Here is a 140388-nt window from a genome sequence, read left to right as displayed (position 1 = left end):
TCACTGGAAGATTGGGGAAAATATTATTTTGGTCTGTGTTTCAATTAAGTACCAAACAACTTGTGACACCTGCGCTATTTTCACCCTTAAGAGCACACAGTATTCTTTAATTTTAAATATTTAGTTTAACATTGCACTTTACTTATCTTTTTAAAGAAAGTTTGGAGAATCACCAATTGACCTAATCTCTCACATGTCTTTGGACTGTAGAGGAAATCCATATTACCAGGAAGGAACACACGCAGACATGCAAACTCCTCACAGAGAGACCCCAGCCTGCATTTGAACCCAAAAACTTCTTCTTGCTAAGCGGCAACACCGATAACCACCAGACTACTGCGCTGTTCCAAACTTTTGTTTTTATATTTTAACTGAGCTTCTGTAACAAAGCAATTTCCCCCCTGGGATCCATAAAGTATTTTAATTCTGATGACCACACAGAAGAAAGAAAAATTAAATAACAACAACAATGTACTTCTGGGGGCATAGCTGTGATCCAGACCCTGTTTGATTTTTGTTTTTTCTCACAGCCATTGTTTAAATATTTTTAGCTACTCAGTTTCAGATCAGAGTGTCTCTTAAGATGTGTTGAACTGTTCAAAGGGGTTTTTTCCTCTTGACTATTAGCAGTTGAACTTCAAACTTCAATAAAAAGCTGCTGAGTCATTCATTAACAAGAAAAAAACATGCTCAAAATCTTTAACAGTCTGATCTCATGTTTACTATAGACAGCGACTGCTGGGTTAAGCATGAGCCACTGTGTATTCATTTAAAAATCTCTTTTTCAAAGACCTCTGGTGCTCGGGGAAACAAATGACACATTATCCTGGTGGGCTGGCCTCTTAAAATAGCTGCAGTTTAGCTTAGCTGTAGCTTAAGACCATTCACCTGATTCAAAGATCCTTAAATTCCTGTCTCAATGCCTCATTATACAGTAAGCCAGCTGGAAATGCAAGCCAGGTTGTAAGACATGTAAGAGAGAAAAAACAAATGTTATCAGATTTATTTATTTTTTTTCTTAGAAAAGCACACACACACATAGAGTGAGTGTTTTTGTGGCTTTTATGGGTGTTTCTAACGCCTAGAATAATGTTTTTGGTCACAGGTGTTTTAACCCAAACAAGTTGTTGTGCAACACTTCACTAAGGTTGTGTTCTGAATTCATTAGTGGGGTAATTTTACTACTTACGCCACAATAAGGTGCAAAACAGAATCATTACACGGCCGACACTGAAAACAGGGTTACATCACAGACAAATGTCCCCAATAACCTGTTTCGGTTTATTCTATTGCTTGTATATAAAGTTTAGTGTCAGCTGACGTAAGCCACGACTGGCCGTCAGGATCCATCTTCAGTCAGATCAGTGACCTTTGATAATAAAGTTAATCACAGGGTCAACTGTTCACCTGAGACCATTTCTTGGAAATGCATCAACACATTCTTACTGTATCAACACAGAGGTTATTTACGGGCGAGGTGGCTCTGATGCAAACAGGCACATCACTAATCAATCCCCTTAATTGTCTTTACCCACACACAATTACCAGCCCCCCAAATTAGAAATTCAAAGGATGGAGTGACGTGTGTTCTTTTATACTTTACTGGGACCTCCTGATTGACGTCTGTACATTTTTGTGTCCCCTTTATTTACGGGAAAAATTATGTTTTACCATTTAAAAAAAACAGCATTTTTAAATTGAAACCCATTCGAAAGAGTTCTTTTTATTCTCAGTGGTGTTTTCTCATTTAGACATTTATGACATAATTTTAATTCAGACAGTGAAGTTCTTGTTTTTAACATGTCAAGGCTGGAGTACAAACTAATGGGAAACATAATGCATCCCTACTGAATTACAATCCTGTATTTAATGAATTTCCCCAAGGCTTTAGAAAGCACCTACAGTGTTTACTAATACTGGGTGTCTAATATCTAATAGACTTTTAATGTTTCAGCAAAAATATCAGTGAATGTTAATCACTGTGGTCACTGACAGGAAACATGACAGTAATAATACTGTTTAACTAACATATTTACAATTCATTCTTTGAGAAGTGCTTGAAGGTCAAGTATCATAGTTACTAGAAACTAATTACTCATGTTGTGGTAACAATACCCATTAGTGGACTAACTGCTGCTGTACATAGTCACGTATGGTCATACCTGACCCACGAGATAGTGGGTCAGGTATGATCAGTCGTGGCGGGACACAACGGGGATTATCCGGCCTGCTTTTAACATCTGACATGGACACACACGTACAGAGCTTAAACAAGAGATTTGGGCCATTGTAGTGCTTGTTAAGCATGCTTAACCTGTTAATTGTGTACCTGTGCTTCACTAATACACTAAGACAGTTACATGTGGTTTAAAAAGTGATGCAGCGGTGACGTTGCAGCTTCTTGTCATTTTAAGGCTGTTTTAATAACCTCTCTGTACTACTGAGAGAATGGAAGTCTTGTAGCAGAGCATTTTGGTGTCATTCAGGTGAAAGCTTTGGTTTTGTTACCTTTGACCACCTTCACTCCATCATTTTGGCTTCAACAAAGAGGAAAAGCTTTAAAAGTGAATTACATGCTCTCTTTCCAGCAGAGGATGACACATAGACAAAGTCAGCAACTATTAAGTGAGTGTAATGCAGAATTTTGCAGTTAAAGAGCTGAACTTTTCTCTCAGGAACTGGCAGAGAATAGAAACATGAAATGAACAACAATGTTGCCTCATAATGCTTAATCATTAAATAAGCAACACTTAAACTTTGTTGACTTAAATAAATATGCCAGTGTCATCTTTGCAACTTATTTCTGCTACCATCATGTGGTCAAAATTCAACATTCTGGGTTTACTTTAAACAAAGAAAAGGAAAATACTGATAATCTGAAGTTTCTTGATTTTTAATAGCATTTAAGTAACAAACCAAAACTGTTACTGTAGTCATTCATACTCATTGAGAGATCTTCACGATGGATCAGCCAGGAGGAGGGGAGGATGACCGCAGATGGATGTGGTGAAGGAGGACATACAGAGGGTTGATGGGACAGAAGAGGACACAAGGGATAGGGTGCAATGGATGATCCACTGCTGCAAAACCCAAAAGGGAGCAGCTGAAAGAAGGAGAAAAATATTAAATAGCAAAAAAAAGGCTGTGGATTATGCAATGTTAAAGGAAAAAAAACAACCCACAACGTATCAGAGAAGAAATGTGTGATAGTTTGAAAATTATTTGATAGGGGTGTGCCACAGGGATCAGTCCTTGGACCTCTCCTACTGGAATGTCAAGAATGCAATGTTCCTTTTTTTATGTATCACTGTGCACCAGGCTCCAAGACTGAGTTAGTTTCCCACAACAAATAGTGTGGAGTTATAATTGGTAAGTGTCAATTTTATGACTCACAGACGGCAACTGGTTTTAAAAAAAAGTAAAGTTGGAGTCTGGGATTTCTGTTTTAAAACTTTGTAATTAAATCAAATACTTCCTTTAATTTGAGGCAGGTAGGAGATTTTTTGCTACCACTTTTGAATTAGTGCAGGGTTATGCTGCTACGCTATCTACTGAGCACTGAGATTCATCACAAATCTTAAAGCATTTAACGGTTACTGCCTATTTTACGCTTGAGTTATGCTAGTCCTTCTTTTAGACTCAGTCTATCAAGGGCTGAGTCTGCGACCCAGCGTTTTGAGTTTATTTTACATTTTACATTCTTATATTGGAAATACGTTAAGTTCTTGTGTGGTTATTACCAGCTTGGATTTAGTTGAGTTTTACTCTAGTTTATGTTTCACCTATGTCTCCTTTTTTCTGAGTCTTTTTCTGTTTGTCATGTGTTGTCTCCTCTTCTATGTAGGTTCCCCTTGTGTCTCTCTCCTCTGTGTCCCTCTCCCTCTCCCTCTTGTATCAAGCTTGCGTGTCCCAGTTCATGTCGCTCCATTTTTAATCTGTTTTATTTTGAAAGTTCTGGTGTTTCCATGTTCAGTGTGTTTAGTTTTACTTTTCCCTGTGACATCATGATCATTTGTGTCAGCTGTGTCCCCCAGGGGTTTCCACTTCCCTCAGTATCCTTCTGTGCATTTAGGTCTTCTGTCTTCCTCTGTCCTTTGTCGGGTTGTCTGTTGTCTTCGCGGCGAGTCATATCTGGTCACAGAGTTTTTTGGCTGTTTTTTTCTTACTACTGCTCAGGTTCATGTTCATGTTTTTGATTCTTCATGTTCATGTTTTGCATGTTCCTGTTCAGTTCCATGTTCCTGTCTCTCACGTCTTAGTTTTCATAGTTAGCTTAGCTGCTCCCAGCTTAGTTTCTAGTTTTTATTTGTCCCAGTACACCTTGTCTTGTTTTCTGTTTTTTAACATCAACCTGAAATAAACGGCTTGCTTTTTTAGTAAGGATTCAGTTCTGCCTCTCCCTTGTCTGCTTTTGGGTCCACACCATAAACACACCAGCGATCCCCGCCGTGACACAGTCACCTGTATATTCATTTCCACAAAGCAATTTTAGCAATTCTGCTCCAATCTTCCTTAATGTCCTACATACGTCAACAAAATAGTTTGGGTCTTAGAGTTATTCCCTCTGTCAACATCCGTAAATCTACTACTTTCAGATACTCCCTTAAAGAGAGAGACACCACAACATGTTTGCAAAGTTGCATCTGCTCCTGAGATCAAACCATAGGTCTTTTGCTTGTAAGGTGTGTAACCCACTACACTACGAAGCACTATTTGTGTCTACAACACATTCACATTTGCTGCTCCATTCACTTACAGACTGCTGCTTATCCTAAAGTTTTAAGTTACCTTAGCTTTGTGGTTGATATTTGGGAATCTTTTTACTTTTCACTCTTTATCTTGGTTTATTTATTTTGTTTATTTTGCTGTGTGTACATTACAAATCTTTGTAACCACTGCTGATTGCTTATAGCCTGTCTTGAGCAGTGTGTTGTTGCAAAGAGAACTTTTAAAATCATCTTTCAGATTTTCCCGGTCTGATAAATGTTGGAAAACAAGTTATTTTTAACACCTTATCGTCTTTACACTGTATTTATGCTCACTGTGGTTGCTCAGCAAACAGAAGGAGACGGGCTGAGATTAACTGTGACTCAGCAACTATCTGATGAGATCCACAGGTCACTGCAGCAGAACATGTTAGCCAAGAACAGAGATTAAAGCTTTAATTACTGTATGTCCACAGGCCAACTCACCAAGATGTTCCTAAGAGAATATCTGCTGAGCTGAGCTGTGCTTCTGTCACATAAAGAGTGACTTAAACTCAAATGTTTGCTCTCTGAACACTGCAGGACATTATATATATGTTTGATTTAAACATTAGGTAAGAGTAAAACCACCAAACACTCATGAAAATCAGGCAATATGTGCCTAAAAGTATCAATGGGCGAGAAATTAAAGGAAACCCTGATGGGTGTGTTGCTGCCTGTATTTATGGGGCACTGAATGATCTCATGAAGATGAATATTATATGAATTTATGCCATGGCCTTAACAATCATCAGATCTCAGCCCAGCAGCCCTCTCCATCACCGTCATCAAAATACCAAATGAGGTTGTACATTCACGCATCAAGTAAAGTTTCAGAATTCAAACCTAGACCATTCTCACTCAAATGCAGCCATTCCTTCTGTATATTCCAATAAACATTAAAGTCATTATAGTTTTCCTCCTCTCTTTCCTTACAAAAGCCCTGCCTGTATGTTCAAGGACTGTCAATGAAGGGCATGTAAAACACTGAAAGGTGAAGACAGAAAACAAAAGGAAAGGTCAGAAACCATAACCGTGAGGGTAAGTCAGTGAAACAGCATGATTTAAAGCTGTTTAGCAGGTTTTGGGGGTTTTGGACACCATCAGGGCCAGAGCTTGGAAAATGCATGCTTTTTCAATCCTGCATTTGGGATTTTAAACGTAAATATAAATCATGTTTCCACTGGTCTCAGAGGCAATTGCACAAATTGTGCTGTATGTCTGAGGGCATTTCCCCTAAGATAGATGACTTGGCAGTAGCAATGTTGCTCAGCTGCACTGTTATATATGCCAGAGGATTTTCTACATAAGTGTTATCAAACACTTGTAACTCACTGCTTCAGCACAAAGAGAGGAGACATTTACGTGATCACACCTCGTTAATTTTGAAGTGTAGGCCTAACACCGGTTAGATGTGTCTTTGCATATACAGCTCGCCCTTAGTGTTTGGGAACAATCACGCACCCACAAAGCTGCTGTTTCCTCTTTAAGTCTATAAATAAGCCCAGGAAGGACAAAACATGACAAAAAAAATACATTTCTACAGAATTAAAGATCATTGATTGAATTTCTTTTTCTTTTGACTAATGAATCTGGGAACACGTGACTGTATTTGCATAGAAAAGATAATGAGCTGCTGCATTTTAATAAGGTTCATATTTTATTGTTCTATTTATTCTTTTACTTAGTAAATGTGCAAACTTTCCTTTTAGTATTTTTCTAGCAATTTATTCCTTTTAATAGTTCCAGTCATTTACTGTTTAAGCAAACAAATGAAATGAATGAATGAAAAAACTCTGAAAGCATTATATTTTGTTCTTTTTTTAATTTTAAATGCCAAAAATATAACTTAAAAAAATAAAGCTCTTTTGTTGTTAATGAGGTATTTAAAAGAAGAAAGAATGTGTGAGTACAACATACAAATTCATAGGGTTAAAAAAGGAAAAGTGCTTTCTCACATCAATCTGTTTATGCTTCTGTGTGTACATGGGAATCTGATAGAAATATGTCTTTATTTCCCTCTTTATGCTTCACAGATATATGAAACTATTTGCTGAAAAGTTACATTTCAGCCTATAAATCATCTATGAAAATCCAATCATAATTGAATGACATTCTAAAGTCAGAATAGAAACAGGAAAGTATGTAATAAAGAATATTTTGAAAAGCTACATTTTTGATTCTAGTTATCTTGGTGTATTTGAGGGGAAAAGACAGATTAGATATCTATGCGTAGCAAAAGTTAAAGCGTAGGAGTCTCTCCCTGCTGATGCTGCTGGTGCTGGTGTTTGGTTATGTCTTGTGAAACCCCTTGCATAACTGCTGACATTAGTGGGTCTCGTTTTGGCACCACAAATTTGCAAAACCACCTTTTTTTCTTTAATAATGTGTGGAACTGATTCAAGAAGAGGATATAAGCTATAAGAAAGGGACATACAGTACGAGAGGAATGCTTGCTTTTCTTGTGGCCTGCTGTTGGTCAGAGGCGCTTTAATTTTTTGTTGTCTACATTGACAGATTGTTTCTTGTTACAAAACCCACTGGAGGTGCCGCTGTACAATGCACATTATTAAGTCAGGCCATCTTGTTACAATTTCCCTCTTTTCATTAACATGTGCTTGTATTAGGTGATTATAAGGGAGAAATAACTCTGAAAATACCTACAAACACATACAGTCTCACCAACGGTATCAGGCTTATCAGGTTTTGTGGATATGCCCCTGATCCCCTCTCATCCATCGCTCTGGTAGAAAAGACATTCAGCTCTTTGTTGTTGGCTTTAAGGGACGTAACAAGAGCCTGCTGAGGTGACGGCTCTGAAACACAAAGGACCTCTGTGTGTGTGTGTATGTGTGAGTGTGTGTGAGTGTGTTTTTGTGAACTTGAATGAGGCAGACTAAGAAAATGTCTCTCTGTCCTGATTCCAGATGTTCTTCTCTTCTTCTTTTTTTGACTGCTCCCTTTAGGGGTCATCGCAGTGGTTCATCTGCTGCAGTCTCACCTCATCATGTATGTGACACCAACCCTCTGCTTGTCCTTCACGGCATTCATGCATCCTCTCTTTGGTCTTCTGTGGTCTTTTCCTCATTTCTGGCAGCTTCATCTTCAACATCCTTCGTCCATTATATCCACTATGCCTCCTGTGCACATGTCTAAACTGTCTCCACATTGCCTCTCTAATGTTTGCTCATTAGTAAGATTTCCTGATGTTCCACCCCGAGGAAACAGGTTTTTCTTAAAACCCAGAAGAATAGGCATGTTTAGCTGTGCCCACTGTGGCCACCACACTGGTGTGACTGTTACCAACAAGTGGTTAAACCCCATTTTAATCACTGCAAGTATCACAAGTTCCCAGTATATTTCCACTCATTTTCCCTGTAAGTAGCACAACTGCAACCATGACTGGCTCCTACCGACATAGAGCAGGGCTTGTTCCCAAAGCAGCTCACATGTACATCTATAAGTGGGTCAGCCTTCACTTGTTAGCAGTTCAATGGAAATGTGACTTTCTGAAGTGTTTGTCAATTTGGCTGATTTGAAACAGCATGAATCTCCAGCTGTTAGAGAACAATATGTTATTTCCCTGCAGAAAGTAACCAACCAAAAACCTTAAAAAGGCAGAAAGCAAAACAAATATCTGTTTAAATCACGAGATATGATTTAAGCACATGCTCTGGGGATTTTCTCTACTTTGTGAACTGAAGTGATTGACAAACCAGGTGGGACTGCAGTGGAAATTTATGAAATACCAGTATTCCTTCAAATATTTGCTTTGCTGATAATGTTCCCTCAGCTTGTGTAAACGATGGGTCATTTCCTTTCCTCCCATATTGTCCAGGTTGTGCACTTGTTGCGTCCTGAGAAAATGGCTAAAAACAAGTACGCTGACATCTAGTGAGCACATAAAGCATTACCTTCTTTTCATTTACATAGCAGAAAGTTGTTTTTCTTCAGATCAGGACTCTGAAATTTGCGGGATACACAAAAAAGACCTTGTGTTGAGTTCTACTGATTTATTAGCACACACGAATACACTGAACAGTACAAAATAATGCATTTTCAGAGGTGCTGAGTTGTGTATTTAGAATGCTTCAGGTAAACCTTAACGATCCATGACACCACAGCTCAGTTTTACTACTTATAAATTAAAAAATAAAAATAATAATAACACAGAAGCACTCTGGTGGCATGCAAATAATCTCCTCTGGCCTTTTGTAACATCAAAAGGACCTAGCTAAATAAATAAAGGATATGATGATGGGCTTAAACATACACAGTTCTAATTACAAACTCAGATAATCAGCAGTATTTGAGACATTTTATGCCATTAGTCCACAAACACTAACAAGAAAGCTAAACGAGTAAAGCTTCAGCAATAATAAAGCATAACAACAACATATTATTTAAAATCACCCTACGGAGATTTGAATCTTTGCCATGCAGTTAACAGACATAAAAAAAGCACACTTCTTGAACTGCTATATCTATATCTGTATTTCAGAAGCCTCTCACCTTTACGTATAAGCTTATCTAAAAAAAGACAGAAGATCTTTGAGGGATTGCAGCATAACTGCACCTCCTCTGTGACCTGTTCACGCTAAACTGCTTTAGCCAGGTGATTATGACACAGTCATCTTCACAATTACAGTTTAACTGATCAGTTTTATTCCCTGTAGGCAATACATTCATATGCTGTCAAAGTGTTTTTTCCATTGAAATTTACTGTGCACAGAAGATACCCGCCCCCACTCCCAGAAAAGGAGTCTACCTATGTTAAGAGACCGTAGTGGTCATTCATCTACATTCACTTTGATTTACAGTGGGGTGCAAATGGGAGAGATCCGGGTGGATTCACATGGCTGTCCAGGTGGTACCCAGGGTGGCTGTCCTGGTTCCTATGCCTGACACCAACACAGCAGTGCTGTGTGTCAATCCAGCCAGACGTCCCCCAGTCCAGCTCACATCACAGGCTGGTAGCACACCACGTCATTGGCTACTAATCTCATTCAGCATGCAATATGTACACGATTATATACAAAATATGTACACACAACAAAAAAGTGCAAAACAGCATTGCTCGCATCTCAAAGGCTTCACATTTCTTATGTTTCTGTTAAAGCATTTTTCTTTGTGCTCTTCTGAGCAGCCGACTGTGAGCAGGCAGATTTTCTTCACTTCTCTGGCATTTTGATAGAGCGGAAAAAGATATCAGAAACCCACGCTGTCAACTCTCGACAAGAATTGAGAGTGAAAGCAGACTTCAGTTACCCTGATTTAAATATGCTTCTAATTTGATCTCTCTGTTACACAAGAAATCCAAGAAGCACAAACAGGCCAAGACATCACAACGCTGGCTTTCCTCCTCCAGAAAGAAGAGGGAGCTGGGATCTCTGTGTTACATCACAGAGTTTGCCAAAATCTCACAGATAAAGAAAGGAATGATTAAAAGATTGAGGATTTTGGAAGAGATTTCTTTAGGCTTGGCTAAGCTGTATTTAGTGTCTTTGAAGACCGCTGATGCATTTTGCTAAGTGCTTTAGCCTGTGAATCTGTTTCAAAGGCCAGCTCTGACTGAATACTCCCACAGTAAGGCACCAAACATGGGCTGGGACTGTGGCTCGAGTGCAGCATCAACAACGTTCAGCAGAAACATCAAAAGCTGCCTCTGTGTTACTGCATATAGGTTGAAAAAAAAAATGCACGGTACTTGAAGTAAGAGGGATTTTTTAAAATATGTTTTTCTGCTTTTTAACTGCACTATCTGAGCCTTAAGGCAACAATCTTGTCAACTCAAATACCACAACATCATAACAAATTAAATATTGAACTTTAACCACATGAAGGGAATAATTAGTAGGGATGCACATAAGAAAAAATACAGAACAGAAACATACAATGTGGTAACATCACTTCAATCGACAGTTTGAGTTTTTGGGAAATAGCCTTATTTATTATTTATCCCATCATTTTCACTTGTTTCTGCTTATTGTGAATTTTGAGCCAGGAAACAAAATTCATCAACATCCCTAAACCTCACAAAACTGGAAAGTGTATAAATCACTGTGAGGTTTAGAGGTGTTAGACCGTTTCTTAACTACAAAAACAAACTTGCTGGAGTCCACATTTAATAAGCGTATTTCCCAAAAGAAAAAAGAAAAGTCTGTGTGTTCTCCATCCATTTCATCTAAAGAGGTGATTTGAGGGCTTGTAGTGCAGCGTGAGCTGGCGTGAGCTGTAGCCGGACATGCCGATACCCACGAGACCCAGCAGGAAAGCCATGCGCGGCGTAGCAGGGCCCTCCCGGCTCTGCACCACAGTCTGGGCTGCCTGGGTCTGAAAGAGAGAGCAGGGGTCACCACCACCACTCAGCAGCTGCGACAACCTCCACCACCGGGCACCACCATCATCGCCAGGGATGATCCTCCTGGCTCTGGCTGCGGTTGAATCAGTGAACAGGTGGCCCTGGTCGCACACCTGCTTCAGCCCAGCAATCGTCTTACCATAAGGGAACAGCCGTGCTAGAATCTCCACTTTTGTGAATATTAAGTATTTGTTCAAGTATTTGTATATACTACATATATATATATATTTAAATATAATGTTTTTCCTCTACACCCCCCCCCCCCAATTTTTTTGCACATGTCGAGGAGCGTGTCAGGCTACATTTCACTGTGTGTTATACTTGTATAACTATGCATGTGACAAATAAAGAACCTTGAACCTTGAACCTTGAAGCACCCCATACAGCTGATGCCGGTGTTTCAGTCCTCTGTGGGGGGTTTTGGAGGGGTCTCAAAATTTAGTGCCAATCCAACACATGCCCTAAAGTCAGACACAGATTCAGTTACTTTCTGAGCTCAACACTGGTGTGCCAGGCACTATCCAGTGAAAACTAGGAGTCTCCAAATGTATTTATTTTATTTTATAAATGGAGAGATTGAGCGTTATATTATGAACAGTTTTTTATTTAAATCTATTTTTAGATGTCTGAAAAATTGACTTACACAGAGCTAAAAACATGAATATTCTCCATATTTAGGAGATAAAGTTATAAATAGTTAGCAAAGGAGTACAGCCTTTTGTTATATTGCTCATAAAAATGAAGTTCTGTTTACACAAATCACAATCCTGTTTTACCGGAGTACGAGTTAAGCTCCTGAACATAAGCTGGGATGAACTGAGCCACAGTAATAATCATTTTTAAAACAGACACAAACCATACTGGAGGTTTGTAAAACCAATACAGTCCCATATACCCTCCAGGGTCGCATGCCATGCTTCTAGAGATCTAATTAGAGGGCATTAACCTGACCCCAGGAAGCGAAGGAATCTCTGACTCAAATCCATTTAAGACAGGCTGCTCTAATCCTCTATCCTCAATCCGACCATGACACACACTAAACCTGGCATTTTGAGCACAGCGATGACTTAGTGGAATCATTTTCAAAAAGGATTTGTGGTGGTGGCCAGTGTAATGCAATAACAGAAACCTAATTTTTACCTATGTTATGGAAAATTCTTTGCTCAAATGGCTGCAAAAAGAAATATTACTGAGGTGAAATTTGTCATGGTTTCGTTTAAAATCTACAGCCTTTTGTTTTTCTTTTACTGAAGCACAGTTAAATTTGTAGGGCCTCGGCTCCAGAGCTCAACAGTTGTTTGTTGTTGGAGACGCTGCCTCCACTGTTTGTGCCACTGCAGATGTCCCCTAATGTCTACCCAAAGAAGAAAATTACCTCAAAGCATCTTACGTACCTGGAGGTATCTAATATATCCAGGGGTCAGCCGAGGGATGCGGAAAAACATTGTTGTTGTTGTTGTTCTCGCTGATGCTTCACAGGTGAGACCACAAAACCCCTCTGCGAGTTTCCCTCAGGACGTTCAGCCAGGCAACTGTTTCACTGGTTATCCCTCTGCTTCTTAGTGTTATGTGACTCTTTGCCCTCGGTTCTCTTCCCCAGGCTGAGTGTGGAGGCAACAGCAACTCTCCCCCGTGTCCAAAAACACACACGCAAACACACCTCACCCACTCACTCAGACACACACCTGCACAGTGATGATCTCCCCTGAAGGAGTCCAGCCTCTGTAGGTAGTATATAAACCCTTGACCTGATTGCGTAAGCTGGTCACATGGATTTGGACGGTGCTTGTGTCTTCATGCGGTTGTGCATTTGTGTCACTGATGGATTAGCAGAGCTATTGGAGGTGCAGTGAATTATTATCATACTTGTGAGCGGTGTTCCAAGTCCAGTGGCCACCGAAACGTTCAATCAACCGACGACAAAGCAGCATGGGATGTCTGCAGTCTAGATCTGCTACCCATTGAAAGCATTTTGTTTATCAATGGAAATCTGCTCTGTCAAGGATGCGGAAACATTTTGCACACAGAAACATCAGTTTCTGAATGAGAACATATTATTCAAAATATTTCTAAATAACAATATATTATATTTTTAAAAACATGTCTGTTTCCACCCTTTGGTAGAATACAGTACTTAACAAATTTATATACGACCAGCCATAAAAATAAGACAGCAAATCATTTTTAAGTCTCTCTAAAAGCCTCCTTAAACTATGTTTAAATTTTGTCAAAAAACAAACTGAATTCATGTTTTTATTCCCCAAAATTTGAGCTGGGACACTGGACACTTTCACAACTAAAACTAAAGTTTCTGTTTAGGTAAGTAACTATAAATAGGCATGTAAAGAATAATAATGTGCGCTACTGTTTTATTTTTCTTCACCCTTCCAAACTAACCATACTTGTTCAGTCTTTTTCTAACTGAACTTTAACATTTAACATGCAAACTGAGGCCTGTAGAGTTTGAGATGTAGCTCTTGGGGTTTTTGCAGGTTCTCTGAGCATTGCATGGTCTAACCTTGGGGTGAATTTGGTGGGACACGTGCCTGAATGGTCCAGACCAGCAAACTACCAAACATCTGCTTTTATAGAGGTGTTGACACTTGCTGATGATCAATTAATTAAGTGCATTTAATTAGCAATGCCTGGCTGCTACTTTCCAGCTGATGGGGTGAGGCAGAATCAATAGATTTGTGTTCTAGCAATAAACATGCCTTACTATGGAAAAAGCCATCTTCACTGCTCAGTAGGAGTCAGGCCTGCTATGTAATAATGGTGACAGTGTTATTGTCCTGCAGTTCAAAAATTGGAAAATAAAAACTGTAAGGAAGCAGGACTCTGGTTATGTGTTTGGTGTCACGAAAGTGAGGATTTGACACTTGCTTCCAAGAAGGATTTCACAGACTCGGTGGTAGCATGTGACTGACAAGCTGCATCACAGAATGAAGAATGTGGAAACTTAATAACTCTCCACTATCCACAGTGCTTTGCTCGGTGCTCGGATTTTAAAAGTACACCAAAGGGAATATAAATTTAGCCTGTGGAAGAAAAATTATTTTCACTCCGTGTGCAGACTGTCTGGAGCCACAAAGGTTATGTTCACTTGTTCCTGAGTGCCTTTCTTTCTCACAGGAAAGTATACAAGATACTAATATTTGTCTTGAAGGGAGAACAGCTCAGGATGTCTTGAGTCACATGCCAGGAACAGATTAGCTCAATCTTATAGACATGCAAGTGTGATTAAAGGAACCTCTAATCACTTAATCACTCAAAAACAGTGCATTTTAAGTTTTCTGTAAATTTGCCTTCGCTATTATTAGGCACGGATAAATACAGATTCCTTGAATGCGACTTCAAGCTGCCTAAAGCCAGGATGTTGACCTTAGTATAAGCAGACACAAGCGAGTCATGTGATTCTGCAGCAGACTGAACCACTGTAAGAGAAATCCATATAAAGTCTATCAATAATCTGTTATTCAGGAAAATTGTGAGGCTAGTTTTAGGTGGGTACCTGAGAACCCGAGAAGTACATAAAGATTATTGGACATTATGGGCTTAGGAGTGGGTTGAACTGGGTAAACAAGTCCCTAGCAAGCGTGAGAGTGACTCCTGAGAAACAGTGATATATGGCCAATAAATGAGATCAGACGAGGAAGCGTCAGAATGTGTGTGTGGGTTTTTTTTATTTTTTAATTTAACAAACACAAATACAATATGCAAAAAACAGGCCTTTTTCAGTTACAAAAGAGCATATGTAAGTTCATTAAGAAAATAATTCAGGGCATTTTTTGTCCATCATATAGCACTAAGATCTAAAAAAAAAAAATAATAGTAGCATTTTTTTTCTTTTTTTTTTTTTGCTAACATACTCAGATTATTTGTCAGAAAGTCTTTAAAATATGTTTAATTGTTAAGAGAAATAAAATTTCAAACAAAAAACAAACAGGAGAGGGCAGCAACACTCCAGTCTAGTCTGTCTGCCTCAGAAGAAGAAGAAGAAGAAGAAGAAGAAGAAGAAGAAGAAGACGTCTTTACGCATCATTATTGCGCGTCCTCAGGTAAAGAAGGACCCACGAAGGCTCCAAAAACAACGCGGGCTAATGTAAACTTCGAAACCGTATAGTCACTACAAATTCTCCATATAAATAAACTGTAACTGGGAAAGCCCGAAGCATATACGGATGTTACGTTCTGTCGATGCTGTGTTACAACAGAGGAGTGAAGTTTTCCCTCCGAGCTGGTAAAAACGAGCCGGCTAACGGAGCTAGCTACCGACCAAAGCTGCTGTGGCTGCGCAGTTTCGTTTCAGCTGAACTCACCGAAAACACCCAGTAGACCTGCCAAGTCTGTTCTCGTTAGCTGACCAAATATACTTTTTAAATCGACATGGGTCAGTCTGCAAGACACCTGCAGCGAAAGCAGTAGATAACGGGTCATATTTGAAGTTTTTTTTCTCTCTCACCTTTGAAGATTTAACGTTTTATGTCCAGTCCTGGTAACGCAGGCTAACAGGTACTCCTCGGGTTTCCTGTAACGTTAACTCTGTTCTGTTTATGCTCATTTTCAATGTAACTAAATAATTTGACCTGCTTATTATATTCTTAATTGATGTTTAGCCGTGCCTTATAGCAGCTATCATAACAGGAAATACACAACACTAACTTTGCGCGTTTTTCTTTTTGTTGTCTTCATATTGAGCATTCATATTTTATAAAACATTTAAGGGTTACAGCAAAAGTTTGTTTCTATCCTCAGCTTTTTTAAAAATTGTTTTGACAGCCTAAAGCGACATCTTAACCATAATACAAAAATTGTCGAGGATGAATATTTTTTAATTAAAGTGATAATGAAATCATCAACTTATTCTATATCAAAGTGATAAACTTGGATATAGATATAGATTCTTAATTTTTTAGTGAAATCACTGAGAATCACTAAGCCACTAGTCTTGAGCCGTCTCTCATTTCTTTATATTTTGCTAGAAAAATGGGATAAAACATCTGCGAACATAAATGGAAATACAGTTTAAAAGGCACAGCGATAGTTTGTAAAATTCAAGAAAATGAATAATTAATATGATCACCTTTACTCTCAACATTGCCTTGAACTCTCCATGGCAAGCTTTCTTGTAGTTTCTTTAAATAGCCTTCAGGAATAGTTCTCCAGGGCTTTTTTGAAGGACATCCAAGGCTCTTCTTTGGTTGTTGGCTGCCTTTTGTTCTGTTTTTTATCAAGATGATCCCACACTGCTTGAGCAATGTTGAGGTCTGGGCCTTTGGGAGTCCAATCCATGACTGATAGTGCTTTAGTGTGCGCTTTTACTGAATTAGCATTGCGTTTGGGATCATTGTCATGCTAAAAAATAAATGAAGCTGTTGCCAGTCAGATGTGTTTGAGATGGTATTGCGTGGTGGATCAGACTCTGGCAGGACATTAATTTTGATTAGATCTCCAACACCACTTGTTGAAATGCAGCCCAGAACATGAAAAGCCTCCATCATGTCTTACAGATGGCTGTAGACATTCACTGTTGTACCTCTCTCCTGACCGCACTTCATACTGTCAACAGTTTGAAACAAAAGTTTTCATCTTTAAGTATGGCTTCTTGACAGCCAACCTTCCACTGAGACCATTTCTGATGAGACTTAAGTGAACAGTAGATAAGATAAGATAACCTTTATTAGTCCCACATGTGGGAAATTTGTCAACTGAAGGACTTGATGCATCTCTCAGGGCATGTCATGTGCTGTAGATAGTTTTTTAGGTCTGCTATTTCTTTTTCTTTTTTTGTCCTCCTTCTGTCCAGTTTCCACAATTAAAAATAAAGGAAAGAAAGTCTGGCTGTTCGTAAGCAAAATATGAAGAAATGGATGTGTCTTAAAACTTTTTGCAAAGTCCTGTATAAATATTAATTTTGTCCTGTAAGAGCTTGTTTGACCAAATGTTTGTTTTTTAATCCATTCATCAGTCACTAAATTACATCATTAGTAAAGAGTTCATAAAATATGAGTCCATCTCATACATGTTTGCATCATGTGCCTTTGCATTTTAGTTGATATGAACTTGTGCTTTAGTCATCGTAGTTGTAGCAGTTGCTTTATTCCCATCACATATCTTTGTTTTCTGTGTTATAATCTGTATGTTGTTATTCTTATTTTTTTACTGTTATCTTCTTGGCTCTTTTTCAGCCGTAATGAAGAGACGAGCCGATGTGTCTTTTGCATCACTTCATGGGACAAAGAGGCATCGTGATGACAGCAGTTCAGATGACGAGTCAAGACTATCCCGTCAAGGTAGATAATTAAAACAAACAAAGACAACAAAAGAAAATAGTCTTATATATAGGTACAAACCCGATCTTTTCTTACTATAGTTAAAACTGAAGCACCTACTAGAGATTTTTGGTTATACATGGGCCAACAGCACACTAGTATCTCAGTTTCTATTGTTAACTAAATCATTAAACCAGGCGAAGATCATTCCTGCCTTCAACTGCCCAACCAGTTTTATTTTATATGTGCTCTGAAATTCTAAACTAAGGATGCCTCTCAAAAAGCCCCTGCCACAGCAGCAGCAGCATACAGATGATTATGTGGAGGAAGGTGCCACTGCAGACTCTGGGGAAGCTGACTTTCAGTTTGAAGTTAGCTCCAGTATGTCTGCTGAGCCTAATCTGGCCTCTTTGGCCAAGGCGAATAAGACATTCATACAAATTCAAATGGAGAGAGATAAAAGACAGGAAAAGAAGGCCGCCAAGCAGGAGGAGAAACTGGGCGTACTGTCACGTCACCTTGAAGACGTCAGAGCCGGTCAGCCAACACGAGTTCCAGCCGGAGAACCTACGTTACAAAGGTTAGAAGAGTCGGACAACATTGAACATTACCTTTCCACCTTTGAAAGACTGGCAGAGGTCTATAACTGGCCACGGCAACAGTGGGCTGTCCGACTAATTCCACTGCTGACAGGGAAGGCGTTAACTGGTATTCTGGCCATGGACCCAGCATACACCAAAGACTATTACCTGCTGAAGACTGTTATCCTGAAAACGTATGAGATTAACAGAAATGCTTACCGCCAGAGGTTCCGATCTTACAAGACACCTGCTAAAGAATCCCCCCAAGAATTATATGCACGTCTGAAGCATTTGTTTTGCAAGTGGGTGGCTTATGACACCTGCACAAAAGAAGACATTATGGAGAAGATGGTCCTTGAGCAGTATCTTAAAGTGCTGTTCCCAAAGGTGAAGGCTTGGGTCAAAACACACAACCCAAAGACTGCTCAGGAGGCTGCTGACCTGGTTGATGCCTACTTGATTGGTCACAAGGGACCAAGGGTTAACTGCTATGCTGGCCTTCTCAGACCAACACGGGGTAAGTTTGGGGTAGGTGGTGGTTCAGCAAACTGTAGTAGACTATATTAAACCCTTCTGCTTGGTAAAAAACAAACACACAAAAAAGTGTGCTCTGTTTAAAATCCTGTAATATTTACTTCCCAAGATACACTCTCTGTCACTTTTAGTAAACATACTGATAAACGGGACATTGTATCCCAAATACGTTCCTAAAGAACTGTGGGATGTAGAAGACAGTACCTGTGTGTACATAGATGTAGTTTGAATTTGCCCACTGTATAACTCTGCAAGAACATGAAGTACATACTTTACCATGACTTTCGAAAGTAGCAGCAATTCCTGAGTTGCCATATCCTGTTCTTATTCTGTTAAATCTAATACAAGAGAGTAGCACCACATTGTGTGGGAACATCACCAGGGCTAGAAGAACGTAATCAGAGGCTCCAGAAATGTTAGAAAAACCAGCGTTAGTTCAGCTAGACCCTGTATGCTCAAATTTGGCCACAGGTGGTCTTGCTCGGATCGTATTCAGTCTCAGTCCACTTCTGGAGAAGCTACACCAGTAACACACGCAAGCTAACAACGTGGATCTCAAGGGCAGCATATGAAGAAAGGCTGGAGAGGTGCAGAGGGCAGTTTGGAGGAAATGCTGGTTCTGTCCTCAGTAAAGGAGTTACCTTTTCTCAAGTGGAAAAAGTTGATCCCATCATGTCTAAAGTCAAGTGATACTTGGACCTGTGGGTTGGTATACAAAGTTCATTCCTAGATTCTCTACACTCTATAACTTGACAAAGAAGAACCAGGCCAGTAGGGTTCAGTGGATTGTGTGGAGTGGAGTGTGAAGAGCCCTTTCAGACCCCTACTGAAGAGTTACAGCAGATATTCATTGCTCAGGCTGATGCCTGTGACCTGGGCTTTGGAGAAGCCCTGCTGCAGGTTGAACCAGGAAGCATGCATGCCAAGTATTTGAGGATGCAGAATGAACGCCTTGGCATAGAGTGGGAATTGGACTTAAGTGTGACTTGTTGGGAAAAAAGTTCATCCTCTAGAATGGCAACCAAGCACTATAATCACTGAAGAACATGAGAGATACCCCCTCCAAGATAACAAGGTGCTTCCTGGCTGTGCAACCCCTTTGACAATCTCTACAAGAGTGTAAAACAGAACTGCATAGCTGACTGCCTCTCCAGGATCCCGCAGGTGTTGTCTTCAGCAGGAGGAGGGGGAAATTGCAAGTCTAGAAAATTTACATTTTCAACACACTAGCAACTCAATTATATTATTCTGTTTCAACAAGCCAGCAAAATCTCATAAAAATATCAACTACATGGGAAAAATGAGTGCATGATTTGTTCCTGTAAGAGGAGCTAATCATAAGTGTGCTTCCACCCCATTGAGCCTGTTCTCATTTACAAGTATATTAATGAAGATATGGTCAGCCATTGCAAAGAAGAATTTTGACCTAGTGAGAGTCCTTTCCAGGTGCAGTGGTATACCAGGAATGGACATGAGGCTGTAGCTTTTAAATGTATTTTATAGATGCGTAAGATGGTCTAAGATTGTTACATTTGATGGATAATTCGTGTGTGTGCGTGTGTGTGCGTGTGTGTGTGTGTGTGTGTGTAGACTCTAGTCAAAATGACTCCCTTAGTGACCAGGAGGATCAAAGACCCGGGTTCTCGATGCCCTCCATATCATCATCATCATCATCCTTTGATACCCAGGACAATGACGCCCCCTCGCAGGCCTCCGCCAAGTTCGCTATGTACAACAGTGTGTCACAGAAGCTCATGGTAATGTATCAAAACCCTCTCTAAGCTGAGGTGTTTGACAGTTTCTATGTATTTTAAATTTTTTGGGGGGGGGGGTTTCAACTTTTCAGAATATTTCCAAACAACAAAGAATTTGACCTTTGAGTTTTATTAACTTACTTGATTTTTTGCTATTTCTTACACTTTCAGGCCAAAATGGGCTTCAGAGAGGGCGAGGGTTTGGGTAAGTTTAATCAAGGACGCAAGGAGATCGTGGAGGCTTCTACTCAGCGAGGGAGAAGAGGTCTGGGTCTCACGCTGCAGGGTTTCCAGGGAGAACTTAATGTTGACTGGCGCGATGAACCCGAGGTAGGCAGTAGTCCTTTTTGGCATTTGTGTTTTTTAATCTTTAGGTTTGAAATAATATATGTGAATGATCAATTAACTGTCACCTGATCTCTGTTTTGTCTCTTTTCCTGTTTGTCTGCACAGCCCAGTGCTGTTGAGAAGGTTGATTGGTTCCCAGAATGCACCACAGAGATCCCAGACGCTGATGAGCTTAGAGACTGGATGATCCAGGGACCGGTAAAACCAGAAACTCAGATTCTCACTTACAGATATGCATGCATTGCTTTTGCAGTCTATTTATATAATTCCTGATTTTCACTCTGGACAGAGAAAACTTAAAATTGAGGATGAGACTGAGTTTTGCACAGAAGATCTTTTGCACACTCTTCTACGATGCAAAGTGAGTTACATCAAGTATTTGCTTCTGTTAAATTTATTCCCACAAGGTATTTAAATTGTGGCAAGTGTACACCGGGAAAAAAATGATGGAAGGGTCATAGATAACACAAGTTTACATATTTCTCAGCTGTGTAATCACTGCGCCTCTGTGATGTTTAGTCAATTTTTGATGACCTGGAGGGCGAGGAGATGAGGAGAGCGCGGACACGCTCCAACCCTTATGAGACTATTAGAGGCGGTATCTTTCTCAACAGGTCAGTCTTTCGGTAGTAAAACACAGGCAGGATGAGTAGCCAGTGTCAATAATATATAAGTAGTTTCCTTTTTTAATAGTAGTTTGCTGCTATGAGTATTAATTTAGGTTGCTTCTTACATTTTTTTAAAATTTTGCACAGCATTCTATGGCCTGACAGTCGTTTAAAGACAATGATGAGCTGTATTATGTGCGTTGTGTATTTAGAGCAGCTATGAAAATGGCCAACTTGGACTACTGTTTCGACCATATGTTCACCAACCCAAAGGATTCCCAAGGGGTGAGTGGGTCAGCTGATTAATACTGAACTTTTTTAGTTGTATCACAGCACAAAGTTCCATATAAACAGATGGTGACATAAATCTTCTGTCTCATTATGCAGAGACCTCTGACGAAGGACCGCGAGGGCGAGCTTCTTTACTTTGGTGATGTGTGCGCAGGACCTGGAGGCTTTTCAGAATATGTGCTGTGGAGAAGACGCTGGCATGCCAAGGGCTTTGGCATGACGCTGAAAGGACCCTGCGACTTCAAGCTGGAAGATTTTTATGCAGCACCGAGCGAGCTGTTCGAGCCTTATTACGGTACGTTTACAAAACCCGCACGTCACACCCAGGGGACAAGAGACACGGCTTTGTGTTTCCAGTGATGAATGATTCAGTGAAATCGTCACCTCTCTGCATCCCAGGTGAGGGAGGCGTGGAGGGTGACGGTGACATCACTCGGCCTGAAAATGTGACTGCCTTCCGAAACTTTGTCATGGAGAGCACGGAGAGGAGAGGGCTTCATTTCCTCATGGCAGATGGGGTAAGACTAATATTTGTAGGATATGAGGATAAAATAAAGGTGGACAAACTTCACAAAGGTTATTATGGCTTAATGTTTGGATCAGTTTCAGTATGGTCTCTGTTTTTTTCCCAGGGCTTCTCCGTGGAAGGCCAAGAGAACCTCCAGGAGATCCTGAGCAAACAGCTGCTGCTTTGTCAATTCCTCACTGCAATTTCCACACTCAGGACGGGTATGCATGTCTCTTTAAAAGCTTGTAAATTGACACACTCACTAGTGTTCTTAAACTTTCTCTTTAACCACCTGTCACAGTACAGTGCACATGTGCAGTATGTTTATAACCCACATTATAGCTGTGTCCCAAAACATAGGCTGCATCCTCCCGAGGCCGCATTTGTAGACCAGTTACGTCACAGCGACGCGAAGAAGGCTGTCTTCGCGTCCGGCCAACAAATGCGTCCTCCTTTTCCCCAGATTTGAAGGATGGGTCGGGTGTATCCTTCATGGCCCACCATATCCCAGAATTCATAGCACAGCCCAGCCAATTCCAGTTTCCAACAATGGCTGCCGCTACTAAGTTTTAATCTTAATCTTATTCATCTTTATGGGTCACAAAATATACTTTTAAGATATTTTCAGGTGAGAAAGTAGCTGTGTAAACTTCAAATATCTGCTTGGTTTATCAAGACATCACATATTTGCAAAAGTGCTGGAACGTTTTCGGAGACGTCTGTTACCCAAACCGCTCGATAGCAAGCCGGGGGGTTCAATGGTCACTCGAGTTTGCGAGAACAGCAGACTCCCGGCTTCATTGTTTTCAGGCCCCCGCGGTCTTTCGCTACTCAGGCTAAACATGATATATAAGTCGCTCGGATAACTTAAAAATGTTATTGTTGGGCTTTTTTCAGTGTTTTATTTGTTCCTGAGTAAATCGGTTTATCTGAGATCAAAGTTATTAGATTAGATTAGATTAGATTAGATTAAATAACTTTATTAATCCCTCAGGTGGGTTCCTCTGAATAAACGTCAGACAAAAAACTGATTAAACAGAAGTGTGAGATGGTCGAGAATTTACGCCAGCTGTTATATTTTAGATAGCAAGGAGCAGACGGCCGAGTTTATTAAACTCCACCGAAACAGCAGTGACGCAAATCTGAAGGCTAGACTGTCCCATTTCACAGCCTCGCACTTCTGGCCTTCTCGGTCTTCGAAGGACCCGGCTCATGTAGACCGCGAAGGACAGGTCCTCAGGAGGATGCAGCCCATGACTTTGGACACAGCTTAAGTCTCACTTTCTCTCCCCTAGGTGGGCATTTTGTCTGTAAGACTTTTGACCTCTTCACTCCCTTCAGCGTGGGTTTGGTGTACCTGCTCTACCTCTGCTTCGAGAGGATCTCACTCTTCAAACCTGTCACCAGCAGGCCTGCAAACTCTGAGAGGTGAGCCCACGTTATAATGTGTCTTTGTACATGTGAGAATACGATGAGAGTGTGTTTGTAAAATAGCTACATTTTCTGCCACCTACACGCTACACTTCAGAAGCTTTTGTGGCATCCCATTCACCAAGATGGGCTCATAGGGATAGCTCGCCAGGGTAAATTGTGCTGCAAGTCTAAACTGCTGCAGATTAAATCTCTCAGCTCACTGCAGGGAAAGTAGAATGATCTATAGATCCGATGTAGGATTTATGAGGGGGTTTATGTAAGTGAGGTTACAGATCTCTTCTCACATTGTCATCCACAGGTACATTGTGTGCCGTGGCCTGAAACCCGGCTCAGACGCAGTCAGGGAATACATGTTCAGAGTCAACCTGAAGCTGAACCAGCTGAGGAACACGGACAGAGACGTTACAGAGGTGGTTCCGCTGAATATCATCAAGGATGACACTGACTTCTACCAGTTTATGGTCAACTCCAATGAGAGGTAGAAACACTCAGAATCCACAAAGCCATCAATCACTGCTCATGAAACACAGTGACTGACAAAGATGGTGTTTAATTGTCTCTTCAGCCTTTGTGCAGTCCAGATCAAGGCCTTGGCTAAGATCCACGCTTTTGTTGTAGACTCGTGAGTAAACACTGTTGAACATTTATCTTTGCTGCACTATAACCACGTGTTTGACATGGTGTTTTTGTCTGGAAACTGACTGGGTTACACTGTCTCTAGGAATCTCTCAGAGACAAGGCAAGCTGACATCAGGAAGGAGTGTTTGAAGCTCTGGGGAGTGAGTACAGAAGCCGATATACATACCAAACTGAAAGAGAATTTTGAAAGAATGACTTAAAAAAGACAAGTTTTTATGTGCACTTTATGTTTATTTATGTCAATTTTTAGGTCCCAGACAAGGCCAGAGTCGCTCCTACTTCGTCAGACCCAAAGTCAAAATTCTATGAGCTGATTAAGGTCAGTTAATAAATTTGGGTTTAAATCAAATCCTACTGGGTACTGTACAGCGCTGATAAATGAGCTCTGCCATACAGACCGTAGAAACGAATGAATAATTAAAAGACAAATGATTTTTTCATGTGAAACAGTGTTATAAATAGGCTCATTAAACTTCTGAATGTGTCTCACTTTCTGCTCTTTTTCTGCTTCATATCAGAGCTCAGACGTGGAGTCGTTCCAGTGTAAGCCGACTCCTCTCAACTCCACCACACTCGAAAAGTTGCGCCATGTCCTGGACTACAGGTGCATTGTGGGAGGTGGAGAGCAGATCTTTCTTCTAGCACTGGGGGTGAGTTGGATGAAAAAATGTGGTTTGTGTGACACGGAAAACAAAGCATAACAAGAAGCACTCCAAGACCTCAAACCTCCACCAAGGCAGTGTCATAAATTCTGTTGTGTTTGCTCTTTGTTTTGATTGAACACTGTAACTACCCCAGAGACTTTACCGTCTGCGCGACTTTGATCAAACCTGGTTTTCGATGACTTTTGCAGAAGTCTCAGATTTACACCTGGGATGGGAAAATGCCTGTGCGCTGGAAGAAAATGGAGAATTTCAAGCTGGAGCTGCCAAGAGATACACTTCTAAGTGTAGAGATTGTCCAAGAACTAAAGGGCGAGGTGAGAGAATGGACTAAAACTCTGTGACAGACTCAGGTTTTCTTATCACTTATTATTCTGATCCTCTTGGACTCAAATTTTCTGTTTAAACATTTTTTAAGGTATCGACCTTTTACAGCTAGCCTCAATCAGAATGCGTGACTTGCATTGCGGTTTATGTGCAGCTGAGTAGGATGCTTTCTGAGCTGTGTTACGCTCTCCCTTTGGTCCTCAGGGCAAAGCTCAGCGCAGAATCAGCGCAGTTCATGTAATGGATGTGCTAATACTGAACGGCACTGATGTAAGAGATCAGCACTTCAATCAGCGGTGAGACATTTTTATCCACTAGCTTAAAAATGGGTCTTTGTATGAGAAAAAAGTAGAAAATCATTAAAAAGACTAGTAATGTATTCCCTGTATATTCAGTTTTATATTGTAATAGTTTCAGATAATCTTCGTTGTGTCTGCTAAATGATGTTTGTTATGTTTCCAGGATCCAGATGGCTGACAAGTTTGTGAAGGCGGTGGCTAAACCCAGCAGACCAGACATGAACCCCATCAGGTACTCCCATCTGCCTTCTTTTAATTTTATTTTCTTACTAACTAAATATTAGTTTATGCAATCTCACATGGTTTATAATACTTAAAAATACTGCTTCCAAGTACTGCTGTGGTAGTTGTGATCGAACGCTGAGCAGAAATCTTACTTGCAGTTTGGTAAATTACAAAGATTACAAAGCATCTTTTTTCCCCCCAGAGTGAAGGAGGTTTACAGGCTGGAAGAAATGGAGAAAATCTTTGTCAGGTATGGGAAGAGAACCCTTTGAGTAGCTGCCGTGTATATTTACTACTGCAGCTTCTTAGATTTGTCCTGTTTTTCAAGATCAAGGCTCCTTTTATGGCGCTTGTCAGAAAAACTTGTCATTTCCTTCCCCACCCAGACTAGAGATGAAAGTGACAAAGAGCTCAGGAGGTGTCCCACGTCTGTCCTACACAGGCAGAGATGACAGACACTTCCTTCCCACGGGCCTCTACATCATCAAGACTGTCAATGGTCTGTATGTTGTGATTTGTTTTAACTGCGAGCACAAACAATGCTGCGAGCAAAATGTCTTTATTTATTTATTAGTAAGTAAATAAATGCGGGATTTCTTTTCTCCTCCACCATTCAGAGCCGTGGACGATGGCGTGCAGCAAAAACTCCAAGATGAAGTTCTTTTATAATAAAACAACCAAGGAGTCGACCTATGCAATGCCACCGAACTCTGCTGCTCCTTTCCAGTATGTAGCGTCCTCTTAATTTCTCTCTTTATTCCAGAGATTCACATTTGAAAAAGTTCATATGCTTTTTAAAATAAAAATAATAAGTGAATGTAAATATTTTAAGATCTCATAAGTAGGGCTGTTCGATATAACGATATATATCAGATAACGATAAAAAAACGTCTATCGTTTCATTTTACGCTATCGTTTGTTTTGTGGTGTCGCAAAATAAACTGTTTATGGCAATATTTTTTTTATTGTTTTGATGGTCACTGTAGAATTTCTTAAAGTTCTCTCTTTCTCTTATATTTAGTAACCACATTTAGTAATAACCACACTACGGATGGACAAGCGACTGTTTTTATGCGTTGTCATTAGCAACAATGATCATGTGGCTCCGCCGTCCGCTTGTTTACTTTCCACATAAATCTTTCACAGTAAAGCTGAAATTCCTGTTGAGATTTTTCAAAATAAACTGAATCACGTGACAGATGAGCAGCCAAAAAGAGCCGTCAGGTGCTAAAAAATAAACCTTAGAACAGGCTTTTCCCCGAAGCACGCCGTGTAATAAATACTCACGAAGAAAATTGCGGCCGTTTCAACTTATGTAACACTCGACTCCAGGTACACGGCGCCCAGCTGAAAACACTTCACGCAAGTCGAGTTGCCCAAGATTCACAGAATTAGCTGAAAATGTAAACTTTTTGTGATATATATCGTTGTCGGGACGATAAATGTCTTCTATCGGGAAATTAGATTTTGGTCATATCGCACAGCCCTACTCATTAGCTCATGTTTTATTCACAATAGAACACAGGAAACGTGTTAAACAGCATTTAAGCTGTTTCACTATTTCATGGAAAATATTGACAAATTCTTTTCCTTGCAGCGTGTGCCACTCCGAGCGGCTCTTCTGGGCCTGGGTAGATGGCGTTATAGTTCATGATTCTCAAACCAGAGTGGACCCTGAGAAACTGTCCAAAGATGACGTGCTGGACTTCATACACCAGCATTACCAGCCCTGAAAGACTCCCAGTCACAGGGCTTTGTCAGCTGCAGACTGTACACAAAGTGCGCTGGATTGTGAAGCCTTGGCAAAGAGTACAATCCAGTTCACTAATCGTCATTTCATTTAACAATCAAAGGACGGTTATTAAAATGACTTTACAGCTGATTGTTTTTATGAATCCGTTGCTTACTGTCTTGTTAAATATCAATAAACTGCTTTATGACCCTTTGGAAGGTACCTCCATGTTATCTTGTTATCAGGTTGGAGTTGTTTGCTGCTGTTTTTAGCAGTGGCATGTCCTCGTAAAACTGACGTTTGACAGACCGGTCTATTTTTCAGTCTTTTCCACTTCCTTTGACTCGACCTTTGATTTTGAATTGTAATGAGTAGCATTGCCTTATAGGACAACATGGAGGTGTTTGCTGTGCCCTATAGATTCAGTTTCTCCAGTTCCTCCTCAATGCCACTCTTGTTTTTGTGCACACTGCATTAGCAGTGATAGATAGGGTCACAAGGTCAAACTGTGAATCCACATCTGTAATTATTCTTTCTTCTCACCATGACTGGTCTTCTAAAGAAAACACACGGGTCTGTTTGCCTCATCTTTACACTAACAGTGTCGCGGTGCTTTCCTTTGCAAAACTGTGTAGCATGTAAATCACCCTTTAAGTCGTTCTCACAGTCATTTCAACGTGCATTCAGAGATGGAGCAGCTCTCTCCTTTCCACGCTTCTCTGTCATCTAGACTGTGGGAGTGAAGTTTGGAAGGTGTCCCCTTTAGTTTTGAGGTTGTTTGTACCCCACCTGCTCTTTAAAATTGTGCCTCCATATCTTCTAGTTGTGTGTCTGGTTTTTGTTTTGTTTTTTTTAATGCTGCAAATGAGTTATTTTTCTGGTGTAAATTTAGCTTTCAATCTCTTTGATGTAAATATTAATAAGTAAATAAATGGGAGATGCTGTTCCCACAATATATGTTCAACTGCCTGGTGATGTTGGGTGGAGACAGTAGTTGGAGTAAAGGCTGGATTAAGCTGTTAGAAGGCAACGGGTGTGCTCATATACCAACCAAATTACACAAGTGCACACAACATTTTGTAGCTTAGTTGTTTTGCTCACAGCTTTAGAAATGTGGTCAGACTGTGGGAATTTGTTATTGTAGATTCAGTAAAACCCAATTTGAGCCCAGTATAAGAGAAATAAAGCTTTGGGAATACTCATCTGATCACTCTGGATGCATGAACCATTATGAATCTATTTCACCTGCTGTGTAAGTACAGGCATTAACAAGTGCAGGTCAACCCTCAAGGAAAAGCAGTGGTTTTGCAGGTGGTTGCCACAGAACTTGCCTTCTCCTGTTTTTCAGCAGAGTCTCAAGAGCTGCACGGTGCTGGTCTGTGAGCACTGGCCCCACTAAAGGATGGCAGAAGCTCATGCTGGTCCTTGTTGAGTCTGTTTCTGATAGTTTGGTCAGTAACACACAGGTGAGTAGCCTGCTGGACGTCATTGTGCAGGCCTCCAGCAGTGCTCCTCCTGTTCCTCCTTGCACAATGGACCTGCTGGGTTGATGTTCAGCATATCAGGTCTATCCATAGATTCCTCCACTATGGTCCACTGGTATCTCTGGATGTGCCTTCATAATAATAAAAGATCTGATCCTCTGGGTCATTTATTCCACATTAACTTTCTGAATCCTTTCAGTTTCACTGGCAACTCATAAGATTGAGAGTCACTTCTATTAACAGCAAATTGTCCTCACAGTTCTGCTGCTTTTTACACATTACACAAGAGAAACATTGTCTTTTACTCTTTTACCTTCAACTCTGAACACAATAAAATCTTATTTCACTGGAATTTTCCAGGCACGTTATCATTTCATTATCTTACATCAAAATAATACATCCCAACCAATTAGAGTAGAAGGTTATTATAGATTACTAAAAGTAGATGTGAAAATTGTTGCTGTTAAACTGAAATTAAAATAAAATTGGATGTAAAACCTGTACTGAAATAAATGTATACAGGAAAACTTATGAATTATGAAAAAAATAATCAAACAGATGCAAAGTTTCAGTAACTGGTTTAAAAATCTATATATTTCTAGTAGAAGAATTGTTGTAAATGACTTCATATATAATTGATTTGTCATGATAAAAAGTCTACATGATGTTAAGCAGAAATTGCAACAAATAAAACATAGTTCTATAAAAACTTTGTAAGTGGCTAGAAAGGACTGAGCTGATTACAATGTAGAGCACAGTATGTATAATAATAAGGACAAGGATACTTTCAAAACAGGTCATTTCTTTATTTTACATATAAACCCTTTTATAAAGCCTGTTGACCACAGCCTGTATACTAATATAAGCAAAGACATTAGACATTAAATAACACACAAACACACACGGAAATCACTTTTTGGTACGAAAGGGTGTACACATTCATGCCAAACCGGTTTAAATTCAGGCTGAAGTTGAACTTTCCTAGAGAAGGCTTGTATTTACTCGGGGCGTGTCCTATTGTGACAAGACAATCGGTCCGCCAATCAAAATGCGCATTTATGTAACAGGAAGAGATGTTACGAAAACAAGCGCTCCTAACAGCACACACCTTGTTCGCCCAGACATCGCTTACCAAACACTCGAGTTGACTGGTAATTATGTCTTTTTCTATCTTTATATGTTATTATTTTACTGTAAAAAAAATAATTTTGCTGTGTTTTGATAAAAAGCTACACGTCCACCGAAATAAGAAAAAAAAGCGATTGCATTTGTAGGAAGTTGTTGAATAACCTAAGATGCGCGGTTTTACATTATTGTTTAACTTTGCAGCGGCTGGAAAGCTGAGTTTGCTTCTGTCTTATCCTTGGAAAAGGAGGTTTGGATCATCAGTCATGCTGAAAGCTGTGGGACAAGTGTTGTTCTCAACTGGTCTGCAGAATCCGAAATTCACTGCAGAGGAGAAAAAGGTAAGTGCTCTGCAGTTTAGCTCATAAAACAGAATATTGGACCTTTGGTCTGAGCTTGTCCCCACTGTCACGGGACAACAGGGTGGTGTGCATTAAATGAGTGCTTGATGTTCAGTTGACAGCAGAAGAAACCACAGTAAACTTGGTTAAACTATTAACCCCTGTGTCGTGTGTGCACTGCGTTATGCATATTTCCACTTTTTGATTTTTTAGTTCTTGTGATGCTGAATTTATCCAGTAGATCATCCAGATGTTTGTGCTAAATATAAACAAGAATAAAGACCAATTCGAGAAAGTCTTGTCTGATATAAGATTTGTAACTGATTAACGGCCCTTTTTTTGTTGCATTATTAATTTCATAACGAGCTAAATATTTTCAAGTGGTGAAATGTGTGAACTGCAGGCAGGTCAGTTCACACCCAGACTCTTCTGTAATGAAGCTGTGCTATTGTAATAGCACAGCTTCATAATAGCACGTATACAGCTGGCATCATCTGGATGCCAGCTGTATACGCTGGATAAGCTGTATGTGTTATTCTAAAACCTGTATATACAGCGGGGGTGGAACTACAGGAGGGGCAGACAAAAGAAATGTCTGACAACAGAAATTTTCCATTTTGCTTTAGTGCATTTTAAATGAACGTTGGCCCAGAGAAGAAGGTAGTGTTTCTGGATCATGTTTCATATATATATTCATGGATAGTGAACCGTGTTCATAGACAGTGATTTATGGAAGGGCTCCTGAGTCCATGCAGTGATTTCCATGACAGACTCGTGCCTGTTTTTAAAGCAATGCTGCCCGAGAGCACAAACCTCACAAGAATCCAGAATTGATTTTGGGGCCTTTTCTCGTGCGCATGGAGATTTCTCCAGATTCTGAGATTTTTTTGATATTATGTATTGTAGATGATGAGATATTTAAAGTCTTAGATGTTCTTTTTATTCTGTGTCATGTTACTGATGTGCTGACAGTTAACCTAATTAGTGCAAAATTTTCCTCCAGATGTTACTTTTTAACACCACCAACACCACCTTGAAACATGTTGCAGCCATCAAATTCAAAATGAGCCAATGTTTTTCTTAAAAGTTTTATATTTTCTCAGTTTCAGCATTTGATATATTTTTTCTGTTCTATTGTAATGAAAATATGCTTTTATGAGTTTTGCAAATCATTGTGTTATGTTTGCTGTGTGAAATTTTCACACAGCAATTTTTTTCACACAACTCCAGTTTTCTAGATTTGTGGCTAAATGAGTCATATTTTTGTTGTAACACACATTTGAAGAAAAAATGGGATTGTCTTTTTCACAGTTTCGAGGTATTTTGTATACATAATCTTGGATATTTTTTAAAATTGCTCATTAATAATCAATTGTCATCCTCATTGTGCGCCTGTGTGTGGCAGGGACAGGACTATGAAATCCGCACCTACCAGCCCACTAAGTGGGTGAGCACCTCTGTGAGCGGGATGCAGCTGGAAGCAGCCTTGTCTACTGGCTTCCGTAGACTCTTCAACTACATCCAAGGCAACAATAAAAACAGTGAGTTTCATGTTACTGCTATCACCTTCACACAAGGTAAGCTGAGCCTGTGTTGCTGAGGCTGTGCGAGTTTTATTTTGTGGCGCTGTGGCAAATCTGTTACAAAACCTACACGTCACAATGGCAGTATTTTAATGTTGCACAATAAATTTACAGAGAACTGGGGTTCCAAGGCATCAATGGATGGAAAAGTCGGAGAAAGTGCACTTTCGTTCCTGCTCAGCACTTTGCAACAGTTCCTCCTGTCTTACTTTTGCCTTGCTCAGCAGTTTGCAGCAATATTTATGAGAATATATATTGTTTGTGTTGCTGGCTCCTGAGGTCAGCAGCATAAGGAGATTGTGATCTGTAAACATGGCGTTTAATCCCATTCATCTGGCGCACATCGTGGTTACAGCCCAACCATCTGTACAGCTGTCACCATTCACCAAAGTTTCGATTCACCAGCTGGTGACTGATAGTTCGTTTAGGAAATTTAACATCTGTAAATCTTACACAAGCTGGTTATATTTCAGCCCTATTATCATCATCATCATCATGTTTGGCATGTGCGGCTACTCTTTTTTTTTTTTTTTTTTTCTTTTTTTCTTTTCAACAAAAGAACCTCCTTTCTTGCTGGTTCTATAGAGGCCAAAGTGGAGATGACGGCCCCCGTGACGTGCTACGTGAAACCCGGGGCCGGCCCTGCATGTGAATCTCAGTTCACCGTATCCTTCTACATCCCAGAGGAGCATCAGGCCACTCCACCCGAGCCCAACGAGCCCGAGGTGTTTATAGAGCACAGGAAGGAGTTGACGGTGTATGTCAGGTAGGGTACAAACAGAGCCGCCAGGTTAGACTTTGGATTGTTTATTTTGTGAAAGTCCAAAACAAATACAGTGATCAGCCATGAGTGGTTTAGTTTTTTTTTCTTTAAAAAAAAAGAAGAAGAAAGAAATCAATCTTTTGTCTATTCCTCCAGGACATACGGTGGTTTCTCCAATGATAACATGAAGCGTGAAGAGCTGCTGAAGCTTATGGAAAGTCTGAAGAGGGATGGAGTCCAATACATCGAGAAACCGTACTACGTAGCCGGGTACGACAGCCCTTTCAAACTGACCAACCGCAGGAATGAGGTTTGGATCCTCAAGAATGAAGAGGAGCAGTAGAGCGTTCCTGGGTCACTCTATCCTATCAAAATGTTAGTGAAGGGAATTTAAATGTGATGATTTGATACATTTCTGTTTGACCAGAAACAAAAGTTAGATTTGTTACTTACACTAAAAGTTACTGATTACTCACTGAAAAACTTGATAAGGAGACTAATTACACGACAACTAGAGGTCCTGTCGGCCATGTGAAGCAATATAACCAGCAGGTGGAGCCAAGTAGTCAAGAAAATGTTTCTTATGTTAACAGAAAACCCCACAAGTACGTCTTAATTAAAAAAAAAATATATTTTTTTAATGAATATTTTCAAAATACACTAATTTTAGGCTTTTGATTGTGCATGTTGCTAACCTCCTTTTTCACAGCAGATGTTTGCGCCTGACAGGGCAGGGACAGCACCCATGTGACTGATAACATTCACAGTGTGAGCCGGGTCCAGGGGGGGCAGTGTAGGCTGGCTCACTGTGGGAGCACACTGTGTACCTTTCCTGTGTGCGACGGACACGAAGCTTCTTGCTTTTCATTTACACTCCCACACTAGCAGGTGAGAGCAGCCACGTGTCACTCAGGCGACGCTGCTTAGATTTGCCGTGTCATCAGATGTTTCCATCAACAAAGATCTGTTTAAGTCATGCTGACACCATAAATATATCTATTTTAGGATCACTGGCTGCACTCAGAATATGTGAGACTTTAAAAAGTAAACCAGAATATATATATATAGTCTTTCCTGCAGGTCTTGTTGGAAGACTTAGTGAAAACAGTTAACCCATAATCATGAAACACAATTTCAAACAAACAGTTTCAGCTGCTTTTTCCTGCAACGTCAAGTCGAAGCCTTTGCTGTGAAAAATGTTCAAATAACATGGCAACTAACTGCTACTTGTTTACACTCGCATATTGATGTGACAGGACTGTGTGTAGGAAACAAAGAAAGCAAAGGAAATGTTCGTAGTTGGGTTTTTAAGTCAGTCCTAAAATAATACTAGTGCCTTTATGGACATTAAAACACAGATAAATCCAGTCATCGCTGTGTGTAAAAGTGCAGTCTGACGGCTATTAGATGCAACTGTGAGGCTTTGTCAGTTAGAGTTACGTGAATCAGCAGTCAAAATGGGGGGAAAAATAGTTTTTTGCAGTTTAGTGAGGACTCGCAGTCCATAAAAAAAAATAAATAAATAAATCTACACAAAAATTATCAGTGCATCTAAAAGTGCAGAAGCCTCATATTTGTTTTCACTGAACTTTGGAGTATAATATTTGCACACGCCACGAGTTCAGCCTGTGAAAATGTGTCTCCTGGTACTTGGATTTGAGTCGCATTAAGAAAGGGATCGCATCAAATCCATTATGACCAGAGGGATCAAGTGCAAGGGATTAAGCATTAAACATATTTTGACTTTGTAGATCAGCTGCACAGTTTAGCAGAAGGTTTGTGTTGTCAGTCAGCTCTGGGAAGGTGACTCTGCCTGGCAAGCGGCCGAGCGTCGGTAAATCTCAGTTTATCTGCTCTCAGGCCTCACTTACTGCCACTGCGACCGCATATGCATCCATTGTGATGAATGGCTGGGCCCGTCGCAACACGTCTCATAAGCTGTCATTTTTGTCAATGAATATAAATGTGTGTTTAACCAGCTTTGTGCTCAATTGCTCAGACTGACCATTTTTGGTTTAATATTGACAGAGAGCTAATAAAAATGTGCCTTTTTTCTTTTATATCTTCATATAATCATTAAGTGTGTGTGTGTGTGTGTGTGTTTATTACTCATAGTAGTACTCGGATGAAGAATGATGGCACGAGCAATGCACTGATAAGAATATTGGGAAATTTGAAAGTTTACATAATGTAAATTGTCTTATCTAATCAATAACTCATGATTAAACCATTATTCGGATCATAAATGTGCGTTTAAGTATTTGTCATTTGTATTTCCTGCTGGGCTTTTTCAGTCACAGATTCCAGTTTCACGTGTTCAGTAACAGATAAAATCTGGATCGTCCTCGGCGCTCGTATCGATCGTTTGTCAGCCGCGGCTCACTTCGCCCTTCCTCACCTCACCTCACGTCTCCTCTCGCGCCCTCGTCGCTCTCAGCCCGATGTCTGCTGAGTCACTCATTTTATTTGTGGCAGAATTGTTCCCAATATCATGTTCACACACTCAGCAGAAATTATGTATTTTTTTTATCCTCTGTTCATGCATACACACACGCATATTGATCTCGTTGGCCGTGCTCAGCAAAGCGAAACATGCTGTGGAGGGGATCGGTATAATGAGGCTCACTGTTTTAATCTAAACACCACAGTTTTGTATTTTAATTTTATCTCCTCCCCTCCAGCCTGGCGGAGACTAGAGCTGATGATGTGAAAGTACTTTCATTTTCTGGTGAGATTAACTGGAGAAATTTACTGTTCAGTATGGACGCAACAGAAACTGTGTGGATGTAGTATTCATATCTCATAATGCACATGTAAGAACTCTTTGTCTTTGAGATTAATATAACTCCTGCCATTCATTAACTATAGTACTTTGGCTCAGCTGACTGGTGAATGAATGCTAGAGTTTAACACAGTTCAGACAGAAACACCTAAACACCAGTATTGGAAAGGTTTGGGTGAAGGGAGTTTACATAGCTGCTGTAAGTGGGTCCCCAAAAACTGTTTTCTTCTGTGGTTTAAGCCCTTATGAGTTAAAGTGGATAAACTAAGTATTTAGCTTGATTAAAACACTTTCTTCTACTATTATGCTTTTTTTAAAATAGCATTCTTGTTGGAATCTTTAAATACTTTCACATTGTAAAATTTTATGCCCTCCAAATCAGTCCATCCACCTTTCTTCACTTATCCAGATTTGAGAAGGTGCTGGAGTCTATCCCAGCTGTCATATGACGAAAGGTGGGGGTACACACATAGGTCTAACACATTCAGTCACACCTATGGTCAGTTTAGACTAACCAAATTACCCAACATGCACGTCTTTGGATTGTGATGAAGCCAGAGTAACCGGAGAGAACACGCTCCAACAACTCCACACAGAAAGGTCCCAACCTGGATTTGAATCCATGTGAAAATTATTAGCATGAAAACGGTGGTTAGCACTATTGCCTCACAGCAAGAAGGTCCTGGTTTGATTCCCCCATCTGACCGGAGTCTTTCTGTGTGGAATCAAGTGCAAAAAAGCTAGATGTTTAATAAGTGAAGCAGCACTCTGTTCTCCAGCCTAAACACATGTGGTTACTATTCCTGGCCTCCCTGCGATCAGCCCTGCTTTATTTGCCATGACTTATAAACACTCTCCATTGAGTGGTCTTGAATGTAAAAAGACGGGGGGAATTTGTGAAGTGTCAATAGTGTGATTATAGCTGCGGGGAGTTCATATTGATTCCTGTCTCGCAGCCAGATGGACGCTGCGTCAGAGGGCAGGTGGCTGCTGAATCAGAGGTGACGGGGCTTCATTTAAAATACTAAGACACTGTCTGCGTTTCTGTTCCCCTGAGAAGACTGACGGGCCAGTGGCGCAATGGTATTTATAGGTGTCTCTCTGCAGGACGTTGATGCAGGAATATTGAGAAGTTGCAGCGTCCTGTCTGGATGGCTCAGCGCTAACTGGGAGTCACGCGAGAGGCTCTAACCTAGTGTGTCCTAATAGGATGTCCAGAAGGAATATAAGTGATGACCCCTGCAGAAGGAGCAGGGTGAATAATGGGAGTTTTCCAGATGACGGACGAGTGTGGGTGCCATGGCGACGGCGCTAATGAGGCTGTGATTTGGGGTGTTGAGCAGGCAGATGGCCGTGAATCTCTCACACGCACACACACACACACACACACACACACACACACAGAGAAATGACACAGAGATGCGTTCTTTAAATATCACCTTGTTTTTATTACACAGACATACACGAGAGCGTTAGCAGCCTGCCTTCAGCTCCACTCCCACTACTTCTTCTGTCCTCTCTGTCTTTTCACAAGCACAGATGCTTTCAGGAGCGCTCAATCACAGCCTGGTGGGCTCTGGGAGACACATTATTTGGTCACAGGTGATTAACACACAGGCTGTTATGGCTGTTAGGAGGTTATGAAGTCTCACGACTGTCACCACGTTTATTCAGCCGTGAGCACCAGTGTGGCATGACTTCAGATTAAAGGCTGGTTAAAATTGATATAATCTTTTTGATGCGTCTTTAACAGAATAACGGCTCGCTGGGGTCAGCCAGCTAAATGTGGCTTTTTGATTTCTCTGGTTAACCCCTAACCTCTCTTTCCTGTGCCTCAACCACCCGTCAGCTGACTCTGACCAGTTAAACCATACCGACGCCCTCCTATGTGAAAATAAATAATCTACGAAAAAGGAAACCACTCCCTTTCAGCAAACAGAGGGTTCTAAAAAAAATGTACAAAGTCTTTGAAAATAGGTCAAGTGTGACTTAAAACTCAATTCTCTATTTATTTACATATAGAACCATATAAAACTGCAAAAGGATAAACAGAAAGGTCAACAGCATTATAGAAATTATTTAGAAATCTGCCCCCACAGGGTCTGGTGGATCTTCTCGGAGCGTATGCACGGGGGTGTCAGACTATCGGATTGCTGTCACGTCCAACTCCGTTTCATTTTTCAAGCTCTTTGGTAACCCACACGATCACTAAAAGATAATAAAATATTCATTTACTCTAATGTTATCATTTCTTACTTAACTTCCAAACACGTGACATGACATGATGTAATTGGTTTATTAAAACATTTTTTTTTAATTCACCAAGAAAAAAAAACTGTGCACAGTGCAAATTCTACAAACTAACTTTTATGAGCCTTTTCAGAGAGTAATTTTGATGTTTTGGTTGAACCTTCGTATCCCCCAACAATTTTTCCACACTGTTCCCTGTCACTAGGTGGCAGCACTGAGCCCTCTGCACTTCCTATGGACCCCTGAACACACCAGCTCTGCAAACTAAAACCACCGATCAAAGAGTGGTAACCGTAGGTGAAGTTGTACCGCGGAGCCACCTGCTGTACCACGTCCTCGCGCCCGTTCCACATATTGATTGGCTGTTTGAAGCCGACACTTGCAAGCCACGGTGCTCTCAAACACTTCCCACAGCCAGCAGAGGAAAAGCAGAAACTGAAAACAGGCGAGCCTCCCGCACACTTTTACATTCCACTCTCTCCTAGCTACGTAGCACCACAGCAGCAAAGTTAAGCGAACAGTCAGTGACTTCTCCATTCCTTCAATTCACTTAAGTTTGCCATCTTAACTTTTAGTCCTTTGGTGAAACTAAAAGGACTCCTGCGGGATGAAGTTAGAAAGAAAACAAAAAAAAAAAAAAAGGCAAACAAAACTAGGAACACCAGGTCTAAAAGAAACACTATTCTTTGAACAAAAAAAGGTGAATCACCAAACGAAGGAAAGAATGAGAATCATGGCAGTCTTAAAAAGCTGGAGCAGGTCCACTTCTCTGCTTCAGACTGCGCTCTGTCCGGTCCGTGATGGAGCTGCATCCAGGTCCCGCATCAGGACCAGACATGTCCACTCCCTCAGAGGGGCGGGGGTGGAGCTCAGGAAGGTGTCTCTAGAGGGCCTTGTGTTGGGCTCCTCTTCCAGCTCCCTGCCTGGTTACAACGAATAAGTTCAGCTCCCCAAAGCTAAGGGGCGGCTCCTGCTCTTTTAACTTCTGCTTTCTTCGGATAAAGTGCCATTGGAGTCTTTGAGCACAGGGACAGCCTGAGCTGCTGGCTGAGACAGACTTTCTGCCGTGTCTCCGTACTCGCTCTCAGCCAGTTCCCCGTCCCGCTCGCAGATTACTGTCATCGGGCTGCTGAGGATTCGGCTGCGGGCGTTGTACTTGCTGCTGGCAGCTGAGGGCGGCGTCCGAGAGCGCCCGTACTTAAATCCGCCCATTGAAAAGGGCGACGAAGTCGGCGAGGACAGGGTAAAGACATCATAACGGCCCCGCTCGTCAGCTGCCCTCTTACCCCGGCCCGGGGAACCGGCCGGGCTGTGCAGGGCCATCGGTGAGGAGGGAGAAGCAGTGGGGGAGTCCAGTGCCGATTCGGAGCGCGTTCGCTGGGAGCGTGGGTCAGTGGAACGAAGCATTTCAGCAGCAGACATCCTGAAACTGGTCTCAGAGCGGCTTCCCTTTTTCAGGAGAAGTGCCTTGAAGGTGTCGCTGCTGGTTGAGGACTTGCGGAGATTGCGCTGGATGGATCCCGACTGACGGGGCAACGACGACGTCATCCCTGGAGACAGGCTCGTCGGGGTGGTGGGTGGAGATTGCGAGTGGCTCCCAGGCCGGGTCTTGTCTTCCTCGGACTCCTTGCGACCCAGGACCTTGCGCTTTGACCTGTGGAAGAAAAGATGATTTTAAAATAGTCTTGAGGAATTCTGCTGAGTGAGCGAGCGGAAGCACGGCTGATCAAATTATTTTAGGGCAAATAAATGCTGACTCGACAGAGCAAAATACAGGACTAAGTTACTGGGGCAGTGTTGTCAGGGAGCAATGAGCTCAGATTTAACTATTCATCCACGGGATTTCACACATGTAAGCCCACTCTTTTTGATGTTTGTGCTGCAGCTTAAAAAAAAAGATTACATTTAAAACTCTGCTGCCCACGTTCCACAAATCTTTGTCCCAAATTTGCCATATGTCAGCACTGCCCCCAGCAAACAAACATGGCGGCGTATCTCGGAAACAAACCAGGGCTAAGGAGCAGAAGAAGAAGAGTTACACATTTCAGGTTAAAAGAAATTCGGTGAGGTTTTACAGCAGAAGCTGCAGAAGCTGCAACGCTGCATGAAAGCTCAGACGCGGCACAAAACAAACTGAGGAAAGCGCCCAGAGCTGTTTTAATCACATGAGGACGAGGCGGCCTCCTCTCAGCAGGAGGCGGTTGGTGGTTGTTGTGGTCGGTATCAGCATAGTCTGCTGCACCACTCATCCTTGAGTGTTGATAACTCCTGCACCAAAGCATGGCAATAAAAGCTGCAACTGGCAGAATTAGGAGGCGTTAGGGCTTGAGGCGAAAACAGCCTTATTAATCCGTGTCTGTGATACCGGGGGTGGCGGGTTGCACCGAGGGATTACTGCTGCTAATCCCAAGGCAGCATCAGCGTGGCGGTGGTGAAAACAAGGCTCGCTAATTAAAGGAAAGGGGCTACTTGCCACTACGCACCTCTCTAGAAACACTGCACCCATTCCCTCTCTGCACAGTGGAAGAAGAGAGGAGAAACATGATTAACGGAATTACAACTACACATTCTGTGATAAGGGAGACAAAATTCTTTAATCCTCAGATTAGATCGTTGGAGGGAAATCTTCCCTAAAGGGCAAATAACCTGTGGGGATGTACAGCGCTGTGTGAAGGTCAAAAAAGTGCGAGGGAGGACTGAAGGGATGGAAATGGTTTGTGTGAGAATCTAACGCTGCAAAATATGTCTGTGCCCTAAATTCAACCTCCATCTAGCGTCATCCGCTGTGAGCTCCCTTTCCACATTAGCCCATCAGCATTACATAAGACTTTTCTCACGCACAATCCCACGTGCGTGCACATCCAAACAGAGAGCGCAGGTGCCAATCCCAGTTATAGAGGTAAACAAGGAGGCAATATAAGCATGGCTGCAATGGATCGATTTCTTTCTGCTGGCTGGATTACATTCGGTTTGGAGGATTTCTCTCACAACGAACTTGTGTTTTGGCCGCTGCTGTGAAGGAATTTCAACTCGAGGCTTTTATTACTCTGATTTCACAGACAGTGAGAGAGAAAGGACGGGGGAACGTGAAGGTGAACGAAAATAAAAACAAAAAGAACTGGGCAGGTGGTATTACAGGGGTGTTACAGTTAATACCCGGTGCTTCCACCCTTGAACAGTTCTCGATTGAATTTACAGTTTAGGGCACTTTTTGCAGATTGAATTTGTGCTAGTTCATTCTTTTGTTTGAGGGATCTTCTTTAGTTTTAACAGCACCGCTGGGAAACGGTCATCACTTCCCAAATCTGCAAAATTATTCTATATCTCCCACGCTGTGAGGGTGCGATAGATGGAGGAGGAGGAGAGTGGTAAACAAATGCTGCCTTGACTACAAACGCACACACGCTTACACAATATTCACGTTTAATTAGGCAGCGCAATAAATGATACATGCACACGTGACGTGGGGACCATAAATACAGCAAAATGAAATCCTGGGACGCTTAAGAGAACTCCCCAATGCTGCTGCTGCTGTTGCCCGTGACCGCGAAACCCAAACTGGCGGGCTGCATGAGAAATTTATGCCTGTGCCGCCTTCAGTCACAAGAGCACGTATGCAGTATATGTCAGAGACGGCGGAGCGGCGTGTAGACGGAGAAACGGAGAATGAGAAATGTCTCCAGTGGCCTCTAACCCAGATTAGGACCAGAGGGTGTCGAGTAGTAAATTATGGATGAAGCAACAGCCTTTTTTTCCCCTTCTTTCTTTTTTCTTGCTAAAAATGAGCAATTGTAATCTAACTACACTCACAAACGCTTAGTATACAAATTAACCATTGCCTTCATGCTTCACAGCCCTTCACTGGCCAGAGATCGGCTTTCTGACAGATGTGTACTCTTCTGTATGGGATAATGCTGGATAAAGTTATGACTGAGAGGTGGAGGGCAGAGAGTGGGGGATGACTGAAAAACACAAATCAAGGGTGACACTGTGGTTTATGAGGATGTTGGAAAAGCAGGAATGACAGAGAGGGCAGGTGGAGAGGAAAGAAAAGTAGGAATAATAGGAAGCAGGACTAGATCGGGGAAATAAATTATGTATCCAGAGCCGAGGTGGGTGAGGAGAAAATAAGTTGCTGTGGTGCTCTAAAAATGAGCAGGGCGACAAGGACATTAGACGAGTGCATCGTCGTACCTGTGAATGGCGGCGAAGAGGTCCTCTGTGGTTCGGGGTCGCGTGGGAGTCGGGGTTACCATGCTCTTCTCGGACGCCCCGTTTGCTGACGGGGCTGGAGACGACTCGGCCGTACTGGATTCAAAGACGTCACCTGAGGTCAGGGGGGATATACAATTTACATCCAACACAGTCAGGAGAGAGCAGACTTTTAGGGAGCACACACTCCTACATCCATCCTGTCGCATTAACCTGGCCGCCTATGAAATCTGAAGTCGTACGGAGGAGATGTCCAACTGTCTCCTTACATTTTCTTCCCTCTCTAGATATTCCTCTTCTTTCATTTCCTCTAGTTTAGCTTTTTCCCCCCTCCTCCTCCTCCTCTTCCTCTTAACCTCCGCGCTCACGTCTGAGCTTCGACTGCCTGAGCCGCTGCAGGCAGTCTCACTTTACGCTCTCCCCATCCTCCCCTTCATCCCCTTACCAGATCCGTTCCCCTCCCCTCCGATACGACCGGGCCCCTCCCCCCTGTCCCTCCAACCACATAAAGCATCTCCTTTGGGATACTTACCCCCCTTCCCTTAACTCAGAGAGGGAGTGGGACAGAAGGACAGCTGAGTAGGAAAAACACGGGCTGAGCGATTAACACAAAAAGAGAGAGAGAGAGCAAGAGAAAAGGCAGAGGGGCAAAAATGAATATTTGGACAGAAGAGAAGGATGGATGGTGGAGAGGACTCGAGTAGACAGCGGAGGCTGAGGTGTGTGTACGTGTGCAGCAATGCGGGAGGGGGGACAAAAAAAAGAAGGGGGACAGCAGCCAAAAGAGATCTCCGCATACAAAATATAGAAGGAGGAGTAGAATAAAGAGTAAGCGGGATGATTGCACGAGGCTGCAGAGCTGCTGTCCCAGTGATAAGCCGTCGCTCCCGCTTCGTTTTCACACTTTTCAAACCTTTAAAAGCTTCTGCCTTCAAGTTTAGCTCGCTTGCTTAGGGGCAAAATAAATTTTACAGCAGCTCAAAGGAACCCATTGCACAACCCTCAGTCTGCTGGATCACTTCTAACCTCTTAGGATTTTGGCAAATAAGTACATTAAGGCTTTCTGCTTCCGTTTCTGCATTTCTGCGTTTGTTTTGTGGAAACATATTCAGTAAACTACGAGTCAGACTCACCTGCCTCGTCGTCCTTGGAGCTGATGGACCCTGTGGTGCTGCTCGCCCCATCACAGTCCTCTTCCTCTTCTTCATCAGCCTCTCCGTTGGTATAAAGCCCAGAGGCATTACTCGTCTCCTTGCTAACAGATGTAGTGATACAAGACTCGTATCGGGTTTCAGTGAATGCTCCTTTGCGCTCTGCTAAATGCTCTAAAGTGTCTTCTCTCTCCTCCTGATGCTCACCGTCCCCCTCTTTCACCTCTTCTTTTGTTTGTCTTCGCGGAGAATCTACTTGGTCTTCTGTTTGGGGGATGTTAGTCTCTTCCTGCTGAGATGGAAACAGTTTATTTATTGTTTGGGGGCTTACTGGTGGGACAAGGGAAAATTTGGGCTTCTTGGAGACTGCTGGGGGTGGGGCCTTCTGCTTGATGGGAGAGCTTTCGTGGCTCTGTGCGGGACTGGGCAATGCTAGTGCCTCCTCTTTTTCATTCCCATTCACAAGTGTGTAACTCTCATCATCAGCTTTTCCATTTACGATGGCAATGTCCGGTGAGTCCTCTGTGATGCTGTCATCCAGTGACAACTCTTCCAGGAGCTTTGACACAGGCGATGGTGAGGAATAATGGGAATCCGCTTCCAGAGAGCTGTTCAAAAGGGGTAAGACAGTGGGATGCTCCTGAGAGTAACAGCTATCCAGGCTCAGAGGCTTTAGCCCCTGAAGGAGGTCCATCCCTGTTTTCTCAGCTTTGTTGTCATCTGTGATCTCCTTCTCTGGTCGCTTGACTGAACGAAGCTGAACGCTCTGAAGTGCAAATGGTGTGATGAGGGGCTTAGGTGAGTTTGTGGGACTGTTAGAAGGAGCTTCTTTAGGAGCATCATTTAGTGCCTTCTTAAAAGATGGGGAGGAGGAAGCTGTAACAGTAGCCAGCAGAGGAGGAGGAGGAGGTGGGGGTGGTGGAGGAGGAGGGGGACTGAAGCTCCCATTGGGAGATGAACTCGGGTGAATCAGCATCTCGGGGGATGGAGGTGGAGGGAATTCCGGGGAGGTGGAGCAAGTAGAGTTCAGGCTTAGAGAACCTCCCTGGGGAGTGGTTGGCAATGGGGGAGCTGGTGGAGGAGTCAGGGAAGCTGTGCTAGAGCTTGGCGGTAGAGGGGGAGGGAAGGGTGGAGGTGGGCTGAGAGGGGTGTTGGGAGTTGAGGAGGAGGAGAAGAGGAGAGGTGGTGGTGGAGGAGGAGGACCGTTGCTCTTAAGTGAGTCTGAAGTGTTGGAGGAAAGGGAGGTAGAAGAGGAGGACATGGAAACTGATGAGAGGAGAGAGGACTTCCTCTCGGGGACTTTGGGTTTTGGCCGGCCGCCCGAGGGAGACATGGACCTGGCGAAGGCGGGCACTGGGGTTCCAGCTGTGGGAGTGTTGGACTGGCTGGAGTAGCCACTAGATGGCGAGGTGAGTCTATGCACCCGGTCTGGGGAGGAGGTGGAAGCTTTGGGCTTCGCCGACACCTCTCGCTCCTGACCTGGAGCTCCAGGGATCTGACTTTTGTGAATCCCTCCTCCATTCTGTAAGACTCCTGGGTGAACGCCGGCTGACATGTTATCTGCGGCATGGGCTGGGGGTGTCTGCTCCCCCTGGTCCGAGTTGTTACGAGGGTAGTCCATGTAGTAGCCCCAAGAGTCGGCGTAGTCAGAGCGCAGGCTGCTGGTGTCACTGTGGGCAGGTGTCACATGGCATAGAGAGTACACACTAGACACGCCGCCGCAGTTTGCGTTAGCTGCTAGTGATGCTGCGGAGCTGCCTGCACTGATGCTGCTGTGACTGCGCGGCCTGAGGACCCAAGGGTCATCATAATCGCTGCTTGGGCTGTGAGAGGTTGATGATGGCGACGCACCCTTTCCCTTCCCTCCTCTCAACCCCATCTGCAGGCTCTGCTGCAAGCTTGCAATTAGAGTTTCATTAAGTGTCGTACCCCTTTCCCCATTAGCACCGTTGATGGCGCTAACGCCTCCGGGGGGCATTTTTGCAGCTGGCTTGCGTCTGAGAGAATCCGTGCGAGCTGGTGGCAGGGGAGGCTTCTTGGATTTGCGTAGGGAGATGCTGCGTGACAGCGAGCGGTCACTGTACAGGCTTCCAGAGTCCTCCTGATTGGCCATCTCGCGGCACTCGTACATGCTGTGTCTGGTGGCCCGGCCAGCTGCCACCCCGTGCCCGCTACCGTGACTGCGCGAGCGCAGGCCTGAGTCCAGGTGCATAGAGGTGTAGTATCCATCATTGTCCTGGGAGTAAAGAGAGCTGGAATCAGTAGTGGTCCTAGAGGACTGATCCAGGCTGCCATAGAGCTGGTTGATTGGAGTGGAGCAACTGGAGGTCAGAGTGCGGTGTGGAGCCACCACGTTTTCTGGTGTGTCGTAGATCCAGTTCTCCTCCGGCAGACAAGATGGTGGAGTGGGGGCCAAGGTGCTGTGGCTGTGGGTGCTACTGTCAGAGTGACCTGACTCACTGGCAGGTGCTCTGACTTTCAGGCCACTATCCTGTGCTGTGTGAGTAGGAGTAGACGTGGCCAAGGCAGGGCAGGTGGAGCTGTGGGTGAAGGCTGCTGGACTAGAGATCAGCGGGTCAGCATTAGTTGGGGAAGCCAGACTGAGCGCTCGAGCTGCGGGGTAAGCTGAGACCGGGGACTGGGTGAGCTGGCTCGAGGTGTTAAGGGTAATAACCTCAGCAGAACTGGACATGGTGGCATTGGGGATGAACGAGGTGGAATAAGCAGCATGAGGGGAAACCACACATGCCGGACCCCCGCCCCACTCACTGGACAGTGTCCCCTTCAACTCCTGGGACTTGGGCCTGGGCAAAGTTCCTGTCCTCGGGGCGTTTCTCATGTGTACCACAGTATCGTCGACCTGAAGCTTTCCAATTTGCCTCTGCAGATGTTCCTCTGACTTGATGGGCGTGCTGCTATAGATGGGATCGGCACTGAGGGACACTCTTGCGCCCTGTCGGGGCAGACTGTGAAAACGCGACGGGTCTCCATTAAAATGCTGCGGCAGCATCACTATTCCAGAGCTGTTGCTGCTGGAGATGGATATACTTCCTGTTGAAGAGGAAGCGGATATGCCAGCCATCTGAGCAGCGATTCCCTGTCCTCTCTGTGCTCGAATTCTTCTCATGGACGGGGGCACGATCTTTACTTCTTCTGTCTGACAGCTCGAGTCTCTGGTCACCGAACGTCGGAGAGTTGAGTTGACACTCCCAGTACGGCCAAGTGTGGAGTACTGTCCAGGGAGGAACATAGAATGTGGCCGGAGATCTCCGCCGTGTCCTTTTGCTGTTGTCAAAAAAAAAAAGAAAAAGAAACATATCAACATGTGATTCCTCTTCCTGCTACCCCACCTTCACCCCCCCCCCCCCCCCTTGCTATAACTTCTTCAGCCACAAACCTTTCTGCTCTTCTGGCTGGAATGTCAGATAAACTGGTCACATGGAAGCTAATTCATTTGATTTGGCGTAACCTGATTTACGTTAATAACTTCTGGTCTTCTTCATTATGGAGAAAAGGATATGAGGAGAGACAGAGAGAAGGAATAGAGGCTCTGCTACTACGCTTCTCCTACGCTGGCTACATCAGATAGAAAAATGAAGTAGTCTCCTTGGGTGCCAGGATAGGCAGCTGGTTAAGCATTAGGCAGAGAAACCCCCCCCAAAAAAAACACAAATAGGAACACAGACATACAAGAAGACACGTGTGCATGCCAAGCCAGCCCTGTCATGCACAAGGACAAACATAAAATGCACATAACAGAAAGATGCACACTGAACATACCAGCTAATAAACAAACAGTTTGAAGATTGAGTCGTAAAACGAGAGAGGATGTCTACTGTGTCTCCCATCTGTGGTGGCTTCTACTGTTGATGCTCGTCTTCCAAAACATACACACTCTTGCGTCCTTTCTTCTCTCTCTCTCTCTCTCCATTCGCTCTGAACCACACATACACTCTCCTCCTCCTTTGCTAAAAGCTGGACTGACAGCTCGGCTGTTGCTGCTGCGATAGATTAAGCTGCAGGTCTACTTTGCAGGCAGCTCTGGTGCAAGGAGAGGGGAGGGATGGAGCACTGGGACAATTATCCCGGCCCAGTAATCATGACATTCAGAGGGTGTTGTCAGCTGGGCACTAACCAGACTTTAAAGCTCTTTTCCTATCAGCCTGGGCGATGTTATCGCACAGAGCAATGACATTTCCCTTAAATGGTGCTGTCATCCCGAAGCTCAATGACGTGTAAATAAACATTAGCCATGCGGTGCTGTCAGCAGAACACTGTGTCAGATTAGTGAGCTTAGTACTCGCTTAACACTGGGCTCAGCTGAGTAACTCTGAGGGGACCTCAGCATCTTTACATTTCTAATGTAGGACAGGATGATAATGCTCAGAAAGAGCATGTGAAGGTGGCTTATCGACCTGAGATCAGGGCTTGTTGTCTCATAGATAGTTTATTAATAATCTTATGCTACCAGCATACACTATACAGATATACACAGAGATATACACACATCACAGACAAAAGGACTTCAGAAAGTTGATCCAAATGATCAACCAATCAGAAGCAAAGTCTGACGTTACCTTCTACCATATGACAGAACTGGCAAATTCTGCTGTTATGTTAGAAGTTTTTTAAGCAGTATAACAAAAAGACAAGAAAAACAACAGAACTACAAAAAATGATTTCATAACTTGTTCTTGGCTGCAGATCCTCGGGTGGAGGAGGAGAGTGAATGAGGACAAATGATAATGTAGACATCAGCTGTAGCAGCTGTACATCCTTTATCCAACACTGTGAGCTCACTTGAGTCAGTCTGACCCTCCTGGGCTCGCCAAGTTTCTAACTGTACACAGTTATGTGTGATAAAAGCATAAACCTATAGAGAACAAGTAGGGCTGCCACGATTTGTCGACTAGTCACGATTACGTCGACTATCAAAATCGTCGACGACTGATTTAATAGTCGACGTGTCGTTTGAAGCTTTGTAAGATCGCAAAAGACGCAGGAATAATAGCAGAATTTAAGAGTGTAATAACGGACTGAAACAGAAGATGGCAGCACAGCATGTACAAGGATGCCAGCTGCCGTTAAACCCCGAAGAAGAAGAAGCAACTGTGTCCCAGAATTCATAGCGCGGCCCAGCTTAGTTTCCAACAATGGCGGTAGCTAGTTAGTTTTAATATTACTCTTATTATTCTTTCTGGGTCACAAAATAAACGTTTAACATATTTTCAGGCGAGAATGTAGCTGTGTAAACCTCAAATATCGGCTCAGTTTATCAGGACACCACATATTTTCAAAAGCGCTCCGACGTTTTCGGAGACGTCTGTTACCCACTAGCTCGATAGCTAGCCGGGGGCTAGGTCACTAGCGCCGTGAGAACACCGGACTCCCGGCAAATTGTTTTCAAACCCACCGCCGTCTTTCGCGACTCAGGTTAAATATATATGAGTCACTTAGATAAATTAAAAATGTTGTTGTTTGGCTTTTTTTTTTTTTGTATTTTATTTGTTCCTGAGTAAATCGGTTTGGCTGAGATTAAAGTTATAGTTTTTACACAGCTGAATAAACGTCAAGCAGACAGCTGATTATCAGAAGTGTGAGATGCTGGAGAATATACTCCGGTGTCCTGTTATATTTTAGATAGCAAGGAGTTTATTAAACTTTACCGAAACAATCTGCAAATTTCATTAAAATTGAATAAACTATCATCTTGTCTTTATTTTTAGTTAGCACCTTAAAAGCTTAAAGCTGTAAGCTAATGATAGTTATATAAGAGCAGATGCTGCTGGTGCAATAAGCTGTAGTTTTACGTCCAGTGATGGTTGCTGCATTTTATTTTTGAAGGACTTTTTGTTTATTTTGGATGATGATGATGATCTGATTAGTCGACTAATCGCATAAATAATCGGTGACTAGTCGACTATCAAAATAATCGTTTGTGGCAGCCCTAAGAACAAGGTTGCTGGCAGTAAAGAAAGGAAGAAGAGATGCTTGTCTAGCGTGTTGGGACAGGTCTGTGGACAGCAGAGGGCAACATGTAGCTCCACAGTGATCCATACCTAGCTCCAGGTTGATGTTGTCAGGCAGCCCTGATATAGTCTTTCTGCGTTTGACCTTCTTGGGCCGGCGGGACACGGTGTCAGTGTTAATGAGGGAGCGCCGGATGCTCGCCTGTCGGTCAAACACTGCCCCTGGTAGCCGGGAGGGCGAGAGCAAGGCAGGCGGACAAACAGGCAAACAGCAGTCGGTTAGTCAGAAGGAACAAACTCAACAGACATGCGGAGGGTTTTTGTTTTTTCCAAGTTGGACATGCAACGTCAACAGGGCAGGAAATATTAAGGTCAGTTCAACCAAATTACAAATCAGCATTTTCTTTCCTTGCTTTTATTTTAAGTCTCAAACTGATTTGTGCTTCTAAAAACTTAAGATTTTAGTTTTTATTTATTTTTAAGGATGAATGCATTGCTTTTTTTTTTTTTAAAAGGATGATATTACTCAAGAGTGTCTTTGAGGATTTCTGTTATATTTATATTAAGGTGCAAAATCACATACTGGAAACCCCTCGTGTGGAACCGGAGACTGTTCTAAACAAATAATAAATGAGAATATAGCAAAATATGACAGGAGACGTCACAAGTGTAAGTACAGACTACAACACCTATTCCCCTTATCAAGTTAATATGATAAGAGAGGCACCTGAATTTTAACTTTATTTATTTTCATATTTATTTATTAGAGACATTATGTTATATTTTGTATTAATATTATATCATTTAATTTGTACTTTAATTGGTTAGTTACTGTCTTGTAGCAAATGTGAACAAAATTTCCTCTGGGATTAACAAGTTATTTGATTCTGATTCTTCTGATTCAATTCCTGAGAAATGCTAAATATTAAATACCTAAAATCGTTCTTATGTCTGGATATCCAACATATCCAAACTACTAACTGGACTTGAAAAAAAGTCTGCATTTTTCTGAACTAAAGCTGGATTCAAATAGAAAGGTTTAACACTTTCTAGTTAAGTATGATTATGCTCAGTGGTGGGATAAGAGTGATCCACAAAAACATGTTGTGCAGCAAGCATGTGAATCTTCCTCTTCAACACGAGAAAGTTTAGCCTAATTGAGAAAATGCATTGTGTTATTTGGGTGAACTGAACTTTTTCACCAACCAGCCAAAGTGTCTTTTACAACCCACGGAGAGAAAATGGTTGTGATGCCAATCAAAAACAAAAGGAAGGGGTCTGACAAAGAAAACCTTGGCTGGCCTTTATGCAAACTTCCATTACGGGGTATAAACATACATTGATGTAAGATGTGTGAGATGAGAAGTACATGCTCTTACCACAAAGCTCAACATGCGAAAGGACAGATATGGGATGAAAGGTGCTTTCAAACTCACACACGTACTCATGCAAACATGAACTGCTTCTCAATAATCTCCTCGCTCTGAGTCCGGTTTCCCTGAAGGAAGAGTGATATGTCGCTATGAACTGCTGCTCTTTCTGCTATCTCACTAGCTGGTGACAGCCTGCAGGCGTCAGGGAAATAGAAACCGATATAAGGGCGGATAGCTGCGATCACAAATTCCTCCCAAAGTGGCAAAGCCCCTGATCTCTCGGTGGGTGTTTTACTCCTTTTTTCCCACTAATTTGAAGTGACAACACTGATTTGTGTAGCGAGGGACCACGTTAAATGCTAATTAGTGTCAAAAGGCTGTAGATTGCATATATATTAACTGTAACAATAAAATATAGATGTTGATGCTGAACTGAGAGTTATATATAATATTCTGTAACTTCTGTCGGTGCTGTGCTTTTTTGGAAATCGAATTTCCCAGAGGAACCCACCCGAGGGATTAATAAAGTTCTATCTTATCTTATCTTATCTTATCTTATCTGCGAGTCCATCCCACCGCTGGACTCCTTCCAAAAGAATCTCATGAACAAATCTTAAGATAAGTGTACCTATGAGTGGCGGAAAACCTTGAAAGATGTGGCGCGCTAACAGGGGAACTGAGTTGACACAAATTTGCTGTGTACGAGTGTTTATCTGTCAAACAGCCAGTGATCTGACACAAAGACGATGAAAAGCCTTGACCCTGGCATAAGCTGTCAAAGGACTTTCAGGCATAAACACACGCTCACGCATGCATAAAGGAAGGCAAAGGTCAGTCTGCAAGAGGCATGATGAGAGGAGTGAAGGTAACATAGAGGAGGAAGACATGGTTGAGTGCCACGTGCAAGTTTGACCCCATCTGTGGATGACTGGATACAGTTCTCTATTATTCTGCAATCACTCATTCACAGAAGGTTGATTAAAGGAAATATGTGACTTTTTTTTCTTTTTTGTAAACAGAAACAGTGAAAACTAATTAAACTAATAAACTGAAATGCAAATTTCTCATGACATGTCAGCATGCTGACACTCTCTTTATCATCGGATACCTCAATCAAACTGCTAAAAAAGTCAGAAATTTCCCTTAATAGCAAAAGGCCTGTCAGTGAGATGGTAATGCAAAATAAGAGACACCAGGGACGAATGAGGCCGATTAAACTGTACAAAAATGGAGCTACGGATGGATCGGGACATTGGTTCTCAACCTGGCGATGAAGAATGGTTGCTACTTGCTAGCAGTTGAGAGACGGACTGAATGAAGTCATGAGGTGTGACATACCTGTGACATTGATGGCAACTATGTCTGTGGGTACGGCCTGAGCTGCCCGCCTCATCTTCTCCTCTGGGGTGGGGAGGAGGGCAGCCTTGTTCCATACCACCTGTCCGTCAGGGTCGGACCCCTCCCCTCCTTCGCCCATGCCCTGTGGCGTCTGAGACCTCATGGAGAGCTGAGATTTGTCATCCTCCAGCGATGAAGCGGTGGACTGATTGAGAGAAAGATAACATGTTAATGAGGGGTAAAGCTGAAGAAAGAAATACTAGAAAGAGAGGAAAGGAAAGAAACAAGGAAAGAGGTAACATGATGCGACACAATGAAAGGCAATACATAAAAATAGCATCAGATCGAAGCATAAAAGTTATTACTAAGAATAAATGTCTATATAACGGTATAAAAGGTGAGTGGAAATAAATATCATAGGATTTACTAGTCAGAACCATAAATGACAGATTGTGCCAATATGAGCTGAACAAACTTTAATATATTACACTGCTGTGACCTTTAGAAGCTTGCGGCCCCGTAAACATCCTATCCAATGGAAACGGTCAACCATGCACACACAATCACACAAATAAACACCCGCCACAGAGAACTGACAGAGCAGTCGGAGATTGGAGGATAAAAGCTACAGAGCAACAGTGGGGAGAGACACAGAGAGAGAATCACTCATGCAGTAAACTGTGCTGACACGTTAAGGGCCCTGGATTGTGAATTTACGGCAGAAAGCAACAGACAGCGGTGCTTTACCCCAGTGTCCAGGCTTGAAGTTGAGCAGTTAGTCCAGAGCATGGCAGCAATGTTGTTTAGGTTGATGTGAGTGCCATTTGTGTCACTTTTTCCAAATGATTCTAAATTGTAGTAATTATAGGTAGTTACAAAATCCAGATGATTGCCACCAATTACTACTGCATCACTCAAACTTTTCCTATCCCCTGACTGAGAGTGCATTCATACAAACAATGCACGGATGGATGGGTAAATATGGGGGGCAGCAAAAAGGGGAGGTGAAGAGAGGGGATGTATATTAAAAACATCTCAGCAATAGTTTGGTTCCAAGCATGGCTTATTACTTTGCATAGCTGTGGCTCAAGCGGGAGCCCTGTTTCTTCTTTAGAAGCTGCTGTCAGGCAAAGTTAGGCTCAGCGGTCTCAGTACAACAGGAAGTGATGGGGAAGAGAGCAGGAGGGGGACAAACAGCAGAACAGTGGAAGAAGGGGCAAGGAAGGCAGGGCAGAGGGGGATTGGCTTGAGCTGAAGAGATGGGGTGAGTGTGCAGAAAACAGGAGGACAAACAAGAGATGGGAGGCGACAGTTTAGAAAGACAACATGGAAGTCAGGGGTCAAAGCGAGGATGAAACCGAGGGGCTCCAAGGGACAACACAGTGAAAGACCCACTAACCCTTTTGAGTGCCCTTCACATCACACTGTGTGTGTGTTCGAAATAAAAACGAGAAGATGAGAAATATGCAGCTTTCTGACCATTTACGCTTCACTTCACACAAATTGTCTGTCAGATGAAAAGAGCAAGAAATAATAGTTTTTGTCTCGGATTCATTTTCTTGTCAATTTTTTTCTACCCGTCTTTATTTCTGCCTCAAATTTCTGTTTCTCTTCTTTAGTTTCTTTCTTGAAGTGTTTATAGACATCAGAAAAATCACAGGCCCCACAACTGTGGTCAACAAGTGTGCATTTCTTCTACAATGCTCTGCAAATGTTTAGAGGAACCCCTTGCTTAGTTATATTTTTTCTGGGAAAAATATCAAGATGATCCCACACTGTTTCAATAATACTGAGGTCTGGGCTCATGACATGACTTTCAGATTTTGTTCATCTGCTGTAAATTCTCTTTTTCTGCCACTTCTACTTCTCCAGTATCCTCACACCATGGTGAAATATGCCAAGTACTTTATCTCTGTGTTATCTTTCATATTTTTCATAGATTCAACAAACGACTTGGAAATAATTATGTATTTATGTATTAGCAAAGTTCTCTGTTATGTGAACACAGGCTTGGTGTCTTTTTAAATGCGTGAATGATTCACAGGTCAGAGTGACTGGGCTGGAATGAAAACAAGTAAAAAAGCAGCCAATTTCCTGAGAAAACCTTTGAAAAACCTTCAGAAACTATTGCTCAAGACCACTTCAAAAAAATTACAAGAAAGTCTGGCGCCTTAGGAAAAAAAATAAAGAAATGATGGATGGCTCAAGACTTTTGCCCAGTACTGATCACGCTCACCTTATTTGAGAAATTAGACAGAAAAATGGAAAGACCGAAAGCTACACAATGTGACAAGACTGAAACTTGGTAGCACTTCTTTTTCCAGCCACTAGAGGGGAGCCTAACACCATTTAAATTATTGTGCACGTGTTCTGCACCTGTATGCAAATAGAATGCAGAGCCTGTTGTACCTGCTACATTTGAAAGCATACATTAAATTAGGTGGGTATACATGCATACTGTGATTATGTATACCTTCTTATCATTTTCATCATCCCCGTCATCCTGCAGGCTGCTGGTGGACTGAATGGGGTCAGAGAAGGTGGGACCCTGAGAGTAGTACTGGGAGCTCCGGAAACCATCTTTCCTCAACTTGTCACATTCTGAAGAACAAAGAAAGAGACAGAGAAACAGGTCTTAAACTTATTTGCTTTGGTGGCCTTTGATGAGAACTTTCTGATCCTGCTGAAAGGTGCAATTTTCACATAATGAAAGCGACATTTTATTTCGCACTATTTAAATACACTCAATACAAAGCTTTGCTTCACTCATTTCCATGAATATACTACCAAATAATCCAAACAGATGCTATTAAATATTCAAACTTTCATCCCATAACACAACGATAAGAAGAATGTGTGAAATATTTATGGGACATAAACATAGTGTTGTATTATCAAATGTGTACTGTAGAATAAACCATTTGCTGTCTGTGTGTGTGTGTTTTCGCTAAGTTCCCTGCTGGACTCTGCCAAGCGTGCCTCACACCTCTTCTCGTCACCACCTGCCGTGATGAGGTTGTGATGTATGTACGTCAAAGTGAGATAAGACGGCAAGTGTGTGCGTGTGTGTAACCAGAGGAGGGGGGTATCAGCTTCAGTCTGTCACACACAGATGGCAGAAGCGTCCCTCTCTCTCGCTCTCTCATCCTCCCCCTTTTCCTCTCAGGGGGGAATCTAGCACATCATCTCCCTCTTCCTCTCCCTCTGCAAATATCTACTAATGCATCCTTTGTTTGGTCTTTAGGAGGCAATTAAATTCACATACTTCTTAAACATCCTCAGAAAAAAGCCTCAAGAGTTGTTCATGCTTTTACTGATGAAGGATGAAATGATCAAACACACTATGAGGTTGCGACCTTATTTAAAATAACCACAAAATCCAACTTCTACGCTTCTCCCTAAAATTAACGGCACTTTAAAATAAGCGTGTTTCTTTTTTGACATCTCATCTTTCTCTGTGATGTAATCCTGATCGATTCAAATGTAAAAACCCTTCTATAAATGACTGATTTTTTTAATCTTTCATCTTGGATATTTATTCAGTGTGTTTCGCAGGATCAAACTCCCTTTTGGTGAATTAAACATGCGTGCGTGCTCACATCACTGTTAGCCCGCCACCTAAAACATGCTGCTCCTGATCCCTTTTACATCCTGTTTATTTCCACTGCTAATTACAGCCCATCTCCACACAGAGGCACACTGATGCATGTATAATGCTGTCAGTAAATGGATCCTGATGGGGCTTGCGTGCGTGGATACTGTAACAACAAGTTGATGCGGTGAAACGGTGGAAGATGGGACTCAGAAAGCAATGATAATGAGGACGATGACGGGAAGTGGAACTGCTCAGATGATTGGTGTTGCATGATTGGGGACGGTAAATGAAATAAATAAGCTCTGATGAGCTAAGTGTGGCTTGTTGCTAGGCAGAACTGATAGGGGTGGGGGTGGGATAAGTAAGTGATATGAAAAGAAAAGCAGAAACTAGATGAGTCTCTCAGATACTTTTAACAGTGAAGGAAATCTTCTATTAAAAATGTGTTTTTCATTAGGTCTTAGTGACCCTGACCTTTGACCTGCGGACTTTAATTTGTGCCAGGTAAAGGTGTTATATTGTTTTCATGTGAATGGGCTAGATGCAGGTACAGATGTACAAAGAAAAAACCTAAAGACTGCATTCGTCCCACTGGTTTCACCACTAATGTGTCCCAATCTGAAGCTGATATAAATTGAAATAGAGGATAAAAAACACAAAGGTGCAACTGTCAGGGCTACATGTAAAGCTGTGACAGCTGCAGGGAACTGATGACGTTGATTCTGGAGTAGGTACTGATGATGGTGCATGACTATGATATGACTGACTTTTTTGGATGCAGGGGGAAAGTATTTAAACATTATTTTTCTTTCATTTCATCGTAAACACTGGCAAACAAAATGGATCCTGCAGTTATCACTCAATACCGTGTTATGCAACTTTAAAAATGTATTTCAGCCTGCTGGCACATTTTCAATAATCCACTAAACACACGCTGAAGCCCATGTGAGAGTTTTAGAAGGACAAAGAGGGGACGCACATTTCTATCCGACTGGATATCGATTATTAGGCTTTGCAAAGAATAAATCAGCCTCGTGGCACTGTGTAGTATATATGATTACAATACCCAGGGACTGATCCTCGTTTCACCTCCACATAAAACTTCTAAACTGTTAGTGTTGTGAGCGTAACGTTTACTTTTGTGATTTATTTGCTATTGAGTTTTACACTACCTTACCTTCCTTACGAAAAAATAATATATAATTCCTTATGAAACCCCAACAACTTTTATAAAGTGAATGCCATATACACTACACCAGGAGTGTCAAATATAAGGTCAGGGGGCCTGAATCAGCCTGGCAAAGACTCCGTCTGGCCCACTGGATGGCTTTGGAAAATAATGTAAATAAATGTTGGACTTTTAGCTGTTTTACAGCTTGTCCTCATGATGAAGACGTCCCCCATGGCCATATGGACTGAAAGTTCCTATCGGCAAGTTTTTGTCACTATGGACTTTAGAAATGTTTCTGAATATGGGTTTACAGTAAAATATAAATAAATAGTTTCAGGTTAGAAACATGGCTGCACTAACATACGTTTCCTCTGTTGGCTGAGATGTACAGCGCGAAGATCAGCCCGTAAAGACTTATCAATATACATTTGCATTCCCCTAATTAGACGTCTATAATCTATATCACAGACTGATTGATTATTGCCCTGTGAGATAATGGCACAAGCCTCATTAAATAAAAAAAGATCACATATAAAGTACAGTACTAAAAGAAAAAAGAAAAAAAAAGTCAAAGCTCACTGAAAGTCGGGTAAGCTCCGCTCTCCAACAAGGATAAAATCTAAAACCGTAAACGTTCTCTGCTTGTAAAGCGCACTGAGGCTTAAACAGACACCACAGGTGCTCGCTCACTGGACACCTGTTGTCTTGTCGTTAGGACCCCCGGGGATACGTGGTGTTGTCAGGTTGATAGGTTGGTGACAGGATGAGAGGGAGGGGGGCTGAATTAATCCCACCTACCAGGTGGTGTTTTAAGAACAGCAACAGTTCAGGGGTTTGAAAATTGGAAAAGACAGAAGACAAAACAGGGTGTGTGCATTAGAACCGGTGATTAACCCACTAACAGTAAGCATCAGCTTTCAAACACTTTCCAGTTTATCTCTCTTTCTGCCTTTTATCTCTGTGTCTAATCAGCTGACACACAAGGCCGGCCCTGGTGAGCATGCAAACAAATGTAGTACAGTCATACACTCAGTCCTACACAGAAACTCGGAAATATGTGATTTTTTCCCCCTAAACTGTTATCTGTGAAATGGTTGAGGGGCAGCTTTCCCAGGAACAGGTGCTGGTATTCCCACTTCCTGTTCCTGGGAAAGTTGTGACCAGTTGAACAAGTTGTCACTCTGCTGTGAGTTTCTGTTTGTCAGCAAAGCCTGAGCCTCTTCCCCCACTGAGCGGGACAAACAAGTCTGCGATGTCAGTTGAACACAACTCACAAGTCGGGACATCTTTTTTTGAGTTAAATGTACCAGTGTCACGAGCTTACTCCGATAAAAGTGACGCCACCTACCAACAGTCCCATGAGTGAGATTCAACAGTTTGTAACTGGTTTGGCTCACATTCAGCATTTTCCCTTCGCTATTTGTGTAAATATATGCCATGTACATTTCTTCTTACTAAGATATTTTATTTACATATCTAACATTTTGGCAATTTTATCTATCATCCCATCTAAAACTAATTCCTTCATATGTCGCTCCAGTGTGTGGTGTATAACGTGCTCTATTTTGATTTGTCTTTACCTCGCAGGGCAGTTTTGAGGTTGACTTTGGCCTGGCGGTGGAGGTCTTCTACGCAGGGCGGCCTGCTTCCCGGTAGGAAGACGTTCTCCTGCTGGTGCCACGGAGCTGTGTAGTGAACCGTCCACTTGCTCTCCTCATCCAGGTTAGACACCGCTGCAGAGGTAAACAAAGCAGATTAAGGATCGATATAGTTCCCTCTGCATGATATAACAAAAAACCTCTCCATGAAATCTGACATAAAAATGAAGGACAGTGAAAATAATAATGAACTAAGAACCGAAACATGTGTGGCCCTGCAAGTCTTCCAAAGAGCAGCATTGTTGGCCAACTTTTAAAAAAAAGTAAATAAAGAATAAAGTAATAAAGAAGTGGTGGAAAAATGTCCCCAAGTACTGACTATTCAAAGTGTTTCATTGTATTTGCAGATGAAAAGGAAGGGGAAGGAGGCTTAAGTGTTTTGCATGAAGGTGGCAGACTTAACAGCCTTCAATCAACATGACACTTATCTGTGACATCACACACATACAGTAGGCCTCACGAGTCAAGAGGGGGAGGGAGAAGCTTACTGGGACAAGTTGGAGGGAATCGCTGATCAGTCGATACCAACTCAAAAAACTCGTAACTACTGGCAACTGATTCCATTAAACCGCTTACCTAACTTCAAAAATCCTTCCTCGAAAAAAATAAAATATGACAAAGACACCGATACCAAACAGGCCACATTGCTGGGCACTTTGGAAGCTTACTATTAACAAAGAGGCTTTGAGGCTACACAAAATACACCACTGTTTAGATTGAAAGGACATTAATTAACAAGGTCAGGGAGAGGCACTTTTCATTATCCAAAACCCTTCTCTCAGTCATATCTGCTGATAAAGCGATCACATCTTTTCTGTCCCACTAGTCCAGTCCCAGAAACAGAAGCTCGATGAGGCCATCACAAGTCACTGTGTGAATAAAAATGCTGTCGAAATGTAACAAACACACACTCTTCCTAATTCTTAAGCTTACCAAGTGAGCGTATCCAAGCCAAAGTGGGTGATCGCGGATGTAAAACTATCTCCATCGACGGAGACAAAATGTAAGCAAAGACCTCTGAGTTTGTCCCTTTCTTTGCAAACACAACATGTCCAGCTGCCTGAGAGAACGGCTAAGTTTGTGAGAACCAGGAGGAAGGGGACGGATCATGGCAACGCCTGGGAGTGTTTTGCTTTAGGGTTTCTTTCACAGGTGCAAATGAGCTGAAGTGTGTTGGGGGGGCAACACACTTCAGCAAATGGGCCCTTAATGACAGTGTGACACGCTGCAACTGCTTTTATATATACATAACTGCTAATACATGCCAATAATGACCACGTCAAAAGCACTGTTCTGTTAATCACCTAAAAAGTACAGAGTGGGTGTAAGTGGATTATTTCCACTGTTGAAATAAGCCAAGTGCATACAACTTCAGGTTGTGACCAATTCCACCTTAATATCTCTACTGAATGCTTCTGATGCTCTGGTTCACACAAAGGCTGTCATTTTAACTCAAGTGCAAAAGGCCCAACTAACAAATCTCTAAATCATGTTTTTTGCTTTTATTTAAGCAGGAAGTTCCACTTTGATTTTATTTTGAAAGTTACGATCAGGTTTAGGCTGAATTGACACTTGATATCAATGCCAGATGTAGTTCTTCTCAGCTGTTTTTCATCCACTATGCTGTCATCTGTTTACAAAATAAGTTGCACTTTCCATGACGGTCATCCTTCTGCCTTTGCTGAATAGGCTTCATGTGGGGTGGGAAAGTTTTAATGACGTAATCTTTGCAATTCATCTGAAAAGTAGTCCACCATACAGGATTGTCAGAATACCCGCCCGTGCATAAAAGTGTTTTATCTCAGTCAGATTGATCAATTTTAATGGAAGTTAATGAGAGGGGGGGGGAAAGGATGTGGTGTATACATGTGTTGGTAATCACTGCATATCTGCCTATCTGTAGTCATACTGTTTTGCAGCGTGCTTGCACTGGTCAGACAGTCAAATGCATCACGAGGCAAAGCTGCTGACCACAAGACGGTCCCATGCTGCTCCAAGGCCCAGACGCACAAAAACGCGCAGATACCACATGCAGATACTTACACACCAGGGAGTGGCAGTGCAGATTGAAAAGTCAAGGTCACACCAACAGTTCAAAGTTATAACATGCCTTCGAGCAAGTCACTGACGCCCCAGGCTGCACGTGAACGGGAGCTGTTCTCACATCAGCTTGCTTTATCAAGCTTGCTTTTTTTTTTTTTTTCTAAATACAATTTGAAATTTCCTTAATCTCTCACACACACTAAGCACAGGTAGCCCCTCCCCCACCCTCCTTTTAGACCATGGGGTTTGAATAGACCTCAGTGAGGCTATAGGCAAACCAAGGCGATGGGGACTAAGGACACAAAGCATTTATTGTCCCTCTGCATCAGTCTCCACATCAGGCCTTTCAATACCACAATGACCCCAAGCTCCTCAACACACACACTCACACACGCACACACACACACACAGTCTCATACATAGTGGACTGTGGCGCGAAAGTCTTTCAGAAGTCCCCTAATCCCTCTGTCCATCGACATCCCAGCCCTGCCTATGCTCTTTAACAAACACAGAAAGCAAAACGATGCAAATACTAAAAATGCAAAGGCTGCATAAAGCAATCCTTTTGAGATACATTAGCAGTCGCGAGCACGCACATACATGCACGCTGTGGAATTAACTGTGTGATCAATAACAGCAATAAAATTCCATTGGAGAGATCTATGTTAATCCTAAACTAAGTCCTTGATCACCTCCAAACACATGGATCGACTTTCAAACATGACTTTTAATTTGTAAACACTTTTATTTTTAATTTGTCAGAAAAAAGGAAACAGAGGTGACTGTTGATATCTAGAATAATAAATAATAAAATTAAAATTAAAAAAGGCAACTAGCATCTTTTGTTTGTGTGTCTACAGCAAACAAGTTTTTGTGGACAACATTTAATCCAAAGTTTACACTGATAACTGCAACCATCTGAGGAGGTCTACACTGATCTGCATATAAAAGCATTGGGATTGTCATGATGCGCAGTTAAGGTGCAAAGTGCAGGCATGTGCAAGACAGTAGCACAGGACTTGTTGACTACAGAAATGCTGAGCTAATGATTAAGCGCATCACTCCAGCTTTAACTCAGCACACACACACACAGGCTATAAATAAACCACAAATCGCAGTCTTCACAAGCAGCTTGCTTTGCATCAATCATGTCTTTGTTACAGCCTCATCTGCTTAATACCAAACCATTGATAAAATAATAGCTAATCGCCTTAAACAAAATCTAGTGTACACAAGAGGCACTTTAAAAAGTACTTCTCATGAGGTTGCTGTGGGTTTAACTTCCTGCAGGTGTCACTAGGGTTGCAGCAGGCTTTTCAAAGTACAATAATAAGAAACTACAACAGTTTCCAGGTAATACACAATTACTGCTAGTTCCACTGACCCTAAGTATCAACAAAACCTCATGTGATACAAGTCTGACAGGCAATCGAGGTGGAAAAAAAAATGACAATGCACACGTGCAGGGGAGATTCTACCATCATCCACTAACGGCAACTCTCACTGTCACCTTTAAACAAGCTGTTGGGTCATTTGGTGCTACAGTTGTGAAGTCCTGGCCCAGCGGTTACCTGGTAACGGGGTGCAGAGGGTTTTGTTTGTGCTTAGCTGAGGCAGCAGGGAAGCAGTTTGACCACAGGACACCATTAGTTCCGATCAAATCAGAAAGATCATTACGGTTTTGACACAGAGAATCCTTAATGAAGCTGTTAAATCTAAATCCGCTTCAATAAATGGAACGCCGTGGGAATTTTCAGACACAAATGCATATCCTGTCAAAAATGATTAAAACAGTCAAAATCTCTAACCAACCACATGCAGTATTGATAGGGAGATTATTCAAATGCACATTAATGATCAGTATGGAACAAAAAATGTCTTACCCTTCCTTTTGAAGTACTTAATTACAGATTTTAACGAGGTCCCGATAAACACCATTTTTCCAGATCAGCGTATATGTCTCCCTCTTAGAAAAAAAAAATAAATAAATAATAAGTGCCTTTGTTGAGGTTTAAAAAACAACTAAAAAAATCCAAGGAATAACAGAGAAGACGGGATGAAGGCGTGCTGGTGCTCTTCCGCTCACATTCTCACGGCTTGGCTGCGAGTGTACGTGAGCGTCTACTAGGCTGACAATAAGTCTCTACCCCTATCTGTCTCTCTGAACACACACACACACACACACACACACACACACACACACACACACACACACACAAATCGTCCGCCACTCCCCCCCTCAGGCAGTTCAGTCCTCGGAGACAAACACACACACACACAGCAGGAGGGGTGTAGGACCGGCCCCTCTGTTCCTCTGTGCTTTGGTTACCAAGGAGTTCTGGCTGCCTTTCCCTTTATTTTTCATTATCAGTCATTCTCCAGTGCTCTCTTTATTATCGCTCTACACTTTCATTCTACTTTGCTCAAAATATAGAAGTTTTTATTAGCGTGTACAGTCACTGTGTTGCTTTTTCGGTTTGTGCATCAATACTCATATCGTTCTTCGCGCAGCTCTTTTTTCACACTTTCCACGGGTGCGCAGCCTCTCAGTGAGGGACTCATCTGCAGAAGAATATTTATGCATGTAATTAAACTTCGAGTTACCCCACAGAACAACCTTGCACATCATCAGGAGGGGGGAAAAAACATGTTGAGCTTTTCACGAGGTACTCTCAGGTGGATGGTGCTTCAAGCAAAGTGCAATGCAAACAGAAAATATAATTGCCTACGGTAAATTACACTCATGCACTGACATTTAGCTCATCTGGTCTCATTTTGCATCTCTTTGTAAAACAATAATCCAAAAATGTGATCATCTACTAATAAGTCAATTTTGCCTTTCTTTAAATCAACATTTCCTCCTCTGATCATTCCCAACCTGCTGTGTATGGCAGTGAATCAGTGCTACATGAATACAGACTTCATACAATCCCCCCATTGTCCAATCTGCTCGCAATCTATCATGCACACACTCCAGCACCCAGCCATTCAAACACACACCCATGCACACACCCATATGGGAAGGACAGCCCCGCCTTTCGCGACCGTATTTAATTTCAGCCCAAATGGCTGAAGAGCAGAGCGAGGGAGGGTGCGTGTAGGGGGCTCCAACAAGAGCTTGAATGGCACTGCAAATGATCCTTGAATTTATGGATAAAAAGGTTTTTCCCTCCTCGCTGTCGCATCCCTCTTTAATCCAAACCTCCATATTTGTTCATGCTTGTTAACATCCACTGTTGCTGCACTCCTCTGCATGCATGAAGCATATATGCACACAATTTCTTCTGAACTGAAAGCATGCAATAGGTCTCTAAATATCATATAACGAGTTTAACATGTGTTTGACCTGCTCATGAAAATCACCTTCTTTAAAGACATTATTATTGACCTACTTTAAAAACTGGAAAAATCCTGGCACAGTAAAGGTGTCAGGACAGGTGACCGTGTCATCTTAAAAGTTCTTCTCCATGTGTCAAACATACAGCTTGCCACGTGTACAGTATTAGGATAATTTATGCACAAGACTACACAGCATCTCTCATTAAAAAGCCTATTGTTGTCACTCACACAAACGCCCACATGCGCGCGCACAGTATAACGGATAGGTCACCATCTCTATATCCGCCGAAGGAGGTCTTCAAATCTAGGCCACCTCCAGGATTAGGGATATCAATTCAGCCATACGTCTGTCCACTCCTTCCCACTGAAGCCCCTGCAACACCCCAGCCCAAACAATATTAATCTTTCATCCATTCATACTCTAAGCAGCACATAAAGGAAGCACACAGAGTCGGTGGATAAAACGTGAGGCCAAAGTAAAAGTATATTTCAAATCAAAACCTAATTAGCTAATAAAGTAGCTTTGCAATTGCAATCCTCACATTATTTAACTGTTGGTATTTCTTGCTTTGAGAACCAGCCAAAACCCCAATTTACAAATGTGAGATTATTAACCTACTTATTCCAATTTATGCAAAAACTGACGACAACATCCAACAATTACTTGCACTGAATACAAAATCAAAACCCGTGTTTCATTAGTATTATTCCCGGCGGACAGACAACAATTACTTCCTCTTGTAATACAACCAGATGACTCATGTCAAAAGCTAATGATAGGAAGTAAAAGGATAAATTGGAAAGGGGAAGATGAGAGCTAGATGTTCTAATTAACACACACAGTGATGAATGTGGCAGGTTGAACAGAGAGATTGATGAGGGACTCCTGCTCTTCCTCTTGTCACCGCACTCCTGTTTTCTTTGTCCTGTTTTCACACCCCATTTGGAGCTCCCCGTCAACCTGGCAGAGGCAGCTGCACATTCCCTCTCACGATCATTATACTTTTTTTTTTTTTATTCCAGACTTCTGAGCTTAGCCCCATTTCCCTCCAGATCCAATTCAATCATTTGATCAATCCCCAAAAGACAAACCCACCTTCACCTTCTTTTTTTAATATAAAAGATCAAATAACCCCAAAATCAAACAGCATCTACGTACACACAGCTTCATCTGAGAGTACCCAGCTTTTATTTTTCTAATTGGCCCTATGAAGACAGAGCTAAGCAAACCACCTAAAACCCCTCCACTCTGCTTGATCTGCTGATGTCACATTTCTCTCGCCCCCAGTTTCCCCAATTTTCTTTTCCCTTCTTTCCTCCTTTTTAATTTAGGCAACAGCGCTTTTACAGTGGCTAATATAATCAAGTCTGTATTGATTTTACACCACCCTCTTCCTCCCCTCTTTCATATCTTGTGCTACTGTGTTCGAGCTGTAGCCTTGAGCACCTTTTGCTTAATAATGAGAAGAACTGTAAGGTGGAAATAAACAGGAAATATGAATTTTTAACATACGAAAACAACACATTTAGCACATTTTGCATTGATGAAGTGCACAACGTATCGTTTTGACAGGCAGCAGGATTTCCCAGAGACGACCGAAGTGCTCATATCGCCTTAAACAATGAAGTGTAGCACTAAATCCCGACTCCTTCACTGGATCAGTGCCATCCTAACTAAACTCTCCTTATTTCTTTCCAGATTTGTGCTAAAGTTATACAGGAAGTATTTTAAAATGTTAAATAAAATGTTACATTTTTGCTTATAATAATCTGAAAATGCACAATTTGCAAACCTGCTAGCAGCAGTGGAAAATTTAAATCACTCAAACAAGAAAATATACCAAAACCCCTAAAAGACGAATGCTCCTCTTTCACCCCCATTTACTTTTTTGTGAATGAAAATCTATAATTTATATCATGTAGAGGAACACATTGCTTGCTCTCATCCTCCCCCATTACTTTTATCTTTACACCTCTCTGAATGAAAGCATAAAATCGGGGGTCAAAGGGAATCTGATTACTTTGGTCTTCCCAACACTGAAGAAGACATGAATAATCTTGCAGCAACAAAGACTTAGATTGAGCAAGTGGGAAGGCCGGGGGGGGGGGGGGGGGGGGGGGGTTTGATACCTGTTATCGCTGCACTGGAGATATTTGTGTACAAAATGTGCCGCTTTAGCTGATTTATCACCCTCATAAATCTTTACTTCACGAGTTTCCTAAACAAGGAATACACTGAGTTGATGCTTAGCTGTAGATCTGCTTCTACAGCACTCGTAAAAAGGCAGTTAAATGATGTTAAACTTCAAACTTTCTCCTGAACAAACACCAGCTCTCAGCTCAAGCATCACACACATACAGACACCGAAAGTGACGGACAGACTAGGCTGTGTAAACAAGTTAGTAACAGTTTTTTCTTCCACTAATGATTCTGGCACGGGGTAAAGTTCGCATGCACGCTCACCCACACAAACACAGTTCAATAAATTCTCGCGTAGCAGTTTTATGACACTGGGGGTACACACGAAAACTCCCGCGGTCTTCCTCTCCTTCATGCTTTCCCTATACAGTCCTTTCCCCCAGCCATCCCTCTTCTAGTCTTCCCATCTGACCAACTCCTCTGACAGAAGGTTTTCCATCTCTCTCTTTAACATTTAAACTCTCTTCAGCCCACAACTGTTGTCAAAATAAGTAAAACGACTGAAGATCACCATCAAAATGTTCAAATCACTGCCACTCAGCCTGGCCCATCAGGAGAAAGTCAGTGCCTGCAAGGCTTTTCTTTCTGGAGGTTTTCAATTGGCCCATTAGCGGTGTTTGTTCAGGATGGCTGGGTATAAACCCACTTAAGAGGCATCCTGCAAATATTTGGGACAAATGTACTCAAAAAAATGTTAGTGCATTTGTTAAGTGGGGATTTAGACAGGAGCAATTAAAGCATGCAAATAGGAGAGCGTGCAGTTTGAATTTAAAGTTCACTGAGCGCATCTGGGATGACATTTTACTCTAAATCAAGGTTCTTGCAACATAAATTGTGTGGGGGTTTTTCTCTTCGTTGTGAGCACAGGTTAGCAGTGTGTATCTGTGCGAGTGTTTGATTATTCTCCTGAATGAAAAGCAGAGGGGGCCTCCTTCTATAGGCTTCTCCTTCTTTGTGATTCATGACACCCTGCAAAACAACGCCCTGAGCTCGCACACATCGTCCCAAAACACATGCAAAACCTTGTCCTTTGTGTCTAAGGGCGTTTTCTGTTTCACGTGTGCGTATGCCAGCGTTGATGTGGTGACACACGCATGTTTCTGTTTTATGTTCAAACATCATGAAGCTGTTCTCACACAGAGTCGTGTGGGAACGTGCATCAATCAGAAATATGCCTTTGTAATACTGATGGAGATGGCATAAAAGGCATGTAGACTTTGAGAAGAAAGAGAATGAGGTGGAAAGCAAAGTTGAATCTGCAAAAAGCTGAAGCGTGCTTTGATGTGGCAGAAGCGGAGCTATTTGATGGGAAACGATGCAAGGGGAGAGAGAAAAGGAAGCAGTTACAGGGGGAAAAAGAACAAAAAAATAAGAGCCGAGGGAAAAGCTACAGGTGGAATCCAGGAGAACAGATGAAGACCGGTAAGGAAAAGAAACAGACAAACATACACCAGAGCCCAGCAGTTTTTGGCAGTCAAGTCTAATTTTCTCTCCCTTGGCGTCTGACCCGGCGCTCTCTACTGACCCCCCCACTTTGAAATTCAAGCCAGGATAAAAGAGAAAGACAGAGAAAACAGATAGAGGATACACAAATATACCTCTGCTTGAGCTTGTGGACAGGCAAAGTGCATTTGTATCTAGTCTCTGAAACCTTTGACATAGCAGCAAAATGAGAAATCCAAAATGAAGGAAGTGTGCAGCCATTAAAAAAAATCTTATACCGGTACATTCCTTTAACAGGGAAACTTTTACACAAGCTTGGACACAAAAAAGCAGCTCACTCTTAAATAGAGTTAAAACATTGTTGTATTACACGCAGGCTGATTTGTACCCCTACGCCTTTGGGGTCTTTTGAGAAGGTGGCAGTTTTGTTGTTGATTTGAGACTTTTATGTCCACCGTCAGAGCGAATTTGTAGCTAACCGTGCGTTTCCTCCCTGGCAACAGAGTTTTAAATCTAATGAAATCCCCCCCCCCCCATCTTAAGTTAGCGGGACAATAAACTAAAGCTAAAACAGGCCCGTGACATGATGGAAATCGTGCATGTTGATGTGTTTCCTGGTGGTTAGTTTGACTCAAGAAGGTCATTTTAGTCAAACATATATATATATTTATTTATTTATTTGGGTTATTTAAAGTCTTACTTGTTAGATGAATACATTAGGAAGTCGCAACATAGAAAACTGCAAATAAAAAACTCATCGCACCACTGTGAAGGCCTAAGCTTTGGACTTGGTGTTTAGAGCTCCGCAGCTGAGAAGTGGAAAGGAGTGATAATTGTAGAAATACCCAAACAAATAAAAAACGGATTGTCTCCAAAAACCTGTTGTGTGAACTAGGGCTGCCACAAACGATTATTTTGATAGTCGACTAGTCACCGATTATTTTTGCGATTAGTCGACTAATCAGATCATCATCCACTGGATGTAAAACTACAGCTTATATAACTATCATTAGCTTACAGCTTTAAGCTTTTAAGGTGCTAACTAAAAATAAAGACAAGATGATAGTTTATTCAATTTTAATGAAATTTGCAGATTGTTTCGGTAAAGTTTAATAAACTCCTTGCTATCTAAAATATAACAGGACACCGGGGTATATTCTCCAGCATCTCACACTTCTGATAATCAGCTGTCTGCTTGACGTTTATTCAGCTGTGTAAAAACTATAACTTTAATCTCAGCCAAACCGATTTACTCAGGAACAAATAAAATACAAAAAGCCAAACAACAACATTTTTAAGTTATCTAAGTGACTCATATATATTTAACCTGAGTCGCGAAAGACGGCGGTGGGTTTGAAAACAATTTGCCGGGAGTCCGGTGTTCTCACGGCGCTAGTGACCTAGCCCCCGGCTAGCTATCGAGCTAGTGGGTAACAGACGTCTCCGAAAACGTCGGAGCACTTTTGAAAATATGTGGTGGTGTCCTGATAAACTGAGCCGATATTTGAGGTTTACACAGCTACATTCTCGCCTGAAAATATGTTAAACGTTTATTTTGTGACCCAGAAAGAATAATAAGAGTAATATTAAAACTAACTAGCTACCGCCATTGTTGGAAACTAAGCTGGGCCGCGCTATGAATTCTGGGACACAGCTACTTCTTCTTCTTCGGGGTTTAACGGCAGCTGGAATCCTTGTACATGCAGTGCTGCCATCTTCTGTTTCAGTCCGTTATTACACTCTTAAATCCTGCTATTATTCCTGCGTCTTTTGCGATCTTACAAAGCTTCAAACGACACGTCGACTATTAAATCAGTCGTCGACGATTTTGATAGTCGACGTAATCGTGACTAGTCGACAAATCGTGGCAGCCCTAGTGTGAACAGGACCAGGCTTTAACTACAGCCATGAAAAGGATAGACTCCTTTAACCAGGTAAAGGTCACCCAGATCCAGAAGATGACTATTGAACCTCTAAAAAAGCGCCTTTAGGTGACTTATGTTGTGATTTGGACCTACATATATAAAATTAAATTGAAGTGAACTAAATGAATTGCAGACATGTAGAACTGTCAGCATGTCCACAAAGCTGTGGCTATATTTCTCACAACTATCTAACTTTGCATGTGATACGCTGTGATTGTTCGTGCTTTGGAGCTGGAATAAAAGTTGGTAGATGACCAGTAATAACCTTGACTTAAAGGACCAGTGCTTAGGATTTAGAGGGATCCATGAGCAGAGATTTAATATAGAATTGGACAGTTTATGTTAACACAAGGATCAGTTCTTTTCCGTGGAGCAAGCCATGGTGGACGGCAGATGTTCAGTAGGTTGATGCCACGAAATTATACATACTGTTCCTTCAAGAATTCAACTTAATGTGTGTTACTTCTCAGAATCGTGACCATGGGTGTGTATTACACGCCTGACATGCTATTGAAGAATAATTTCCCAGTGGAATTCCCTTTCTAGTCATTGGTAGTGTAACATAAAGACAGCCCACCGATTACATTAGGACCCATTACCATCCAGCCATGCTGTCGCCACTCATATTGACTCCCGGCCCTTTTCACTGCCCTCTGAGGATCTGCCATATCAATAACCGCAAAACCTAGGTGTGTCTTTGAGGAGCGTGGGTAAGGTTTTTGTCTGTTTGAGGTATTAGATGTCTGTCTAACTGCTTTTATTATAATGGTTTAAAGTATGCTGGATGGTATGTGTACCCACAGCAGGTCCACACCACTGAACTGAGACAGCTAACATTCTGGACATCACTCTTACTGCACTGAATCACTATATAACCTTCAACTGTTTGGTTTTCTTCTGTTTTTAATCAAGCATCTGCTCTTACAGATACAAGCCATAAGACAATACATGTGCCTGAATGCTATATGCACTCAAGCATGTCAGCATACACACATGCATGCATGTAAAGATGCCTGCACAGAAAGAAGAGAATATGTTGGCTGCTGCACTGGTTTCCTGACCTACATTTCAACACCAGAGCTGTCTGCTCGTCTCTCTTAATGGTCTGTGTGTGTGTCAGTGTGTGTTGTTCCACCTTCATAGCAGCACACAATCATTAATCCAATTTCATAATTAACTTGACGCAGAAAATGCCATAAATCTGGCATTAAATACAGATATAGTGCACTGTGGGGAGCAGCAGCTGTAGGGGTCCACTGTGTCCTATATATCTATATAAATCTGTGTGTGTGTATGTGGGAGTGTGTGCGGCTGTCTTTACAATAGCAGACTTTCTACTTCATGACTCACTCAATAAAAAGTCTGGAGTGAATGATGGCCAGGCTGGGATAACTGCTAACAATCAATAGGTCACAGCTGGAATATGACATCATTTGCATTAACAGTATGATTCATTAGCATCAGTATTTCACTGGTTTAAGATATTAAGCCAACACTCTTAAAATATATTCAGCCAAAGACAACACAATAGCAAAAATACGGCTCAGAGCTTTGGTCACACATCTTTTTTTTGGCTGTTATCATGACCTCCACACTCAGCTCATGCTGCTGAGGCGAGGGTCTTGTCTGATTTAGGCGCAGAGGCACAGAGACAGACTGAGCTAATTTAGGTTAAGTGCCTCCAGTAGCTCAAGGGCACAAAACAACAAGCCACCTGGGGCTAGCTTGTTTTGCAGGGAGGAAAAAAAAAAAATCAAGAGTGTGCATGTGTTATATCAGCAAAAACACAGGGAGACCAGTGGGAAGTGGGCTAAAGCCATATCAGCCACAATGTTTGCATGTGTTCATCTGCAGCACCTCCACAACTGGAGCAGTAATTGACGCTGTGGTGTTTGACCCATTTCCCACATTGCACCTCATTTCTCATCAACAGTAAGACTAGGTCAGTCTGGGTAAGTAGTGGGAGTGGGGGGGGGTGCGCGACACAAAAGCATCCAATCAACTATTAGAAACACAGCCAATTGACTAACAAATTAAGGAAGTGAGCAAGACAATCATCCTCGAGGATTTAGCACAAGTGGGGGGTTAGTTATAAAGTCGGATGCAAGTTCTGGTGGCCGACATTGATTACTGTTAATAACAGATACATTTAAAACGCATGACTGCTTTTGGCTCTGCTCATCCGGCCTATAACATCGATCCAATTAACATCTGCCTTTGCAGGATTGTTCCAGGATGTTTTACAGACTCCAGATTGCTTTTAGTTGAGTAAAATCTGTCTACAGACTAAAGTTAGTTCCCTCAGAGAGAAAGTCAAATCAAGTGTATTTAAATTCTGGAGAATGAGATGATTTCAAATTTAGAAATAAAATTCTGTTTCCTACATGAGTGGAATTATAATGGCATGGATAAGCAGAATAAGGATGGACTGGATGGATGGTAGCGGTGTGACAGGTAGATATAGTATAGTATTGTGATATTTTGTGTGGTGATACTGCATCATTCCAGGGACACCAAATATCTATGTTTTAAATAAATAAAGAGAGAGCTCATTGCATGTACCTTCATCCTGAGGTAACTTTAACTTTTGCAAGTGGTTTCTGAAAAACCACTTGCAAATCTACTGGACACACTTAGCTTGACAAAGCTACCACCTGATTCAGAGCAAGCTAATGGCTCAGTCACACAAATAAAAATAGTACAAGAACATTTAGGCTGATTGCAATCACTCTTCAAACAAACAGTTCCTGTCTAATTCATAAATGCAGTGAGATTATCAACATGTTGCCATCAGTCTGAATGAGTCTTGAATGAACAGGCGCATGCTGGTTGTAATTTGGTTACATATGTACATATATACTATGAATTTCTGTCTATGTAGACAGCAACATATGTGATTTTCAATAACTTACCACAGTTAACTGCTGTGCTATCAGAAAAAGATTGCACGTCATTGCCAGCATGACACCATTCAGTCCCAAACCGATCACAGACTGACTCTGTCTCATGGCAACATTTTGAAAGGTTTTAGTGATAGAGTTGACATGTTTGAAAATCTAATTTTGCAACAAAATTAAAAAATAAAGTGACATAATTTTATCTTATTTGACAAAACAGATATTGGGGACATGTTAGGGACATAATTGACTTTACCTGTAACCGTTTCTCTTCTTCACCTCTCAATCAGGATTAATTCCTCTGCCAGCACTTAAGTCAGGTTACACCACGCGCAATACCAGGACCCTGAAACTGAAGCAGCTGACTAGATCCCAGCCAACATTAATTGCATTTTTCGCACCTCTGTCCCACCTACTTGACATGTCCAAATGTCTTCTGTAAAACTCAGTATTGTGGTATGACATCAGCAACTGTCTGCAAGCTAATCATTAAAAGCGCACTACAAACACAAAATGTTCTTAGCTGACTAGAAGGTCTGAAGTCACACAACGCTTAGGCCAAAACCATAATTTTTGTGTTGTACATATGCATGTAATTTTTGTAACACAGTGGTGTAAGACTGCACTAACCCAGGGAGGGTTATACGTGCATTAGGATAAGCTCAGAGTTCACTGACTGACGTGTGTCAGTATCTGTAAAACACTTGTACACACCGAGAAGCTGCGATTGGTGCTTTCATGTGACTTATCGATCATATATGGGCATGAATTATGTAGGAGTTTATATGTGAGCGCACATGCGTGCATTAAGCCTGTGTTCCTCCACTGATAATCCTATGCTGAGACCTAGTCTGGGAAAAAGCACAACCCCAAATCCATTTAACCCCTCCTTTCCTCCATCTCTCCCCATCCCTCCCCCTTCTGTCCCATCTGAGCAATAATGGAAAGAGGGATGGGGCCTTTAATAGAAAGAGCAGACCTCTCTTGCAGGGAGTGCGCCCTCCTAATGGCCCACAAGGGAAACTAGTGTAGCTCCCTGATCAAATAATCCCAAAATTTAAAACCGCTATTATTCCAAATTAGATTCCTTGTGACACCTCATGTGTCTCTTTTTGTTGTAGATAAACACATGCACAGTGGCTAATAGGCAGATAATTGAATCCAAAGTCTTTCAGGCAATTGCAATAAAACCTTCAAATATTTTAATTTAGTCTCATAAATTAACAATTATATTGGGTATAAGTGACGCTGTGCAGATGAGCAACTAGGAAAACGAGGAAATCGCTGTAAATGCTGCCTGTTTTATCTTTAGTGCAGCTGTGTTATCATGCCACCTTGTGGTGAATGAAAGCAGCAACTGCACGCTTCTCTGGAAAAGTAACCACAATAGAGGAATTTAACTTCTGCTACAAACAAACAACATTAACGCCAAAAGCTCCCCTGTATTTTCACAAACAAGGAAAATAGCTGTAGCTTCCCGTTCCCTACATTCTTCTCTCTTTTTTGTCTCAACTCTAATCCTTCTATGCATGAGGCATGGAGGGGAAAAAACCCCTGAAAAGGAGACGTTGCCATGGTGAGGACAACTCATTAACAAGACAGATTTAAAGAGGCTCTTAAAAATCACTTTCTCTCTTCCCTCTCCTTTTATAATCAGTCTCTTTGGGGGGACATGAGCTTTTCAGAGGCTCGGCTTTGCTCTCAGAGGCTTAATTGAACCTCCAGCTGACTGGGACACAAATAAGTTCTGGTGCTGTGGAGAAGGTAGGAAGAAGGAAGATTGGAGTTGGGGGTGAACAGCGGGGAAGCGAGGGGTCCGTGAGGCTGGTTAGACTATTGTCACCGGATTTCTCTTTTGTTTTGCTCACTGGTATCTTTCCATGAGGCTGAAATTTTCATTTAAATTGGTTTTTAAATGCAACAGCAAGCTGCAGGAAAATCTTACAGGTAACAACTAAAAGTCTACGTCCCGCTTTGTGGTAGCAATATTGAAGTAAATAGTAACCAAATACGCCCTTTTTTGTGTTTTACACAAGCTGCATTTTAAAAACAGAGTAGTCAGGAATGTAACTGCATGTACAGAAGGGGGAGCAGACTGGTCAGTAGGGCAAATGGGGCCAGAAACCTCAGAGAGCCAGACTCGAATCAGCATGAGGTGGAAAAAAGCTCCTGCTAATAGCAGCTCTCATTAAAGAAATGAGCTGTGACCGAGGTCTGTACGGCCAAGCGGTGCTTAAACGCACTTATCCTGCACTACGGCTCAATTAGATTTTTCAATTACTAACAACAAGCCCGCTGTAGAACTGCACGAGTAGAAAGACGAGGGCAAAAGCTGTTGCCGAAGCAAACGGCCCAGATTAAAGTCTTCAAATCGCATTTGTTTCTAAGACCTGCGGGCATTTTTAGAATGTTAAGAAAAACTTCTGCGTTCACTATCAAATTGAGTTTTAGCCGTTTTGTAAATAGATTCTTATTTATTTGCCAGTGAGCATGTGTTTCGTTTTACCGCACGCACAAGCCCGACTGAAATGAACTTAAACTTATCACCATGAATAATCAAAGGCCTGCCAATGACTTACATAGACTGCCTCACTAGATTTATTAAAACCTGGAGAGAAACATATACACAAACAGCTAAACACTCATTTGTCTGTAAGGAGGATGGATATGGAGAGTGTGTCAGTGTACGATTAAACTGCAGAAGCAAAAAGGAGGAAAGAAGAAGAAGAGAGAGACAGAAAGACAAAGCAAAGTGCTAAAGATCTGCATGTATCATCTCAACAAGGGCAGGTGCAGAAGATGACACAACCACCAGGAGGCTCCATACGTCAACAGGGAAACAAGACTTCTTGCCGTCTTGTCTTCTTCAGTGAACCCACTACAGTAAGTGTAGGTTCACAGAATAAGGGAAGGAAGAAAAGCAAGAAGAAAGTCCTGAAAGTAAATTAAATTCCCTGTAAATGATAGTAAGATTTAACATTTTCTATTAAAGCTAACCAAGCCCTCTGCTGTGTCACAGCTCCCACAGTTTCTCTGCTTTGACACATTTAGTCAATGAAAGGATAAATGTCCCCACAGACCCCAGTGATTATCCAGCCAATATGTCCTGATGTAATAATCAAGCCATTAAGTAAAACTCAGTTGTTACACATATGGGGCTCTGAGGCCCACTTCCACCTGATCCCTCCTTCTCCATGACTCAGTCCTCTCCTCTCTTTCTCTCTCTCTCTTCTCCTGCATCGCTTTCAAGTCCTGCCGCACTATTAATCTCAGCCCTGAGTGTGTGGAAGACCACAAAAGGCATGCTAGTTTACTACTGATCTCTAGTTTTGGTGATTTGCATGTGTGAGCTTTATTTGACAAATTATGATGTTCTGTAGCATAAAACCAACTCTCCCACACCTTGTTTTCATCAAAAAAACAAACAAAAATAAAATGCAATGAATGACTTAAAAACACATCCATTTTAATTCCTTCATTTAAATTTTATGTTTATTTAAGTAGAGATGCACAAACTGTAATTTTTCCTTTCCCACTTTTCCTTCTAAGAGCTTAAACTGACAGCAAATCAGAATTTCTTCAAAGCAAAATATTGTTTTCATAATAAAAAAAATTATTGAACTGCAATAAGTAAGCAGATTTTCTCTCACTTAAATGACTGAAAATGAGTTGCTATACACTCACCTTTACCTGACAGATTTTATAGTAAGCTTTCTCTTTTTCACTTGTCTTGTTCCCTCTAATTGCTGATTCTTTGCTAATACCGAGGCTGCTGGTTGGTGGTTGACTCGGAGCCCTTTGTTAGCCTCTTTAAAATGCCCATCTTCAGCTGCTAATTAGTTTGGTTGCTATGAAAATGTTTGTAGTGGTCCTCCTAACAACAGGTTACTGTGTCTATGAATACGCACGTCACATATGCATGAAACGGACCGACGTGTAATCGGACACACGTGAGGCTAAGAGGCCAGTCACCGGTTTGGACTGAGCGCACTGGAAATCATCTGATTCTGGCCCCCGGCTGGTCAATGGTGCATCTTTATATTTAAGGTTTTTTTTAATGTATATGTCAACAAATACATTAATAAATATGGAACATAATAATAATTAATGGAACATAATAAAGTAAAACACAGCTGTGATAATAATAAATGTCTTCTTGTGAGAGTTACCAGGCTGCTGTAAACTATATTGCGCTCCGAGTCATTTTCTATGTTTCCTCAGCGGTCGTGTGGTGAATAAAAGAAAGATTTTGGAGGTTAATTTGAGCAGACACAACCACCATGCTCGAGCAAATAAAGAACAGTGCTAATCCAAATACACTTAATTGAGACAGTAACATCTGGAGACCACCGCCAGTGTCAAATAAGCGTCAAATACAAAAGGATGAGTAAAAAGAACTGGGCAGGGAGGAGTCTGTGGATAAAGACGCAGACAAACTTCCACACAACTGAATCACCTCTCAATATATGTCAGTGATTAGTTCATGAGCCCTTGGTCACACATGATGGAAGAGCACCTGTTTAACCAGTCATTGGAAAACCATTACCTATTAGGCCTTTAACAAGCTGAGAGGTCTCCATCTGTTAGATTCACTGCATTAACTTAAACCTACTTTATGCCATACTCGCATAAACATATCCAGGGATGTGAACAGGAAATATGTGTGCTGGGATGCTCTAGCATTTATTTTCTAAGTGGATAAATGGAAAAGAAAACATGCAGATACACAACCCTGTGCACAGACAGTAAACAGCATTAAAGGCTTCATTAATGAAAGAGAGGAAAGTGGAGGTGAAGAAGATTGAGATAGACAGGGTTGCAAAGAAAAACAGAGCCTTAACCCATTTTTACAGTTGAATGACCCAAAGCAACCCCTGACCCTCAATTCCCAAAAGTGTGTGTGTGTGTGTGTGTGTGTGTGTGTGTGTGTGTGTGTGTGTGTGTGTGTGTGCATAAGTGAGTGAGTGAGAAAAAAATCCCCCTCTTTTCTTTATCTCATTAGGCTGTGTGTGTCATGCTCTCTACTCCATTGTTCTGCTACCCCCTAACTGCTAGTGTGTGTGTGTGTGTGTGTGTGTGTGTGTGTGTGTGTGTGTGTGTGTGTGTATGTGTGTGTGTGTGTGTGTGTGTGTGTGTGTGTGTGTGTGTTTTGAAATAGCCACAAAAATAAAATAAAAAAAAAATACCACTTGTGTTTTGTCACAAAATACAAAAAAATCCCAGAATCAAACAAGACCACATTGGGGCGTAAGAGTAAAGTAGTGATTCCTACTCAAGAGTACAAGAAATCCAGAAGGTGCTTTTAAACCATCTTCTTTTAATAAGATTTATTATAAATCCCAATTTGTTTGTTATTCAAGTATATTTAGTTCATTTCATTACCTACAAGCCTGGAAAAAACTACCAGTAGGATTAATACTGGATAGACTAAGTAATGACCTAAAGGTATAAATAAAAAGTTTTAAGTGAGGTGCTAGAAGTACCTAACACTACAGGTTAACATTAGGGTGAGCAAAATAATGGTATTAAACAGGTGATAGTGACACATAAATTAATGGATAGGTGAAATCTGATGAGCTTTCCTGTTCCCTTAATGATAAGTTTTTGACAACTCAGTGTATATCATGTGAACAGTTTACTGTTTTTTCCACGGGTAGCTGTATAGGCAGAGACAACCACCATCAGGAAGTTTGTTCTACAAGCTGGCCTGAAACATGACAGAAGCTGCTTATTTTAGGGAAAAAAGCTTAAAGGGTTACTCATAGCAGGCTTTCAAGGGGTCGAGAGTTAAAGAAAGATTAATGGTTGAAGCAGGAAGATAATAGTAATGAGCATTTGAAACACTTAAACATGTAGATTTTTAGAAATTGCAAGCTGAGAGTCGTCTTCACACCCAGGAGTTTTTGAGGTTCAGTTAAAGTTTAGGAACTAATTAGGTGCATTCTGGGTAGTTTTAGAAAATTGGGGGAGAATAATGACAAGAAGAGAAACACTCTTTTGCTTTTGTCTTTTGGTTCACTGAGCACAGAGAGCAGTGAAGGTGGGGGGTGGGCTGTTTCTCATCTCAACTCCTTGATGTTTTGATTCAGATGTGTCTCCAAACTCACGGGTTTCATCTTAGTCTAAAAGATGGGAAATGCGTGTGAACGTACCACATAAAGGAAGACGAGGATAAAGAGCTGAGGCTGAACCCAACCCTCCAGTTCCCACTGCCAAAAAGATATTTAACCTAACTGATTCTCAGCAGAGCTTCCCCTATAAACGCAGTCAATCCATTTCATTTGGCCTCATTCAGTTACTCTACAAGCATGGTTTCCCTCAGGTGCACTTCCCTCGGGAGCCATTGGCAGTGACTGGTCGATAGTTGAATCTGACTTCCCACCAAGGGATTATGGGGCATCCGGTTGAACACCTGCTCCACTTCTGAACTGATAAAAATTAAAAAATAAATAAAGGGAGGGTTGGAGGAGAAGCCTTATAAAACATATGCAGGGAAAAAATGCTGGAATCACCCTTTGATTGCCATATACACAAAAAACTTTATATTTATAAAAAGAACTGGAGAATCATGTGTTAACAAAGGAAACAATAAAAAAAATATCTCAGAACAACAACACAGAACACAGGGACAAAGACACAAACACACACACAAAAGGCATATTAGCCAAGTTCCAATTTGTGAGTAAGAGGGTTATCCGTTCAGCCGTGCATAAACACAGACGGGCAGGCTGATTCAACCTACAGAGCCCGGACAATACTGTACCGACGGCAGCAACATCTTGAGCTGTCACGGCGTGTTAGTCAAAGCAGGCGTGAGGAAGGGCCACAGTCCTGTGGAAGCATATTGTTATGCACACATATTGGAATAAATGGTTTAGTTTTAGCTGTGCATACATGGAGAAAAACTTTAAAAGAGTAATTGGAAGACCAGTGGATGGACAGAAAGACTCAAAATGGGCCAATAAAAACAATAAAAGTTATCAAAGTTGGATTCTCAGGAAGTCTCTGCCTTGCCTACTTCCCTAATGGCCTCTTCTGTTTTATATTCATAGATCCATTAGATGCCACTGAGCTGCCGTTTAGGAAATGTGGACACAGGTCAGTCTTTTTGTTATCTTTTAACACTCTTTCCTGCCGCCCTGATGGCTCCTTTATGTAGTTCTGAGGTGAAAGTGGGTCACCTTCATAACCCCGTCAGTTTCACTTCCATCACCCCCTCATACTGTCAGCTCTCTTACATTTCCCTGAAGGCCTAGCCCATCACCTCCAGCTGCTAGCTATTATGTCTTGTTCCCAGGGGTGGCCACCCAGAGGAGCATCTTCAGTTATGTCTGTCCCAAATGACAGTGAAGCATAGTCTAGATGCAACCATGCACATGGGACCAAATGATCCATGCAAATATATGTGTGAATGAGTAAGTACAGGCTCAAACTCATGCCCAAGGTTAGTAGGAAAGTCTTAAAGTATGCACACAAGCAACTAGAGATAACTCAAAGCATTTTACTTCCTGGAGAACCTGTCTCATACATGAAAGGTCAAAGGTCTTTTAGGTCACAAACACACAGAGATGCACATGCAAAACCAGATGGCACAGATCTCTCAGATACAGCAGGATGGAAATACCCTAACAAGACGCGACAAAGCCTGGCTTTGTGAAAAAAGCTTCTATTGCATCTGCTGTGATCCTGGCACTGTTACATACAGCGTATCATTATCTCCTAAAAACACTTCAGGTGACTTAAACTCTGAAGCAGGAGCCTGTTCTGCAGCCAAGTCAAACACCACAATCATTACAGTAGCAAAACAGCATTGTAGTGCCAACAGCAACTACTACCTGGACACTGTAATCACAGTGGATTTCAATTTAAGACTCATATCATCTTGGAAATACACCCAAATATCTTTTAGATAATTAAAAATATCTATTTAGTATTTGTTTAGAAACTACAAAATGAACAGCTTTCTAGTACAAACCAACAGTCATTTGTTGTTTTTGTTTTTTCTTTTCTCTAAAAAAACAAAACAAAACAAAACAAAAAAACTGCAGACTCTCTTTAATCTGTACCTTTGCCATCAGAGGAGGGATGCTTTTTCCCTGGCGAGCCCTTAGCCACAGATCCAAGCAACGGTTTTGGTGTCCAGAGCGAGTCCTGTTTCTGATGGACTTTTGACACAGAGAGCAGACGTTTGTGCAGGCAGCCCTCTGGCCTGGCGGGCCTGGGGCTGGGGACGGCCGAATGCTGGAGGCTGTTCCCCATCTTGCTGGTGGGCTGGAAGGAGCACAGAGTTCGTTTCTGGCCAGGGGAGTCCTCATAGCAGCCCCTGTGCAAGCAGTTGACCACCGGCTCCGAGGAGAGGCAGTGCACGTATGTGATCATCCCCTGCTAAGACCTAAAACCCCCCACCACCTGCCCTCCCCTGCTCTATCCAGGACCCAAACCCCCCCCCCCCAACTACTCCTCCTTCGTCTTACACAACCCTCCTTCTCTGAAGCCTCCACTTGTAGTGTTGGGATGGACGGGTGAAGGGTGTATGTGTGTGGAGCCCCCACCTTCAATTCCAAACTCTCAATAGGCCCCCTCCTCTCTTTCTGGAAAGACAGGATGGACGTTTTTGCATCCCACAAGGGAGCCAGTGCTCCCTCTGTCTCCTCCTACTGTTTTTGTCTTTCCTCTCTTTCTCTCAGGGGATCCTATTGACTTACATTGATTTGCCTGACAAAGAAAGCTGCGCTCCGTGTTCGATTACAAGATTTATCTCCAAAACAAATATTTCACAGAAGCATTGCAGAATAAAACTATTGAAAAACATGACTGTTGGTTGGCTGTCTTGAAGAAATGCTGGCAACTTAAAAAAAACAAAAACAATTCTGACCCTAAAATAAGACCACAATAACATTTCTAAATAATCCAAAGACGCAAAAACTAAGGTTTAGAAACTGAAAATGTCTGTGGTTAAATCGTATTTTCTTCTACAATATATGTCCTTTGCAGAAACCCAGAAGCATCACCACAAATTGTGCAAAAAAATCTGCCAATTGTCAAGAAACTATTTGAGGTCCAAAGACTAGAAAAAAAATCAGTCCATCCAAAAGGGTATTCAGCCAAGCTTTCAGCATCGAAGAGCATCCTCCTTCTTTCTTCGATCTACAGGAGATAGAGCATCAGGACTGTCCAGTGGCATCCACACGGTATGTCCTCTGGACTCCTCCTCCTCCCTCCTCTTTCCTCGGCATTTCTGTTCTAATCTGTAAACCCAGATTATCCAGCCTCCAGGCCTCTGATTGTGACAGACACAAACCACAGATGGACACCAGGTTGCAGATAATAAAGTACATCACCTCAACTTCACAAATGTGTGGAAGTTCAGGAAGACCTGACGTGCTGGCGTGTCAGTAGGTTAAACTCGGATGACGCAAACTCAGACGTAAGACGCATGCATGTAGGCCACTTAAACTGCTGCCTCAGATTTAGCCCCACATGACTGCCGTTACTAAGCAGATATTCACCTGAAACCATCATGAAGCATGCACACACGAGGAAGGCGACAACTGGTAAATGCAAAAGGATTTAAACTCAAGAGGAAGCTACAGATGACCACAGGTTGGGGATTTTTAGATAGCGGTGAAAAACAGTTCACTGTAAAGACGGCAGCGACAAGATTAAAAGATAAAAAACAAAGAAACAGATCGCAGATTAATAAACACGGCGAGCCACTTGCCTGCCAGGTGAGGGTGTGTATAATCTTTAATCTGCTTGGCTGTGAGTGTGAGGTAGGTTAAAATTATTTGAGACGCTCAGATTAATTAACAGGAAGATGGAGTGACACTGAACTGAAGAGTGGGTAATGAACAAGTGTAACAAAAGTGAATGAGAGCTCAAACACAATTTGGGCTAGTAAACTGAATAAAAATGGGGTTAAATGGAAAAGAGTAAGGCAAATAAAAAGGGAGAAATTCATTGATAGCACCAAAGGTAAATGCCTCCCTCTGGTGGTGGCTTACACCTGTGCTGCACAACACATCTAAGCTATAATCATCAAAACTATTAAACCTTTTTTTTCCAGAAAAAAAACAAAACAAACTCTGTGGTTGAAGCCTCTCCCTCTGCGAGAACCTGCTGAACATATTTGTGGTTTGAAGACTTGAATCTCAGAAATTGGATTAGACACCTTTTACTATTTTCACGTTTTTAATAGATAACCTGAAAAATAACGTGCAGACTGATTCATGAGAGTTCTGTCAGTGCACAAATCTTATGCAACTTTGGTGGAACTGTAGCTGTGATCCTGCCAAAGCCACAGCAGATAGCTAGAGGCTAGAACAGCCATTACTGATGGTTATCATTTCCAGCGCATGATGAGGCAGCCAACACGCAAGCTGATTACAAAAACCAAAACCACTGTGAACACACACACACACAACATAATGAACAAACCACAGAATGCGTGCGCGCAGCCACAAAGCCCAATGGGCAAGCCAAGCCAAAAGATTCTGGCTGTGGCTGCACTTAAACTGCACTTAGCGCCGTTGTTGCCCTGAATCCATACATGCATGGACACAGAGTGTTTCACCCGGCCCATTGAGAGAACAACATCAGGGGGTGTGAAGTCATGCAGGCCAACACAAGCAACACAGTGAATGGGACCGTCATCACAACAGGGGATGTTTCAGTTGTGACAAAGAATCATTACAACCCTTTTACAAACAGGTACAGCACATGTATGTGCGCGAGAAGAGATGTTTGCGAATATATGTGTGTAGTTGATGGCTGCGTATTGCCTGGCATGCACTGCGGTGAGTGTGTCACATTCCACTGATTATTAGCGTGTGTGTGTGTGTGTGTGTGTGTGTGTGTGTGTGTGTGCGTGTGCATGCGCACCTAGCTAGTGAACAATGTAAAAGTCACACGGGAAGGGTTTGTGTGTAATAATAGATAAATTACACAAGTGTGTATGTACACTAACTTTTGCACATAGATTCTATGTGTGTGTTTGTAGCCGGGGGGGGGGGGGGGTTGGACAAGAGGAAGGCTTTGGGAAGGGGACAATGGTAGCCATGGAGACGCAAAAGGTCTGAATGGAGTGAGAGGAGCACCTGCATGCTGAGTTAGTCTTCTGTCTGGGGAAGTCATCCACTTGCGGGTGAAGTTTGAAAAGACAATGACCGACTCCCTGCGGACAACAAAACACTTCCAGCATTGTCCCAAGAAGAAGAAAAAACAACTTCCCATTAACACTCGCTTGCTAAGAAAGTTTTTTTTGCATTACTATTGTCTCAAACTAGAAAAAAGACACAATAAGACCCCGTTACTGAGTCCTACATTTTTCCAAACCTCTAAACTTTGCCCCCAAAAAGCTATTGTTTTGAAAACTCTTTTCAGAAGACAGAAAGCTCACTGGGTTCCTGGCAGATCCCATTCACAGGCCACTGGAACTTAACGCTCTATTGTTTACTTATCAAGCCCAAGATCTCTTCTGCTACGACTTGTTTACAGAGGTCAACAACATCCCATTGTGAACTTCCTCTCAAACTCCCATGCTCATTTACATATTAAAATGATTGATTTACGACCAAGTCATGTATCGATCACTGACAAAACCTGCAATAAGCCATCTACCCACGAGGCCATTGATCTCCAAGCTACATCTGTTTTCTTTTTAACTAAAAAAATTCTAGCTAAAGTCTAGCAGGCAGCACGAGTGGTCTGACTACATTTTCTTAAAGTGTGACTCAACAAACAGCTAGACGTTGGTTTTAGATAACATTTAAAATCTGACTTTGCATTGTAGCTCTTGACACACGATCCTTTTCTATCTACTTAGATTAAAATGCAGATGGGAACAAGCAGAAATATCTTCATGGTTACAACATGTTGTCGTTTTTCACATTAGGTTAAGTGCTATGTCACCAAACTGGCTTTAAAAAAGGTAGGTCAGATATCCTAAAGTCTTTCACAAGCCATGTTTTACAAGCCAACTAACCCTCAAGGAATACAAACAAACTGTTGCCTACATGTTAACACCTCTCTCCTGTCCGCCTCTTTTTCCCCTTCACCTGCCACACTGAGTGTGAGAACATCCATCAACACTCCTAACCAGAAGGCCAGGGGACAGGTAGTGGGTCAGCCTCCGGTGAAGAGGTCACAATGTCTCAAGAAACACAGCACTGGTGGAGATGTTACTGGAGGACTGTCCTCTTACAAGTTCAAGCAAGTTCACAAGGTAGGCTGTTTAATGATTCTGGGAAATAAAGGTAGTGGACAAGAATCTGTTACTGAAAACACAAGTGCACATGATACCTTCATGTGTTTCAACATGAAAATAGTAACATACAACTACAGTGCAGGAGCTTAAATAGGTCATTACTCTATTTTTCTGCTAGAGATCATTGTTTGCTGACATGTTTGTAGTTTTTAATGGTGATAATCTAAAGTAAAGTGCTTGAATGCCTTAGACATGTGGGGCATGTGGGAAACCTGGAACTCAGTTTACACAGATTCTACACCCAAAAAAATTTTTTTTAAATTAAATGCCACCTTCCGCTCATCACCCATGCATGTGCCAACAGCTCAAAACCCAGACTGAAAAAAGACCACTTGCAAAATATACCGTATTTCCCGGACTACAAAGCGCACCTGAATATTAGCCGCACAAGCTAAAATCAGGGGGAAATCCTGTTTTGTACATACATTAGCCGCACCTGACTAAAAGCCGCAGGTGTTTCAATGTTGACTTATCATATGTAAGAGAATATGCACAAAGGGAATTGTCAGGAAAGAGATGGCTGTTTGGAGACACACCCCTTTTATTAATATTTTGAAAAACAAGTTATGGGTACATATTTGCACATGTAGTACATAACAGTAACCTACAGCACACCAGAAAAATAGATTCGGACTACCTTTTAGGCTCAGGTGCAGTGACACGGCTTTAACAAGAAGAAAAGTCAGTCATTCACCATCTTTCTCTTCTTCCTGCGCTCTAAAACCACCAAAGTCCTCTTCTCCAATGTCGGATACAAACAGGCTCAGGATGGCTTCGTCATCCACTCTCCGCTTCTCTCCTTCGTTATCACTTTCAAAACCAAAGAAATCCTCGTTGTCAGTGTCAGAGTCGAACACCCTCAGAAGGGCCGTGGCGGTGTCCTCCTCTCCATCATGCAGCAGTCCAGCCCTTCAAAATCCGTTGGTGATCGTGGATGTTTTCGCACTTTTCCACGCTGTCAGAATCCACCGGTGGAGTTGGGCATAACTTGCTTTTCGCAAGTTTATCGCCGCTCGTCATCCACGCCTCCCGCTGAATGCGTAGCGCTACTTTGAAGTTTGTTTTTCGCGCTACTTCGTTCGGCACTACGTTGCCTGGCGGACGGACATGTGACTAACATACCACTCTTGAACCCCGATCCTTCCGCCAGGCAACGTAGTGCCGTACAACAGCGGGACAAACAAAACAAATCGTCTTACGATATCACAAAAATCATGGAAAATCCATAGAAAAGCCGCACCTGACTAAAAGCCGCAGGGTTCAAAGCTTGTGCAAAAAGTAGCGGCTTATAGCCCGACAATTACGGTACTTTATTTTTGAGGCTGAAAAAAATCCTCTGTGGAATTAAGAATAAAGTCATTGCAGTTTAAAAGCTGAATTTTCTGATGACTAACTTCAATGAAGTTTTGGTTAAAAGCTTGAAAGTATCTGAGTAACACTGCAGAGTCATACGGTCTATGATGACGGAATATTTGGTCGTTAAATAAGCATCAGAATATGTCACAACTGCTGCCCACTATAAAAGAAAAACATATGAAGCATCTGTAATGAGTGAACTGCACACAGGAGAGCAAAATAAACCCCAGAAAAGTCAGGATCAAAAAGTAGATATAGCCTGAGATGCCCACAACTAATGCTAGTGCTAATCAAGGCTTACATTCATCAACATGTAACTTTCTATATCCCCAACCCCCGGAAGGCTGCAGGAAACTTCCAATTTAAGTGAGAATGACATTTCCAGCTCAAACTAATCCCTGCTCATGCCACATCTACTGACTGGGGCTCAAGTGCATAAATAACTTATGCAACATACCAAAATGCACACCAAGTCACAGAGCCTAATTCTGGCCCTGCAAATGGCTTGCACTGCAACACTAAGGTTTACTGCAGGGGTGGTGGTGGTGATTCACCCTGGCCACACAGCACAGCTGGCTGTGGAAGAACATGGGCTGAAATATGTCACATCTGTCTCAGAGCTGGCAACCTCGACTGAGCGAGGGGGGGTTAATATCATAACATTAGTGGACATTCTGTAACTGGCAGCCAATGTAGAGTAATCTACTGGTCGGATCATGGTATTTAATGTAATACTGAGTATTTGGGTCAGTTTGTCATCACTTGTGAAGCTAGAAACCCAAACTGGGAATCGTGCTTGTAGCTGATTAAAGTGAAGCAGCATCTACATGTCAATAACCTGATCCTGGTGTGACAACTTTTAAACACTCAGCAATCTGAACATTAAATATTAATCCTCCTCTTGCTGTACGGTTAGTTAGTTTCTCACAGAAAAACATGAGAAAAACTGCCAATCTCGTGTATAAAAAATGGCTTCATCTAAAAAAGAAAAAAAAAAACTGAATTCCTTCTCCGGCTCAACTCCCCCAACATCTGTTTCTCTCCATTTTCCAAGCCGGACTCGAATCTCACAGTGTAACTGACAACATAAATTACTGCATACAGCTGATGAACTGGGAGACTGCCACGTATAGTTGATGCGTTCACTTTATATTACCTCATTTCTGGAAGCCATTAATCTGCAGGCTACAGAAAGAGAACAAACAACCCTGGTTTAACAAGACGGATCATTTCCTCATTTCTGAAATAACAGCTGATTGGATCATTTACCAAGAAAAAACTAAAGGTTTCTTCTTTTTTTTAAATATATATTTAACATCTTAACTTTCTTGCTTTTGACTGAGTATCGTTCGGCACTGCAACGTAAAACTAGGTCAAATGAGACAATAAAATGTTATTCTTCATAATAAAACAGCTCATGTGTTGTCAGCATTAGCTGCATGTGATCCCTGTAACCATGACAGGTGAAATCACCACCATGATGTTCTGGAATATGACTCAAGCAGCAGGACTAAAAGTTACGGAAGGACAGGAGCGGGCAGGGAAGCGGGTTTTCCCTCTTTATCAGCAGCATTGTGTTGTCTCCCAAACAGCATTATGTGTCTATTCTTTGTAGCATAGTTTCCATGAGTGTTTAATAACAGAAAACAATGTCAAATGCAGTAAAAGACGAGCGAGTTTCCCCTTTATCTCATTTCAGCTTGTCAGCGAAGTAATAGCCAACACATGGCCCCCAACTCTGCAGGACAGCAGACCAGCAACTGCTGCTCTGCCAGCTGTTACTGTGAACAACGTGCACACTGAATACACAGCGATACGTACGGGTGTAAGCAGCTCTACACATCGCTCATCGCCCCTGAAACCCACACCAAAGTTAGGAGAATGCAAACAGGATCACAGCCAGCAGCGTGCAGAGACACTCTGCTTAGTCGAGAATAATACGAGTAAAATGAAAGGGAGAGGAATCAAACCGCAGTCAGGAAATACAGTATGCTTGAATTCAAAGACCCTTAATTAATCAGAGACGGAACGAAAGAACAAAGGAAGAGATGATTAACAGGAGTGTTTCCTTCACTGAAGAAAAAAAAGACACAAGGAAGGATATTGTGCAGAGGAGGCTGCTGTGGGAGAGATTACTTTCCAAACAGGGGAGGGATGGAGTTTAACTTTTCTTTGTCTCACAAAAGTCCCGGGGAAAACTCCACACTCACACCGAGTCAGTGCCAGAGCTTTCATGCAATGAGCGGCTACACTCACCTTTCAGACAGAACATGATTCTTCACTTATTTCCCCCAAACAAAACTGCAGTTTCCTCCTTTTTTCTTGCGGTTCACCATTTCCTCATAACCATTCTGCTTGTCCTCCTTTTCTCGTCCTCTCTCCCGGTTTCTCCACACCGCTCGCTCAAGCCGATCAAACGCAGACACACTGATCCTGACACATACACTCCACTCTCCATCTCCCTCCCCTTCTTTCCCCTCTCACACATACATGCACACGCTCCGAGTGGCAGCAAGCCAACTTCTACACTGCAGGAAACTGCCTTGCGACCCCCCCTCACTTTGCTTCCCCTCCCTCTCTCCCTACATCCCTGGATATCTCTCTACCGCACTGACACCCCCCTACCCTCAACCCCACCCCATCTCCCCGCCCATCAGAGCGAGAAGCTCAGCCTCGATCTAAAACTCCACTGTCACCCACAAGCCCCCTGATTGGTCACCTTCACAGATACCCAAGTACACACATATATGTATACATATGTGGCATTTAGTCAAATACATGGTTTTAAAGAATACATTTGTTGCTTGGGAGGAGGCAAAAATAAAAACAATAATATATACACACACACACAAATATGCACAGTGTGAAGCTTTTACTGGATAATGATGGCAGAGAATCTGGGCAGTCAGCAGTTCAGAGTGAGACAGGGGGCCCCGGCTTGAGGCCGATCCATTGTGCGCTGATCAAATATAATCGCTTTAATCCCCACAATTCAACTGCTTGTTATCAGACGCCGTTACAAGCGTGGTGCATCACAAACTCTCCAGGCAGGCCGATCCCAATCGCCCTCAGCGTCGTGCCAGTCGCAGACAGAAATACAGGCTCACTTACAAGGTTTTGGAAATACACATGAAAATACATCTGGTTTATGGGTGTTAAACTGATGTTTTTTTACCACCTTGTTCAGATGTGCAGCGAGAATAGCTTATGGATCTGATTCTGGGCCATTCCTCTATGACTTAAAGTGCTTTGTAAAGCTCACATGAGGTACGCTTTTCACAAAAGGAAGATTAGTTTTAGGTTTGCTGAAATGATAGTAATCAAAGACTTTGACTGTGCTTTCAAATCTAAAAAAAAAGAGGGGAAAATCATACTCTCTACAAACCCAGTAAATCAATATATGCAGCTAGACAACACAGTGCACATTGACAAGAGTAAAATAAAGAGTCAACATAAAGTTTGGCTTAGTCCAGACTGGATAGCAGAATGCAAAATGGCATTGATAACCAATGATGCGCTGTAATGGCTTTCTCTTCCTCTGCAAAAACACATTTGGTGTGGCAGCCTTTGATCTTAAGTGATCTGTGGTAAGTTATGTAAAACCCAGAACCCTTAGCATTCATTTATATTCCAAAGCCCACACATACAGTACATAACAATGTGTGATGGCTAAACCCTGTTTGCTATGAATCTGCCCAGGGCTACTGGTGACTACTGAACTTTATCAGAACAGGAATATAGCCGTCCAAAACAGAATGGCGCTGTGTTAGCTGATCCAAGAGGCAAAACCCGTAATTCAGGAGGTGATCTACCAACCCTCATCTATAGTTAGGGTTATTGTTAGACTTGGAAAGAGTGATAGCTTGGAACACAGACGCTGGTACTTTATACTGTAAAAAACAGTTAGGTTGGTTCAGGCAACTAAAGACCCAGAACTCAATAAAGACATTATTTATCTGTCTGTTAAATGTAAGAGGATGGATGGATGGATGGATGGATGGATGGATGGATGGATGGATGGATGGATGGATGGATGGATGAATGGAAACTTTAACTGTTAGCTTTTCATTTTACATCAAGAAAAAATACCCAAGTAGACAACCTAGAATTGGTGCACTGTAAGCTGATGCAGTTTTGAATAATATGACAGTGATATTGTATAGGTGTGTGCTCACTTCTGTTGTATACTGTATAAACAGATGTTTAGCAGACACAAAACAGACAAAGGCTTACTTCGTGTCTTTAAGATGTTATGGTTCCACTACATAATTACAGCAACGGTGATTAACCTTGCATATAATTAATGCTGATATTTATAACTATTCCCTACTTACTTGGCAGAGTGTACGCTCTGTGCAGATGTTCCAAAAGAGGATTAAATTGGCACAATCGTAATAAAACTATGACGTCCAAGCGTGATTGTTGCTTGCAGGCTATAACACATCTGTCTCAACCAGATGTGGCCAATTAGAGGCTGACTAGTGTGCAAATGTGTAAGTGTGACCTCGTGTGACGTGGAGCCTCAAGGAAAGCATGATTGACTGAAATGAGAAAGCCACAAAAACGCAGCCTTGGAAGAAAAATGCTTGAATAAACCCATCTAACCAAACAGTAAAATCTCACTTCATCAAACCTTCACCTTAATTGGCCAGAATGGCTTTAACTTTAACCTTCTCCTATAAAACCTTTGGCTTACAAGCAGCATTTTGAGGCCTGCGTAATCACCGCTCTCGCAAAGCTGAAACTGTCAAAGCAGAGATGTGGATTTCCTTCGCTTTTACACACAAACACAGTCTTGTTAAGATTAGTTTCCGAAGTCAGTGCGAGCCAATGGTCAGTATAGCAAAATTTTACAGCGTTCTTGTTTAAATGATCTACAAAAAAAGGAATAAACTTAATTTCAAATATTTACTCAGTCTTCTTTTCTCACGTTTATGAATTATATATTTACTATTGCAATTTTGAAAAATTCAGCCCATAACATGCTTCAATTGAATTGTTTCATTAAAGATTATCTTCTTCAAGTATATTTCTGCACATGGACTACATGGCAGCACACAGTGACAACCTCCTTCTGTGGGTGCAGGATGCAAACATACAGGGAGATTTCAGCTTCTACAATGCAGACCGCCTTCAGATTAAACACCGTTTTAGGACTTGAATCACGTCAAAGGGCCCGTATCAGAAACACAGACAGCATCTTATCTAAGTGTCCAGGACATCCTCTGTCACATCCACTGCTGTGCAAGTATGCCATGTTTTAACTGCGGCACACTTTGCATTAGAGATAAGACTAAATAGCAAAGGCAGATAAAAATTAAGCAACTAAGCTTGTTTGTATTTATATATTTAGACACGCGACGAGAAGGAATCTGAAAAAAATCTGACTCTGCCATTTAAAAAAAAGAAGAAGAAGAAGAAGTGATTAGTAGCAAAACACAAAGATAGAAAATGAATAAAAAAAGAACACATGTAAGGATAAACATGAACATATTGGCTCTAAAATGACGGAAAAAGATTATTTCTGTTCGTATTACGTCATTATAACTCACGCATTTGTCGTGAAGAGGTCTTTTTTTTTTTTTTTTTTTTTACCTCGCCACTGGGACAATATCAGTTCATCCTATCAAACTAAACCCCGAGACCTCTATCCCCTCACAAGCTGCTAAAACCATGTTCAGCAACGTAATCACTTGTTTTTCCTCTGCTTGCCCTTTTTTCACCAGTGAATCAGGCCTTTTGTGGATTAGAGGCCACAACACAGAGGTAATAGAATACATACAATATGATTCAAAAGGGTGGGTGAAAAAAAAAATCAGAGATTAAGGGATTGGTGGGGGGGTGACTTAATTTGAGCTAAAGCTGAACTCTTGTGTGTACCGGGATTAGGAGCATTTCAGCACACAATAAGACTGATCTGGGGTCAGCTGGCAAAGAGATACAAAGGAGGATCAGAGAGGAAGAAAAAGTTCGGACTTACCTGTGGATCATCACCGACAGCAGCACATAGGAGAAAAGAGAAAAATGATTAGAAGCAGTTTAGAAGTGTATAACACTTGTTATAGATATGCTTTTTTTAATGAATGCTTCGCGTGTTTCTATGTACAGCACTGGTGTGTTTAGCCCTGGGCTGTGGGCCACATCACCAGATTTCTGTGTCTGTCTTTTAATGAGGCCTTCCTGGTTTATACATCTCCTCTCCCTACAGCAAATTATCATCTGCTAATCTGGATTTACACAACGACTACACGGTAATGATGAGTGTGTTTCTGTGTGTGCCTGTATAAAACCCTCCAAAAAAAAAAAAAAAGACAGTTATGCAAGAGTTTGGTCTGTGAAGCCTCTCAAAAATTTCACCAAGCATCCCACAAAGAGAAATGTGTCCTCAAATACCCTTTTCTTAAAGCCTGCCTTAATAAACACATCTTCAATAATGTGGAACCTAATTCTGGTTCTGCCACAGCTGTGGCGTGCCAAGGTATGGTTAATATTTAGGTCACTGTGCTCCTGCTCCAAATATGTGACACAGTGACATACTGTAGATACCAAAAACTACATCACACGTAAAACTCTGCTGAAGACTAATCCCCAAATCTCCAAACTTCCATGTTAACACGGTGCAGGCACACTTGCCAAAGGAAAACATCTGGATAAACAAGAAGACATTGAGTGCACCTTCATCTGGTGGCTTGATGATCTATAAATAACAACCAATAAGGAGTACAGTTAACAACTGAGACCTAGATTCCACTGTCTGATGGGGTCCCACCAGCTGCAGGTTGGTTCCTTATTCGAAATGTTGCCTTTTATGCTTTTCTATGACAGTAAATTAAATATCTAAATTTTGCGATGCTTCTCTGACATGGGTGCTTCCAAGTGCCCCTTATCAAAAAGGGAAAAAAACAACAAAAAAACCCAAAACAAATGGTGGTAAAACAGCTCACACACAGAATAGGAAAGCTCCTGGAAAACATTTAACTATCCCTTTATAAAGTTTAATTGGCATTGTGATATTTTGTGACGTTTTGGAGATCAGGGGTCAGACTGATTTTGCAGTTGCTCCAAATCCACAGTTTGTTTTTTGCAAGATGGTTTGTTGGAACTTAAAATGACACTGTCTGGTACGGAGCTAATAAATCAAACAATGACATTATATGGAAAAAAAAAAAAAAACAGTTAGATAATAAATACAGCGGTCGTATGCAGCCTAGAATTGGGACACAGCATAAGCCGTTGGATCCTTACTGGATCCTTCAGCACACATCAGGTGCCAGCTACAGGAGGAAATTTATTGAATGAACTGATTGTTTTTGTTTTACTTTTATTCCCTTAGAATTCTTGGTAATGATATATTTATTTACATTTGTTTAAATTAATTTGATATACAAAAGAACTGGGACCCTATCACCTGTATTTCAATTCCTAAAACAGGAAGGAATAGCTGTTACAAAATATAGCTATATGTTACACTTGCTCAAAGTTTTTTTAAGAATCTTAATAAAGTTAATAAATGTCAAATTGAGCCACACCAGGAGCACTTTTGCCATTTTCTGCCTTGTTTTTGTTTTGTTTTTTTACTGAAACCTGCAGGTTTTTGGTAACATGCTTTTTGGGCCACATTTCCTCTCATTTAGTGGGTGTGTTGGAGGTTTTAACCAATCAGCAGTGATCTGTAAATAACCCATAACTATAAAGGCATTGCAGACAATGAATAGGCTGGGTGTCTGACGAGTCACCATTTCCGTCTGGGAAAAAAAAAAAAAAAAAAAAAAAATATATATATATATATATCAAACCAATAAATAAAACAACTTTTGCAACGTTTTGTCGGGGCTGCAACTGGCCCAGGAAGCACTCACTCACTCACACACCCGTTACCTCAACAACCGAGGCAAACACCCAACCAGCCGAGCTGGAGGCTACATCAAAATTGTAGGTTTTGCATCCCCAGGCACTCATTTTCGGGCTATATTTACACAGAGGCACAGTGCGTGGCTGCCCATATGCCTTGTAATGGGTCTTGGCAGGCGTGTGGAAGCAAGATCCAGATGTTAAAAATACTTAAGGTTCAAACTGGAGACTTATTCCCGAGACATTTCCTCTGTGTGCAGTGTGCATCTGTACACTACGTATATGTGTGTGTGTGTGTGTGTGTGTGTGTGTGTGTGTGTGTGTGTGTGTGTGTGTGTGTGTGTGTGTGTGTGTTATATTGACCTGTCTATGACACTCTCTCTGGCCTGGAATTAGCTATAAAAAGATACAGTCTGTCTACAACAGAGAGAAAGAGAGAAAGACTGAAAGAAAGAGGCTGTAAAAAGAAACAGCAGGAGAAAGAGCATTAGCTTGTGAAAAACAAAAATCTAATGCAATAAGTCTGATCGGTTCCTGTCTTGTTATTGTTTAAAATCACTTATTCACACTTGAATGCATCATCTCCATCTCCAAGCTTTGTAGTTGGAAAATATATCCCTTGGTAAATAAATTAGTCCCCCCTTTTTTTTCTGAATATTTAATGGGAAAATGATTTGTTTCTTTAAAATGTGAGTGAAAATTTTAGATTTAAGATTTTGTAATTATTCCAAGAAAGGACTGAAAGAGATCTGTGAAGAAATCATGACAGCAAAGAGCTTTCCTGTCGCCAGCGTGAGGGGCAACCACGGATGAGATAGGCAGACAGCAAATAAGGTAGGATGATCTTCTTACGTAAGACAGATCAAACAGTGGAATCACATGCGGTGTAGTACATTCAGATAAAGATTTGGCTTGAATACAAAGACATTTTCTGCCACTGAACCACATGCGGGCAATAAAAGGGCGCGTGCTTGGTTTGCAGATATAAAATCCATAAAGGTTTAGGCTGCACCACAGCGCTGCAACGCTTATCTCTAGAGTTAAAGGACACAAATAATATTATATGTAATCTCAAGTTCAAGATTATAACCAGAAAAAAAAAATCCGTCAGTTAAAACTAAAAACAAAACACTACATACCAATACAGTTACCATATAAACTTTGACCGGCTTCTGCTTTAACCTTTTAACTATGAGAAAAATGTCAGGCCCTTCAGCTATGTGCGTCTCTGAGCTGTTTTAGGAAGGGGCAGGTTCAGAGGTGGTAGAGTGAGAAGGAAGGAAGGGCTGAAACTTGCAAAAACTTGACAAGAGCAGCAACAAGCTCACTTTTCTGGAGCAACAAAATGTCATCATATACTGTCAGGTGACACTACTCCAGCCCTGACCACCAATAGGGACACAGATTCAAAATATGTTCTTAGCATCGACAGCAGACTGAGGCTACATGTGGCGCCTATGCTGCTAAATCATTGTTATTGCTCCATGTAAGTCTCCATGCTATTGTGACAATCTTACCCCAGGAAGCTTTGCACCGATTTGTTGGCCACATTAAGATAAAGAAAGTTCCGATTTGGAAGCAACCAGTCGTCATGTTGCTGAACTGCTTTAAAAATAAAACGCAGAGCCAGGCAGAGAGACAACACATGTAATTTGCCTATTGAAACTGATAACAACTTGTTATGTTACCATTAGTGTAATAGCGAGTGAAACATGGGCAGATACTGATCCTGAATGTCTGAAACTTAGGCTACAATATCTGCTTTTTATTTGGTTTGTATTTTTGTCCCACCTGCCTCACCAAAATCTTTGTGTCCAAGCATGTATGCATGTATAACCTATCCCGCTCCAAGTGTATCTAAAGTATTGGCAATAATTTTAATGTTAATGTACAGTGTGAGTGAAACTACCAATGGCAGCAAATGTGAGAGTTAATGCGACTACCACTGGGTGTACTTTTCCATTCTCAGGTAAAGGTTAGGCTACAGTTACAACCACTCTCCCTAAAGTCTAACTGACACCTCTGACCGAGTATGCACAGATGCATGTACCCCGGCACACAACTAATGAACCAATCAATAAATAATGAGAAACTGGAAACTTAATACCCCTAAAATACTGCCAGGTTTAAATTTCATTCTTACCTCAGACAGAAAGATGTCCAATATTAAAATTCTAAACTAAAGAGCTAAAAGAAACTATTATTTAGTTTCTTGGTCTCACTGATGAGCTATCCAGGTCTAGACAAACACAAACACGCCCTCTCCCTGGCACCAAATCCTACACTCACATTGGTACCAGCCTGTGACATCACCGCGCTGATGTATCGTTGCTGACTTATCACACAGGGACAAAGTGCCCTTTGACCAGCCACAAGTCCTGCTGACCACAAACACACACATCCAACTTAGTCTCTAAGGGAACCAGGAAGTGTGAGGGTTGTGGAGATTGAGAATAGGGTGCCATAAGAAAGAGAATGAAACAGTACTCGTTTTGCTTGTGCGTGTAAACACCGTCTCTCTAACTGAGCTCGAGAACAAAGAACCATTCTAACAAGCTCAAAGAGACGTAGCCAACACATATGGTTAAGTAGGTGTGTGTCCAGTATAAAAATAAAATAATCACTGCTTTTCTTTTTGTTTCCCCACTCTCACCTATTTTGTGTTGAGGCCGGTACACCCAGTTATCGTCGTCCTCACGCTCGTCTCCGTCTGAGGTGTGAAGGTGACTGTGAGACTGAGAGTACGGGTGGCGGCTGTGAACCACGTTGAGCTCGTTTTGGCTCTGGAAGACGCGTCTGCTCTGGCGGGAGAGGTTGGACACGTTGAGCCAGCTGAGAGCCCGGGAAAGGCCCGCCGGTTTCTCCTTTCGGAATGATGCGGATCTCCTGTCTCCTCTCATTGTCCCTCAGAGAGGTCTTCTTTAAAACTGAGCAAAAAAATAAATAAATCCCCAGCCGTAAATCTTTAGGTCGGTGGGTTGTCCAGATATTCACACTTACTAAACTGTTTCAGACTCTTCAGATTCAACAATAAGCACTGAATTAGTTCCAGCAGGACATTCAGCCATATCCCGCTTTGCTTTCCATTTGCTTAGCGCACTTCCACATCATGACTCTGACCCACACAGCCTCCTCCTTCACTTCATCTCTCTGCCGCAAAAACTTAAATCATCTTCTCCTTTCTTGTCCTCCTTTGTGCCTTAAAACTCCAGGCGTGATTCCCAAACCCAAAGGGGTAATTAAGCAATCCAGCAATCAGGAAAATCACCGCCCTTCCGCGGCGCACACTTCTCTGTGCACAGTCCCCTTTTTCTGTTATGTTCCTCAGTGGTGCATGACAGGGTGGAGAGAGGTTTCCAAATTACCCTACGATTCTTTTCAGTCTCAGCAAATCAGCGGTTGTTGTTCACGACCATGTGTGCCCCTGAGTGTTGTTATCTCCAGTTGTTAGCACGCGCCAGCTGAGTCGCACCATCTTAGAGCCAGGGCCTGACCAAGGGGTTAAGAGGTTCCCGGGTTTGTTGCTGTCCTGATGAAGTTACTTGCATGCTCACGCGCTGGCATAGGCACACTCACATGTGATACTCCCTTTGCTGGGTGTGCAGCAGAAATGAGGATGCCTGTCGAGTTTTTCCAGAGAATTTACAACCAACTTCTTGCGAATCCTCATTCGTTTTCCTCTCAGTCCTGTTTTGATCCCTTTTCCGCAAATATTACCGTCACTAGTGGTTGAGGAAAAGGCGTGCTAAGCAAAGGCTGTGATAAAAGGTCCCAGTGTTGACCAAGCTCTGGCTCTCCAATCAGCTGATCTACACCAGTGATAAAGCAAGAATTGGGAAGGCAAGCCCACACCTGCTTATCGCACCCAGGTGAGTTAAAAAGAAAGGGTATGCTGGTGAGGATTGCCCAGACTCCGCTCTTCGGGACTCCTGAAGTCCTGCAAGTGCGTGACTACTAGAGTTGACACAACTAGAGTTGTGCTGTGAGTATAGGGTTAAGGTTACACCCAACCCTTCACACATGAAGCTGAAATACGAGTCAGCCCGTCCCTTCTTCCTTATTCCCTGCCTCTCTTCTTTCTGTTTTCTGCGCTCCCTGATCGCTGCTCCGCCCCGCCATTCATTTACTGGCATGGCAACCACTCATCACACCCTCCTTATGTCCTTTCCTACCTCCTAAACACCTTTTTTCCACCCCACATACGCTTCTATTTACATTCCCTGTTATCAATATCCCACAGGTTCTTTCATTTTGAACACAAAACAGCTTTAACCCCAGCCTCAGCAGTACTAACCCTTAACTACTGTTGGGAAACATGCAGTGTGTGAGGAACACAAAGGCCCTCAGGGATAAAAACATGTATGTAGGGGGGGTGGAGCCTTCCCACCTGAGTGTAAAAGCATAGGGAGCACAATACCACTAAGGTGTGACAAAAAACTGAATGAGTGAGTACACAAACACACGTAGGCCTGGCTGAGAAACCTCATCAACCATTCTCACCTTCTTGTTTACCCCAGAAAAGGTGGTAAATTAGAGGATCGTCAGATCGTCAAGACAAAGATCTGGCACTGTAAGGTTTTTTTTTATGGATCCATTACGCTACTGAAAGACGATTCCAGATCTGTGACTGCGATGTGGTGCAAGCTTAGACTTAAACCCTTATTGCTCTCTCAGGTCCCCGACCTCATTTGAGGTTCCCCTTAGAGAGAAAATCTACTACGTCGGCACTTGTTTGTGCACAAAGCCCAAAGCTCATTTCCAAGCCTAGCTTGGAATATACAAATATAGGCAATCAAGTACACACTACAGATATATTTTTGAAGACCTTCGGTCACAGTGGTGAGACATAAAGCCATAAACCCTTTAATATTTAACCAGCATTACTCTACTGTGCAGCAGCGATCAGTAAGACGTCAATAAAGTGGGACAACAAAGTAGGTTTTATTACAACAGAGGGAATGATGTAGGGGGATAAGGACATAACTAATAGTTAACCTGGTGCTTTGTGACCTTGACCTGTAAAACAGCAGCAAATTATAATCACTCAATCCTTGAGTTGAAGTAAAAGTTTCAGCCCGACGTGTAAAAAGATTTTTTCTTTCCTTCCCTAAGAAATCACAAGAAAAGAAACCAACGTGTGGTCACAGCAAGTGAACATTTCACCACCAAAATCTAAACTTTGGTGGCAAATTTGAAGGAATTTCTTTAAGGTTGTCAAGAGACATTACAGTCACAAGAACACGATTAACGGACAACTCAAACACAGAGCATCTGGCTGCATTCAGGATTAATTTATTTTCTTTTTTGAGGAAGTGAAGCTTAATAACATGACCCATAAATGGAGTCAAAATTTCATCACAGGTCACCGTTGTGATTCAAACCCCCCCCTCATTTATATTTAATGAAGTGCACATGAAGGAGATAAAGCACTGACGATAATCAGTAAACATCTCTGACTGCGTAGAAGCAGAAGCACAGCTTTCACGTGTCTAATCCATTAAAACCTTGATAATGTACACAATTAAATTTGAATAGAGTGACATAGAGAAGATGTTTTTTCCAGCTATGATCAAGGTTATTATAGTTAACTAAAACTGGATGTGAAAACATATTTTGCTTAACTATAAATCAAATACAGACCATTTTCTTCCCTGTTGTTGGCATTAAATACAAAACACATTTTAAGCAGGCTTTAATCTCTCATCAGAGACATTAAAGGCTCCAAAAAGAGTGTCACGTTACCTCAGAATGTAAACACGATTATACCATCAGAGCCGTGTATCAGTGATTAGCTTTGAAAACGATGCAGACTCTAAACACACTGGTGTTTAAACAGGAAACCATGGGTCACTAATGTCATGTTGGGACACTCCTATCAGACGTGACAAGAGAGGACAAGAGGAAAAGCAAACAAAAATCCAGACAGTGAAGAAGTACAGGGCAATTAAGGCTAAATTACTCTAAATCTTATCAGAGTATTGACTGGATTCACACATTCCTGCATCAAAAAGACAAGCGGTACAGTTAGAGCTGACCAGGTGGGAAAAGGAACAAAAAGAAAGAGACTGAATGGATATAACTATGTACTCTGATAAGATTTTAAATGTATAGATTTTAAATATAAACACACACTGCCACTGCTTGTGTCCCACAGACATAAAGCTGGGACATGAGGGCCAACCTGTTTGTCAGGTAACCCAATCACACATTAGTGCCTGGGTATACCTGACATTGATACACACTCACCAAACAAAAGGTAAATACAGCAGATAAAGAAGCCGAGCTGGAAAAAAGTAGCATTTAGCGCATCCAGCAGTGCACAACTATCTTATAAAAGCCTCACTCAGTGTTTCTGCCAAGTTTCAAATCCCAGTATGTGCAGTTTCACAGTGTGTGCTTCTCAGCGGTAACACATTCACACAGGCAGTTAAACACAGGGGTTCAGCTCCACCACAGAGGAAGGCTTTTATTACACCAGAGCACCCCACATTTACTGGGACAGTTGGTGCCTTTGCGCATGTGTGTGTTTGTTTGTAAAAGACCACTTTTGGGCAACAAATTCTAAACTGTACGGTTTGACACCAGCTGATTAAAGTCGTATTTCTGGAAGGCATTTGTTTCCCCAATTTGGTTCGACTGCAGTAACATTCAGTGTTTAGGAAATCTGCTTTACATTATGGTACATCCACAGGACGGTAATGTAAGTAAAGGAAGCATGCTTGACTTCTATGTGCATGCATGTGTTATATACTGTATGTTCTATATAAAGTTCCTCCTGGAGGTGTTGGAATCTTGCACACACAAGTGTCAGATTTACACCTGATGAAACTCAATTACAGCAAGAATATATTTACACCTGCAACTTACAGGAAGATCCGCCCACTTTTCAAAAATTTCTACCTAAAGAGACGTCATTACTTATCTGTTGATTGTCTTCTTTGTAAACAGGTGTTATTACATCATTTTGGATTTACACAATAATACTGTTAAGAGTTATGGGAGGTTGAAAGGCTGGTGTGTGAGAAAGACATTAATCATAAACGTTGGCCACCCCGATACGACACCTACGCAACACCTACACAGATAAGTCATACTCAATGTTCGTGCTTTGCTCCTTCTGGCAAAAACTGCATATTAAGAAATCACGACTGATAAAGGCAACCACAAACAAACCGCAGGCACACAGGGAACACGGGACAGGGAGTAAAGTGATTAACTCATGTGATAATAGACTACTAGGGAAGGAAAATGTGAGTCACACAGTATAAAGTGTCCTCTCAGGTTAGCTGCTGAGCAACTTCAGACCTCCAGGGGGAGAGGTAGGCCAGGCCTGGACGCCCAGCAGCAGCCCACCACTAGAGGGCTGTTGCTGGGCTTCCAGACCTGGCCCAGGCCTAGCAACAGCCCTCTAGTGGTGGGCTGCTGGACCTCTGGAGCATTGAAGTCCACTACCATGCTTTTTTTGTTGTTGTTTCATATAATCTGCATCACAATATTCATCAGTTTCCATGAAATATGGTGCAGTTTTTTGTTTTCTTTTTTAAGATTAAGTAGTTGATTCCTTCAGAATGAACTGGCTTAAATCATTTGGAAAATCATTTTTTTGATTTTTTTGATGAAAAACGACAAACATCGTGTGTGCTTTCGGTGGGAATCCAGTTACTTTGTGCTAAATAACAGTAGGTTTCGCTCTGGAGAGGATGGAGGAAAAAGGATTTTTTGAGACATCATTTTTGGATCTTCTAGCAGATAAAAATAATCATCTATTATCTGAGAAAAGAGGAGATTAATCAGTCGTAAAGATGATCAGCTGTTGCACTCTCAATAGTATGTCTGTCTTTTTGAAAACATTTTATTTGACACCCTATTTGTCACACTTCACACTGCATCTGGACACTTTTACACAGGCATAACTTACTGCAGAACTTGTTTAAATCTATTAGAAACTGTGAAACTTATGGTTTCCCACAAATTGGGGGGGAAAAGCCTGCCGCCTCACACATTTAATCACGTGAAACAAAGCTTGCTTTCTTTTCTGCAGCCTATATTGTGTGCAATTACCACTTCAGGCCACAGGAGGAGGCCATCAGACTGAAATTACTTTAACCCCTAAAACAAACGTTTAGCTGCAGGTCAGAGGAGCCTTGGCACTTCATCCAAAGGTTAAATCGTCCAGAAAATGTTGTATGTTTATGTGTCAGTTCATTTTTGTACGTGCCTAACAATTTACAATCAAATGACAGTCAGTAAACAACACTATCACAAGGCCTGGAGGGAATAAAGCATGTTTGTGTATTTATGGTTGCGCGTGCCTTTAAAGATAGCGATCTTTAATCAAGGATAACACAGCTATTTCAACAGTTTTTTCAAACATTATACAGTTTTTGGTCTCTATGGAATAAGTCTTTGATGACACACACACACAAAAAAGCCCTACATACACACACTCAAGTTTTTGTTGAGTTTTTCCAAGATTAAACTCTCTCAAACCTTTGGAGTCAACTTTTGTCACTTCCCCCTGGAAGAAGACAAATCCGACATCCCGCTGCCCACGTGCTCCATCATTCCACAGTCCAATTTTCCAGCTGAAAGTACTTGTATACTGTCATTGTTGTGTGTGTCTGTGTGTTATACTGTGCTCCTGAATTCTCTTACTTCTTGGTAAAAAAGTTGCAGGCTTAACTAGGAGCACCATTCTTCTGCGGCCCTCCCGTGTCGGCCCATCACCGTGTCTAAGACTCATGTGCGAGTGCAGATTATCCATAGAGATAAAGGCAAAAGCGCAAAGCAGGTAATGACCTCTGACCTCTCACCCCTGAACCCGAAGCAGCAGCTGCTGACTCAACACTCTTAAAAGTGTGCTTGTAAGTCTGCCTGTGCGCTCTAGCATATGCACACACGCACCGTGTGAGCAAATACACCATCACTGGGACAAAGAACAAGGAAGCTCAGACTGGGTGTGCATCCGAGCCACATCTGTGAAGCAGATAAATTCAGCATGAGAGGCTGCATCGAGTTCAACGATATGTCTACAGGCTCCCTGTGCTCATGCCGCAGATTTACGAGGTGAAAGGCTTTGTTTCTGTTCATCTTTCTGACCGAACAGTCTGAAGCGAACAAAGAAAGGCAAAAGAGCAAACAGGAAAGGAGAGGGGGCCGACGAGGTGATACTTTAGCATGAAAAGAATAAAAAGGAGTGGCACCAGAGCTTACAAGACAAATGAACTCCGGTAATCTGAGTAGGGCATTCACACACTCAAGCACAGACAGACACACACACACTGCGTCCAGTGGTTGAAAGGGAGAAAGGGTGCGGTCGACTGTGCATTCCTGATCAGTCATGCCTGAGCAGAGAAGTGAGTCCAGCAGACCTGGGGCCAGATGTGGTTTGCATATGCATTGTATTTTTCATGCAGAATATGGAATTTGCAAAACTGTGCACAGATGGTGAATTCCAAAGGAGAAGAACTGGTGTGTTAGTGATATCTGAACAACTCCAGCTGAAATCTGAATACCTTAAAGATATGTCTTTCTCTAGTACACTGTGACATCGAAAATCTGGCACGAAGCACGTTTCTAGTCCAAAAACTGTTCCCTGACGCACTCCTGAACCGCAGGGCAGCATGTTTGTCATTGCTACAGTAATTAAAATCAGCTTGGGTAAAGTTGAAACGTGGTTGAACCAGATTTGAAACGTAACAGGTAGGACTGTGCTCGTTGGAGAGAGCGTGTGTTTGGGCTCATGTTTTTTTTCCCCTTAAACTCAAGTGGTGACAGCAATTTCACAACAGCTGTTTAAAAGGGAAGCACCCGTCACGACAGAACAATGTTCAGTTTATTACCACAAGCTGATACATGAATCTTAAATGAAACTTAAATACTGTAAGTATGCCAACATGTATATACGCATATAGGAAAGTAAGAGCGAAACATACAGGGGAGAAAACAATGCCATCATGAACCGTCAAAATAGCAGTTCCCGAAACGACTGCTTAAGGCGACCATATAGTTGCTCAACTGATCGTATAGGGGTTACCAAATGTGCCGTCACCACAACCCCATCGCTATTTAGGGGTCGCTATCTTCTCATGCGCCATGAGGAGAGTGTTGTTGCAATTTTTTGTTGTGCTAAAAATAAAAATGAATTGAAAATTGACTATCCTGTCATCTTTCTCTTTTCCTCCTGCCTGGCAGCTTCAAATCCATCCTACATTTAAAGCCCCTACTCTCATCTCTACTCTCCTACCTTTCCTTCTCCCTCACTGCCTCCTAACATGCCTTCCCCCTTTCCTGTTCCTTTTAAACAACAGTAGCACAGTTTCCACTGGCACCCCATTGATCAACAGCACTGTAGGCAATCATTAACCAAGACCAACCAATCCTGTATGGAAATATTACTCTTTTCTATCCGTATGTTTGATAGAAAAGAATAACAGCAGTGTCAGCAGTGCATCTCCCGCGACTTCACAAGACCTGCTGCACTTTTAAATATTCTCCAATTGCCTTAGGAGTTTGAAATTGACGACAGCTGGACTTCTTTCAGTTTGTGGAGACTTTTTGCCCCTCGTCCAAGAGGGTTCTTCGGTTCTTAAACCACTGGAAGTCCCAGGTAATGAACCCTTGGTGCACATGGTCTTGAGGTTCGCTAATCCACTACTTGTCATCACATAAGCCAAGGTGTGAAAAAAAGGTGTGGGTCATTACTACAACTGAGACCACCAGGTAAAACCTCTATGAGACACAGGACCACCCCACTATCAGGTGAGATATTGAGGTCACCTGAGGCAAGGTGTGAGTAGGGGTTGAAATGCCTGGGAAGGAATCTCAAGACTGTAGGTGGACTGTAGACTGTAGGTGGCCGGTAGCTGGCGTCGTAAGCAACAAACTCTGTTCAACACTCATCATTCATAACTAAGGTAGACAACCTCCTTTAGTCCTTACAAACCGTCTGTCTCCTTGGTCCAAAATGTGAGCAGATGTTCCCACAGTTCCAGATGTACTGCTGAGTCTTGTCCCGTTGAGGTGGCTTTCCTGTGTTGTGCTATGCACTTGAGGAGTCGCCGTTTGGTTTCTTCTGTGCACTGCACCTAATACACCATGTTGTTTAGTTTGTTTTGGGGTATTTTGTCTTTGGGATGAACCAGTTTTTGTCTAAGGGTGTTGCTACGTCTGAATCTCCTGTATATTTAATTTTAATTTCAAAGTTGATCTGTCTAGCTGGGCTATTAATTAAGGAAATATGAACCATATGAATGTCACTTTTAAAATAAATGCAGTTTCTTTATTAGACACTTTGTTTTAGTGCCAATCTCAGTGATTCCTTTTGTCATTTGTAGTGATCTTGAAATGGAAAAAAACTGGGTAGGGACAATGACGAAAATATTCTAATGTTCATCACATTTGAATATTAACTAGTGCAACAAATCATTTACTCTAGACTTCAGTAGTATTAAAGTACAACGATTTTGAGCTGTCCTCCCAAAAGAGGAATGTCAAAAATAAAAGGGTCAGAGCTGGATATTTAGTCAGAGGCAAAGTTCAGCTCATCTGCTGACAGCCAATCTGGCAACCCACCAGGATTCCAGTCTGGCAAGACGCCCATCAAACCCCACTGGGACCTGCTCACTACAGGTGACGCAGACCACTGCTGAAACTGCTGTCTTTGTGTGTGTGTGTGTGTGTGTGCGTGTGTGTGTGTGCGCGAGAGGGAGAAGGTGTGAGTTAAAAACAACACAGCAGATAATTACGCCATGTGTTTACATATATAAAGCCTTTTTAACAAGCACACAAGTGGAACACCGTGAGAGGAAAACTCTAATAAAAGCCAGGATGTGTGAAATAGCAGTAGCAGCAGACTCGCAGCTCAGCCATTCAAGCGCGTGTGTGGCCCTCACCCACAACAAGACGTGTACGTGTGTGAGTGTGTGTGTGTGTGTGTGTGTGTGTACAGAAACGCATATGAGCTGCAGCTCTTCCAGAGACACTCAGCGGTGGCATTAACGCTGATTTAGAGGGGGGGGCGATGTGGAGGGATAAAAGAAGACATAAAAGTAGAAAAGAAAGACAGATGAGGGTTAGATGATAAAGAAAAGAGATGGAAAGATAAACAGACAGAGAGAGAGTATGAGATTTAGACAGAGGATGAAAGACAGAAAGACTGAGAGGCAGAATTATGCTGATTAAGCAGACGGTAGGCCGACCGTTATCATGACAATAGAGGCTGACTCTGGGTCTGGCTTTTTGCCCTCTACAGCTGTGAGCTGTCTGACACACACACACACACACACACACACACACACACACACACACACACACACACACACACACACACACCCACAGAGGGAGGCAAAAATGTTCGTTATTCTGAGCTCATCCCTCTTATCCAGGCTCGTAGCAATACATCAACCCGACGCAAACCTCCTCTAAACGCTGGACTGGGACCAGCTTTAATTTAGCGACAACACACACGCACACATTTGCACAGATTCTAGTCTGCAACCTCTTTTCACGCTGGCTTTACTTTCCTTACTCCTGATCCAAGTACAGCTCCCTAAGCAAGCCATCCTGTTAGACATGGATTTAAGAGCAGAATCCAGATCAGCAGTTGCCGGCCAGAACTGCTTGCTGCTCTGCCTTCCAGCCGTTACACGCCGCCGTCTCAAGGCAATTTAGAGACAAGCCATGGAGGAAATGGGGAGGACACACACGCAGTCACACAATAGATCGATTCAAAAATAGAGCGTCCGAGTTGAATACACCCACACAGAGTAATATAAACAAAGAGAGAGTTCATTTTTGCTGTGCTATGATTAACCATCCAACACAGTACGGCTGTCAAAAACAAACACACCAATCAGAAAAAGAGTTTCGCAAAGATATTCCTCCCACGGGCTGTCACAAGTTTCAGAGCGGAGTCCCATCTGGCTACCCTCTACTTCTCCCTCCTTCCTTCCTTCTTCTCCATCTGTCTTTCTCTGGCTCTCCTCATCCCTTTTGTGTCATCTTCCTCTGTCTCAGGCTCATCTTCCCTCCTCAGCTTGCTTTTCTTTGTTTGTCCATCTCAAATCTCTCTGAAGCATTCCAGAAATCACTCAACATTTTTCCAGCACCCCCACCACCCCATTTCTCTAGACCTCTCTCCACCTTATCATACCTTCACTCTTTTCTTAAACACAGTGGCTCTTTGTGTTTCTCCACCAAGGGGGTTGGGTGGAACACAAACTCTCAGCCCACCTTGGACTCAAAGCCAAAGGCCACTGCTGGTCGCGGCCACCCACCCGTAGCACACCGCTGCAGCAGGGACTTTCCCTCTATGTGTGTGCGTCTGTGTGCAGCTGTGAGCATGTCTTACCGGTGAAAATATGCATCTGCATCCAGACGTCCATAAGTCTGGGTATGTGTTTGCCGGTGTCTTCTCTGTTTATTTGTTTGCATACGCTTGGCTAACACTTCACGCCGACTGTGATAGCGCACATGTACTTGTAAGTGCTGCCACAGGCTCTGAGAAGGTTGTGTTTCCAGAAAATAAGATAAATAAAAGAAGATTAAAAACTGGAATTACAGCCCCGTTCAGGACAGGTACTGTTTGTATTTTTCCACTGCATCTCAGGTTTCACCTGATCGTTCTCTTCCTGCAGGGCTCCAAAATATTTTCAAACCGGCTTATATTCCTGGGAAGAAAAACTCCAGTGCAGCTGGGCTCTGTGATATTTTTTATTTCTGTGTGTGTTTTGCTTTACAGTATCATTCATCTTACAACTTAAAGGATAGTCAACAAATGTAATGATTTTGAAAAAAGGCTAAAACAAAGCTAACCATGTCCAAAACTTAAAAAAACTGCTGAAAATCACATTATGTTATTTTGACATATTCGGATCTTTCTGGTCAACTTGTGTGTTTGCTTTATTTTACTCAAAAGACAGAAAATTGTTGCAATTACCCATTAATAAACTATAAATGAAGTATATAGCAGGCATGTCCCATCATTTCGCACATGGACCTTTGATGGTCCGATTCTGGCCCTCGGGTCGTATGTTTACTACACAGTTAAGTTGAATAACCCATAAGAAAAAAAATCCGTCTTTAAAAAAATGGCAAAAAACAGAAAAAGAAAAAAATCAAAGCTAAGGAATCCCAACTGTAAGTATTTGATATGGGTCAAATTCCTAAAATACTGAATCTTAAGGTAAGAGTTGTGGCGCTCTGAAAGCCAGGGAAAAGTCTTCAGCATTAGTTTCTGGCTACAAGTGACACACTGCTGCAGCCAAAAACAACTTGGAGAGCAGAAGATGAACTGCTGGTTTTCTGTAGGAGGCAGAGCGAAGTGAATGTGTCCACTGGCAACACATACAAACACACAAATTCTTCAAAGCTGACAATAAAAAATTTTTTTTAAAAAGCAGGAAAAGAACTAGATTGGAATAAAGTACTGTTTATAGTTTTCTGGAAAGTGTGGGGAGACTCCAAAGGATCTTTTTTAACACGACAGAAGGAGTCAGACAGCTGATGTTTTTACAAACTCCTTACAGCATCCAGTAGCCTCCACAGCCTCAATAAAACAGAGCCGTAAAGTCAGCAGACCATAAGGTGGCCTTTCTTCAGCCGAGTTATCCACTGATGCTATACTCCATTATTGTGGCTGATCTCTCTACCTCCCACTTGTCTAGACAACAGTCACCCTCATTTGCTTTACACTTTTCTGACTAATGAAGTGTAGTGTTGGTCAAGACAAAAAAAAGTCAGCTGCGATCCTGGCCAATCTCAGCTGATGTCAGTGCCAGCCCACATCAGCTGACAGCTCAGCTTATTGCCCTTTATACAGCTGTTTATTTAAGCTACAGAAACCAACCTAAAGTGGCGGGACATTCCCAAGCCGCTTTGAAACACTTGTCCATGCCTACTCATTTTCATGCTCTATATATGGTACTGCAATTGTGTCCTTTTGTGTAGAGGTTACCAAGAGGGTTTTTCAACCACAGACCGGTCGTTTGTGACGCTTTAGTGACACCGTTACAACATGCAGACGAGGGTCTGCATAGCTGTCTGTAGGCTGGGCGTAAAGACCATCGCAGTAGCACCTTTCACCCATTAATCAATGTCACGTCCACTCAACAGCCACTTCATTAGTCACACCTTGCTAATATGGCGTTGGACCCCCTTTTGGATTCAGAGCTACCTTAATTCTTTGTGGCACAGATTCAACAAAGTGCTGGGAACATTTCTCAATGAATGTCCTGAGTTATTGTCATGTGACTGACAGATTAGATCACAGATGTCAAACTCATTCTGCATCGCAGCCCACATATAGCCCACCAAGATTTTATGTTGAACAGACCGGTGAAACTCCCCTTTCTGTCAGTGTAAAGAAGTTATAAAAGATATCCTGGTGTAGTAAATTAAAGACATCTGTCAGCATGATTCTTTAGGCTTAAATTCTATGAAGTAAGGCAATGTATCATTTAATTATTTTGGTTTATTGTTAATGGAGATTAAGGAGGTCTTTGGGGAGGCCGTAGCCAAGCTGAATATGTTTGGATGGATTAGATAATTGTATTCTCAATTAATTAATTAAGTGGGTGGTGAGCATATGTCCTTACTGGTGCCTGTTCTGTTCTATGCTAGGGGCATGGTGCTCCTCTCCCTGCCTCCACCTTTCCTCAGACAAACAGAGAATCAGGTGCCATAACAGAGCCACACTCCCAAATATACACTCTCAAGTACCGCAGATGGGAATAACAATCATGCGTTGAATGTAGTAATCCTGACCGATCTTTAGCTTTTTCTAAGCACTAAGAGAGGGTTACATTTTATAAGATGAGCTGAGCTGCCTCAAAACATCAGAAATCCAACATATTTAAAGACACTCTAAATGACCGAACTGTAAGGTGGCGTAAAAATCCATCCATCCGTAAGGAGGGAGTCATAATGTGGTCAAGCAAGGGGATAACCGCACATTTACTTTCAGTAACACCCAGCTTACCCTCTCACCCTGCACAGCTGGCTAAACATGCTGTTAAGCAGGTGTTGGATTGGTAATGCTTTTTCACAAAAATGGTCTGACACTGCGATCTGAAAGTTGTTGGGGGGGGGGGGGGGGGGGGGGGGGGTCTAAAGCGATATGACCCTCGGAGGAACAGCTCAGGCAAGATTATAGTGGCAAAACTACAACAGCTTTGCAAAACTATATTAAAAAAATATCCCCCCCTCTTTATATGTATTAATCAGAATCCAGGAATATTTGAAAACAAAATCTATCCAATCTTATCAAAAGATTTAATTTAAAAAAGCCCCAAAAACATGATATGCATCGTATAGATAAATCTTTCACAACGCTTTAAAGATTTAAATGTAAGTTTTCAGGGCTTTACGATTCACTGATTGAAAAATTGTGATGTGAGACATACTAACAGCACAAAGATATTCTCTCCACTGCAGAGTCAAATATTTTATACTCCTGCAAGAGAAGATAGGAGGGTTGTAGAGAATAGATAGTTCATCTATTTTTTTGCCCAAAGGCTCAGATAATGAGTTGAGAATAGCAGAGTTAATAACCTTTAGAGACACACAAGCTCCAGTGTCGCCTACAGCTCTTCATAACACATGCACCTACATGTACACGTAACCTCATTTCAGGAGAAGCAAGCTCGGGAGACACCATACAGTCCAACGCATAAATGTTATCTACATCTGGACACAGTCAGATATCTTCAAAAGAATCTCTAACATAATGTACCTTTATAACAGGCAATAAACTTTAGCCATTTCCATGCATGTTTACCAACTGATTAACCGAGCCAAAGGCAAAGAAAGGGAGCGATACTTTAAACTGAGCTAAAGCAAACTGTAATGGATCATTAGAAACTTGAAATGGCATGCAATTCATGTTCCATTGACTGAAAACTAATTTAGTCCTATCAAGATGTCAACACAGAGGTTTTTAAACAGCAGCCACTCTTTGTTCTAAAGGCCATCTTTTCCCACATTTAATGTTTCCACAATTTAAAGGTGCAATCAGTCGTTTGATGTTACTTAATGGAAAAAAAGAATATTTTACTACTAATGAATTATTAGAGTATTAAAAGTGATGCATTCTCATAAACTTAGTTTTACTGTATTAAAAATGCGTCAGGTCGTAAAAGGCGGCATGTTCCCGCCCCATTTCGAATAAAGTGGCCAACATGGACATTGGTGTGTCGCGTACCGTAATTGCAATTTATATATGTGGCTAGAGAACAGCCAAATTCCTTGGTTTGGCGATTGTACGAAGTATTTCACCAATTGTTTTTACAAGGGCGATTTATTTATTCGCTCAAGAGTAAGTTTGCTAATAATGTTGGTTGAAGCTAAGAGAAGCAGTCAACGAAAAAAATAATAGCTCTGTTTTAAAAGCATCCTCCCCAGAGTGCGCCCAAATGCAGCGATTCATTTCCTCAAACTCATAACAGAAAGAAAGAAAGAAAGAAAGGCAGTAGCCAATGTTCAGAAAAGAAAAAAAACATTTAAATAAAAAAAACACAATGGTGGGGAGGGAAACAAAGATAAAATGGCTTCTTTTTTCCACTATAACTGTGTTTGCAGGTCATTCCAGCATTTATCTGTCTTACACACTCGGCCAAACAACAAATACAAAATTAAACAGAAAGCAAGTTAAAAATGAAAATGTCTCTTCCAGCGAACATAAAAAAAATATCTATCTATCTACATATATATCTATCTATTCTTTGGTGCAATTTGGTGCATCTCAAATAAATAAATAAATGAATAATCCAAAAAGTAGCTATATTAATACTGAAGCAAACAAGAAAAGAAGGTAAAATATTCCCTCCAAACAAAACTTCTAAATTCTTAATGTGCAAATCAGTCTGTGCATGATTACATTGCTCTGCCCATCGAAAAGTCTGTGCCTGCACGAATATATCACCTATCATCGCGTATTGGACTGAGGGTTATCGGTTGGAAAATTTTTACATATCGCCCAACCTTACCACATAGTACATCAAAGGCGGAGAAGAAGAGAACAAATTTAAATTTAAATTTGTGCCTGCACCTGCATAAATATAAAGTAAGTAAATTCGAAAAGTACAACCGGATGTAATTTTGGCAAATAAGAGTTTGAAAAAAGTAAAAAGTTTGTCTTCCTTTTTTTTTGTGTTTGTCCTACAGCAGCCACCGTAGCTAGGTTTACGAACAGACAGAATTGACTGTAATCTGCAATCTACTGACACCTAGTGATGAGAATTTCCACACCGTACCTTTAAAGACTTTAACGAGAGACAACAAGCTATATAACATAGTCCATGATCTCCAAATATCCTTTTTTTCTGGATAATAGTCAATATTTTAATAGTTGCTTCAAAAGCCATGTTGATTATACCTGTAAAAAGTCAACTGACAAGACTACCTAAGTACACAACTTCAACAACCACGAACTGGGTGAAATCCCCTGTGGCACCTTTGTAACCTTCTGTGTCCCAGAAAGGGCAGTTCCAGTTCTTTACAAAAAACTTTTTTCCCCCCCATGTTAAAACAATACAAATGCTTTTAAATCATCAGCTCTAAGTGGCTGACAAGCCAGCTGTAGCTACAGGCTGTTGGCAGGACAGAAAGACGACCAGTGGGAAAAGAAGTGATACGGGTCAGCAGAGTGTGAGAGCAGGTCAGAGCACTACAGTGAGAGAAAACATTTCACGGCTGGGCAGAAGAAGTGGAGTTTGTGTGGACGGTTACCAAAAGCGCTGCTTGTGAGCCTGCACGACTATGGATTCATGCGTGTGTGTGTGAATTATGCAGAGGGGAAAACAGAACGGCGCCTGCGGGCTCTGCATGGTATAGCATTGACAAAACACTGAGGTTAATGATCTCAGAGGCATTATTTCACTTTCTGTTCCCACGTCAGGGAGGAGGAGACAGTTTGAGGGCTTTTCGACTGTTGTGTTTTACCCACTCTAAACACACAACACCATTATTTGAATCCGAGTGCATTCATAATGTACAGAGCTTCACACATTTCTGACGTTTATTTTAAGAAATCAGGCCTATATTCTGGTTCATCAGTGACTATGTGTGTGTCAGGGGAATTTCTAGTATTACAAAACATCATTTAAAAAATGGCAAAAAAAAAAAAACCCACTTACCTGTGGAGTTGCACGTTGAGTGGTAAAGTGGTTGGATAGATGTTGAGGGGCGATCGCAAAACATGTGGAGAGAAGAGAAACATGACATTAGATTCATTCGGCAGATGCTTTGGTCCGTACAAACGTACCATTAATGCACTCAAACTCAGACCTCGAGAAATGATGTGCCTCCATGTTCAATAAAAATTAAAGGCATGCTCAGTGATACATGCAGGTGCGAAAGGTCTTTTCACCATTCCTAATCAGAGTATGAAAGAGGAGATTTTTAGCCTTCAGAGGAGGATGATAGCAATTGTGTTGACCTCAACTGAGTGCAATGCAGCACTGTCAAACATGAAGTGAGATTAGACTTGACCAAGAAAAGAAAGAGAGCTGGTGTGTCTAAATAAGTGATGTCAAACATAAGGTCCCAGAGCCAGAATTGGCCTGGAAAAGACTCTAATCCAACAATCTGGATGAAACTGTGAATAGTTGCATAGATTTTGGACTTTAAACTGTATTTTCACAAGCTTTACAATTTTACCAATACGGGACTTCGCCATTGTAATTCATACTACACTAAATTAATTAATTAATTAATTAAGTCAAGAGGTAAACATTAACCTCTTGACTTAATATCAGCATTTCACCATCAGCTATAAAACAAATTTGCGGTTTTTCAGTAATTTTACACATTCTGACATAGATGTCGTTCATTTACTTCAGCAGCATTTCTTTATCACGGAGAAAAACCGAGACGTGCTGCTGAATTTGCACTTTTATTCTTATATTAAATGGAATTAAATGTGCAGTTAACCTTCTTCGGCCTTAGTAAGTAAGTTCGGCCCTATTCAGATCAAAGTGGGCTGTATGTTACCCATGATGCAAAATGAGCTCAAAATCATGGTGTTTGAGAAAACTGGCTCAGATTTACATTTGACTGTCAAAACAGCTGAATCATTGCATTCCCGATCTGGGCCCACTGAGACTGGGAAATTGCAGCAGTGACTCGCTCCTGTACATCCATGCAGGTTTTGAATATGTCTGCAATTCTTTTCACTTCCCATTTCCCACTGACAAAACCAAATCCCTCCTAGTGCTTTGAGCACATCCCAGTTAGTTGTAGAACCAGTAAGACAAAATAAAAATGGGAATTTATTCACCACAGTGGTACGCTACTAATAGGCTTCTGCTCCTATCTGGAGTTCTCTTAATTATTATGTGCAAGTCGCAAGCTGTGCAACGATAAACGCCTAATAACAAAAAAATCCCCCCACGAGAGTTTCATTCATGCTGCTCAGTTCTTCTGTGAACTGAGGACGACCCCGAAAGCTGTGTTACGACACGTTTGAGATGTGATTCAGAATGAATGAACATAGATAATGGAGCTGCAAAGACACAGCAAAATAAAGACGCAACAACAACTGACAGGCACTCAATTACCCCGTGATTAATGCCTGAGAGAAAGAGGAAATGTTTGTTTACTGGCACAGAGACCCAACATGGTTCCTCGAAGTCATATTAGACGTTATTCGTGACCGTTTGTTCCTTTCAATGTTTAAGCTTCCATGCTGTCCGTCTGACCTAACCTGCATTCATTTCAGATGCTTTTCCAGAAGCAACACAGAAAAATATTTAAAGGTTTGAAAAGTGAACAAGAAACACACAGTGTACTCGAGTCTGTGCGTGTCTTAGAAGGAACCTTATGTTCACAATCGCTCTATATGACTCAGTGCTCATCAAGGCCACTAAGGCTGATGTGAGGAGGTGGAAGAGACAGAGGAGGAGGGACGGCATGAAGGGGCAAGAGGGTGGGAGGTGCGGGAGCTGAAGCTATAACATAACAAAGATAGAGATTCAAAAGGAGGACATGACTTCAGATTTTTCTTCTTGAGCCACTCCTATGATTCCAGTTCTGTGTCAGAAAAAGCAAATACAAGACGGTTTCATTCAGCTAATGAGCAATGTCACGCCTTGGATCAGTGATTACTGGAGGGGTTGAAGGTAGTGTTGCATGGTAAGGGTGTACGTATACATGTGTGGTGGGAGGCTGGCAGAAGGAGTAAGAAACTGTCCTGCTGTGTGATACAGATCAATAAAATCTCTCCTGCTGCTAAGCAAAAAATGACCAGACAATCACTATCGCCCAGTGAAGCTGTCTCTGCAAATTACTTTATTTTTTCACATTTAATTAAATACAAATTATTATTTCTGAAAACATTTTATATGCTATATACTAAAGAAGAACTGGTCATTTTGGAGATTAATCTGAAATGCTGTTGAACTGAACTCTAATTAATAAATATTTGTTATTACTTACCTTAATGCTGGACCTATTGCAGGACTGCTTAGACTGCATTAGTGCTGGCCTGTTGTACCTAACTAGCTGGCAACTAAGCACAACACTGCCAAACATTAATATCGGCCAATAAAAATCTTCTTGATTGTCATCAGTCTATCAGTGGCTAACATTTATCTGTCATGTCATATTAGTTATGCATTGGCTAACGCTATCGCTGAGAAACCGGCATGGTTCGGTGAGCGGCTCAATATTTGTGTTGGTATAAAAGGAGCATTTTTTGCACCTTTAAGGTGATTTCCAAAGAGCTATTAGTCAAAAAAAACTTGCCATACCTACATGGTGTGCAGTGTGTCCTTAAAATTGTGGAAACTGGACAAGTGGCGCACAAAAGGATTAAGTTACAGGCCTAAAAACTATCATTTCATATTATCTGAATGTCATATACTTAAGAAAAAGGAACACACTGAACCTAATTTGACATTTTTGGCTTAACTGTCATCAATATTTACAGAGGAGGTCAGAAGAGAGGTACAGCAATAAGTGTTTACAGCCATCTTTAAAACACGGTGGAGGCTCTGTTGTAGTTTGGGGCTGAATTTCAGCCAGTGGTGTTGGAGATCTTACCAAAATCGATGCAATTATGAACACAGAAAAGTAACAATAAGTTATAGACTGGCTTCCTCAGACCCGGACCTCAACATTACTAAAGCAGAGAAAAAACACAAAAGGCAGAAACATCCAAAGAAGAGCGTTGAATGTCCATTCATGTGTGCACACCCTTCAATAAATCAGCGCACCTATTTCTTTTTTTCCAAGCAAAACATAAAGAAATGAAGCGTGACTCAAGATTTTTGCATGTCAAAGGATATGTATACAATGTACAGGGTCTACTTTTTCTATTGTACACAGTACAATGAAGAAATTTAATTAAAACATCCGGAGTTCCCACATCATTAGGTACACAATCTGAGTAAATTTAATAAAAAATCAACTTTTATGGAATTATATTAAAAGGTGTTTGATATCAAATTGAACTATAGCCTTCAAAACATTTGCAGATACAGACAGTGTTAACATAGGCTTTAACAGGACTCAGTTTATTGCCGCAGTATCTAAATCATGACAATTATGTGAATTTTTAGCCACACAGAGCAAGTGTTTCATCATCAGTGCTCAAAGGTGTCATATGCTGATGAAAATCCTGATTAATAACACAGTAAAAAAGGGTAAATTAAAAAAATATATCAAATTATATGCAACACTATTACCGAGTAACGCCGCTATTGTTAAAGCTGCATCAAAGGCTGCAACCTCTGACCTCTAAAAAGAAGCAACCTGCTTAGCTGTCTCGCTCAATAATCTCTTACAATCATCCCCAGTTTAACTAATCATTCAAGTTCACAGCAGTAGTGACCGATAACATAACCTAAATACTGTGTAAATAGAAAGAAAATAGATCAAATTCACCTGCAATGACAAGTGCATCTGTATCTCCGTCTTTTTCCATTCACTCTTCTGTCCACTATTCAACTTAGTCTCAGAATCCAGCTTCTCTTGACCCATCCCAGAAAACCAACAGTCTGAACAAAGGAAGCTCTCAGCCTACACTGCACTGTTTGCTGATTACCACCAGCTTTGTATCTCTCCCCCACCTTTCTTTTTCCAATTCACACTCTTCACACCTTTATTTTCCTATTTTAGCTCCCAGTCTCTCCCTCGACTCCTTTAATTCTGCCTCTGACTTCACACCATCTTCTTGCAAATTTTTGAAGACAATTCCATTAAAAGTCTGCTGAGTTTTTAAACACAACCGCGGTTCTTGAATTTGTTCCTATGTGTGTACAAACAATTTGTCTCTACACATACACTCCAAAACTATCAAACACACAAACCTGCATAGGGGTTCCTCCTTTGCTTCCGGGCCCAAATCCTAATCCCTTTAACAGGCATGATGCTATCTAATAACTACACAGCTAACATGCTCCATCAAAAAGCATCAAAAAGTCCAATTTCACTTCTAACATCAATTCAAAGACTTGTATACACTCACATGCTCAAATCACATACTCCGGTGTCTGTACCGCCTCGCTGCACGCGTGGAGCGCACACACACGCGATGGCCAATCAAAAACCTGTCATGAAGAAAAAGGGGTGTGTGAGGGGAGTGATGTATTCAAAGGAGCTCCTAAGTGGTGACCCCCCTGAACCCCAAGGTTGCTACGGTGATGCAGTTGTTATCTGCCAGAGGCTGCTGTTACCAGGGCAATGAGGCATGGTCCACACTCTCTTCTAGCGGGTCCTCGGGCCTCTTTGAGTATCAAGTTGGGGGTCAGTGGTACATACGCCGTGAAGAACACACACTTGTGAAATAGGTTCTTTGTGCGTTTAAGCTGCTGAGCAATCAAGCTTGAAGAATGGGCAGGTTGCATTTGATCTGAGCCACCAATGAGAAAGCGAGCTTGTACGGGACTCCAAGTTCCCAACTACCTGTCTCACCTTCCGAACTTTTATGTTTTAAATGAGGGGTGTCAAACATAAGGCCCGGGGTCCAAAATCAGCCCAGCGAAGAATTGAAAATGTGCTTTAGAAAATGTGAAGGAGTGCATAGAGTTTGAACTTTTAACTGTACACCCCTACTCCTATTCACAGTACACCAAAGTAATTAATTAACTTATAAACAATTAAATAACAGGAAGTTCCTTTTCTGTAATTTTACACATTTATCATGTTGTTTCATTGGTCCAGCGACAATGTAAAATAACTCTTACATCCCCCATCCTCAATGCTCGGTTCAGGTCTCCCCACCTCTACACTTCTTCACCTCTTCAGCAGCATCTTGACTTTTACCCTCTGCTCCCAAGTGTCCCATCATCCTGTCACCATTTTCCTTCTATGCCTCCTGGCCCGTTTCCTCATCCCCTCCACTGGTACACAAAGAGGTCCTCTAAACCTGATGCAATTACAGACACCACTTACAATTAAGAAGAGAAAAGGCCGGGACTCTACCAAACCAATTTTGATTATTGAGACAGACTTAAATGTGGTTACTTTTTGCACCTATTATGTTTTTCCTTTGTCTGTTCTATGCACAAAATTTTAGGTTGGTCTCCATATAAAATAAACTCAAAAGAAAAAAAGAAAAAAAAGAGGTAATTATGTGTGTGAACAACTTTCCGCACCGGTGCTTACATTGTTTGCTTTAATCATAACCTGCAGAGCATGCGGAAACCTTTTTGGCTAACCCTTTCCGCAGACAAATTCATCACTGCTGCTCTACTTTTCCAATGCAGCAGGAAACAACGGCGAGAGACGTGTCACATCCTGTGGCTGGACTGGAAAACAATCGCAAAGAACATGCTAAGGCAGGCGACTGGATGAGACGGTTGTCCTAATAAGAGCATTTTTCCTCTGCGTTCTGAGTGTGCTGTCGAGGGTCTGGGGTTTAGGGAGAATGGTGACGGGGTCAGGAAATGGAACAGGATGTAGTTGACAGTGGCATCTCCCACAGGATGCTGAGAAATGTATGGCTATCAAATGGTTAGCTCATGGTTCATGGTCTGAAATGTGATCAGGGAAGAGATGGTTAACCTAAATGCCAAAGCAAGGTAGCAGGGAGAGTTGAATAAATCTGAGCAACGGAGTCACGTGCAGACTATCTGCATATTCACAGCATCCGTTGTCTGACTCCCTTCACTCCACACTTTTTCTATCTCTGTTCATCGCTGAATTTATCATTCTTCTTCCTCCCACACATCACTCTAACTTCTTCTGCCTGGCAGAGAGTACGTATCAACAATCTGGTACGTGCAAAAAGCCGGAGAGCTGTTGCCACAACTGTGAACAACTGAGCATTCGGAGAAACACAAAAGCATGTAAACATGCACGTTTCCATAAAGCAAGGATTTCTATTTCCAAGCGCCCTGCATTTCCTCTTCCTCCTCTTTTTCTTCTTCTTCCTGTCTCTAAAACATCCAGAATTTGGAAAAATGGCAGAAGACAAATATGACAACAAATACTGAGAAGGAAAAGACACAAAGGCAATAAACTCAGTGTGTGAAACAGTAACAACACAAACACCTCAGTACCTTCAGAAATTCTGAACAGACTCACTGATGTTAGGGATGTGTTTTAAATATAAAAGAGCACACAGGTACAAACGTGCAGATTCATATTGTGCTTCAGCGGCTTTGGTCTGAGCCGACACGCAGGACTGAAAACACTGCCACATGAGCCGCCGAGGGCTTTAACTCTTATCTTAACACTCAGAGTGTGTGTGTGTGTGTGTGTGTGTGTGTGTGTGTGTGTGTGTGTGTGTGTGTGTGTGTGTGTGTCAGTCACAAGTGTCCGTGAGACCAGACTTTTTCTCACACTCCTCATCATTTGATGCTTAATTCACACTTATTATCAGCATGGGAACAAATCGACAAGGGTTTCAATTATGGACACAACCACAATCAAACAGACACACACATGTATTTACCATAAATCAAGCTGCGCTGTCTTTCCACTGATTGAGCTTAAAAACATTTGGTCATGCTGTATCCCATCACTGCTACAGCTTAGCGAAATAAAAAGACAGGTGAAGGAATAAGCAGACAGAAGGAAAAAATATGAAGATGTTAAAGGAAGTACAGACTTCTTTAATACTGGGCACTAGCTTTGAGACAGCTGAGCTATCATGAGGCAGCAATGCGTGTGTCTGAGAGTGTGTGTGTCTGGACAGCATCAGTGGAGGGCTGCAGCAGAGGAAAGACAGCAACAGAAGGCCTATCACTACATGTCACCACCACACAGTAGCGGGGCACACTGACCGCAGTTCAGAGCTACAGTCTTGGAAACACAATAACCAGTAGCAGTGAGTGCATGTGAGACTGTGTCCATGAATGAAGTAAACATTATCCCCTAAAATCATCAATGCATCCTGTAAGGACACAAACTGGACTTTCCACCTTGGGTCTTATTCTCACAGATACCCAAATTAGGCCAGGCTAATTATGTACTCAGTACAAACATCATTGAGATCTGGGAAAGCTGATTTCTGGAAAATGAGCAGTCTCCTAAGTGCCCCACTAAAACACTACAGCCACTGAGGAGTCCTATAATTAGAGCCCAGGGGACTAATTTCTGTGTTTACGTTTAGTTGGATAGAGAAACCAGCTTTTAAAACTGTTTATGAAAACCAAAGTTTAGGCTGTGTGTGGCTTTACAAGCCACACACAAGCCACACACAGCCTGACCCAAAAGATCATGTTTGCAAGAGTCCATGTTTCGAAAAATCTCCATATTTAGGCTGAACCATAGCTAGAAATGTATCAACAGGCAGAGGACAGGGAGCATTTGAACCGCAGGGTGGGTGGTGCAGAGTGTTGTCGAACTGTCGTTGGTTACTGAATAGAACAAAGCCATCTTTAAAGTTACCAGCAACACCGGTGATTTTCTACCTCAAATCGTCTCCTATTATAAGATTAAGACCGGGGTTTAAACGTCAATGTATCATTGGCAACTTAATTGCAATAGCAGGATTTCCTGTAAATAAAAGTTTCTTTTAAGCTGATCACAGACATTTATAAAGAGAAAGACACCTCCATATCACCCGATTAGTTTCCGATGGATTTGTTTTTCCCTCTTTCCTTTTCTTTAAAAATATAACAAAATACCTGGAAAAATTACATTGTCAGCCTAAACTAAGCTGTGCTGGAGGTAAACAGCAATCTCTGTGTTGGATGCCATCACAAAGCAATCATTTCCACCGATGAGATCATAGCCATTAGCCTAACTAATGAAAAACATCACCATTACGGCTCAGTGATTACGAGTCAGCTCCATACAGTGTCTTCACAACGCTGACGCAAACTGCAGACAGTGCAAAAGCAGCGGATTGGGTGTGACTATGATACTAATAACTGTGTTTTAATAATGCTGACCATAAATTTACAAATGTTTGCTATCATTATCAGTCATATTGATAAGAAACTAAATTAATAAAGAGACAAGAAGAACAAATTAATTCCAGTTGTGCTGCAAGAGATATGGAGGTGCAAAAGACTCCACTCGTCTGTCTCTGTGTTGCCCAGAGACCAGTTATGAAATTCCCATCAAGGTGTTTCCAGTTTGGAAATCTAAAAACACATACAAATGTCACCACTTTCCATGTACAGTGTCCCAATGACCCACAAAAGAAAGCCAGCCAGAGAAAAGTAGTGCATTAGTGTGTGTGGGTGCACGCATGTGTCCATGTGACTTATGGTGTTACTGCATTTCAAGCTGTCTACGCTGGTCGGTAGTAGATGTGAGCTCATACAATGGGCTTCTTTGTGGGATTGGGTGATGGGGGGAAGAGATTAAGTAATATGTGAGAGAGGCTGAGCTTGGCAGACTTTAGTAGCTCCACACAATTCAAAATTCAGTGGGTTAATCTGTCAGTGCAGAAGGATTATTCTTTGCAAAAACAGCTTTTTTAAGGGTATATTTGTCATGCTGTAGATGTAGTTATGGGATATTTATAAGTCAGATGATTAATTCCAGCATTACTCAATCTCTACGCGCATGCATCACATCAGTGTTTAGACGAAGTGTGCAAGAAAAAAAAAAAGAAAGACTTTCTCAGAGTATTGGGGTGCGACCTTTAATTGCCTAACCACACATGTGGCAAAACTTAGTCAACTACACCCAAAGCACTCCGCCCAAACTCTGGCAGCAACAGGAAAACTGTTGGGGTCGAGTCCAAACCGCGAACCGCTGTGTCACTGCAAGCCCCTGAAAAATATGAACCCCGACTTCTCAAAGTGTTTGGTTGAAACAAAGAGATGAAACAAGGAGGAGAGGAGAGGAGGAGGAGAACTGCTCAGACCTCGTGTGTCACCTCCCTGCTCCTGAAACCGCTTCCCTTCCCATCCACTCCCTGAGCCCGCAACCACATGAAAAGCCTACTGGGCTGGGTTCCCATCTGGTGAAGAGACAGGGGTGTGTGTGTTTAGACGGTTTAGCCAGTTAAGGGGGCTCCGTCCGACCTAATGCCCCCAGCCTTAAGAAGCCACTCAGACAGCTGTTTTCCTGAAGAGCCTCACTCTCTCTCCCCAACACACACATACATGAACAATGCACACTCATCCCTGACCAATTAGGACACCCAGTTATGCTATTAGGCCTGTTTACCATAAACTCCCTGCTAGTCCCTCCCTTTCACCCTTCCCACTTTCCCCCCTCTCCTTCTTGCTTCCATCAACAAAAATTGTTTAAAATCCGAAATTCCTACATAGTTTAATCCCACAAGTAAAACAATGTGAAAAAAGAAACAAGGCAGCTAAAATTGTGCTCATAAATCCAAAAAACAAGGGGCTCATAGCTGCGGTGTATAGTTATGAAGTGTAGCATGGCTGCAACGATAGCAGTTTTATAAATAGCGTGTAAATGTTTTCCAAGTTTCCAAATGTGTCCAAAAAAGTCAAATAAAATGCCTTCATTAGTTCCTTTTTGTGTGTCTGTGTTGTCATGTGTGTGTTAAAAGCCTCCAATTCCCCCATTTTTGCTCATTTTTTCCTTTTTTAATCCTCTTGCATTTCACCCTCCTCTCGCCTTTTCAACTCCTCTCTTTTACCCTCTCGTTTCCGCTCGCTCCCTGTCACAGCTCCCCCTCCGTCTATGGAGCCACTGAGTTGGAACTGTTGTCGAATGGTCAGCATGCTGGGAGAGATCGAGACTGGCCAAGAATGCCTGTGTTTGTGTGCAACTTCACTGGTCTTGCCAGGGGGAATTAGCCTCTTTTTCTTTCCCCTCGCTGTTGTGTATAGCCCTGTCTGACTTGTCAGCCTCAACGGCACGCAGATCAGTCCAGAAAAAAACACTTTAAGAAAAGATGCACAAAACAAGAGAAGAAGGAAGAGGGAGGATGATGAGAGGACAAGGAGGAGAAGGAGGAGATGTGCTAAATACCGTGAGCCTGACTGACTGGTTTGGAAAGTTCAGTCAAAGGGAATGAGCAGTGGACAAAGAAGAGGACATAACAGTGACATTACAATGCAATACAGTACACACTGAGCGTCTGCACACACCCCACGATTACAGTATGAGTACAAGCTTGTTTGCATCTGCACTCAGGTTTTGTCCAGGAGAGCGATCAGAAATAAATGTTTCTCCAACTTGAAAGACAAAGCGAGAAATGAAGACAGAAACACTGACAGGAGCAGATATTAAAGCGAAAGACAAGGCAGCAAACAGGGTGATAGAATGCCGAACAAAGACCAGATTCTTCATGAATGATTTAAAAAAGAAAAAAGAGAGAGAGAGAGAGATTGAGGGATTTCCCTGTTTTTTTTTCTTCTTCCAGCCCTAGGGGATCTGCAATTTCCATCGAGACCACTCATCACTGCCTCAGTCTTCCCACAACAAAGATCCTCATCTCTCATCTCCAAACATCCAGGGGGCTCAGGGACTCAGGGTCTGGTCCCTCAAGGGCAACAGTCCTTACCGGCCCCATTAACCTGCCTCGCTGCTCCAGCTTCATTCAGGACCTTTGGGCCTCTAGACCCAAGTTTTTCCAAGAGGTTGGGGGTGGGGTGGAGAAGAGGCCCTGACAGTAGGAGAGGCAGCCGATTGGGTGAAATCATCTCAATCCCAGCAGAGAGTAGAAGCACACTGTTGGGGTTGAGGGTACTTAACTGAAGAGAGGAGGGGGTTTTCTTTTATGTGGTGCCGCCCTTTTAGCTACTGTGGGCCCCACCGAGGCTAACGGATCAAACGAAGAAGGAATGTGTGGGTTTGTGTGTGCGTGTGTTAGAGTGCAATAGATGGAGAGATCTAAGGATCACAGGAGGCAAACAGGCAGACTGTGGGTGCTTTTCATTATGCAAACTTATTCTTCTTTGAGTGCTCTCTCCACCTGTGACCCGGAAATCTTTCCCACTCTGCCATCATTTGGGATTTTCCAGTTCCATAAATGCATCATGGAAACTACTTCTTTGTTACAAGCAAGTGATGCTGCTTAAAACCTAAGGAGTACTCATTTGCCCAACCCCTCACATTCTCACTAAGAACCGAGAAAGAGACGCAAGTGAGGAAAAAGAAATTAGACATTTGCACACAAATAAGCACAGAAAGTAATTAAAAAGGTGAAACATCCTCTCTCTCTTCTCGGTCTTGTTATATGCTGATGCATTTTCTCACAGGCAGTTAAAAAGTTTACTGTTTTAGCTATCAAAAACACAATACAACCTGCACTGGAACCATATGTGATCAAGTTAAAGAAAACAAGAGGAGGGGGTTAAAATGACACAAAAACACCGCGTCTCTGTACACTTACAGCACAACCTGAAACATGCACACACTGAACAAACAAAAGCGCTCTGAGGTAGGAACCAGATCCCTCTCGATCACCAATGAACTCAACACGAGTGAAACTGGGCTACGGTGACTTCAGCCCTTATGATACCACTGACAGGCGCACAATAACAGTTACCTGATACAGCGGTACCACAAGTCTGCTTCATAACCTACAGCTGGGACCACGGTGCCTCCAGACTCTTTCAGTATGAAAACATTTGTTACTCTGCAGGATTCTGTACGAAAACACGCCTGACAGGCAACTTACCAGATCTCTGTTGTAAAGAAACGGGATGCAGCACCACCAACTTTCATTTTATTGGTATTACTTTTTGTAGGAATTTTAAAGTTGCACCAAGCATTTTCCATTACTGGCTGACATGTTTTGAACATAAACTAATTTAAAATAAATTTATGGCAATTAAAAGAACCAATTACATACTTCCTGTCTTCAGGAACAGAAAAAGACAAAGAACTCCGATTTCTCAGATTATATTGATTATATAATTTGCTTTGTGCTAGTTGTCATCATACTCACCAACATCTGCAAATTTTGGATTTTTTTTTTTAAATTGTAACTTTCCCTGATGAGTACATGATCTTCTGACTGTAATTAAAAGACTTCCCTTCATATATATTGAGTAAAAGCCAGACTTTAGAAAAGTGGAGAACCGGTCAATTACCCAATTTCCTTCGGGGCCAACCTTCAGGATCAATAAAGTTTTATTGAATTGAATTGAAAATGTGGGACATTATCTCAAGATGTAGGACAAGAGGGAAAGGAATAAAATCCAGTTCACTCCCACATAAAGAGGGACATCTGGTCACATTAAGTATAGAACAAAAAATTAGTTTTTCACTTTTGATGTTGAAATTCTAGTTTTTTTATTAGTCTGTTATTTGGCAGAAATATTAGTCTGTTAATTGGCATATTTTATACCGTCTATGTTTTTACCATAATTAACTTACTATTTGCTATTGTAACAGTTCACATGTTTACAGTCGTTTTCCACAGACACTTCTCCTGCAGGCAGATCAGGGATACAGCTGAATTAACTAAAGTGAAGTGTGTGAGTGGTGTCCACTCTCTGGAAGCTGCGTCAGTATCTATTTGGCAACCTGTGTATAATAATAACTCCAAAAAAAAAAAAAAAAAAAAAAAAAACCTACCTGACACTAGGGAACACACCAAATCAAACAGCTATGACGGTGACAGCCTGTCTCACTGAAGCACACGCACAAACACACACACTCCTTTCACACACACAGAGACAGAAGGTCAAAAACACAGCTGAGTCAATATACCAGGACATTAGCTGGCAGCAGCCTTCAAAACACATATCAGTGCCTAAAAGGTTTGACCATTCAAGTCCAAGAGGCTTTCACTTCATTGCAAAGGCTGTTTGAGCAGGGCACTTTTGGATTAGGAGGCAAATTTGAGTCTAAGAATCTCATTAGAAAGCAAAAAAAAAAGCAGGTTTGTATTTATAATCTGCCCCCTTCTGAAGCCAGCGTAAACCTCAGAGTGTGGGACAGAGAAAAGCTTGAGCCAACAGCAACAGCACCTGAATGACAATGTGGTTGAAATACATGAGAGAAAGCCATTCACATGACCTCACAAGAACTTTAACATAACTACTATTGCATTAAAAACAAGCTCAAATATCAACATAATTAAAAGGATCCTTTAATTAATGTTATCCGTAATTTCATGTTTCTAACCGTCTTTCAACATTTATAAACCAACAGGTATTGTATGGACACACACACACACACACACACACACACACACACACACACCCTTGTTTCCTGGTCTTTTCAGCTTCACATGGAGCCTCCGTTAATGGGCAGTAACTGAAATGGGTGTGCAGACTCCAGCAGAGCTTAAGGAGATTAACCATTCTGTAGCCATATGAAATAATATTCCCCATAATCCCCGTCACCGACTCCAAAAAAATCCCTTCTCACTGTGTGGCAAGGGAGGGCCTCGATTAATGTCCTCTCTTGTTCTTTTGAACACACACAAACACACACACACCTGGACAAAACTATTGTTGTGTGTGTTTGAATGTGAATATGTACACTGTTCAACAGTTTTTTTGTAAAGTCAATCAATAAATTCGGTCCCTTGCTCTCTCAGTGGCTCTCTCTGTCAATAATTCAACAATCCTGAAACATTTAATCGGACCGTGGAAGCAAGCCGTGTCCTTTACTCTATCCACTTTCACTTAACAGATGTTCTGACTCGAGGACGTTCTGCTGCTGTGTGTGGCCAACCACGCTAAGACCAAATCTGTGCACTGGTTAATCACAATTAGAGCCTTGTTTTGTCTCCAAGCAACTTATCAACAAACTCGTGAAGGTGTGATCGAGTCAAACAGAACAGTATCAACAAAAACCAGAATAAATACACCATCTCATAATCATCAAGTATTAACATTAATAACGCTGAGTGTTCTGACATGCTGAGGTTTACTGAGGAACAGTGAATCCCTATGCCCAAGGACGATCACTGTGCATGTCTAGCACTAGTTTTATTTCCTCTTTGTGTGAGTTATGATCCACAAACCATGCACTGAAAAGCACAATTGAGAGCCCACATTACCACTTCAAGGCCAGTGCCTTATTGTTTACATGTGTTTATCCAAGTTATTATTCTTTTCTGAGTGTTGATAGACGTCAGCACATGTTGCAACCAGTCCCTGAACCTCATTTTCCCTCCTTAGGCAAGTTTCATGTTTAACAGACAAAATCACAACAATAATCAAATTTCTGTTGCTGTTTGTTGGGCCACAGTTATTCAGCCCGAGACACTGATCGGCAACCCCTGCAAACCATCAGCTGCAAGAAGAAGAAAAAAAGCCTGACAGGTTGGCAAGTGGTTGGTGGAGGTTGTTAGCAGTCATTATGAAGTTGTTTGTCAAAGACGAGGCTTAGAGATTCGTCACCGACTGCTTGGCAACCACAAGTTGTAAGGAAATTGGTTGCAAGGAGGTACACAGTGCTAAAAAGAAAACATCCATAGTACAGGGTGGGCCATTTATATGGATACATCTTAATAACATGGGAATGGTTGGTGATATTAAAGTCCTGTTTGTGGCACATTAGTATATGTGAGGGGGCAAACTCCTCAAGACGGGTGGTGACCATGGTGGCCATTTAGATGTCGGCCATCTTGGATACAATAGGAAGAGGGCCATGTGACACATCAAACCTATTGGTAATGTCACAAGAAAAACAATGGTGTGCATGTAGTAGCCTTGGTAAAACAGAGAATTTAGTGTAAATGTACTCAAATTTATATAGTGCTTCTCTATTTTTACTGACAAAGCACATTTTATCCATACACTCATACAACACTTTATTTTGTTCTGTTCAAACGTATACCTACTGCACATCCATAGCCAGTTTAGAACAATATTAGCCTAAAATGCATGGAAAGAGCTCTGGGAAAAAGTACCCAGAGGATGTACTCAAAGCAGAAAGCCCCCAGCCAGCCTTCTTGTTGTCACTTCTTGTTGTGAAGTGACAGTGTTAACCACTCCATCACCAGGCTGCGCTAATACTGATGAATGGAAGACTGGAAGAGCACAAATAAGTTTAAGTGAAGGCACACACACATATATGCACAATGAGGTCTCTGTGGATGAGGCAGACAGCTAAAGCTGCTACAGAGGAAGATTCAGTAGTCAATGGGGATTCCTTTATGGAGTATGTCATATTTCACAGTGACACACACTTTCTCAGACACACATGCAAACACCATGGAGCCTTCTGCAGCGAGACGGTGATTAATGATGAGCCGAGAAAGTGCTTCAGGCAAAAGAAGGAAAAACAAAGGCTTCATACCGATGCCCATTTGAGTAATTAATTGAAAAGAAATTACCGAAGTAAACAAAACAACTCAAAACTCTCACTATGCATCTTTACGCCTGTTGCACTCGCAGGAATTTTTCTTCTAACTGTTTGAGAGTTTGAGCTTGCAGTCTGAGAGGACTTCCAAACCAAATACTTAATTATCTGAGAGGGAATAGGAAACTTCACTGAAAAAAATTCAGTAGTCCTGCAGCTGCCAAAGTTGTGATGTTATCATATCGACAAAATCAGTCCAGACTTCCAGTGTAAACACCTGTCAAAGTTCTCAGTCCTACATTTGTGGCAATTTCCACTACAGTAGGCATCCCTGGGAAAACATTTTACTACGATGACACACACAAGGTGAAAAAACAAAAAAACACCATACAGAGAGAGAGAACAGTCTCATGTTAAGTCACATACATCTCAGTGACTAATCAGACAGAAAGATAAACAATTCTGGCGATTTTGTGGGTGGTGAAAATGAGCCAGTAAAATTGGTCAGGGTGAGCTTAGATATTTATGGTGATGAGTCAAGACAGTCATAACTGTTCAGTCTAACAGGACAAGGTGAAGATTTTTTATGATCTTTACCAACATTAAGCTGACATACTTTAGGTTTACTCAAAGGAATATGGGTAAACCTAAAGTATGCTGGTATCCACCAGGTAATGGCTGCACGTTACGTCTTGAATTTTGTTTACTTCAACTTCTCTTTAAGGTGGCGGCAAAGGCATCAGGAAAGTCAAGCGTTAAAGAGTTTAAAGCCAAAAAATAAGGAAAAAAAACAACAAGTCAAAGTGATCAGCAGATTCTACTAAACTCTGCAGTTCAGCAAGCCTCTTCGCTTTATTGTGCTCTGTTGTCAATATAGGTCTAATGGAAACAGTGACGTGTAAGGTGGCACAGGCCATTGTTTACCATACAATCACCAGACAAACATGCAATAACCAAAGCCGCATAATGTAATCACTAAAGGGAGCCATAAAGTAGGGAGTGGGGTATGTACAATGAACCTCCTGACCACTGCCAGGAAGGTGGCACATTATCTTACAGCTCTGACAAAAAGAAAAGAAAAATAAACATTAGAAAAAAAAACAATCAAGAGAAAAGTTCCTGATATAATACATAATTAAGACTTTTTTTATACAAATAATTAGAGATTGCAGGCATAATGAAACTGAAGGCCATTATATGGAATGATTCCCAAGGCAGACTAATGTAATGTATAATTGAATGTACTTATGTAGCGCCAAATCACAACAGCTGCTTCAAGGCACTTTATTTTGTATGGTAAAGATCGTGCAACAGTACAGAGAAAATCCCAACGATCACACAACCTCCTGTGAGCAAGTATCAAGTAACCTCCGACTCAGAGAGGGCAAGCCATCTGCCGAGACAGGTTAGGGGTGAGAGTCAAGGGGGGATAGACACCGTGGAAGAGACCGAGATTAATAATAACTAATGATTAAATTCAAAGTGGTGCATAAACACAACCACCGGGCCACGGACCGGTACTGGTTCGTGAGCTGTTTGTTTCCGGGCCGCAAGAGTTGAGGCTCGGGTGAAATTAATGGTTTTCGGGGTTTTTACCGTTAACTCGGTTCCCCTGTGTCTTTTCCTGTGTTATAGTTGTGTCTTATTTTGAAAGAAATATTTAAGTGTTACCATATCAACCAGAGAGCGTTAAGGGGCAGAGAGGAGGATGTTACTCTCAGTGTTGTTGGTGCATTTCAGGAGGACGCTGCTAATAAAGTTACACAATTACACAGTGAATTCGCGTTTATTATTATATTTACAAAATACCACAGTTTTTGTCTTGGTCGTATCATTTTATTTTGTTATATTTATCCGTGACACCTTAAAGGCTGGTCTGTGAAAATATTGTCAGACATTAAACTGGTCTGTGGTGCAAAAAAGGTTGGGAACTGCTGACATAGTGGGTGAAAAGAGGTGCATGAAGATGAAACACTCAGTGCATCATGGGAAACCCCCAGTAGCCTAGGCCTATTTCAGCACAACTAAGAGAGTTCAGGGTTACCTGATCCAGTTTTTAAAAAAAACTATGGCTCCTTCAGGATACATAGTGATTTTACCATTCTAACAATCTTCCCAGCAGCATCAGTAAACACAAGAACCCTGTCCGAGCTTGCATATGACAAATAAAACTGAGGGTGAAACTACAAAGCTTACCCAACAACTTCCCTCAGACCGTCATCACCTCAAACCAACATAGCTGACACTTGATGCACGTCTGGAACTTTTCCATCACACAGCTGGTGAAACCTAGCCTTATATTATTAAGACTATCAACTGATTTCGCTATTGCCGGTCTATGAATTACAAGCAACGGGTTCAACCAGAAGTGTCAGTTGCACAATGCACATGTCTGAATAAACAAATCCTGAGATGTTCATCAAGTATTAAACATTACATCAGCTAGTCTACAAAAAAAAAAAAAAAACTCTTGATGACCCTCTTGTCCCGCAACTTGTTTATTCAGCTGAGGATATTCAAGTTGGCTAATGTCGCCAGTGTTTACGGGACTAAAAATGTGCCTGAAAAAAGCCAGCCGACAGCTGTTTCTGAAGACTTATCATTCAGTCCAAATATAGCAGGAGGTTCACACCAGCCTCTGCCGTTGCAAGGTTTAAAGTGCAAATATTTCAATTTACCCCAAAGTCATCTGTTGCATCTAATCTGAAGCCTTGGCTTCATGTGATCTATATTCTGCAGACAGTGTTATTTGCTGCCAAGTGGCCCATTACATTTTATTTCTTTTAATGATAGACACTACATACCACTAAGAGAGTTTGAGTGCACGACCTGCATGCTTCTGCCTGTGTGTTCCTGTGTGAGCTTTGGTTAAGTGGCACAAGTGACAGATGTGGCAGAAAATCCTTGTTTATTTTTCCTCAGGCAGCCATTCAGACATGTGTGTATGGTGCGTTTCCAGGCCTTGAGTGCAGTTTTAGTGCAGATCCAGGATAACAATAGCCTTTATATTCCTGCTAGATGAGCTCCCACCTGCTGCAGTATGTCATTATGTACTGGATGGAATGGATGTGCCTCCCTGTCGGCCCATCTTCTTCCTTCCGTCTGCCTCTTGTACACATCACTGATAAACCACAATCTAATAATTGATAAAAATCCATCCTTTATTTTGCTCCCAACAGATGTTTGTGTAGCTTTACGTGACACTTTTTTTTACTCTTTAACGTCATAAAATAAACATGAAATGCTGCACCAGGTTTGCCACCACTGTGCAGCTGTTGTCCCTTTCGCAAAAAAAGAAAAAAGTCAAAGCAAGGTTGATACCCTCATAATATGCCCTGTTGTGGATCACTTTATACCAACTGCAAACATGTTTTTCTCTACAGGTTGCTTTACAGTATATAATGTCTAATAACACATGCAGGATACAGTAGATAGCAGTGCACGGTATTACATAAATGTACGAGTCAAGATAAAAGATTTTAAAAAAGATGAAATTTAAAGACGCAACTTTTAGTAGGAAATTCACGCCTTCATCTTTGGATATCTTGTAGGTTTTTCTGAATTAAGAATAACTAATCTCACTCATGCACAGCAATAAACTATATTGCTTCTCTCTTACTCTCACTGTTCTGCTATATCTACAAAAGGCTTCCCTGGACGCCAGACAAAAACGTGTAGGACAACATTATTAGAGTTTATTTTACTCACTGTGAAAGCTCTAACCATATATATATGGACACATCATATACACACATTCTTCCGGGTATTCATAAATCTTGAAAACTCAAGCTACTGTAAACAATGATTATCTGAAGATCAGTAAGTCAGTAAGTCAGCTAGTCAGTCATGAGGCATGTAATAACAGCTGTTTAACCACTATATAATATAAAATTACAACAATAAATTTTAAATAAAGGCAAGAATGAGCATTAAACACATTTAAAAAGGAACACATGCTTTAAAGGGGAAAAAAGGATAGCTGGAGGAAAAACAAAAGATAAGAAGAGAGAAAAGATCGTGACAAAAACTGATTATAAAAAGAGAAAGTCGAGAGTGTGAGCGTGGTCCTTGTCTTTGTTGTGGTCAGCATGGCAGTATAAGGGTTGACATCAAAGAGTAGAGGACGGACAGAGATGAGAGAGGAAAGGTCTGGAAACCATATGAAACAACAGGAAAAGAGAGCGAGAGCAAGGGAGTGAGCGAGGAAGAGACTTTAAAACAGAGGAAGGGAAAGCTGAGGCAAAAAGGAGAGCCGCTGAAAATTTGCTGAAATGTCATTTTACACTCACACAGAAGCTGTGAAAATGTTTTGCAATATTTCATGTAAAAAAAAAAAGAAGGTATATTTGCATATATTTAGTTTCTGTGGTCTAGAGGCAAACACAGGATTTCACTTGAGATCTGCTGACGGTTCAGCTTTTGTTTGTCTCTCCGTAGGAAATACATTTGGGAACAAACATCAGGCTATTTGTGACACTTTTCCTCTAAAAACAATAGCTGTGTAAAAACCCGACCGTGACCTCGACTTGAATTTTCCAGCAGCGGTCCAAATGTAATGCATCTGTGTAAAGGCCTTTGAGTGTACAAATACACACATCAAAACAGATATATGAAAATAAAAATACCACAAAAACACACACAACCCTGAGGATGTCCCACTGCATCCTGTCAGGCAGAGGTCACGACAGTGGGGATTAAATCTTGCTCATCTCCCTGCATGCTGGTTAAACCCTGGATTACCCCACAGCACCCTCAATTGCCGACTTACTAACCTATAAGTCCATCATGTGGTGCTCTCTGATTGCGGAGATGTTCGCATGTTTGTGTGTCGACAGCAACAATGAAATCTCAACAGTAGGGAGACAGATTTATCTAATTAAGTTTACTGCCGTCAGCATAAGTCCCCAACCTTTTTTGCGCCAAAGACCGGTTTATGTCCGACAATATTTTCACGGACCGGCCTTTAAGGTGTCGCGGATAAATAAGAAAACCAGTACCAGTACAAAAAAAAAAAAGATTTATTCATAAGACACGGGAAAAGACCCAGGGAAACCGAGTTAACAATAAAAACGATTTAAAAAAATAACAACAAAAAGAAAAAACCCTGAAAACCATCAATTTCACACCCATGCCTCAGCTCTCACGGCCCAGTACCATATGACTCACAGACCAGTTAGGGTCTGTGGCCCGGGGGTTGGGGACCGCTGCTCTACTGGACTGAGATCTGGTGACTGTGGAGATCATTCAAGGACAGTGACATCATTGTCATGTTCACCAAACAAGTTACAAGTTATCCAATCAGCACACTGTGTCATAGAGAGATGGATGTGACCAGCAACAATACTCTGGTAGGATGTGGCATTGACACTGGAGTGGCACCCAGTGTGGTCTTCTGCTACTGTAGCCCATCTGCTTTGTGCGTTCAGAGATGCTCTTCTGCATAACTTCTTCAACAAGTGGTTATTTGACTTACTGTTGTCTTCCTATCAGCTTGAAGCAGTCTGGACGTTCTCCCGACATTAACAAGGCATTGCCACCCAGAAAATTGACAACCATTGAATATTTTCTCTTTTTTTGTGTTAACAAAAAGTTGAAAAGGTACATCTAGTGAATATTTGGGATCCAGCTTATCAGTTTGTTTAGTTAAGTTTATATTTAGAGACAGAAACGGAAACAAAAAACCTTTAAACAAAAAAAAAGAAAAAGAAAAAAGGTGCTATAAGCAGCATCTGCTATTAGCAAAACTGTAATCGCAAACATATCCACCAGTTCAAGGATATTTTTGGACTTTCACAAGTGGAGATACAAATCAACCAAGATTATAAGGGCTTTCATCTGTTGCCATTCCAACACCGATGTGATATTTTTATTACTTTATATAAGTAAGGTCTCTCATGACATGTGGTTTGCTCAGGAAATAACTAGATCTATTACAGCTGCAGTTGAGTGACACAAGTGAGGAGGAGAAGCGGCCAGGAAACGGAGCCATTAACCAACCAGATTACCACAAAATGCGAAAACCAGCTTAGGCCTATCATCTTCTACTGGTGTAAAATAAGTGATAAAATACACTACTGTATACTGTAAGAATGATCTTGTGGCTCGAATCGGGGGTTAAACACAGTCAGGGCAGCGCTCGCATATACACAAATCTAAATTTAGCTGTTTCCTTATTAACTCGACTGTCTCCCACCATCAACAGCAAATCTGTCTCTGACAGATTATGTTTTAAGAAACTGCAAGACAGCACCGAGTCGATGGGATGTATCTAAATCCAGGGATGTATTGGAGCCGTGAGAGAGCACTGCCTGTAGATTCAAACACACAATCTCATACACACAGTCCAAGTCAGACACAGTTCACTGGCAATATCCCTCCACTTCCACAGCCCCTTCCCACTCATTTTCTCTCACTTTTTCCCTTCATTTCTTCGACCCATCTCTTTTGTTCCTGATGGGAGAAGGTCGACCTCTAGAACCAGGCCAGGCTGCCGGCGTTGGAACGAGCGCCGTGGGAACCGACTTGTGGATTCTGGCTGCGTAATGACTGCTCTCTATCGATGAATGAAGGGGACCACAGTGGGCCAGAGTGAATAGTGACTAGGGAGAACTGAGGTAGGATAAACAGGGCTGTGCATGTGAGTGTGCATTTGTGTGGCAAACAGGAAAAGAGGGTTAGAAAAAAAGCCACAAACACCAATTAGTTTATCCAGGCACGACTAATTTGTTGTTCGTTGGCTTTTGACATGGATGCAACTTTGATGTCAGTCAAGCAGTTCCACTGTTATTATCTGAATAACTGATTGCAGTCCCACTCTGAGGATGAACTCCCCCTCCCAACACAAGAAGAACCACTTGAACATAGCAACACACCCTAAACATGATAGCATACATTGCTACTCATGAAAGAGCATCGGGCAAAGACTATGCCTATAAATATCTGAGGGATAGGAGGAGGAATGTCCAAGCACTTAACATGTATATCAGTGTGTGTATGGGAGACAAGATGGACTGTAGACATTAGCAGGTCAGCTGGAAACATGCTTTTTTTTTTTTTTTATTCTGTGTGTGTGTGTGTGTGTGTGTGTGTGTGTGTGTGTGTGTGTGTGTGTGTGTGTGTGTGTGTGTGTGTGTGCGTGTGCACGCGCGCTAGTGGGCATCAAGTTAACTGACAAAAGAAGGCCCCAAGTTTCTCCTTTCTCCAATTAACCTTCACTAGTATGACCTACTTTTAACATTAAAATAGCATACTCCCAAATCTACCCAGAGTTATATTTGGCAGAAAAGAGTACGTTTCTAATATGTAGCTAAATTCATACTTCAAGTAAAAGTCAAGCTTGTGACATCACAGCGATGGCTACTTGGTGTACAGAAGTGCACAGACCTCTGGGGGAAGCAGAGTCTGGCGTGGTTCTCAAGGTCGAACTTTTCTCATGAGGAACAAAAGATGGGTTGTAGAGATGAAGGGGGAGAAATGACAGGAAATAGATAGTGGAGGGATACTGTCAATGAACGGTGTCTGACTTGAACTGTATTTATGAGTCTGTGTATCAGTATGAGCTCCAAAACAATCAAGTATTGATGAGAAAGCTAGAGAGATAGATGTTTGGATTAGTTAAGGCATAATAATACATCTTCATCTGGAACAAACAGCATGGTTAAGGGACTTGAAACTGTTTTTATTTCTACTATCCATGGCATTAGCCTTATTAATATTATTAATACAATTGCACTTAATACAAGTAATACACCAGGGTGGAGCAAACGAGATCCATGTGCCAAACTTAGCAGGAGTGGCTGTTGTTGGCAGCCAGCAGAAATCCAAGCTAACCAAACTAGACTTTGTTTAAACTCTTGACTCTGAGTGTCAGGTGTTCCCCGCTGAGGCATGAGAGGATGACCTGTGACCTTTGCTCTGGGGTCCGCTCCTTCAGAACACATGGATCAACAGTGGAATAAAGCAGACAAAATACACACAATGAGGAAATCCCATTTTCCTATCATGTCTCTGTTCAAACTGCCACTGATTACACTGAGTGTAGAGGTAGGAGTGCGCAAACACACACACTCTTACTTCGCCCTTCCTTCAATGTCAGTTTTTCAGTGCACAAGAGCCCCTCTTCATGCCCCTCACCAGTAACATGATCTGGCTCAGAGCTCTGAGGTTAGCGTAGGAACCCTGAGCCACAGGAGCAGAAGACAACAGGGTGACCAGCCGCAGATATTTACAAGCAGGCTGGTAAATTTATGTAATACAGTGCATTCCTCAGGGTTGGGTAGTCAGCACTACCCAACAAGCAACATACCATTATGTCTCATCAAGGATTTGAGGTAAACACCAACTCTAAACACTGTCATTTAACAGCCGCTCCTCACTTTGTAAACCAGTGAGAAACAGCCGTAAAATAGCACAACATGGCAAAGAATGCTTTGTTTCCTGGAGTCATGCGCATGACACAGTAACTTTTATTCAAATACCAAATTCAAAGTAACTCTGCCAGGTGTTCTGGCATATTCAGATCCAGGACTCTTTTCATGGATTAACGCTGGAGGGCACTTCAAAAAAAAAAAAAATACAGGTGTTTCCATGTGTGGAAAAAGCTGGCGTTGAGCTTCAGTGTCTGCGTTGTAATAAATCTAGACTCAGCGCTTCTGTAAACCTAACACACGGCTTTGAGGGCGTGTGGGAACTGCAGATCGCGACGTAACACACCGCATTCCAGCCTACTCTCTCACACCTCGTCTTCGGCTTCTGATGAATCAGGTCTTTAAATAAGACAAACCCTTTCAGAAAGAGCTCCCAGTCCCGCCTAAAACCGCATCAAAACTTCCAACAGGTACAGAAAATGGGAGCAGTCGAGTCATGACTGGGACTGGTTGCTGTCATGTAGTGGGCACCCCTACACCCCTTCACCTCCGTCTGGGATCTGTCTGCCTGTTCGGCTTATCATTTCTCTGCAGTCACTTTTGAACCTGTGTGTGTTTGTGTGACAAAGGGTGAGTCATATTTAGACACAAGGCAGGATGGACAGACGCAGATCAAATGCAGGAGGGAGGACAGTAAAAAGGAAACAAAAGTGAGTGAGTCAGAGATGAAATCCTCCTCTTTCACTTGGGTTTAGAGGAATTTGCACCAATCTTCCCAGCACTACTTTGCAATACATTTCGGAAGCAAGTTAGATAAGAAAAAGAGGCAGGGACTCAATAGAAAACATGATCCCTTAACTGCTGGGTTTACACACATTACCACATAACAGAGTCTTAAATAGGTGTCGAGAGGCAGATATGCAGTCATTCAAAGGCTCTGCCTCAGGTATGCAGCTCAGCAGGCCTGTCTCTCAGTCTTGCTTGCACAGTCACCAGAGCATGAGTCAGTCTCAGTTAATATTTAACCCTCCTAAAGGAGGGAGCTTTAATAAAAGCAGGCTAAACAAATCACAAAACTTTAAAAGTAAAGAAATTGATTTTCCATTTGTCTGTGTGTTTATCAGCTTTATGGACATTAAGGAGAGATGAGGAAGGTGAAGGGTCTCCTGGGATCTCAGTGCCCTTTGAGGACCTGGATACAGATGGCCAGTATGTTGAGAGGATATCCATCATTTCTGACACAATGCCCCTGTTAACATAAGTCCCAATCAGGCAAATAAAGCCATGTGGGCAGGAGTCAGTGGTCACTCCTCTTTGACTCTTTTAAAAAGACAAATCATGACAGTCACCTTGGACCTCTCCACACTACTGCGCATGTTATCATAACAGGAAAAGCCAGAAGGTAGACGCACCTCTCTCACACAGACATATTTAAACTCTCGAATCATACATAACATGCACATCATATCTACAAATATGAACTCACTGCATGCATTTTTGCATGTCTCTGGATCTCATTTAGTGCTCTATAGTGGCTTGTAAGCATTTCATAGAAAGCTAAAGTGATTGGAGCCGAAAGATCAGTAGAGTAAGAGGGACAAAAACAAGTGGCCAACAGTGCAGACTCACGGATTTTCACTTTCTTGGGATCAAGCTTGTGGACTTCATCCTGCAGAATTTGCAGGCGCTCCTCGATCCTGCAGGATCTTCTAAACACCATCCCCGCCTCCATCTCGATGCCCAGGAAGATGTCGCTGGCATGTCGGGAAAGGTCGGAAAGTTGATGTATTACGTTAGTCAGCGTATGACAGCCAACCTCATCCAGCGATGAGAACAAAACGGGTTTTCGCAGTTTGCGTTTGCCGGCTTCTTCCCTGGGTTTCCAGCCATCCTTCTTCGCCGATAGCCTGCTCACACGGCGGGGCTCGATATTCCTCTGGTGAAAGGGCATATTTATTTCATACCAATAACTCCAGCGGGACCGAAAAGTGTTCACGCCGAGAAAAACAAAGCTTTAAAACAAACCCAACACGAACTCCCTCCCCGCGGTTGAGGAATAATCCTTGAATCCCGCCATATTCTGATTTTCAAAGCATGGGGACTTTGTGCTGCTGTACACTGCAGACGTTGCCTCCTAAAGTCTATTCAAATTCAACCAGACACAGTGCAGGCTGGAAAGAAAAAAAAATCACAAGGAAAAGTAGGGAAAAGTACAAATAAAAACCCGGAAAATACTACAACCACCTGTAGCGAGTGGAGCCGGAGCCAGAAAGAAGCGCAGAGTTTACCTGCCTCCCTCCGGAGAGAGCGGCCTGTCACAAAACAAGGACCGGAGCTCTTCAGAAAACGGAACAAGGAAGGAAACGAGCAGGAAACCTGGAAGCTGTAGATCCTGGATCGTATTTTTTATTTATTTATTTATTATCTGAAATCAAAATTAAAATCTTTCTCAAATGGTTTGACTTAATAAGTCTTATACTTAGTTTTTTTTTATTATATATATATATATATATATATATATATATATATATATATATATATATATATATATATATATATATATTTATATAGAGTTAGTAAATCTCTCATCAACCCTAACCCTGACTTTACATAAGTACATTAACCCCCCCCCCCCCCCAATAAATAAATAAATAACTGTCGAACACAAACATTCATTTTATTAATTTATTATTTTCGTTTTTCTGCAACTGAAAAAAAATGCCATCCATAAATTCAAAATTTGAGTCAGCTTAAATGGTCTTAGCATTTTAAGCTAGTACCTGTCACACTAATTTTGAATATGTCGAGATTTTTTAAAAGGAAAAAATTTTTTTTTACTGTCAGACACAAATGTAATTATATGTATTTTATAATTTCTAGAGTTTATTTCAATTTCTTACATTTTTAGCTATTTTGAGTTAGTAAGTCTCGGATCGTTTCTCAGTTTCTCATATTCATGAAAGTCATCAAGTCAAAAATCATAGCGTTAACAAAATGATATGTAGGTAGCGTAGTCTGGATACTTTGAGGTAGTCATGTTATTTTCTTGCTATTTCGCTAATGTTTCTCTTGTCTGTTGCACATTTATTTTTAAAGGGGAATTTGCCCACAGTTATTACAGAGCAAACAGACATAAGTTTTTTTCATACCATTTAAAATAACCTCATGGTAACACATTCTCTGAACACTTGTCTGTAATTTATGACCTCAGTGTGTGCACATGGCATGTTTGTCCAGCTCCTCTGTTCACCATCTGACATTCCCATATCTGCTCTTTAAATTCCTCACAGCTCTTTTCAAGGGCACACCATCCCCTCAACTCACTTTTAAAATTAACAGGCCACAAGTTCAGTGGATGAAGTCCTGTCTCTGCTCCGTAGCTATTAATGCGCCCCCTGGTGTCTTTTAGTGAATACTGCAACTCCCAGCATAGTTGCAAGCATTCCTGTCACTTTCACCGTTTTCTCATTACTCAATATGTTCTATGTGGCAATAGTTTAGTAGCACGTTGCTCAATATTTGCATGTGAAATGTTGGATTTATGCCCCCACCGCTCTGAATATTGAGACACCCCACATACACAGAAAACACAAAGTTAAGTGGATTGTTCTCTCAGGCATGAGCAATATCCGCATTTGTCCTTCCCTCAGCACAAATTGTGTTTGACAGGAAAGCAGCGTGAGGATGACACATTTACTACTGGTGGAAAAAGGAACAAGCCTGACAGTGGCGTGTTGTTCCAAGGCCATTTTTTGGTGTCCTCACATTTCCCGTATCCTCTGTTTGTTTAAAATACAAATCTTCTCGCCACTTAACTACTGGGAGGCAAGACCCATGAGCTTGTGTCGCTGCAAATCAAGCACATGGGTAATCAACTGTGAGTGAACCGGCACTGTCTTCTTATTAAATGAGTTACATCCACTTGTGCTTTTTCTGCTGACGCCTTGGTGCTATAGAAACCAGAGCAAGCAGCAATAAGCAGACAATTATAGAGATGAAGATAC

At 41.8% G+C, this 140388-nt stretch overlaps 3 protein-coding genes and 1 long non-coding RNA gene across 16 annotated transcripts; 2 read left to right on the top strand and 2 right to left on the bottom strand.

Moving 5' to 3' along the window:
• Positions 1–8738: 8738 nt before the first annotated feature.
• LOC145420452 (uncharacterized) lies at positions 8739–12825 on the bottom strand. The gene is made up of 2 exons (XR_013901761.1): positions 12501–12825; positions 8739–11078 (listed from the first exon to the last, which is right to left on the bottom strand). It is a non-coding gene; the product is annotated as an uncharacterized LOC145420452 (long non-coding RNA).
• Positions 12826–15091: 2266 nt separating this feature from the next.
• cmtr1 (cap methyltransferase 1) lies at positions 15092–28277 on the top strand. Of its 2 annotated transcripts, none has more exons than XM_026142569.2 (24): positions 15092–15164; positions 17295–17399; positions 20084–20250; positions 20419–20577; positions 20701–20793; positions 20885–20956; positions 21115–21209; positions 21416–21488; positions 21591–21789; positions 21894–22012; positions 22127–22223; positions 23298–23430; positions 23735–23914; positions 24002–24058; positions 24158–24215; positions 24326–24394; positions 24594–24725; positions 24929–25054; positions 25269–25360; positions 25527–25595; positions 25791–25838; positions 25975–26087; positions 26206–26314; positions 27186–28277. In XM_026142569.2, exons 2-24 carry the CDS (start codon positions 17300–17302, stop codon positions 27319–27321), a joined length of 2496 nt encoding a protein of 831 aa, XP_025998354.1. In that variant the 5' UTR covers positions 15092–15164; positions 17295–17299; the 3' UTR covers positions 27322–28277. The 2 variants fall into 2 exon arrangements, with proteins under 2 accessions (XP_025998354.1, XP_025998353.1); XM_026142568.2 differs by having other exon boundaries at positions 15144–15618.
• Positions 28278–29826: 1549 nt separating this feature from the next.
• Positions 29827–34143, top strand: hebp2 (heme binding protein 2). Its single transcript, XM_026142756.2, has 5 exons — positions 29827–29955; positions 30134–30270; positions 31676–31811; positions 32439–32619; positions 32773–34143. The coding sequence occupies exons 1-5, from the start codon at positions 29853–29855 to the stop codon at positions 32957–32959; spliced, it is 744 nt and encodes a 247-aa protein (XP_025998541.2). The 5' UTR covers positions 29827–29852; the 3' UTR covers positions 32960–34143.
• A 3532-nt stretch (positions 34144–37675) lies between these two features.
• On the bottom strand, positions 37676–138703 carry nhsl1b (NHS-like 1b). 12 transcript variants are annotated; one of them, XM_026142744.2, is made up of 9 exons: positions 138014–138703; positions 58038–58190; positions 54165–54292; positions 51692–51896; positions 49071–49202; positions 42994–46296; positions 41843–41975; positions 40132–40161; positions 37676–39302 (listed from the first exon to the last, which is right to left on the bottom strand). In XM_026142744.2, the coding sequence occupies exons 1-9, from the start codon at positions 138333–138335 to the stop codon at positions 38627–38629; spliced, it is 5082 nt and encodes a 1693-aa protein (XP_025998529.2). In that variant the 5' UTR covers positions 138336–138703; the 3' UTR covers positions 37676–38626. The 12 variants fall into 12 exon arrangements, with proteins under 12 accessions (XP_025998529.2, XP_025998532.2, XP_025998535.2 ...); XM_026142747.2 differs by lacking the exon at positions 138014–138703 and adding an exon at positions 96088–96669; XM_026142750.2 differs by lacking the exon at positions 138014–138703 and adding an exon at positions 87840–88093.
• Positions 138704–140388: the final 1685 nt, after the last annotated feature.

This window comes from Astatotilapia calliptera, chromosome 15 (genome assembly GCF_964374335.1).
Source record: "Astatotilapia calliptera chromosome 15, fAstCal68.1, whole genome shotgun sequence".
Classification (NCBI taxonomy): domain Eukaryota; kingdom Metazoa; phylum Chordata; class Actinopteri; order Cichliformes; family Cichlidae; genus Astatotilapia; species Astatotilapia calliptera.
Note: the sequence above shows the minus strand (reverse complement) of the source record. Positions and strands in the feature narration are given on the sequence as shown.

Excerpts from the sequence above, each read along its gene's own strand:
- cmtr1 (XM_026142569.2), top strand. The coding sequence starts at position 17,300 with ATGAAGAGACGAGCCGATGTGTCTTTTGCATCACTTCATGGGACAAAG. Across the intron at positions 20,794-20,884 it reads ACTGGATGATCCAGGGACCG|AGAAAACTTAAAATTGAGGA; the intron begins GTAAAACCAGAA and ends CACTCTGGACAG. Across the intron at positions 25,596-25,790 it reads CCAGACATGAACCCCATCAG|AGTGAAGGAGGTTTACAGGC; the intron begins GTACTCCCATCT and ends TTTTCCCCCCAG.
- hebp2 (XM_026142756.2), top strand. The coding sequence starts at position 29,853 with ATGCGCATTTATGTAACAGGAAGAGATGTTACGAAAACAAGCGCTCCT. Across the intron at positions 30,271-31,675 it reads TCACTGCAGAGGAGAAAAAG|GGACAGGACTATGAAATCCG; the intron begins GTAAGTGCTCTG and ends TGTGTGTGGCAG. Across the intron at positions 32,620-32,772 it reads GAGTTGACGGTGTATGTCAG|GACATACGGTGGTTTCTCCA; the intron begins GTAGGGTACAAA and ends CTATTCCTCCAG.
- nhsl1b (XM_026142744.2), bottom strand. The coding sequence starts at position 138,335 with ATGCCCTTTCACCAGAGGAATATCGAGCCCCGCCGTGTGAGCAGGCTA. Across the intron at positions 46,297-49,070 it reads CAACATCAACCTGGAGCTAG|CAAAAGGACACGGCGGAGAT; the intron begins GTATGGATCACT and ends TTTTGACAACAG. Across the intron at positions 39,303-40,131 it reads GGTGCAGTGTTTCTAGAGAG|GTCAAAGCGCAAGGTCCTGG; the intron begins GTGCGTAGTGGC and ends TTTCTTCCACAG.